Here is a 144,179-nt window from a genome sequence, read left to right as displayed (position 1 = left end):
GGGAGAGCCATGGATTTAGCCACAATGGAGTCCTAGGCGAGAGAGGGGGAGAGCTGCTTGCTTCTACCAGGGTTTGTGCCCTACGCCAGCACACCGCTACCGTACGTAGGGGAAGTGGGGTATCAGATTTGTATCTATAAAGCAGGTTTGTAAGGGCCTCGTAGGAATCTACCAGGGCTCCAGCCAGTGCAGTAGCCGCATTACCCATGTCTATGTCTATCCACCACTGGGCATATACTAGTTGGGAAGCCAGGTAATAAAGATACAGATCAGGGGCCGCCAGTCCACCCCTAGACATGGGAGCCTGAAGCAGCTAAACTGAAGCGCGGGGCGCCACCGCGCCAGTAGAAGGACCTGAGAATGCCGCCTATGCGTTTAAACAGGCTCTTGGGGAGTAATTTAGGACAAGTGTGGAAAAGGTAAAGAAATTTAGGGAGAAAGATCATTTTGAATTTGTTAATACGCCCGTACAGAGACAAGGGATGAGTGGACCAGGCTTTTAAGCGCAATTCGGTTGCAGTTATCAGGAGTGTAATGGTTAACTCCGTATATGCCTGAACCTTGTGTGATACCTGGACTCCTAAATATTTAAAAGTGGACACCACCTGGACTTGGAGGGAGTGTACGCCTTCCTCTGATATGGAAAAAAGGGCCGATTTATCCCAGTTAACCCGGAGACCCGAGAACCCCCATAGCGTTCTATCAGGGACAGAAGGTATTCAAGAGAGTGGCCCACATCCCCAAGGTATACAAGTGTATCATCCGCATAGAGGGATACCTTTTCAATAATAGCAGTAATGCCTTTAATGCCATCGGAGTGACGGATCACCACAGCGAGGGGTTCAATGGCAAGTGCGAAGAGGAGGGGATATAGTAGGCAACCCTGTCTAGTGCCCCTGGCCATAGGGAGAGTAGGTGAGATATTAAGTTTGCTCCTTACCGTAGCCTTCGGGTCGTTATACAGTAGTTTAACTAATGCTGTTAAGCGAGGGCCAATACCCAGTCTGGGCAAGAGGGTCCACAAATAGGGCCACTCCACAGAATCAAACGCCTTGCAATTATCTAAGGATAATATAAACCCAGGGTCTGATGATCTCTGTGCCTCCGCTATGTTTAAGTGTAGTCTTTTTATGTTTATGTCAGTTCCCCTCCCAGGCATAAAGCCCGTCTGGTCCGGGTGAACCAAGGATAATATTACTTTGTTGAGCCTTGTTGCCAGAATTTTTGCTAGTATTTTAATCTAAGTTTAGGAGGGAAATTGGATGGTATGAGTCAGGAAGTAGTGGGTCCTTACCAGGCTTAGGAATAACTACAATTAGGGCCACTTGCATGGAATCGGGGAGGGAACCATTATTAAGCGCAGCGGAATACAGGCTAAGGATATGGGGGACCAGAGTCTCACAGTTATCCCTATACCACTCACCTCCCAACCTGTCAAGTCCAGGTGTCTTACGGGGGGGGGGGGGGGTAACGATTGGATGGCCAGTTCCACCTCCTCCACGAGAGCGGGGCATCGAGCTCCGATGACTGCGCTGGTGTAAGCCTCCAAAGTGGAAGACTGTCAAGGAATCTGGAAATCTTGACGGAAGAGGCGGACAATCTGGAGCTGTAAAGAGAAGAGTAGAATTCGTGAAATACCATCAGCCCGCGAGAGATACGCAAGCAGCTTCCCAGTTTTATCTCCAAATTCAAGGATGGATGCTTTCCTGGCTAGCAGTCCCGCACCGAGGACTTGTACGAGTCCCAGACTAGGAGAGGATCGGGATGGGTTGAGTGTACGTCCCAGAACTCACTGTGCACTGTCTTAACAGTACTCTGGACCGCTGGGGATAAGAGCCAGGCTGGGTGCAGGCGCCATAAGCGGGAGTCGCTGGGGGGATCTACAAGGAAGCTGATGAGCGAGGCAGAGCGGTCTGTTGCACTGCGCGGGCAATATGATACTTGATCGACGTGCGGTAACATATCTGGGGAGACAAAGGCCAAATCAATCCGAGAGAAGCTCTTGTGCACAGAGGAATAGAATGAGTATTCTCTCTCTTGAGGGTGCTTAGTACGCCAAGCATCGGCGAGGTCTAGAGAAGTGAGCCACTCATTCAGACGGACCGAGTCTGAGTCTAGGCCGCTTGTGCGGTCCAAGGAGGGATTAGGGACTGCATTAAAGTCTCCGATGCAGAGGACCGGACTAGGAGGCATAGCTGCCAGTTTACTAGATATTAGGTGCAGCACCGCTGGATCAAAGAGAGGGGTGACATAGATCGACGCTACTGTGAAAGTAAAGCCCCATAGAGCACAGTGTATGACCACATACCGGCCGAAGTGATCCGGCGCTACTTGTATGACTTCCATGAGGAGCACTTTGGATATAAGTATAGATACTCCCCTAGCATAGATGGAGTAAGAGGAATGATATCCTCTAGCCACCCATGCCCGCTTCAGAGAGAGGACTTTCTGACCCGTAAGGTGTGTCTCCTGGATACATATAATGTGGGGGGTCTGTCACTTAATGACCTCTAACATCAGGGCCCTCTTGAATTTGGAGTTGAGTCCCCTCACATTCCAACTCATTACTTTAACTGAAGACATATTGGCAAAAGAGAAAGGGGTGTGGGGAAGGAGACGTGAGCAACCAGGCATTCATCCTTTCATTCCACAGAGACACAGACAGACAGACAACAGAGAAAATAACAAATATAACCAGAACCAAACGAACAATCCCAAGAATATAAACCCCCTTTCTAACACCCTAACAGCAGTAGTGTAGACCTATACCCACTAACAGTCAAATAGTAGAACAGTGGTCCCTAACTCAAGACAAACCTACACCATTTGTCCCGGGACCCCCAACCCTCAATGTATAGATAAACAGGAGATTGTTAGGCAGCCATATTTTGAGAGAACTAAAGAGGAGATAGGGGAGGGGAAGGAGGGAGACATAGAGAGGGAGCAGGATGGGGGAGGCCGGGGAGAGGGAGAAGTGCCATATGTGGCTCATAGGCCAAGTTGACCAAAAGAGAAAGCAAATCAGTCACAGGTACAGTACAATTTGTGAGGCGCGGGCCCCAATGTAAACAAATATTAGAAAACTAGAACAGTGATTTGGAACCCCTTGACATCTATTCAGGACAGAGTCCATGCATTGTCAGAGCGAGGAAGTCAGATAAAAGGATATCGGTCCAGTCACTCAGGAGGTGCGGGCCTTCCAGCAGGTGCCTGAGGTGCTGCATTAGCCCAATGAAGGGCTTAATTTGGGCAGGTGAAGAATAGAGTCTTCTAGCCGTCCACAATTCGGAGCTTGGAAGGGTACATCATGGAGTATTTATACCCCTGTTCACGGAGGTGGGCACGAACTTCGGTGAACTGTGCGCCCTGTTTCCTGACTGATGCAGAGAAATCAGGATAGAAGGACACTCTGCTGTTAGCGTACCGGATTTCTCCCTTGGTACCGACTGCCCTGAAGATAGAGTCCCTGTCCCTGAAGTGCAGCAGCCGGGCCAGGAAGGGTCTTGGATTTCCCCCTGGGGGGCCAGGGCGGGATGGCACTCGATGGGCCCTTTCCACTGTGAAGAACGGGGAGAAGGTATCTGCAGGTAGCATATTTTTGAGCCAAGTTTAAAAAAAATATACAGAGTCTGACCCCTCCACTTTTTCGGGGAGGCTGACCACTCGGACGTTGTTCCGTGACAGACGGTTTTCGAGGTCATCAGCTCTGTCGATGGATGCAGACTTTTGGCACTGAAGCTCTCTGATCTGTGACGGCATAGGCCTCTGGACATCCTCCACCTCAGATATTCTGTGTTCAGTTGCAGTGATTCGTTCTTTGGCTTTATGGACATCATGCCTTAGTAAAACAAAGTCCTGTTGCAGCTCATCCACCTTGGTGACAAGTTTGGACTGGCACCCGTTTATGGCCGCCAGCACCTCTGCAAATTTGCGGTCCAGCTCCGTGGCCGGGTCAGGTGGGTCGGCGTCCTCCTCATAGCTCACAAGCTGTGGCGGGCTCTGGGAGCCTTCAAAGAGGGAAGGAGAAGAGAGCAGGGCTGCGTGCGGGAGAATTTCCTCAACTTTTTGGCAGCGTTCAACTGTATCTGCGCAAGAACGGCTTGGGATGTGGAGCATTCCTGCGTGTCCAGGGGTTCCAGGGACTGAAATGGAGGATCTTCATGGACGGATTCATCATCCGATGGAGGCGCAGATGCCCCGGACACTGCTTTGAGCAATTTAGCCGTTTTCCTCTGGTTACCCATGGCGTCTGGGCAGAGAGGGCAGGTGATAAACAATCGAGGGGTCCAGCGTCCAGTAATTAGCAGAGATAAAGTCCAAACCCACGTGGAGTATTGCATCAGCACTGCAAGGGATGATATAAAACTGGAACAAGGAGATCACTGGGATTATGGGGAGAGCTGCACAATTTGGGGTCCCCAGGGAGGAGGTGGGCAGCAGCAGGGGAACTACTTCCCTACCTCAGTTCTGGCTGCAGTCCAGGAAGGATGGTGTTAACCCTGCGTATCTAGACCTCCGGCAAGATGGCGCCTCAGGCAAGATGCAGGGCCGGCTGGAGCACTGCCATGGTACCTTTGGTGGTGGGAGTGGCGTCTCAAGCTGCAGGAGGGGGGGTTCCCCCGGGTGGTCGACACTGAGCCAACTAACTTCTGCGGCGCCAGCGGGTAGGATCCGGCCGCCGTGCGGAACACGTGGCCGGCTGCAGGAAATGGAGTGCGGGGGAGTGGTGCAGTCTGCAGCTGCCTCCAAATCGTTGCCGGTGGGCAGTGGCAGGTGCCTGTGGCACAACGGAGCTGGATGGAGTGGGCACAGGTGAGGGATGGGGAGATAGGGTGTCGGGTCCCGGAAGCTCCATGGCACACGTCTTCCTAGTTCAGCATCAGGCCACGCCCCCACTATTTGTTTAATTCTTAAAGGTTGGACTTGCGTCTTTTTCCAGCCTTATATACTATGATACTATCATAAAGTGAAACTAAGAAGCTTAGCCATCAACAAAGATGAATCCAACCCTTGAAATGTGTAGAAGATAATTCATATATAATTTGGCTGGTAATTGAGTATCCTGTGAGAACATATATATACATTAAAATCTCACTCAGCCCTTCTACTTGTAAAGTTCTCAATGTAAATATCCTTCTGGATTCACGTTTTAAAATCTTACTAAATCTAAAATCCCTTGGGGATGGTTCCACCACATCAATAATTTGGAACCACAGAGCCCTGTGGTCCCCACCATGTTATTGTCATACATGCCTCGAGATATAAAGGATATTATGAGAATGCTGTGCGACCGGTGGCTGTCCCATGCATAACACCCTAGGACTAGGGCCTCTTACATTGCGTCTCTTAATTCCAGAGAGCAAGCAAAATTATATACCACCCCACAAATTGTAGCAGAATTTCTCTTCTCTTCAAACTACTTCTCCTAAATCTGCAGTGGTGTCAGAAAGAGATAGGATGTCCAAGATGAGAGCATATATTTCTGCTCACGGCTTACCTTCTCTATCTGAGGATATTAAACAACTAGAAGCAGACTTCACTCCTCAGAAACTCATTAATGGCAAAAGTGCGGGTTCAGACATAATTACAGAGCAGGGGTTACAACCACTAGCGGCCTCATCTTCTTCTCATACTAGAGACTGGTTAACATGCAATTCATTATCTACGGGGAGTGAATCTTTAGGTCTGACCAATACATTGAGCCACAGTTTAACAACATTTGAGGAAACCTGTGTCCAACCTGCCCCTCCTTCACACACAATGGGGCACATTTACTTACCCGGTCCAGTCGCGATCCCGCGGCGGGTTCTCCGACGCTGATTCGGGTTCTGCCTCGATTCACTAAGGTCCGTGCGCCGATATTCACCATGTTTCGCTGCTGCGCCGATGTCCGCCGAAGTTCACCTGCTTTTTTCTGGTGTATGTGAGTGCTTGATCTTGCGACACAAATGGCTTTTTAAATTCTGCGTTTTTTCCGAATCCTTCGGGTTGTCCGGATGCCACGCCCCCCGATTTCTGTCGCGCGAAAAATCGAAAAATCGCCAAAAATCGATCGCGTGCGCCACAATCCCGTGAAATACAACGCAAAGCGGAAATATTCGGGAAAAACCCGACGGATTCGCGGCTGTGGACCCTTAGTAAATGTGCCCCAATATCTTGGGTCTACACACTGCTCAGGGACGGAGGAGGGGACACGGACTCCATACCGCCTCCGCCTTATCTGCTCAAATGAGAGGAAGATTTGATGAGATCCTTTTCGGAGAAAGAGAGACTGAAAATAGTGTCCATGACTCATCAATCCTGTATCTCGGGGAGGTGCCAGGAAAGAAATTTTAAAATACTTTCAAGGTGGTACAGGGGCCCTACAGTTATACTTAGACTTTTTCCGGAGGTGGACTTCTCCTGTTGGCGCTGCCTTTCTGCCACAGACTCTTAGCTCCACATTTGGTGGGATGCCCTCTCAAAGCCATATCGCATCACTGGAGGTCTTCCTCCCCCCATCTAGAGCAGAATTTGTTGATTGTTTTAAACCATATTATGAGAATGGAAGAACTCACAGCTTTTGGGTAATGATAAAGCTGAGGCCTTCTATAGGGTCTGGTCTATAGGGTCTGGTCTACCTGTTTCACCTTTCTACCTGTTTAGTTACTATAAGTCCTTTTCACCTTTCCCCATGCCATTTATGTGTTTTCCTGTTGTTGAAGTCGTTAGTCATTGTTACCCCTATTTACTCATACTGGTGTTATTTTTTTCACATGTATATTATTTATCAGAATATGCTTATAAAGCTGTGCCTCCATGATGTCTTTTTTTTTTTGTATAAGATGTTACTGTTACTAGAAGTATGTTATTGGTCTTGGTGCCTACGGCCCACTTTTTCTTATATTATGTCACAGTGCTCTCAATAAAACTGATTTACCCAAAATAAGGCATTTTATCACCATAATGACACAATAACCAAGTTATTTCGGCAGAACATAAAAAATATTTATAGGAATACAAACTATAACTTTAATAAATTGTAATTATGCAAAACACTATATGGAAAAGTTTTCAACATAAATTTACTGCATAATATTTGTTAATAGAGATGTTCTTAGAAACAGTATCACCTTCATTAGATCCTCCTTCATAGATGACCTTAAGTCTGACCTAATTATTTTAAAGGAAACCTACCACATGAAATGGTAGGTGTAAGATGCAAATATCAAGCACCAGCTCAGGGTGAGCTGGTGCTGTAGCTTACTTTCGTTAGTGTCATAAACCACTGCATCGCATTTTAAACACTTTTATAGCTGAAGCAGCTTCGGCGCACCATGCCGCGCAACCGTGCGCGCATACATAGGAAGTGAAGTCGCATGGTGCGCCGAAGCTGCTTCAGCTATAAAGATTAAAAAGTGTTTAAACCGCGATACAGCGGTTTATGACACTAACGAAAATAAGCTCCGGCACCAGCTCACCCTAAGCTGGTGCTCGGTATTTGCATCTTACACCTACCATTTCAAGTGGTAGGTTTCCTTTAAGCCTAGAGAACAGCCTTTCTACACTAACTTAAGTTGGTGGCAAATCAGTTACCACGTGGGCAACATTTCTTACAATTTCCAGATAGTTGATGAATGGTAGAACTTTCAATATCAGGCTTTTGTCTGGGCACAGCTCACTAAGGCCCCTTCTACACTGGCGTTTTTCACGCGCGAGTTCTGCGCGTGCATTTGACGCGCAGAACTTGCATTGCACTCTGTCCCATTGTATTCAATGGGTCTTTCTTCATTTGCGTTGTTTTGCACGCGCGTGCTTGCGTTCGTTTGCACGCGCGTCAAAATCGCAGCATGCTCTATTTTTGCGATTCACGCGCATTTTTCACGCCCCATTCAAGTCTATGGGGACGTATCAAAAACGCATTGCACTCGCAAACATTGCAAGTGCAATGCGAGTGCAATGCGTTTTAAACGTAAGGGTTGCTAGGTGACCAGTATAACAGTATTTCCCCTGCTCGCGAACGATCATTTAATTAAAAAAACACAATGAAGAACAGTGAAGAATAGAATAAAAACAGTGAACACAGTGAACACAGGATCATTTAAGATAAAAACACAGTGCAGAACACAGTGCAGAATAGATTACAGATGTTCGGCACATCTGCTTACTTGTCGGGAGATACGCGCAGAGCGGTGCGAACAAAATAGCATGTGAAGAACAATATATATGTGTGAAGAAGACATTGCAGATGTATGGAAACATCTGCAATGTGTTCTTTACACACATATATATTGTTCTTCACATGCTATTTTGTTCGCACCGCTCCGCGCGTATCTCCCGACAAGTAAGCAGATGTGCCGAACATCTGTAATCTATTCTGCACTGTGTTCTGCACTGTGTTTTTATCTTAAATGATCCTGTGTTCACTGTGTTCACTGTTTTTATTCTATTCTTCACTGTTCTTCACATCTGCTAACTTGTCGGGAGATAATATACGCGCGCGGAACAGTGAAGAATAGATCGCAGATGTTTGCAACTTATCAGAAGACATTATTTTTCAATTAAATAAAACATTTTATTCCCGAACCTTGGTCCCTTTGAAAAAGTCCCATTGACTTAAAAAAACGCGCGTGAAAAACGCACCGAAAACGCAAAAAAACGCGAACAAAAATGAAACAAAAACGCAGCAAAAACGTCAGTTTTTCACGCATTGCACCCTGACGTGAAACGCAACGCTAGTGTGCAAGAGGCCTAAGTGTTTCACATCATATTGCAGCACAATCTAGCAGTGCTAGATAATATATAGGTTTGTCATAATAACTTTTCAACACATTTAAGGAAATCTAGCATTTGTTTTTATGCATTATGAACCAAACATACCTTGAGAATGCTGTAGCTACACTGATGCAGAAACATATCTTGTTTAATCCCTAAGCCAAGTGGTTTTACTGAAAAAACAATTGTAAAATTCAAGACCTTTGGAAAGCTGGGTGTCTACATAAACACATTTCACAAAGAGCTTCCCGAACTGTCCAGACAGGACTAATCAACCTGAGCTGGATGGCTCATAGACAGCAGCTGGGGGATGGTGCATTGATTAATTACTTTTGCTTGTCAGGGACAACACAGTGACATATTCTTGAATGCCAACATTTTGGAAACTGCACCTCTAAAAGAATTTTGGCTCTGAGATGAAGGAGTAGGGGACGGGGCCAACCAGTTGAGGAGCTACCACCACACATCTCTGCTACAGAGCACAGTAGAGACATGTGGAGGCTGTAGAAACTGGTCTCGCCTTCTGATGCCTGCTTTGCATCTCTAGTGTGACGGGGTTGGGACCAGGAGGCGGGAAACCTCAGGGCAGAGAGAGGCAGCCCACAACATTGTCCCAACTGTCGGAACTGTCCCGCCAAATCGGGGATGGTTAGGAGTCATGCTATAAAGAGCCATTTCTTCTGGCTCCTAAAGAGTTCCCTATGTGATTACATAGGAAATTGTTTTCAGGCAACCAGCCACCCATCCATCTCTACTCCATTTTAATCACAAAATTTTCAATGTGCGTGGTCACAGAATCAGGGCTAAGTGAGCCGTTATATCTCAGGTCTTAGCCCCCTATTCTCGTTCCCCTTGTGATGGATATCATATTGATATCTAGATGCCATCTTGTTCACTGTTATCCATCTCATGATTCAGCCACCATTTGTGTAATCTGCCTCGAGATAGAAGCAAGGACAAACTGTCTTTCTGTAGCTTCTGCTTGAAGGTCTTGCTTTGACTTTTGGGGGACTTTCCCGGTACATTTTATGGTGGAATAGTGATGTTTCTGTTCATGGAAAACAGTGCTTTGCAGAGAAAATGTTTGCATTATTTTGGGAAAGTAGTCCAGCTGAGTTTCTGGGAGGTGCTCAAAGTAGGGGGGACCTGCTGGGGGGGGGGATCACAATAAGAAAGGGGAGCTGCTGAGGGGTCACAATAAGAGGAGGAGCTGCTGTGTGTGTGTGTGGGGGGACAATAAAAGGAAGATCTGCTGGGGGCAAAATAAAAGGGGCTTTAATATGGGAGGGCTACAATGCAACAGGGAGCAGGGGGACACAATGGGGCACATTTACTTACCCCGCCCCCAGAGTTTACAGAAAGTGCATTGTCCGACTCCAATCCACTGTGCCACGATTCACTAAGACCGTGTGCGCATGTGTCGCTTCCCCGCTCAGGTCCGACAGCTTTCACCATCTTTTTAGTGGTGCATGTAAGTACTTGGGCTTGTGACACAATTTGAAAGTTAAAGGGGTATTCCAGGAATAAGCATAATTCATATACAAGTGGGCACTCAAAATATAAGCTAATGTGTAATTAGTTGTTATTTAAAATTTTGCTCCCAATAGCAGAAAATGCTGATGACATACACTGTAATGAAGAATTAAAATGCTACCGGCCCTTTAATCAGTCCGTTAATTTCCTCCGTTCGAGGTCCGTTGCAGGACAGAAGATGTCTGCTGGTCACATGTTCACATCACATGTCCTGCACCTACCTGGGCAGGTCATGTGTTCACCTCTACGTTTGGCTGTAGTCGGTTGGTTGCAGTGCATCCCGTATGGCCAGTGTTGTGGTGATGGCAGTTACACATTATTACTATGGTAACAGAGCAAGAAAACCTTTTAGATCATCACTGGGAGCAGAGCATAAAAGGTAGGAGGAGTTACTGAGAACTAAAGGATCATGGAACTTGTAGTTTCCATTGGCGGCCATCTTAGTGATAACTCCACCTAAATTTTGTAAATCATAAAATCAAATTATTTAAGCTCCGTTTTGTGACTAATGACATTGAGTATCGTTGTATTTATTTATTTATATCATCATGGGTTTTTGTGTCAGACGTTCATATTCCCGGAATCCCCCTTTAAATCCCGCGCCCAGTCAGAATTAGTCGGATCGTCCGGCGGCACACCCCCTAAATTGTGTCCCATGGAAACCAGCGTAGCTTTACCAAAAAAAAGGACGAATACGCTATTTAATTACCTGTGCAATTTGTTTTAGCCCCAAAAATGGTGCACAGTGCAACAAAAGTGAGTGCGCGACCTAGTCAATGAGTCAGAATGTGAGGGAGAGATGGAGGTGCGGTTTAGGGCAAAATGAATTTACGCAAGAGCATAGCGCACCACATCTTTAGTCCCTCTTCTACAAAAGTTGGCAAGTAGGGTTTTATTTATAAACAAACATGGCATAATATTATCACATTTTTCAAAGGTTGGCAACATGTATGATATCATTTAACTCTACTCCTTTTATGTAGACGATAACCACCATTTTCAAGTTATTGCCATTTAAAAGAAAATAAAACTCTTTTATAGTCTACGACAAAATGGCCACCGCTTGGGTGACGCAGTCTTTTTTATCATCGTTTTCATTTATTCCCTCCTCCTGTGCGTCACTCTGACGTCAAGAAGCAACGCCTGCTGGGAAACGTAGTCTGTTAATGCTGTGAGTGTGTTCAGTTCTCTGGGGTGCTGCCAGGGCAACGGCCCTCTCACAGCTGCGTCTGCTGATTGGCTATTCACGATCACCAAGGGAAGGGGCTGAGCTGCAGGGGACAAGGAGATCTCCGGGGGATGTGGAGGGGACAGGGTAACAGATAGGTGTCCTCCGAGGGCCAGACGGGGCCGCTGCTGGGTGAGTATCCCGGGCCTGCTACTGCTCTCTATGTGAACGCATATTTAGAATGGGTGTGTGTCCTGTTACATGGATTTATAGCTGTATATTAATAGTCCATGTCTGTACCGGGTTGTGCAATATGGACTATCACCTGTATGCACAGTGTGTGTGTGTATATTACAGACACAATTTACATATAGTTTCAGTTTATGGAGAATGTTTATATGATGTTTGGGTGTTGATATATATTCTAGAATGTGTGTGTGTGTATATATAATATATATATTATGTACTCACAGTATATACAACATTAGATGATGGTAAAGATATATACGTGTGTGTGTTTATGTATGTATGATTGTATGTATGTATATATATATATATATACACACACACACGTATACATCTGTACAATTATCTAGATGTTGTATATAATATATATTATGTACTCACAGTATATTCAACATCTAGATAATGGTACAGATATATACATTTATATTTATATGTGTATTTCTGCACACACTGTATATAACATAGATGTGTGTGTAATATATATATATATATATTATATATATATTTTGCCTTGGGGAATGTGTGGCGCACAAGTTTTGGTGGTCATGTGAGCGGCCCATGTGATACCCCTGTTGCACATCACCCGGCCCTGCTCTTGTGACCACCGAGGCCAGTGATAGGTCATGTAACTACTGACAATACATGTGCTGCTGGTAAGACCTGATGCTTCCAGTAGTGACAAGGACTCGAGCAAAGAATCGGTCAGGAAAGCTAATGCAAGTGTCATTGTAGCTACTAGCAGCATAGCTATTCCTATTTGGGATTGTTTTGCTGTTACCTCCCCCAGTTTCTTCAGTTGTGCCTTTCTATTGCACCAAAGTAGGTGAAATTGATTTGCAGTCGCTTATTCACACATCAGTTTCTCACGGATGTGCTGTCCGTGTTTCCTACTGAAGGCACCTGATCCTTCTTACGTGTGTCATCCCATGTATATCAGACCTGCAGTGGAATGAGATGACAAAAAAATCCCAAATATTTCAATTTTATTTTTGTTACAGACTTGGCTTTCAGGGGGTAAATAAAATGTGAATAAATGCATGAATTAGTGGATCCGCGCGCCATCCATGCTGAATGCAGGCAGCACTCTGTGACTTCACTGGACGCTTTCATATCCATGAAGTTTAAGTGACTCTCTGTGGTGCTTAGGTGTTCTCCTAATTTTTCTGAGCAGTGTGTGTTATTTATTATTCGTACTCTCCCCTTTTTTGTTGGGGACACCACAGTTGGCTCACGTTTGTTCCTTATGAGATTAAGGGGCAGTGAATTCCAGCCTTTATGCAGGTTATCCCTAACAAAATGTGGTCTCTTCTGAGTGACCCCTATTTCTGTTCCTGCCTTACAGAAGCTGTAAAGGGGGGTTATATGTTCTATAGCACGTGTCCAATGTCCGCTACCTTGTGCAAAAAGAAATGGTCTGGCTGCTGTTTTGTAAAATCCCTCACCAGGGCTTGAGGAACCCCAGGATACCTAGTTGGATAGGAGACCATAGCTTACACTAGCTCAAGAATGTGACAAGGGAATAAATTGGCCAGTCTGCTCCTTGGACCTCCTTATGATGAGCTGTATAGATCTTTTAGCCTTCTGTGATGTATTAACTGATGTATGACAACCTTGTCCTCACTGTTCTGCAGTATGTCCCAATAATGCTGCTTTTTATGTGATTGAAATACTCTATCAACACAGGATGTTAACTTTCTGAATCACTTGGAATTGACGAAAACTTTCAACACAAATCATGTGACACAATGACTTCATAGAAGCAAGGTCTTGTGCACACTAACAGTTTGGGGATGTGTGCTATGTGTTGTTTCAACGGCTTGCACACGTCCCCATTACTAAGGGCTCAAACAGGGCTGGCTGCACATTATGGGCGGTGGGGCTGTCATACCCCAGCGCATGATAAACAATCCCCCTATAATATTTTTTCTTTGACCGTATGGGAGAAGCTATAGTGGTTCTGAAACATATTCTGTCTTAATGGCCTCCATAAATGGCAAAACAAATTTGTTTGTTTTCTTTCTTTTTTTTCCAGATGATCTCCATTCTGTCATCAGTTTGTGTATTTCCTGAAATCAAGACTAAGTAACCTTAGGCCATGTATTTACTCTGGGACCCCTAGATCCGTGACACCCAGCACAGCTTTGGTCATCATTCTGCTTCCATGTGGTGCTGTGTTCATCTACTGCATCTCCAACCTAGGACATGATATGTTTTCCCTCCTGAGGATGGACGGAGGCAATAAAAACCTAGTACACAACTTTATATGCAAAAAACTTTCGCAGAAAGACTTGAACCCAAGCTGCTGTAGTGATTCTGACCCTGGGATACTGCAAAATGGAACTTCACCAACTGCCCAGGCTGGTCCTCAAGCTGCTGAACTCCTGCAGGGTGCCATGGTGGAAGATGTGCTGCAGGCACTACTGGAAGCCTCAGAAGAGTTTGAGTTGAGATATCGCAGGGCATTCAGTGACCTCACCTGCCAACTGCACATCACCCTGGACACTGCATATCAGAGCTTTGAGCAGGTGGTGCAGGAGCTGTTTAGAGACGGCATAAACTGGGGACGCATTGTGGCTTTTTTCTCTTTTGGGGGAGCACTGTGCTTTGAAAGTGCAAACAAAGAAATGGAAGTTCTGATACCTAGGATTATCGAGTGGATGGCCACCTATCTGGACACAGCTTTAGGACCATGGATACAGTCAAATGGAGGCTGGGTGAGCAGTGGGCATGTGGGCTGGTGTATTCCAGTAGGCTAAAAGCATGGCGTGCGAGCAGTTGGTCTTCTAGAGGATGAGCAATGTCTCAGTTGTGGCATGGGCAATGAGTATGGGTGGGCTGTGGATAAGCATTGGGCATAGATGTAACTGAGAATGTTTGTGGGATATATAGTGTAAGGCTTTATGCTCATGACTGTATTTGGGGGACATTAATCTAGCTACACAAATTGCCACTAGCACATGGTCCATAGAGGTCATGGTGAGGTAAGACAGAGTGTGGCTACCCTAAATAGTACAAAAAGTCATCCACCTAACATCTCAGGAACAGAGTAACCCTGGGGCTGTAGTACACATGGTTGTTTGTGCTGATGTGTGTGTCCATAGGGAGTAATTGCTGCTTCTGTCCTTTATATGACTTGGATAATTTTATCAGTTGAGACAGAAATCTAGTAGCAGTGAGCCATAACACTTACTGTTAGCTGCAGCAGTACATCTGATTGCTTTTTTCTAATTTAAAGGAAACCTGTAAGGGTAATTTGGGACGCTAAACCAATGCCATGTGCTTATGGGTCAGTATTTTAGTGTCTCAAATGGCCCTATATTTGTGTCCGTCGCTGCGATAGATAAAAAGTAAAGCTTCTCTGCCATGGTGCACCTGGATTAAATGCTCATGTGTGTTGGTAGCGGGAACAGGGCCAGGGTTCAAAGCACACTGTAATAGTAGTTTGTATATAAAGCACACTGTATATAAAGTTCAAAGCACACTATCAGACTCCAGGTAAGTAGAAGTGTTTGAAATTTGTACTTTTTTTTTTTTTTTTTCTTATAGCTGTTAGAGTGCTTCGGGACATTGAACCACAGGTCTATAAGGATCTGTAGATTATTTAGCATCCCAAATTCCCCTAAAAAGTTCTATAAGCCTAGCTTTCCCTACCACAGAATTTAGCAAAGATTTCAGTGTTGGTAAATTTAGAGCAGGACAAGAGCCTGACAAATGGAGAAAGAAGCTTTTTGCCACCCATATTATACTTGCCCTGTCCCATGTCGTGCTGGCTTTTGCCGAATAGGGGGGTCCTGTAGACATTACTGTGTGAATTCCCCCTCCATCATAACCACTCCCTTATCAGAGGTTGGAGGGGCATGCGGATATACTTGGAAGATAGTAAGTATAATATGGCAGACTCTATTATGGTCTTCTACTTTCTAATCCTTGCATATTCTGCAAACATTTATTGGCCTGGTAGAGAATTCACCTGCAGATATCATGACGTGCAGGAGCTGTAATCCTTGGCAGCAGTGCTTCATTTATTTACAATCTACAGTTCCTTGTACCTAGGGGGAAGTTTGATGGAAAGGGGAAATTCCATGCTTCCTAATCCCTAAATATAATTATTAGAAATAGTACAGAGTGGTGTATAGTTGTATTCCATGTAGTGTATATATAGCGAATGCCATGTGATTTAGTATTGATCTGTTATGGCATGTTGTAATACTTTGTCCCTTTCTATGTAAACCTGGTAATACCCACCAATCATACTTAATGTTATTAGGTGAGCAAACCTATTGGTCTTATCTGCAAGATGGATCCCTATGGAGCACTTGAAAGATGAGGATCTTTTACAGTATACAATTTGCCTTTAAAGGAAATCTATCATCAAAATCAATCATGATAAACTAGGGACACTAAAACCCAGGCACCATGACCCTAGTAATCTTCTTATATTTGTTATCACTTCCTCCCTTCTTCCAAAATAAACTTTTTAAATTATGCTGATGTGCCCGAAGGCTTCGCAGGGTTGTTACCAAAGACCCTCCATACTGCAGATTTACAGGCTATTAGACTTTCTCCCCTTTGTCTCCCTCTTCCTGATCTCTCTGGGCTCTAGTAACACCACCAGGAGCCCTTCAGGCTCATTTGATAATTTTAAAAGTCGTACCCTAGTCCCCAATGCTTTCCATATCGGTGAAGCTGCTGGTAAGTTGTCTGGATACTGATTTACTGTGTAGTCCCAGAATGATTTTGTTTTTGACTTCCTCGCCTGTACAATTAACAGTTGGACTACAGTAATGTAGAGACCAATATCCAATCATTCTTTTTGCTAAATCAAAGACGACCAGGACACTATTATACCCTTTATCTATGTCACATAATGCACTGCATTATGGGAGTTGTATATGTGAGCTCTATAGTCACATTACAGTCTGCATATGGAAAATAACTGCATAGAGGGAACTTTAATGTTTGCTATAGGTGTAAATGGAGAAGCATTTTTTTTTAGCATCTGTTGTATTTTAAAAGTGATAACTGTTTTTAATGTTTACATTAACCCCTTCACGACTACCATACAGCAATATACGTACTATGCCCCCTGCAGACTTCATCACTGTCACCAACTTGTGTTGTGTTGTTGGATTTTTGAGACCATAACAAAAAAAAACCTTGTACTTACCTTTGCGGTCCCACACTGCCATTTCTCCGGTCCATGCCCCTGGTAAACGCTGAACGTAGCACAGCGTTTACAGGCGTGGCCGGCCTCCTGCTGTTTATTTATTTCTTTTTTTAAAGCAGCCCCCTCCCCTCCTGGTTTTTTTTCAGTCTTGGACAACCCCTTTTAATATGATATTTATGGACGCTATACAGAACCGGAGATACCCATTTTTAAAGTGCCCCCCCACCCCATGGAAAGAGATGCTCTGCTTTAGGCCTTCCTGTTACAGTACAGGTGTCCCCTACTTAAGGACACCCGACATACAGACAACCCATAGTTACAGACAGACCCCTCTGACCTCTGGTGAAGCTCTCTGGATGCTTTACTATAGTCCCAGATTGCAATAATCAGCTGTAAGGTGTCTGTAATGAAGCTTAAATGATAATCCTTGGTCCCATTACAGCTAAAAATGTTTAAACTCCAATTGTCACTGGGGCCAATTTTTTTTGGTCTGGATCTACAATTATAAAATATACAGTTTCGACTTACATACAAATTCAACTTAAATACAAACCTCCGGACCCTATCTTGTACGTAACCCGGGGACTGCCTGTACTAGGTTTTTAAGGGAAAAAAAGGCTTTAAATATTATGCAAATGAGTCTCACAGGCTCCAGGCTCCATTAACACCTATAGAGCATGTAGCTCCTCGGGCTCATTGACATAATTTCAAAAGCCTTTTTTTTGTGAAAATCAAGGTTTAAGAAGCTAAAAAGAAGAGTGGATTCTGTCAGAGGGGGTACACACCAGTATGTCAGTGTGTTTGGTTTACAATCCTTCATCCTGCTGGTAATGTCCTTTTGTATTTTAATAAAATTTTTATACAGCTTTCTATTTCAGAGATGTCCGAACTAGATGCCAGGGTTCAAAAGATATTGGCTTTTCAAATGAGCCCTCCTCCAAGCTCTCAGTTAAAGGCGGAATTTAGAAGAAGTTGCAGGAAAGAATTAGCTTACAGTTTGCAGAATTACATGTACCCTCTGCATCTGTAGCTGAACTTGTGAAAAGGCTGATGGAATGATGCTGTACATATTTATAACATAATTTAGTAAAAGTTTATTCAGTTTTACTACTCATTAAAAAAGCTTTAATCGAAAAAATGACAAAAAAAGCTTATTTCTTTATTTGGCAACTAATAAAGAAAAAAAAATGTAATTAATAAACTATTAAGTTTAAAAGTTACTGGGTATATAAAATGATGATAAAAAACAGTGGTAAGGTGCAGCCAACACCTCTGCTATAGGCTTGTTGCTAGGGATGTTTCCTCTGATTAGTCACTGAACAATGTGAAGAATGTCATTGTCTTCTCCTCACCTTTGCTGGGGACACTCCTGAGAACATGGCAGGGAATCATGTCTGGACTTAGCCAGCAGCTCCTCAGATCACTGCTCATTCATCTGTAGCCACATGTAAACAGTTCTGACAGAGGCCGGGACATTCCAGCACAGGGAGAGCTGCTCACAAAGTATGTGACCAGCGATGACATCCGCTTGAGTCTAATAGGTGTGTTCTATAAAGTCGATTTGTATGGAGGCTGGGCCTGTCCCATTTATATTGCTGGCAGCAATGACATTTCTAAGCAATTCCCTGCAGTTCAGCAGCTGAATGTAGCTTGTTCTGGGGATATGTATTCTGTGTAGTGTTGCTACTACTGACGGGTACATGATATAGTCATCATATGTAGCAGATTATCTGTCCTCCTACATTATAAGGAACTCTTGCAGTATTGACTAGCTTGATGATCTTTTCCTATCAAGCTCCCTCCCCTTCACTTAAAAAATATATGCTTATTTGTATACAAGCATTTCACACACACATTTATACACTCCCATATATTCAAATTTATATAGTCATATACACACATGTATATAGTCATATGCACCCAGTTAGGTACTCCTATGTACATGTATGCACTCCTAGTGGGAGATTTATCCGTGCTTCTATGGCTATACTCACAGCATGTACATGTCCATGCATTTAAAAACTCATACAGTATATACACATCAGAAATGTGTATGTGATATACACCTATATACATATACATGCATACAGCATATGCACTCATACACATATATGTACTCACTGTCATAGAAGTAGTTGGCAGGTTGTAGACATAAGAGATCCTTAGTTCTTCTGTCACTTCCCCAACATCTCTCATCTGAGCTAACGGTTCATCTGTGCCCTGTGAAAGATGTGCACTGTTACATACATATTATGCTGCACAATGCGCACTTCCTCTACTCTTTAGGGTACATTCACACGCGGTATGCTCGCCGTGTGCTGGAGGTGAGGAGGAGGTGGCCCCTCCTCCCTCCATAGAGCATGCCGTGTGCCGCTATTTCCTATCTTTTTGCGGTGTGCGCCCCGGATCCCCACCGTGCCGCTATTGCCATCTATGGGGACGTACATGCGGCCGCATGTACGGCCCTGCAGACGGCAGTGTGAATGAGCCCTCAGTGTGGCAGGTCAGGGGCAAGGCCCCCTTACACTGTGGGCCCTGTAACAGCTGCTGTCCATATTTTTACGCCCATTTGCTACTCATCCTGAGTAGAACATCAGAGGTTATCCCCATATTTTCTATAAATTTGAATAAGCTTAAAAAGGGTCTATAAGTGGTAGAAGGGGATGAGGGATACTTTGATATAATTCTGGACTGTCTTGGTGATTACGATATATTTTAATGGTTATGGGAAGGACCATTCATCAACTATTATGTGAGGTAGTACTCCTAGAAGTTCATTGCTTTAGCTCAAGACTAATTTTCTGGGGGGATCTTGTGTGCTTCTGATGTCACAGCTGGACACTATTATTTTATTAACCTCCTTTTCCTTCTCTTCAGGAAGCTTTTGTCAGCCTTTATGGAAGCGATGCTGCAGCCAAATCTAGAAAGAGCCAGGAACGCTTCGGGAGATGGCTCCTCACTGGGATGACACTGGCTGGAGTTGCCCTGCTGGCCTCGTACATCATCCGCAAATAGACCTGAAGGGTGGAAAAAGAAGGGTTGCAGGAGTTTCCAGTGTTGTACCTTGACAAAGAATGTCTTATTCCCTCCATCTCGCAGGATGTCACAATGCAAAAACGTAATTAAAAAATAACTGGGATTCCTCATAAGGCTCCAAAACTCTGTTACCTTTTTCTTTAGTTTCTTGTAATTCTCTGTCCTGTGGATCAGATTCGTAATCTGTATCTAAATAAATGATTTTTTTTTTTTCCCTTTTCCCTTCATGTTGGAAATTGCTGCATTTTCTTGACCTAGGTGTTTGCAGGATTGCTGATTGAGCATAATTGTGATGCAAGTCCTAGGGGTTATTTTTATTAAAAGGGTTGTCCTTGTTCTCAGGGGGCATGAAGACTGTCTAGAAGCAGGCTCAAACCCCACCTTGGACATCTTCAGGGAAACAGCTGTTAAGAGTTGTATATTTTAATGCTTAAAGGAATTGTCTACCAATAGGGATAGTTGTTTCTGTGATACAGCTACCCCAGATAATGCCAAGAGGTCAGGCTACCGAGACCTTGACATTTAAGCTGATGCAACTAGAAAGAATAGGTAACCCATGAAATACATGGTGGTGTGTATTTTTTGTGTGTGTGATTTGTTGGCAGTAGAACTGCCCCTCCCTGTACACTGTGATGCATATCAAGGCCAGCATTAAAAAAAAAAAATACATAAAAATAGTAGTATTTACCTTACTAATTCCACCCCTACCCCTTAAAACTGGTCTTTACGGCCGGATGCTTCTCATCACAGGACATGACCATTTGACCAGTCACTGGGCACAGCAATAACCCATCTCAACAAGCAGTTGGCTGAGCAAAATTACTGTGTTGACTAAAAACTGACTGACAAAGGATCTTGCAGTTGGGGAGCAAGATTTCTCCTTAAGAGGACGTTGGCAATTAAGGTTGCCTTACAAGCAGATAGAGACTAACATCTACCTTTTGTGAGGCAGCTCCCCTGTTTTTAATACCGAATGACATGGTGTGAGATTAAAGCTAAACCAGTATACCTATTCCAAAAGGAACACATTTCCCACTTAATTGGCAAAGGCTCCATAAGAAGAACTTGCTCCCTCACCCTAGTCTAAACCAGTTCCTCACACTGTACTGAAGAGATGCAACCACATCGAAACAGTGTTGTCTACAGTCTGGAATCTGTTTAATACCTACATCATGTCAATAGGCTTCCTGAAAGTCATGTTTGATGGTAAGGAGTGCTGCCCTGCAAGGTAGCTAAAGAGGCAATGGGTATACTAAGGGCCATGCGTCAGTTTTCCTGCCCTTTTTAGTGCAAAATGCTTGCACAGGTATTTAAGCGCAGGGGGCGCCAGAAATACTGACGCTGGCGCACCCTGCACACTACACAGACAACTGCATTTAATGCAGTTTGCACTGTTGTTGGTAAATGTTCCCCAATGTTTTCCTTATCCCATCCTGGAAAACTGATTTGCATATTTCAAAGTATCTTGGAAGCCTAGGAACAGGTGTTGTGAAGGATTGGTAGTTGTCTTTATTTTTCTTTTATAACTTATAGAGGTGGATAACACCATTTTGGCAGAAGAATCGTACTATTGTTTTCTTGTGTTATACTGATCAACCCAGTGCAACAGGTGGTAGGATGAGCATGGTCCTGAAAGGGTACTCATCCTTTCCAAGAGCTATCTAATTGGTCTTCTGATCATGTTTTGTATTGAACTTCAGATTGTGGATCTGCACAAATGGCAAATATAGCAATAATTCCAGATATTGGATGCAGTGGCTTAAAAGTAGTAAAAAACCATGTGATGTTAAAGTCTGTCCTGCAGAGCTTCTGTGCAGAGTGATTTGCAGTGTTTGTCTATGCTTGTGGGTATTATGTGGATTTTCGTGATACAAATCATTCATGGCAGTGTCAGGAGTTGGGTTCAGTTCACACTACAGCTACATTTTCCAGAAAATAAATATGCTCTCCTTCTGCTACCCATAGGTTTACATGTACTGAAGGCTCCCTTCTGTAATGTTTCCTTTCAGTATGATGAAAGTGGGCTTTAGCGTTTTTTTTTCATCATTACAGATAACTGGATGGAAGGAGCGTAATGGTAATGTGAACAGAGCCTTACTTTAGCAGTGTGGCTAGAAGTTTATAAATATATCACTGTACCTGTAACAAATTAAATAAAAAGTAAAGTTAGATATCTTATGGAACTATGGGCCCCTGTCTGTTCTGGGAATTGTAGTTTTACAACAGGTAGGAAACTTAGTTTATGGAGTTTACCTCTAAAGTTCCATTAAGGTGTAACTTTTTCCCCTCATGTTAGAAGTCCAACTTCAAAACACATTATATATCCAAGATATTTGACATTTGGGATATTACATTGTAAGAAAAAATATTGGGACTGATTTAAGGCACGCCTTAGTATGTAAGTGGAGTAAGGATATAAGTATTTGAGGTGCTGATTTTGGCTTTGGGAGAAAGTACATTGTATTACAATATCAATGTGAAAACATAAAATATTAGAATGGCCTAAAAGTGTATTTTTCAGTTCAACATTTTCTAATGATCAAGTTAATGAAGATCTGGAGTAGGGCGTTTCTCTGCTATAAAAATACATTGAGAAATTAAAGAAGCTCATTCCTTCATCTTGAATGGGCAGGATTATTTAAAAAAAAAAAAAAACACACTCGAGTCACCACTAGAGGAGCTCACATGAGGATGTTTTATTACAAAGCTCAATATATAAACCGTATGTAGTCCACTCTCTAGCTCTCCCTCCAGAGGCAGCCACAGGTCCTGTAACTTGACATCTAGATAGTTGGAGCTCCTTCTCCGAAAAGATCAACCATTAAAATGTAAGTTCTTGTTTCCTATGTTGATGCCAAGTTCTCCTCTAACTAGTGAAATAATCATCATCCATACAACCCCAATACATGGTGCACATTTCCTATGACTCCCAACAGTTTTTTTTTTCTTTTGAAAGTTGTATTTATCTGTAGTTATTGTAATTTAGAGATGATAAACTGTCATTTCACATCAACAGATTCCTTTGTCAAACTTATTAATTTAGTTGGTCTGTTTTATTCTAAATTGTATTTATTTTTTTAAAGCACAATTAAATTTTTAATCAGATTGCAGTAATCAACTTATAATAATGACGATAATAGTAAACGTTATAATTTATTGAAGTATCCCCTTGTCCTTTGTTCCCCTCTCCTTTCTTTTTACATTTAGCAGTTTTTAATAAGTTGGTTTTCCCTCCAGTTCTTTCACAGAGGACGGATGGATAAGAAGCTGGAATCATTTCTAATGACTTGGCTCTTTATGGACAGTAACTGGATAGTCTTATCTTTTTAAAGAATTGAATTAAGTGGTATTCTCTAGGTGTATAGAGTTCTCTTTAGCTTCCTGGCCTTATCTATCTGTGAACAGACCTGAGAAGGCTTTTGGAAAGATTTTTCACTAAGGCCATGTACACACTAGTGACTGTGAAGCGTCCAGTTCCAGTTGGTAGAATTCAGGCTGGATGTTACTGCCAACATACGTTGCGAGCAGGACACATAACACTCGCTAGTATATAGGGGGCCTAAGGGCGGCTTCAAACTGGCATTTTTTTCACTGAAGCCATTTTGGCTTATGGGCGCATGCAGATTTGTTTTTTCTTCAATGGACTTTTTCATACTGATCAGTGGAAGTAAATTTCAAGTCAGGTTTTTTTTTGTTCACCGACAATATTGCATCAGTGGTAAAAACTGATCTGTGAAAAAGCTCATCGGTTCAGTAAGGCATCAGTGAAAAATCACTGATGTGAAAAAATGCCAGTGTGAATCTATCCTATAGAAGATATTTTCCTTACAAATTTTACCATTATCATCTGCAGTTCTTGTTTTTGAAATTATAAAAATTGCTTAAAGGTTTAGTTACACTTTTATCCTTGCATTTCATTTTTTTTTGTGTGTTTATAGCGATGGGGTCATTGTTGTAACATTTGTCAGATATCCATTTTATTTTTAGTTATTTGTGTAAAAAGTGTCAATAAAATGCCATAATTCAATTATTTGTCTCCTGGGTATTTGACCAGCTCAGTATATAGAACAGTAACCTGTGGGGTACTGCAATCTGTAAATTAATTGGGTTCACCAGAACGAGCATGGTCCATGGAAATGGATATGTATGTCAGTAAGATTCCACAGACCAAGCACGAAGCAGGTGAAAAATATGATGAAAGGAGTCACTGGCTCTACTGCAGCACTACCACTATAAGAACTGGAAAAGCACAAAAACAATTGCTGCACTGAAAGATTGGGTGGCTTCCAGAGGCGTAAATACCGCTGTAGCGGTTGCTACGGTGCCAGTGAGGTTAAGGGATCCGGGGAGCACGGACTCCCTGTGTCCCTGCACAACCACCGTTCCCCCCCGACCACACAAACGAACTAGCAAACCACCCGACCCATTCCACATGTACATATGCACATACAGTATTTATATAAGCATATACAGGCAGTTACGTACAGGATAGGTTCTGTAGGTTTGTTCTTAAGTTGAATTTGTATGTAAGTTGGAACTGTATACTTTATAATTGTAACCCCAATAAAAAAAAATTTTGGTCTCTGTGACAATTGGATTTTAAAAATGTTGGGTTGTCATAAGAACCAGGATAAACAATAAAGCTTCATTACAGACACCTGTGATAACTGTTATAGCGGTTTATAGTAGCCTAAGGCTAAAGTACAGTAAATTACCAACATCCAGAGGTCCATTTGTAACTAGGGGGCGTAAGTCAGGTGTTCTTAAGTAGGGGACCGCTTGTATATGTACATATTTAAATATATGCACATATATGATGTATGTGTGTTTTTCTATATGCTCTATATACTGAATGTGTGTGTATATGGCGTTTTTATACTGCATGTCTATGTATATATGGTCAGTGTATATATGTATTCAGTATGTGTGATGTGTATATACTTTGAGTTTGTATATACAGTGTAACAGAGCATAAATGTGGGTCTATAAGTGTATACTTTTATGTATATGGGTGCGAGTATACGGAGTGTAGAACTTTTTTGTGTGTGTATATATATATCAGTGTATAAGTGTGTGTAATTGTACAAACAGGTCTATAGAAGGTTACATTCACAACAACGTATGGGGATCTTATAACTGGATGCAAATTTGGGATATACTTCCCTCATAGGAGTCTATAGTGCTGCAGCTCGGTACAGTGAGCACAACAAGTACTCACGGTTTCGAGCCGTGGCCGCAAAAGAGATAGAGCACTATTCTATTCTCTATGGAGAGGGGAGGGGTGAGCCCCGATCACCTCTCCAGCGTAACACACCTGTGCCTGCCAGGCTATAGCCGGGAGAGCACATGTTTATGTAAATGCAGCCTAAGGGCTCATTCACACGGCAGGGAGGGGGGCAGTGATTTGGTCGCATGATTTACGACCAGAACACGGTCCCCCATAGACTCCTATTATTCCCGGTCGCGATGCAGTGAGCAAATGGTGTCTTACAGCATGGCGACCCAACCATGCGGCTGTCCCTATAGAAGTGAATGGGGATGTAAAAAATCGGCTCTACTTGCGGAGCCAGAACTGTCCGAACCGATGCAGCCATTCGTTGTGGGTCTGTTGCTATGGAGACCCGATCACGTGACTTCTGCAGACAGTGACCGCAGCGGTCACTCGGCTGTCTGCAGACTGTCTGAAGTGTGTCATCTGGAAAGTGAGTTTTTGAGCAGTGTGCAAAGGGAGTGTAAAGTGTGAGGATCCTGCAGTGAAAATGGCACACATTGCAATGGAACGTTTAATTTCTCTGGTGGAAGAGCGTCCTCTGATCTGGGACAAGCGGGTGGAAGAATATGCATCACCTCACTGATGGTTCCTGATGAGTGGAACAACGCAAATCCAAGGCGGCGTGAAGAACTTGGTAAGTAACCTCTCTACACCCTTCTCAAAATGTACCTTTCCATACTTCGGTGTATGGAGCTGTGTGAGGTGTCATTGTAACAAAACTGCAGATGCCTCTCCCTTTTAAATGTTGCACGCGTCTTCGGAAGGGTTAATAACTGCGGTTGCTGCTTGCAGGTATTAGAGGCAGGTGTTTGCTGCAGGGTGGGAAGGCAATAATAATAATAATTAATGCATTGCTATTTTGCTTAATTTTTTTTTTAATCTACAGTTGAAAGCATTAACAAGCGGTGGTGCTCTGCCCGGGACCAATACTGCCGAGAGAAGGATGCAAAGGCCAAAAGTGGTTCTGGCAGGGGAAGAGACCCTACATGTACACCCGAAGTTTGGGCTTCCTCAACAGTGTCATGGAAGTGGGCCCATGAGTATTTTTTTTTTCATTTTTCAAGATCAATGCATGTTGTCATGTGGGGTCAAAGTGAATTGCCTTTCTACCCCGCATAACTGCATGTATGCAGAACAGCAATGCATACCTTTATGCGGGTAGAAGTGAATGCATTTCTACCCGCATAACTGCATGTATGCAGAACAGCGATCCATTGCATGAATGTTTTATCATTCAAGTCTATGGGAGAGTGAAAATCTGCATTAAATGTGCATCAACGTGCGTTTTTTATGCAGAATTAATGCAAAAATTGGATGCAGAATTTCATATTGATTTTCAGCATTTTTATCCAGAATGTATGCAAATGGACAAAATACAGTTTTTAATACCCAAAAATAATACAGAAATTTTATTAAACATAGGACTACCGACAATCTGGAGAAAAACCTTCAAACCAGGAGAAGTGAGAGGACCCAACCTCTGAAACTGTGGATCAAGTGCCAACAACGGAGGATCAAGTGCCAGCTGACACCGATCAACCAGCTGCAGAGCCGATACATCGTATTCCAACAATGCAGAACAGACGGAGGAAGGATCCTGAATCCGATCTTCGCAACATGTGCGCTCAAGAAATTTTGGAGCAGTTGAAGCAGCGAAGGGAGAAGACCCCAGATGATGTTTTCTGCAGGGCGCTGGTTGCAGATCTACAAACAGTACAGCCTGAGATCAAAATGAGCTGCAAGTCGGCTCTGCTTGGCGTTGTCCAGGTCTGCAATAATGTTGGTTACAACATTCAGGATATGTGCCAAAACACAGAGCACCATCGCCAGCGGGTTGCAGGGTTTCAACCACTGGCTCCGCTTCCTGCATCTGTTCGTCCATCTCTGCCTGCTCCACCACCTCCAGCTGCTTCTCATGCACACCATTATGCTTGGCCAAGCACAAATGGCTACGAGAGTGGCCATTACACAAATGTGCCAAGCCACAGCCAGGGATCCTCCTCTGGTCCATTTACAAGAGATTTGATGGACATTTAAAGTTTATGTTCTCAGTTAATTTTCAAATACAGAGTTTTAAAGTTGCAAAGTTCTCAGTGTCGTCTTTTGTTTTGAATAATTGAGGAAAAAGCAATGAAAATTCCTGTCAATGTGTATATATATATGTGTGTGTATTTGTGTGTATGTGTGTGTGTGTATGTCCCCCCTAGGCAACGAGCATGTCCCCCCATGGCAACAAGCATGTCTGCCTCCCCCGTGGCAACAAGTCCTTTTTTGTGTGTGTGTTTGTATTTTTTGTCTTCCAGGACCGTGCATGCTGTGGACTACTTCGGATTCGTAGGATTACGTCGATGACTGCCATTTTTTAACAAATAAATTGGTCAACGAGGGTGTGTCCGCATTTTCTTTCAATAAAACTTTGTTTTTTGTAAATAAAAGTGTTTTTTTTTCTTCGCAAACTCTGTAATCAGCCATAATAGTGGTGCTGTCTAGTTGACGGTGTTCATTATTAAGGGCTAGCCTTAGTGTTTGCCATCTTTTTTTTTTTTTTTTGTCAAATTCACACTAACGCCCATACCATTAGCTCGGTACCCACCGCCTCCAGGGGTGCCGGGAAGAGCCGGGTACAAACCAGTACCTGACCGTCTATAGATGGTCAGGTAGTGGGGCGGCTGCAGGCTGTTATTGTTGAGCTAGAATAGCACCCTAACAGTGGGCTATCCCAGCTCAGTAATGGCAGACTGCTGCTTTTTTTTGTAGCTGGCTGAATTGGACAATAGGGGGGAGCTCACGTCAATTTTTAAAAAAATTTTTGTCAAAAAATTTGGTAAAAAAAAAAAAAGAAGATGTGGGGTCCACTCTATTAATAGGGGGAACCCTTCATAATTTTTTTGTTCAGAATTGTTTTTTTTTTTTTTTTAATTATGTGGGGTCCACGCTATCATTTATTGTCCAAATCAGCCAGATACAAAAAAGCAGCAGCAGCCTGCCATTACTGAGCTGGGATAGCCCACTGTTAGAGGGCTATTCCAGCTCAACAATAACAGCCTGCAGCCGCCCCACTACCTGACCATCTATAGACGGTCAGGTACTGGTTTGTACCCGGCTCTTCCCGGCACCCCTGGAAGCGGTGGGTACCGGGCTAATGGTATGGGTGTTAGTGTGAATTTGACAAAAAAAAAAAAAGATGGCAACCACTTAGGCCAGCCCTTAATAATGAACAACGTCAACTAGACAGCATCACTATTATGGCTGATTATAGAGTCTCGCAAAGAAATAAAAAACACTTTTATTTACAAAAAACAAAGTTTTATTGAAAGAAAATGTGGACACACCATCGTTGACCAATTTATTTGTTAAAAAATGGCAGTCTTCGACGTAATCCTATGAATCCGAAGTAGTCCACAGCATGCATGGTCCTGGAAGACAAAAAATACAAACACACACACAAAAAAGGACTTGTTGCCAAAGGGGGACATGCTCGTTGCCAAGGGGGAAATGGAGACATGCCCGTTGCCAAGGGGGGGACATGCTCGTTGCCAAGTGGGAGGGGACACAGTACTACTACTCCTATCCTGTATATATATAAGGACACAGTACTACCACTCCAATCCTGTATATATGGGGACACAGCACTGCTTCTCATATGCTGTATACCTGCAGATATGCACGTGTAGATGATACAAGCATGTTCATCTATATATCCAGTTATATATTCCACAATGGAATCTAACCTCACTCTAAAGAGAAAATGGAGTCTGGGCTTTTCAGGTGATCAAATTTGGGCTTGGCCAAGTTTGTGACATCATTTGCAAGCCCACTGTATTTTTTACAGAATACTGTGAAAATACGGGTTACATACAGATGTCATACAGCCTGCATTTGCGACCAGAATACAGCTGTAAATACAGAACAGAAAATGCATACGGCCATGTGAATGCACCCCAAGGCTACATTTACGCGAACGTATGGGGCCCGGCGGTACACTTCTATGGCCTCACAGCACCGTATGGTTCTGCACACGTGCGGCACCATACTGTTCCGTAGCTTGTAGAAGTGCAAGGACTGAAAAAACAAGATTCTATGGTCTAAAAATTTTAGACCTTAAAATCTAAACTTCAAATCAGGAGGAAACCAGGCACTGCTCATCACCTGCCCAATACCATCCCTTCAGTGAAGTGTGGTGGGGCAGCATGCTGCAAGGCTGCGATTCAGGGGTAGTAACCAGGAAACAGGTCAGGGTTTAGGAGAACTCTATAGAGAGAATAATGAAAAACCTGATCATCATACAATGTAGACTGGTGGTTGTTGCGGCCAAAGGATCTTTAATTTAGAAATTAACAGGGTTTGAATATTTTACTTTACTATAAATTAGATTCATAACAAACATTCTGTTTTCATTGCATCTTTATAGGGCAGTGGTGGCGAACCTATGGCACGGGTGCCAGAGGTGGCACTCAGAGCCCTCTATATGGGCACCCTTACCATCACCCAGGGCAGGGTTCGCCAGACAGGACTCAAGACCTCTTGCAGTCCCTGGCAGCCCAGCTACAATGATAACCAAAGCTTTTTCTCCTTCTTTCTACTGTATTGGTGTCCTCAGGTGCCTACACAATTTAAACCTGTGACAGAGCAGGGAGTAATAAATTACTGCTTAAATTGTCGCATCGGCACTTTGCGAAAAATATGTGGGTTTTGGTTGTAGTTTGGGCACTCGGTGTCTAAAAGGTTTGCCATCACTGTTATAGGGTAACAAGTTAAAATATATATATTTTACAAATTTATTGCACGAAACCGCAAAATTCCCTAAATGTGAAATCAAGCGTCTGATTACATTCTGTATAAGAGTTCTGCCCCTGGATTTGATGTGAAACAGTTTATTAACATTAAATAATTATAAAATGGTTCTATAATGGAGATGAGATCCTTGCGGGTCCCATCCTTTATAAAACATCTCAATTATCAATTCTTACAATAATGTGCTCTTCATACTGACCATCTTTCAGTCTTTACTCACTATTCTGACTTCAGAAGTCTGTATAGTGATCTGTACCTTTTTATATTACACAAGCTCAGGTGTCTGTAAACTGATCATAGTCTCCAATAATGAGCAGAATTGTTAAACCTGCTCTGGAGTATAAGGCTGGGGGTAGATGGGGCTAGGCCCCCATAGGCAAGTGAATGGGATATATATAAAATATCCTATTCACATGCTACTGTAGCACAAGATTGTTTGTGGCTACAGATTTTGAATGTTGTCAATGCTATCGGAATAAGAGCATGAAGCACATTATTAATACAACACATATCATGTATATACACAGTGTGGAAGATTTAGCAATGTGTCCGATGCCAAGGTAGTGCAATACGGTCTAGTCAGTGGCGTAACAATAGCCGTAGCGGTTGCTACGGAGCCCGGGCGGCACAGGGGCCGTCCACCCGGCCATCCCACTCCGTACGCAGACGGCCTACTCCGACCGCGGCCGCCCTGCCAAGTGTGTACGCGGACACACCCCCATCCCCCACCCGCGCTTCTCCGCGGTCGCCCCCCCCCCCCTTCTCCGCGGTCGCGTGGCCGGCCTAGTACTTCTGTGGCTTCCCGGGCGCGTTGGCCACCTACCCTCCCGAAGAAACAGCCCCCCACAGCAAGTCTACAAGAAGTGTAAGTCCCTATATATGTATGTATAGTTAGATGTGTGTACGTGTGTACGTGCCAGTGGCGTAACAATAGCCGTAGCAGCCGTAGGGTTTGCTACGGGGCCCGGGCGGCACAGGGGCTCGGATGTACAGCAGAGACAAAATTTACATATGCATAGTGGGGCAATGGGACCGCCCTCGTACAGAAATACGGGCCCCTGTGCCGCCCCCGTCTCTGTCCTCCCACCTAATCCACCTGGCCGGCTCACTCCGTCCGCCCCTGCTCGGCCAGTCTAGTTCGCCCGGGGCCATCCCACTCTGTACTTGGCTGGCCCACACCTTTCGCGGCCAAGGCCACCCACTGCTGCCTGGTCTGTTTGCAGCTGCCCCACTCCGTCTGCGGCCGAACCCAATCCCCCCCCCCCATCCGACTCAGTATGCCTGGTCGACCCTCTCCCTCCCCGATCTAATCCATCCGCCCGGCCATCCCACTCCATACGCGGACGGCCTACTCCGACCGCGGCCGCCCTGCCCAGTGTGTACGCGGACACACACCCCATCCCCCACCCGCGCTTCTCCGCGGTGGCCCCCCCCGCTACGCGGTCGCGTGTGTATATGTTGTATATCTGTTGTGTGTATATGTTGTACAGTATATATTGTATGCAGGGCCGGATTGCAGGGGGCCCCCACAAGATCGCGTCCCCCGGTCCCTGACTCCTCAGCCGCCGCCTCCCTTAGTCGTCTGCCCGACCTCGGCACAGGTCACCATCTCCACGCATATCCCCTTGCATGGCCTGCCAGCCCACATGTCCGCCCCCCGGCACAAGTTACGCCTCCCCGCCCTTCAGCTGCATGGCCGAGCCGTCCGCAACCTTCCCGCCCACCCCCCTGCATTGCCAGGCATCCCCGCCTGCTCGGAATCCCGCTCGCGCTCCCCCCCCTCTGGAACAAGCAGCCTTACCTTGCAACCCCACGCCGCCACCCCCCCTCCTGCCCGAACAGACAGCCATCCTCCACTCCTCCCCGCTGAAACATTCAGCCGCTCCCCGCGCCCCCCCCCCCCTGCCGGAACATTGAGCCGTCCTCCGCTCCATGCGCCCCTCCCCCCCCCCCGCCGGAACATCCAGCCATCCTCCGCTCCATGCGCCCCCCCCCGCCGGAACATCCAGCCATCCTCCGCTCAGAACACCCCCCCCCCCCCGCTGGAACATCGAACAGTCCTCCGCTCCACGCCAACAGTGTATATGTGTATATACTGTGTATATATGCATCTACTGTCTATATGTGTATATACTATGTATATATGCATCTACTGTGTATATATGTAAATACTGTGTATAGATGAATATACTGTATTTATACACGCATATATTTGTACAAGCATATATATGTGCACATTTAAATGTATGCACATATATATATATATATATATATATATATAATGTATATATAATGTATATATGATGTATGTTTATATGCTGTGTATATGGTATGTATGTATGTATATGCTCTGTATACTGAATGTGTGTGTGTGTGTGTGTGTATTTCCTGTATGTGTGTGAAAATGCTGTATATACTGAATGTGTCTGTATTTGCTGTATGTGTGTATATTCTGTATGTATATGCAGCATGTGTGTATATGGTGTTTTTATACTGCATGTATATGTATATATGGTCAGTGTATACTGTATGTGTGTATATATATATATATATATATATATATATATATATTGTATATAATGTGTATGCCGTATGTGTGATGTATATATACTGTATGTGTGTATATACTTTATGAGTTTGTGTATACTCTGTGTATTAGTGTATAAATGTATATGGGTACATAAATGTGTGTGTATACTTGTATATATATGGGTGCAAGCATACGAGTGTAGAACTTTATGTGTGTATATAAAGGTGTGGATATATCAGTGTATAAATGTGTGTAATTGTATAAACTGCGGGACTGGATGTCTGGTGCGGGCTGAGGTGTATGTTAAATGGGACTGCATATCTGGTAGGGGTGAAGGTAGATACAAAGATGTGTTACTGGGGGTGAGGCAGCTGTGTATAGCTGTGTTACTGGGGGTGAGGCGGCTGTATGTAGCTGTGTTACTGGGGACCAGTCGGCTGTATGTAGCTGTGTTACTGGGGGTGAGGCGGCTGTATGTAGCTGTGTTACTGGGGGTGAGGCGGCTGTATGTAGCTGTGTTACTGGGGGTGAGGCGGCTGTATGTAGCTGTGTTACTGGGGGTGAGGCGGCTGTATGTAGCTGTTACTGGGGGCCAGGCGGCTGTATGTAGCTGTGTTACTGGGGGCGAGGCGGCTGTATGTAGCTGTGTTACTGGGGGCGAGGCGGCTGTATGTAGCTGTGTTACTGGGGGCGAGGCGGCTGTATGTAGCTGTGTTACTGGGGGCCAGGCGGCTGTATGTAGCTGTGTTACTGGGGGCCAGGCGGCTGTATGTAGCTGTGTTACTGGGGGCCAGGCGGCTGTATGTAGCTGTGTTACTGGGGGCCAGGCGGCTGTATGTAGCTGTGTTACTGGGGGCCAGGCGGCTGTATGTAGCTGTGTTACTGGGGGCCAGGCGGCTGTATGTAGCTGTGTTACTGGGGGCCAGGCGGCTGTATGTAGCTGTGTTACTGGGGGCCAGGCGGCTGTATGTAGCTGTGTTACTGGGGGCCAGGCGGCTGTATGTAGCTGTGTTACTGGGGGCCAGGCGGCTGTATGTAGCTGTGTTACTGGGGGCCAGGCGGCTGTATGTAGCTGTGTTACTGGGGGCCAGGCGGCTGTATGTAGCTGTGTTACTGGGGGTGAGGCGGCTGTATGTAGCTGTGTTACTGGGGGCGAGGCGGCTGTATGTAGCTGTGTTACTGGGGAGCGAGGCGGCTGTATGTAGCTGTGTTACTGGGGGTGAGGCGGCTGTATGTAGCTGTGTTACTGGGGGTGAGGCGGCTGTATGTAGCTGTGTTACTGGGGGTGAGGCGGCTGTATGTATCTGTGTTACTGGGGGTGAGGCGGCTGTATGTATCTGTGTTACTGCGTGGATAGTGAGCAGGAGGACGTGTATGCACGCTGCACTGAGTGGGGGCCTCCACCAGATTTTGCGCCCAGGGGCCCCCACCAACCTTAGTCCGGCCCTGACTGTATGTGTGTAAACGCTGTAGTGTGAGTGAGTGAATATATGCTGTATATAGATTCAGTATGTGTTTAGCGTGTTTGTATACTGTATGTATGTGTATACACAGTGGGTGTATACCGTATGTAAAAGAATGATGTATTTATGCTGTATGTATATAAACAGTTTGTATGCAACTAATGCACATAAACTGTATGAGTTTATATATTGCATGTATTAGTGTATAAATGTATATATGAGTACATAAATGTGTGCATATGAGTGTATATGTATGTGTGTACAAATATATAAGAGTATAAATGTGTATGATTGTATAAACGTGTGTGTATGCAAGTATGAATATTTTTTAAGGGGGAATGGGGCCCCATGCAGAAATTTGCTATGGGGCCCTGACTCTCCTAGTTACGCCACTGGGTCTAGTCATAGTTTGCACCTCCTATTAAATTTGCCTAGTTTACACCAGAATTCGTTGACACTAGTGTAATATTTGGACCACTGACTTTCCTTTGAAGCCATGTCCCTTTTGTTATACTAGTCATAAAACTCTTGATAAATGTGGCACAAAATCCTGTTGTAAACACACTGATCAATCTGCCCCAATGAGTTGACTAGCACAGAGTTTGTCGTGTACAGAAAGGTCCTGGTTTGGCACTTATTGAATGCCGCTATAGAGCATGTATCCCCGCTTGCTGGCTACCCCGAGTCCCATTCTGTTCACCATTTGCTGCAAAGGGTTAACTATTGGATGGAGAGTCACCTGAGCCGGGACACCACCCACAAAAAAAAAAAAAAAAAAAAGCTTTGGATGTTTGTTTCTCTGATAAAAACTCGGGAGTACACCGCTGATGTAAAATGTAGTAGACCTTGGAAAAAATTACATGTATCAGGGCTTTTATGCCAGCTTTTTAAATTATTTTCCCCTTCCAAGAGGACAGGAAGGACCATGGCAGAGTGGGCCAACATTGCCACCACATCAAGAGATCTGAGGCTTCTGACATAAAATAAATCAAAAGATTTGGACATAAAAGTCTCACTTGTTATGATTACTTGAAAATGGACAGAAAATGTAGTGCAAGCGAGTCCCACAGATCCACTGTGATAGAAACAATATAGATCAATATCAGCCAATTCATACACAGAGGTAGTAAGAGGAGGACAAATACCTCCAGTTCTTGCCATTTTTCTACTCCAGATTAGATATAACGGAGACCCTGATATACCTTCTCAAACTGTCTGGCATGGAGATTGCGTCTCTGGCACGTCCTGTGTGCACCCCCATTGAGGTGTGTCCGCAAACAAGACCTATCCAGGAAGGTGCGGTCTGTCTGAGGTTGCCTTCTGTGTAATAGGGGGAAGAAGGATCACAATAGTATGATAAAATCAGTAGTCCACCATTTCTTATGTTATTCCTCCACACAGAAGGCAGCATCGGGCAGACCGCACCCTCCTGATATACCTGCCACAGAGTGCTTGCATGTAATAAATACACAAGCCACATATGGAAAGGAAACAGTCCTGTGTAGGACTGTGAATGACAAAATACAAGTTAATAGACATGTTTTGAATATTCGACAGAGTTTATTTATGAACTGCTGGTAAACTAGTAGGTGGACAAACACTGTAACAAGGTTGTATAGAGAGAGTTGTGTCGGCTCGGATTGTTTCCCCCGCCCCAAGGATGCCATATTATTTCTTCCATTCATTCTTCTCATAGTCCCAGTTGGAGGAGAAACCTTCAATAGGCCCCACACGCATGTCCAGCATCCTTTGAATCTGCTTCTCAATCCACTCTTCTTTCAGAGTGTGTGGAAGTTCAGGGAACACTACAGAGACACAAAATCGAGTTAGTGTCCAGAGGAGGTCTAAAAATAGAACACAATTTCCCCCCAAAATATACTCACCATGTAATCTCTGCCACCAAACTATGAGCCCCGTTATACCAAAAAAGAAAAAGATGGCACCAAACACCGTTTTCCACTCATTGGATGGCTTATTCAGCTCTGCATATGTTAGATTAAACTTGATGTGGTAAACTAAGGGAGGCAATGAGAAAAGAAACTGTTATAGCATCAACTAATTCGAAGAAGTTTACCTCCTCCAAACATTATGATCCGATGACAGCATGTTGTAGAGAAATGCAATAAGATTTGAAAAAAAAAAAAAAAAAAAACAAAAAAAACACCTTTATTATTTCTGTCCATTATGCAGTTTGAGAGATTCCCATTTTAACCCCTTCGTGACAAAGCTCATTTGCGCCTTGATGACCAAGGCCTATTTTTCAAAACCAACATGTGTCCCTTTATTTTGTACTTCAAAACTGTGGGAAATTTTGGTTGATATTTTTAACATTTATTTATGAAAAAAAAAAAAAAAAAAGTGAATTTGGTAAACATTTTAAAAAAATAGCCATATTCGAAACTTCAAAATGTTCTGTTTCACAAGATCACAAATCAAACAGCATTTCAAGAAGACGTAAGAATCAATTATTTTGGGACCATTTCATTTCTATAGGGGGTTTTGGAAGTTCTGTTAATAGAAACCCCCCACTATTCACTTCACCTCTCAAACTATTCAAAACAGCATTTTGCAGAAATGCAAACAAAATTAAGGTTTGATTTGGAATTCACTAATATTTATCGTTAATACATTCATTTACCTGCAAAATTTACCCACATAAACTGAATAAAAGTAGAAAATGCATCTAGGAATATATCGGGCAGTTTTTTTTTTTTTTACAAGTAAGAGGACACCCCATATGTGGATGTAACCAGCTGTCAGGGCACAGAAGGGAGGTAGCCATTGAGATTTTGTAGGGCAGAATAGTTTTCAGGTGCCATAACGTGTTTGTAGAGCCCCTTGTTCATGCTTGACATTTTGGTTGTGTTTGGAAACTAAATCCAAAAGCTCCACCTGCGATAGCATGTTGTGGGGAGATTACATATTTTGTTAACATTTGTTTCTATCACATTAACTAAAACCAAAGTAAATGCAATAATTTTGGATTGTCTTTTCAAATGCAACCAAAATGCCACGTGTGAACATGGCCTCAGGTACCACAAATCCTTATCCCAGAAAATTTGTAAACTTTTTATCATGTGGTATAGGGGGAATGGGCTTTTTCTATTTCACTCTGTATTCTTCCCTACTTTCAAAAATCAATAACTATTTTTCTGTGCACAGATCTGTTTGAGGGCTTATTTTCTGCGTAACAAATTGTACTTCCTAGTGACTGTATTTTTTATTCCATCCCTTGTACTGGGAAGTAGTAATAATTCAAAATGCTGTAAAACTGACAAACCACATTTGTGCTAATTTTCTTATGGGCTCATTTGAGCACATTTTTACGTTGCGGGGTTCACCGCTGGGAATAACTGTTTTTATATCTGTATAGATTGGACATTTTCAGACCTGGTGATACCAAACTTGTGTTTTTTCACTTTTATTATTTCTTGTTTTATAAGTGTTAGGGGCTTTTCGGACATAGTGCTAATGCACTGTAGACTGGAATAGAGGTGCTGAGGACAAATCCAGGGCGCTTGAATTATCTCATCAGCATACAGATTAAACTTGGAATAAGGACAGAAAATAATGACATAAATTGATAATAATGTTGTTTGAAAGCACAGTGCATTTCTCTTCAACATGCTGTCAGCAGATTAGAACGCTCGGTTGTGGTCGTAGACTCCCATTAAGGATAACTCCAAAGCCAAGGATTCATATACCACAGGAAGAGCTCCTCCACTTCTGGTCAGGATTTTACATCAGTGATTTCAGAGGATTTCCTATATTTTATTATACAGATAGTACTAGAATACACAATAGTCTAGCAAGTAGTACCAGGCAACTGTTCAAAGAATACGCCAGTGCCAGATTGACACAACAATCATAAGGGTTTTATGTCTGCTAACTACTAAAGTTACTACCACTATTAATCTCTGAAACACTAATTCTAAAACAGTGTAACCAGCAGTTCTGGTAATGAGAACCAGAAGACCACTAGTCATGATCACACAGTACATTACGTGCTATCTTGTCTTCTAGACTCAGCTGCTTCCATGGTCCTTTTTCCTTTTCCTTAAGTGCAGTTTCTTGGGAGCTCAGACTATCATGGAAGGGGATGTCAGGCAGAGGTAAAGTCCGGTGGTCAAAATATGCCGGTTTTGTGTAATATGGTACCGCATCTAATGGAGAGATCAGAATTTTAAACTAGTTAACATTTTTATATTTTTGTGTAGGAGACAGTAGTAGTTATATTCTTGTACATAAGAGCAACATTAAACAGTTATATTATTGTACAGAGGGGCAGTATTATATTCGTTATATTCCAGTTCATAGAAGCCAGTATTATAGTAACTTCAGAAAAATTAGTTTTTCACCTGATTCTGGACATTTTGGAGCTGACGCCTCCCCTTTTTCTCTAGCAGCTGCAGTTTGAGGTGTTGATGCAATTTGTACTTGTTCTTATGACTATGGCTCTCTAGGAGGATCCAGCATGAATGTGCAAGAACACCCCATTGCAGGAAATCACAGAAATAAGGTTTCAGTAACCCGATTGGAAAATCTATAGTCTACAACCACAAAATATGACACTCATTTTTGAAATTTCTTTGGTACAATACTGAGTGATGGCTAGTCTGAGCAGCGTATACTTTGTAAGGCAGCAATGCAATATCTCCAAGAGTAGAGCTGATAGGGGAATATGGATGTCATATCCAGAATCAAGACCCCAAACATAAGCATTTCCAACTTTTAAGGCACCAAAATAAGTGTTCTACTGTGTGATGTTTTATTTGTTTTAGTTTAATTTTAAAATTAACCTCTAGCCATAGTTTGGGAAAGCAGTAACTTACCACTATATAATTTAGTAGTAAAATAACCTGTTTGCCTTGGAGATCCCCTCTAGGTATTATCCACCCAAGATTCTTCACATTAAGTTTTTTTTTAGGGGGTTTTGATGTAGTAACTATTAGCATTGTAGTGTCATACTGTATAATGCAGTGTTCATGGCATCAGCGGCCCCAAGCTCAGGTTCTCAGGGCAATGCCTTGTATATAGTACAGCATATGTTGTCATCTAGTCACTCATCATTTTAGTGTCCTTTTATGTCCATTTATTTAACTACAGTTAGCTTAAAATCAAAAATAAGATAAAATGATACTTCAATCGAGGTAATAGATTAGCTATACCAAACCACGTCTTGACTTGTCCATGTTAGACTATTGTGGTAACTATGGTGCAAAACACTAAACATGTTACACACTTCTTTAGGTCTTTTAGACAGACTTAAGTTTCCACATAATATGTATTGTGTGCAATGATTCTATGCGATTGGTGGATAATTATAACACTGAAATCTACAACTAAAATTTATGCATGAAAATTGTCTCACATTTTTCATACGGCAATTGACACAAGATCCTGATTTTACAGTCTGCACCAGAAGTTTGGTTATACTACAGGGTTCTCACCTTTCTTCAGGAGGAGAAATTCTTAAGAAAATCCCCACGTTTTTGCCGAGAATTGGAGTGTATATTTGGTAATGGATTAATTGGATAAGGTTGGGTTCATGCATCCATTTTGTAATAGATTTTTTAAAAAAAAAATTTTTGTACTGTAAATAGGTGAAAGGAAAAACCATCTCAGAAGTGTGGTATTCTCAAAAATTGGGCCTATTGGAGAGATTTCCCTGTACCTCACACAGTACGTCCACAGGTTCAGGTTTCCAGCTGGGGTCTTTTAGGCCAAAAGAAAGTTTGGATCACTCCACTCCTGGTTAGGACATAAACTACATCAGAAAATGTGAACATGTAAAAGCTTCCTCAGGGAGCTTTCCTGTGTTAGTCTTTGGTCCCTGGTTTCTGTACCTTACTATTCATCTTGGGCACTGCTATCATATGATTTTATTCACAACACTTACCGTGACCCCCATGGCTGTGGGCTGCTCTCACACTGATGGCTCCCAGAACCCTCAATTTTGGCAAAAACGACGATCTCTGCGCCAAAACCGACAGCATCTGTAATTAAAACAGCTGTATATCAGGAGCTGCCTTCTGATCTATATGCTGCACCCTCTCCTGTCCCTGTGGGCTGCGGAGCCAGGGTCATGTCCTACGAAGAATAAATAGCTGATTCACTCTCCAGCCATGGAGTGGCGCTGTGTAGAAAGCCCTGGCACTGCCACTTGGCACCGTAGTTGATCATTACTCTGACCTCTGAGCACTAGGAAAGGACAAACCACATGATTGTAACATCAACCTCCATTCCATTATGAATTTACAGTTTGATCATCAGATCTTAGTGCAGACATTACGTGCTGAATGTATATGTAATAACCAGGAAAGCTATTGCCCCCCTAGCACAGTTATTACACTGTAAAGGCCTTAATGCCCTGGCATTAGCTGAATCCGTAATCCATGTTACACAAAAGATCTTTATCCCACCCACTCCACCGCAGCAGTTTTCCTCAGATTTTGAGCAGAACCCACATTTAGAGAAGCAACGCAGGTCTCTGTAGTACTCACAGTGAGAGCAAGGAAGCCGAGCTGCAGGCTTTGCAAAATGGAGAGAGATCTGGGATCCCAGCCAGAAACAAATTTTGAGAAAAAGCCAGCAGCAGGGCATTCTGGGAGAGATGGAGCAAGAGACGCCTTAATCACTCCCCCCACCAATTTTGTATCAGGAAATCAGAGAAGGAGGGGTGTTTATACCCCTCATCTCATCCTGACATTGTGACATGAGGAGCCATGACAGACTATATTCTCTAAACTGACTCTTTTTACTCCTCTGGTCTACATAGGTGAGCTCTTAAAGGAGCCCCGCTACCAATTTATTTTCTGTCTTTTGATCTAGCAATGAGGTCATATTTTCTGTAAATAATGAGTTATATATGGCTCATGGACAGGACTCAAGGATAGCATTCTCTTAAAGGAAACCTACCACTTCTGATGGAGGTTATAAGCTGCTAGTGCCGGCGCTCATCTTCGTTACGTTTTTCAACAGATGTAAAGCGTTCAAACGCTTTAGTAATCTTTATATACAAGTAACTTCACCGCACTGCGGTACACGCTCGGCGCACAGTGTTGAAAAACATAGCGAAGATAAGCACCAGCACTAGTTTACCCTGAGCTGGTGCACGGCATTTGCAGCTTATAACCTCCATGGGAAGTGGTAGGTTTCCTTTAAGTCATTGTAAATATAAATGGGATCCATTTTGCTTGCTGTGGGAATTCTCTGCTAGCATTTATGCAATTGTCTAAATGACAATACGGTATGAGACATACTGTATATAGTCGAGTATAAGCCGAAACCCCTAATTTTACCACCAAAAACTGGGAAAACCTATTGACTCGAGTATAAGCCGAGGGTGGGAAATGGATTGGTCACAGCCCCCCCCCCCAATAGTATACAGCACTGCCCAGCCTGCCCCCAGTAGTATACAGCACTGCCCAGCATTTAAAAAAAAAAAAAAACAAAAAAAAAAAAAATTATATACTCACCCTCCAGTGGCCCCGATCTGCAGCGCTGCTCCCCCGATGTCCGTGCGGGTCCTCTTCTGGCTTCCGCGCCCATCTTCTGTACATCACGCTGGGCGCCGCCATTGTTGTCTCCCGGGCGGCGCCTAGGATGACGTCATCAGCGGCGCCCGGGAGACAGCAATGGCGGCGCCCAGCGTGATGTACAGGAGGCAGAAGAGGACATCGGGGAAGCAGCGGTGCAGATCGGGGCCACCGGAGGGCGAGTATATAAGTTTATTATTTTTTAAGTATTTTTTTAACTCGTTGTGACTCGTGTATAAGCCGATATACACAAGTATATCATGGACATATTGTGATATATAGTTTTTAGTTAGTTAAAGGGGTATACTGGGAATATGAACGTCTGATACAAAAACCCATAATCCTATAAATCATGGGTAGGCAACCTATGGCTTGGGAGATAGATGTGGCTCTTTTATTGGCTGCATTTGGCTCCCAGACAGATCTTTAATAAATAATGATGGCTGCTGTGTGTGTTACTGCTGCCCATGTCTTGGGCGACCCAGGCGCCATCACCACCATCGTCTAATCCTGGGTCAAAGAGAAGAGCGTGGGATTGTAGTTCATGTTAGTTGAAAAATTTTGGTGGTATGTTTTGCATTTATTTATAAGAAAAATCAGATATTTGGTGAAAATTCTCGATTTTCGAACTTCAAGAGGTTATACTTTTTCCACACAGTCATAACCGCAAAAATACTTATTAACCAACATTCACTAAATGTCTGCTTTATGTGGACATGTTTTTTTTTTTATGCACTCTTATTTTTGTAGGATGTTATGGGCCTTTGAACGTTTCTCACATTTTTATAAAAAAAACCCGCAAAATCCTGCTATTTAGGGATCTGCTCAGGTTTGAAGTCACTTGGAGAGTGTCACTTGCTCAGTCTGTTACAGTCGGGTCCTGCCAGAAGGCAGGGACCCGGCTCCCAGAAGAGGATCGCGCAGCCCCGGGACACTGGCAGTCCCGGGGCTGTGATTGGAGCATACCCGGTAGTTATGCAGGGGGTCCGACTCTTGTTAAATGCGTGTTAGGTGTTAACACCCCCAATCGGAGAGATCTTCGATCGTAGGTGTCTGCTATAATATATAGCCTGAAATCCACAGCTATTGGCGCCGGCAGCTTGGCTTAATAGTATTGCAAATTGCGGGAACGCACCTCCCGCCATGCAGTACTAATATGTCAAATGTCGGTAAGGGATTAAGAAAAGAATAACCCACAATGGTCACAGAAATAACTTTAATCTGACAAAAGTAAAAGTATATTTTTAAGAAAATGAACAAATGAAAAACAATCATTGCTTTTCAACTGTTAAAATAATTCTCATGAAACAGGCCTGAACGGAATTGATGGTACGTTTACCTTAATATTTTGTGGCAATTACTGCAATCGTAAGATTTCTGCAAGGGTGCGATCACATGTACCGCTAGCGCCGTTTTTTTTTAATCAGAGCTAGTGTGCAGGGGTGGGCTTTGGCCTGATCCCATATGAGTTTCTATGGAAACACAAGCAATCTGTAACCAGAAGAGTATCTTACATTGTTTTAATGCAAGACAACTTGTTCTGGTTACCGAACGCATGTGTAACCACACCTTCTAAACGTGAAGAGTGGTCCAAAATACCTGAATAAACTGCTCCAGCTGTCTAGGGTTTGATGGGTGCCTTTTCCAGACGGCATGTTTCAGCTCCTTCCAATGTTGCTCAATTGGATTTAGGTCAGGGCTCATAGATGGCCACTTCAGAATAGTCCAATGTTTTCCTCTTAACCATCACATCACAGTGAGCATCTATAGCCATATATACAGAGTAGCCGGAGCTGAGGCTACACGGCGCGGCTACTCCACACCCCAGTAGCCTATTTGATCCTCCTACCAGATATCTTTGGCGCACAGCTATGAGGAGCTGCGGCCCTCATCCGCGAAGCTTGCCATTTTTCGCAGACAGCAGGCCTTGAGGATGAGTGTGCACAGCTCTTCATAGCTGTGCGCCAAAGATATCTGGTAGGAGGATCAAAGAGGCTACTGGGGTGTGGAGTAGCCGCGCCGTGTAACCTCAGTTCCGGCTAATCCACGCCCCAGTAGCCTCTTCAGAAATCTGCATATTAAGGAAATAAAAGTTTAAATATTGCAGGGACTTGAGAATTAGCCCTTAAAAGGGCAAAAAAAAACAGTAATAGGCATGGTCCTTAAGGGGTTAATAATGCTAGCATATGCGTTAACATTGCATTAATAGTAGTATTTTGTAAACACAAATGCTAGCAATGTAATGAGGCAAGATAGAGTAGGCCCCATTCCCTGCGGCCCACAAACAGCACTCGTTCTTGTGCATGTGGCCCAATAATGGGCATACATACATACAAGTGCGTACGATACACTAATACTGCCCACACAGGTGCTTCCATACACTTACCCTTGGTAGCAGAGGCAGAAGCCTTCACAACAGATCCAAACTCCCTCAAGATATCAGTGACAGGGTCTGGACTTCAGAGCAATGACATACAGGGAGGATGAACAAAGTGGTGATGGGTGGTTCTGATGGCTGATTTAGGGAAACAAGAGAGCATCAGCTTGTTGCAGTGAGTCAATGGTTCAGATAACTCTGCCCTTTTATATTGAACTCTGCCCCTAAATAGGATTCCACGCCCCTTCTTATCATGTTAGGCTGGTGACACACGCAATGTTTTTGTCACATTTCTGTCACGAGTTCAAACTAATTGAAAACGGATGCATTTTTGCTCATGTGTTTTTCAAATGTTTGCCTGCGTTTGTGTTTTTCAAAACGCAATACTTGATGTGCGGTAATTGCAGGCAGCTGTGTCTCTTGGAATCACAAGATACTGTTTGTCCGTGGAATTGCATGCGTTTCAAATCGCAGACCACAAACGCATGCTTTTTCAAAAGCACAACCGCTTTGAAAAGTGTAATGAAAGGGTGATGCCACACATGGCGTTTTTGGTCCGTTTTCCCCAATTATCTTAATAGATAAACAGGTTGTAAGCAGCCAAATGCATGGTAAACGGTCAAAAAAGGACTGAAAACGGATGTTTAAAAACGGACCAAAAGCGCCATGTGTGGCATCACCCAAAAAGCACCACAAAAAATGCAGACAAAAAAAATGCAGGGGAGAAAATGCCAAGTTAAAACACTTTAACCCCTTAACCACCTGGCCTTTTTTTGTTTTTAATTTCCATTTTTCACTCCCCACCCCAAAAATCTATATATATATATATATATATATATATTTTTTTTTTTTACATTCACACGTTGCGCTTTGGTTGCGTTTTCATTGCGTTTAAAACGCATTATAACTGCTGAGGAGAGGTGATTTGCCTAATTACATTACTGTTAACATTTGCGTTTACGAAACGCATTGTAAGTTCATTGTTAACGTTGTGTTAACAATGTGTTAACATAAGCATTTTGTTAACACATGCATTAACATCGCGTTTACGATGTGTTTTGTAAACGGAAATGTTAACAGTGATGTAATTAGGCAAATCACCTCTCCTCAGCTGTTGTGTATGCGTTTCAGACGCAATGAAAGCGCAGGTAAAAACGCAACGTGTGAACGCGCCCTAATGTAATTAGGCAAATCACATCTCCTCAGCTGTAATGCGTTTCAAACGCAAAGAAAACGCAGGCCAAAACGCACCATGTGACTGTGCCCCCAGGGCGCGTTCACACGTTGCGTTTTGGTTGCGTTTTCATTGCGTTTGAAACGCATATACAACAGCTGATGTGAGGTAATTTGCCTAATTACATTACCGTTTACGTTAGTAAACACAATGTTAACACATGCGTTAACAAAACGCATGCGTTAACGTTTTGTTAATGCATGCGTTAAGATCGCGTTTACAATGCGTTTTGTAAACGGAAACGTTAACAGTGATTGAACATTTTTGCATTTTATACAAACATTTCCCCCCCTTCCCCTCCCATTGGTAGACAATACTTCCCCCCCCCCAACATATGGACAGTTTGCATTCCAAATACCTTCCAGCATCTTAGCTATACACAGGTACAACTTATACAGTGGTTCTTGACATAGATTACCATAGTTTAACAAATAGTTTACATTATACAGTTAACTCATAAAAACGCTGTAAGTGGGTTACGAAGTAAATGCGTTGACGGTAGGCCGGGTATATCTATCCATGGACCCCATATACGCTCAAATTTTGTATTTGCCTTTCTTTTACAATAAACACTTTTTTCCATTCTGATTACGTTGTTCATTTTTTTTTTATATATGCCTCTAGATCTGGAGCAGTAGGGCGCAGCCAGTACATGGCTATTAACTTCCTAGCTTGATATAACATCCTGCTGACCCCTAACATGGTACCATCTGCTAAGTTGTCATTATCTACATTACCTAACACGCAAACCATGGGAATAGCTTGTAGGGCCAGTCCATACACCCGTGTAATAAGATTTATAACATTGTTCCAAAATGGTCTCAGTCTCTGGCACTCCCACATCATGTGCATTAAATGCGCTCCTTCTCTAGAACACCTAGGACAGCAGTCATCCCCGCGGAGCCCCACCTTAAGTAGCCAGTGCGGTGTGCGATACACTCTGTGCAGTAGGTAAAGCTGTGACATTCGATGGGCCTCACACAGTGTTAATTCTGGGACCCTCTCCCAGATATCAGTCCACTGCTCTTGCGAGACTGGGCCTATTTCTTCCTCCCATTTGTTATGGATGTGCAACATCCCCCACCGGGGCCTAGCCCTTTGAGGTGAGGCCTGGAGACAGCCGGAGCCCGCGGTACCGGAGTGGCTGGCGGTTGCGGCCTAAGCACGCTATCGTCACGGTGCTTGGTACGGGGGAACCGGAGGGCTGTCCTACAGCCTGGCAGGTCTCCAGCAGGGTGGTGTTGGCAAGAAAAGATGTGGGAGAGGCTGCTATAGCGGATCTCCCTGGGGCAACCCCTTAATGTCCCGAGTGTGAGTCTCTGGGTGATGGACAGGGTGCCGGTGATGAAGGCAGCCGTATTAGCAGGGACCAGACGGAGACAGAAGTTGAAGAAAACAACTTACAGTTCTTTATTTGAACCGCAGGAACCGCAGCAACGTGCCTTTAACAAGTAGATGGAGTGCTGAGATGTGAGTTGGAGGGAGCCTCAGGAGATAGTTCACCAGCCTGGATGTAGAGGGCAGGCTGGGAGGCAGCTGTGTCCTGGTAGGAAGCTTCAGCTTGTTCTGTAGGGCTTCAGGTATCACCTTTAAAGGTAAGATGATACCCCTTTTCCTCACTACACTACTCTAGTCTGATGCTCCACTCTTCAGAGGCAGGGGCTAGGCTCTTCCTGCTCTGGTATGGGCTAGACAGAGATTACTCACTCACTCACTGATTCTCCTAGGATTCCACACTAGAATAATCATCCAGAACATTCCTGGCCAGGGGGTTTTATTACCTCCCTTTGGTCAGGTGGTGGCTGCTCCTCCAATCACATCTCAGCTTACAGAGCACAGGATGTAACACATATCATTGGACAACAGCATCTTGCATCATACAAAATACTTAACTCCTGCCTTGCCAGGCAGGATTCACCACTGCAATACCTCTATGTCCTATAAGGATCATGTAGTGTAATGGGATTACATGCAGGTGGGACGTATATGCAAACCCTATCTCGCCATTGCATCGGCGAGGGTGTTGCATACCCCGGGGGCAATTGAAAGAGCCGCCCTCGGCTCGACTACAGATGGTTTGGGGCACAGAGGGGGCTAAGGACACTTCTAGGAAGTGCAGGCTATGTGAGGTGTAGGGACAAACCGCCCATGGTCCTGGAGACAGGCACCTGGGTTGGTGTCGGACTAAGACAAAAACATGTAGCTGTATGACAGTTGGTCGCTGACGCCATTAAACCGAACTGTACAGTAGGAAAGGTGTGGTGTCATGTCCTGTAATCCACTCCTTACACCAAGGCCTGTATATTTGTTTTATCAACGCTTCTTCCCTGGCGGCAATTATATAATGTGTATATATGCATTACATTGGCATATGTGACACGAGTACCTCCTGACTGGTATCCTTACCCATGTATGAGTGGCATCCAGGTGCTATCTTTGTAACACCCCCGGTCCCCTAAAGACCCGCAGTTTACGGACTACCCCCATGTGCAAACCTCAGTTTGAGGGATCAGGTAGCGGTCAGTGTTTTACATAGAAGACGGTCCGACACAGCCACACTACAACCTGAAAAGCCTATGAAAGGGTTAATGCAGACTACTGGCATATATGACAGTGTGCAAACAGGTTATAAATTCACATTGGCTTAGGAGCCCAATGGGTACACATCTTGAACGATACAAACGTTACAGAAGTAGATAGGCTACGCAGGGTAGCACGATAGTCAATGTCTCTTTTCCTGCAAAGAAAAGGCATAAAAAGTGCAAGCAGAATGTCCATACCTAAAAGGAAGGCATTAAGTGCAAAATAATAGTCAATAGCAACTTTTCCCTGGAGTATCTGGCAAAAGTCTCTCAGAAGGTCTATTCTGACAAAGTCCATCTTCTGGGTACAGCCCTTGATGTGGGGAAAAGTGCACTGAGAAGCAAAGGGTCTCCTCTATTTGGAGAGGGACAGAGTCCTTTGAAGAAATTCTCTGCTGTGGCAGAGGAAGAGGTGCTATCATAGCACATGACAGTGTATAATCTCTTGACTGAGATAAATAAGGGTAAGAGTCTCAGGAAAGTCTCTGGCTCTTTGGGGAAAGGACAAAAATATACACAATATGTACAGTACCTGAAGTGGGCTACAGCCCCTCAGGGGTTAATCTTGCTGCTCAAGAGCAATGGCTGCAGGCATGGGAGCAGGAACTGCAGCAGGGACATCATCAGCCTGGGTGAAGAAAGCAGTGTTGAAATCCGTCACCTGAAGACATCTGGTGGTAGACACTGGAACTGCTGACATGGAACACCCAGAAGCTGGAGCTGGAACAGCAGGGAGGTCATCTGCGGCGGCAGGCATCTCAGCAAAGGAAGGAGACAGGCACTTCTCTGGCTGACCTTCTGTAGCTGGGGGCGCTGTGGAGCGCATGATGATGACCGCAGGAGCTGTAACTTCTTCACTGCTGACAGCTGAAGGATTGTTGTTCCTGGACTGACCTGTAGCTCTTGGGGGCGCTGTTGCGCTGGCGGTGGTAACCTCTGTAGCTGGCAGGGTGTTCTCACCGAACAGCCTGGGCCTCTTAGCAGGTGGTCCTGGATACTCCGCAGGACGGTCAGCAATGGCTACAGGAGTGTTGGGTTCTTCTGAGATAGCTTCCAGGGCAGAGGGAGCCCAAGGGAATAGCAGCGGTTTCTCGCCCGCTCGGGCTGGCTCCGGCAGGTTCCCCAAAACAAAACGAAAACCCTCCGGTGCAGACGGAACCTGGACACCAATAGTGGAGAGGGTCCTCCGCAGGGGTTGAACCGGGGTCCCAGCCGGGGAAGATGGCTGCTGAGGATGGTCCGCCATTTTGGACCTATTGCAGAGAAGTCCGGCAGCTAGCAAACTCGATGCATGTAGAGGGGCACTCTCCGTCCCAGACCGGAGGTAAGTGTCCGCAAAGGAGGCCCGAGTTGTACCGCGATGCAGCCGGTGCGCAGCAAAAGGTCTTCGGATGGGGTGCGCTGCCACAATGATTAAAGTCTCAGAGGCCTCAAGGAACTCCGGTTCCTCACTGGGAGGTGAAGGCCTCGGTCTTGCTAGGATGGTGGCTGCGTCTTCACTCCACAAGGCGGTCAGCGGTTCACTTCCTGCGCTGAGGTGGAGCGGGAAACTCTTGCGCCAGAGGGTGGGGCTTAAGTCCTTCCCGCCAGGAGCTGTGGCGGGCTGAATTTTCTGCTGCGCCACAGCGCGCTGAGGCAGGATTCGCGCCATACGCGCAGGGGCGGAGCTTAGCGATGCCTCTGGGTTTCCCGCCAGTGAAAGTTTTGGCGGGCTGGAATTACTTGCTGCGCCACAGTTTCTGAGGTAAAATCTTCAGGCGCGGCAGCGCCGGATGTAGCAGAGCTGGTACAGTTCTTGCAACGATTAACCTCTTGAGTGCTGGAGCGGCGCTCGACAGCACGTGGCAGCAGTATAACACAGTTCAATGTGAAACACACAATCACTTGGGCCTAAACCCGGATGGCAGTAGGGTTAGGCAGCACAGTCTTTTTCTTAATAAAGTACAGTCTTTAGTGCCAGGATAAGGCACAGAAGTATATATCCTGTTCGTGACGTCACTTGCAACATCCCCCACCGGGGCCTAGCCCTTTGAGGTGAGGCCTGGAGACAGCCGGGGCCCGCGGTACCGGAGTGGCTGGCGGTTGCGGCCTAAGCACGCTATCGTCACGGTGCTTGGTACGGGGGAACCGGAGGGCTGTCCTACAGCCTGGCAGGTCTCCAGCAGGGTGGTGTTGGCAAGAAAAGATGTGGGAGAGGCTGCTATAGCGGATCTCCCTGGGGCAACCCCTTAATGTCCCGAGTGTGAGTCTCTGGGTGATGGACAGGGTGCCGGTGATGAAGGCAGCCGTATTAGCAGGGACCAGACGGAGACAGAAGTTGAAGAAAACAACTTACAGTTCTTTATTTGAACCGCAGGAACCGCAGCAACGTGCCTTTAACAAGTAGATGGAGTGCTGAGATGTGAGTTGGAGGGAGCCTCAGGAGATAGTTCACCAGCCTGGATGTAGAGGGCAGGCTGGGAGGCAGCTGTGTCCTGGTAGGAAGCTTCAGCTTGTCCTGTAGGGCTTCAGGTATCACCTTTAAAGGTAAGATGATACCCCTTTTCCTCACTACACTAACTCTAGTCTGATGCTCCACTCTTCAGAGGCAGGGGCTAGGCTCTTCCTGCTCTGGTATGGGCTAGACAGAGATTACTCACTCACTCACTGATTCTCCTAGGATTCCACACTAGAATAATCATCCAGAACATTCCTGGCCAGGGGGTTTTATTACCTCCCTTTGGTCAGGTGGTGGCTGCTCCTCCAATCACATCTCAGCTTACAGAGCACAGGATGTAACACATATCATTGGACAACAGCATCTTGCATCATACAAAATACTTAACTCCTGCCTTGCCAGGCAGGATTCACCACTGCAATACCTCTATGTCCTATAAGGATCATGTAGTGTAATGGGATTACATGCAGGTGGGACGTATATGCAAACCCTATCTCGCCATTGCATCGGCGAGGGTGTTGCAGATGGTAAGGGGATTTTGTTTATGGCACTCTTCCAGCAGGATGGTATATGTTCTAGATATATATCCTTTAGTACTCTCTGCAAGTGTTAGGTCTTTCATGATTTCATGATGGGTTATTCGCACTGCCTCCTCTCTGTGTTGCACCTCCAGAGCATGCCTGAGTTGTAAATATTGGTAGAAGAACTCGTGTGGGAGGTTCTTCTACCAATATTTATTTATTTTTTACAGCCTGCCCCAGCCCGGGCCTAATTTATTAGTAGTCTGAGATAACCCCTTTAAAGCACAGGGCTAAAGTGTTTCTGCCACCATGTGGTGAAAAGTGAAACTTCATGACACTTATGTAACATCCAGCTACAAGCCACACATCCATGGAAGTAACTTGTTAAACTTCTTTTATGAACCCTGCAAAATGCACAAAGCTGCATGTGGGAGCACTTTTTTCCTTTATATGTAACTTTTAGATGTATATGATCCTTTGTGGCATTTTTATTCATTTTTTTTAAAAACATTTTTGTTACTTTTTTGTAACTTTTAACTAGTTCAGTTGCTTGTACATTATAATATGATTGGCACCCCCTAACAACACTGGAGGGGGACCCTTTAAGCCATTTGAATAGAATTTAACAAGTTAACACCCATGATCGATGCACACTCTGACCATGGGTGTTACAGGGGATGTCAGCCAGGGCCGGCGCTATGGGTAGGCAAAGTGGGCAATTGGATCCAGAGATATTCAGGTTTAAAGTGAGAATATATAACAATCACTCCCAACGGCAGATTAACAGTTCTCTCTGTTATATATTCTGTTTCCTTAGAAACACAAATTTAGATTTATATAAAAGAGGAGGCTCTCCTCTTTCATAGGAAAAGAGAAGTGAGGTTCTATGTGTCACAGAGCCAGAGATACAGCCCCCTGAAGTGTCTCCCCCTCCAGATTCTTAGCCATCAGGCTACAGTACAGGGAGAATTTGCTGCACACAGGAGCTGCTGCACCTCACAGATAATGGAAATATTCACTTTATAGATGATTACATTCTGAGAAGGAATAATATCACCTAATATTCATGTTTTTAACATTTCTCTATGCAGAACTATCTAAGAACACACTTTCTCTCTTATTGCCTTTTATTTCGTGATAGTTTATTTTTTGCGAATATTCACTGATACAATGAACATTCGATCCTCTTCGCCTAATGTAGCTATTATATATTAACACCGCGACCCAGAACATGTCAGTAAAGTTATATGTAACACCAAAAACACACACGTTCTGGAATAAAGTTTTTATTTCCCTCCATCCTCCATTATTTACACCGATGTTATGACGTTCTCACTCTCATTCTTATGAAGCGCGGAGGGTTCTGTTATTGTGCGGCTAATACAATGGTGCACATCTAATAGTGACTTTTATTATCTCATTAGTTTGGTTTATGGATATATAGTTATTTATTTGGGTTACCATTGTGTAAGGCGGATACAGTGATGCATCTGTGTGACGCTCAGTGCAATTTTATGCAATAATTGTTTGGTGTCTCCTGTGGATTTACCGTTCCCTTTGTTGCATATTTTGGTGAATATACATGTGGGGTTTGAATGATCTCCTCACATCTTACTGTTTTAGGAAAGTATATTTTCTTTATATAAGTATCTGGATTTGTAGATATTTTAGAGGAAATTTTGAATGTTAATTGCCAAATGCATCGCCTGGTTGTCTGCTTTCAAAATTATATAGGTTTTATGGCGCCTTTACTTTTTATTCTGTTTTATTTCTATATTTTGCAGGTTGTGACTGTCTTAAAATTTCTAGCTGAAAAGCAGATATTTAGTTATTACAGTTTTAGTGATATTATGTGGATTTATTTATGTGAACATATCAATATGGGACATTTGTGAACTCTACACATGTCCATGTATTACATTTAGGAGATGTGAAGAGAAATATTTTCTGCTTGGACCACATTTTTGCCATCAAAGTATTTTAAGTATTTCAGTTTGAATCAAAATTGCATGAAGGCGCAACTCTTTAATGCAATTTTGAAAATGGGGCAAGTGTCTGCTTTCAGAAAATATATGGTTTGTTGGGTTTACTTTAATTCTTTTTGCTGTAATTTCGATTTTATTTTTAAGCGTCAAAAATTTAAAAATTGCTCTGGTCAATAACGCGACAAAATATCCAGAAATGCCTGACAGTGAAAGGGTTAATACCCCTCGGTTGAATTCCCGGGTGAAGATGCTTATCATCTCTCTCCTGTCTAGTTATCTATCTCCTACAATCTGACCATTTATATATGTCGCTTATTCTCTATCTATTTACTAATAATAATAATAATTAATAATTCTTTATTTACATGGCGCATACAGAGTTTGCCAGATCAGTCCCTGTCCCCAATGGGACTCACAATCTAATCAACCTACCAGTAATATTTTGGAATGTGGAAGGAAACCGGAGGACCCAGAGGAAACCCACGCAAACACAGAGGGAACATACAAACTCTTTGCAGATGTTGACCAGCGCTGCAAGGTTGTAGTGCTAACCACTAAGCCACCGTACTGCCCATCAATTTCCCTATCATCTATCTATCTCCTATATATCTATCTCCTATAAAATTCTCCCATATTATAGTTTGTTTTACCATATTAAATGAAGCCTCTTGCTGACTGTGACTGGTCATAAAATAGTTTTATTTTGGGGCCCCCCTTTTAGTTTTGCCCAGGGCCGCACTTTGTCTAGAACCGGCCCTGATGTCAGCTGTTTGTTACATCCCGTGTTTCTTAATTCCAGTTCAGTTTATTAAACCATATGCATTTTGCATTCTCGGACTTTAATATGGGCCATGTGACACTCATATGTCACCTTAAAGGGGTATTCCCATGTCAGCAAATTAATGTTAATGTTTTTATGATAAATAGTTATACAATAGTTATACTTTCTGTATCAATTCCTCATGGTTTTCTAGAGCTCTGCTTGCTGTAATTTTATAGAAAGCTTCTAGGTTACTTCCAGTGGACACAAATCTGACCGGGGTCACACAGGTGCCCGACTGGTTATATCATACAACTCTGATAACTCTGATGAGCCACACACCTGTGTGACCATGGTCAGATTTCTGTCCACTGGAAGAAAAATAGAAGATTTCTAAAGGAGGAAAGCAAGCAGAGATTTAGAAGATGGTGAGGAATTGTAGAAAGTATATTGAAGAATTGTATAACTTTTTATAATACAAGCAATAACATTAATTTGCTGAAATGGGAACATCCCTTTAAGCAATTTTTATTGGAGTTGACTCTGCTCATATACGGTGCAATGGGAAATATCGCCATTCAAATAGATCACTGTATTCCCCATTAAAGTCAATGGGGCAGTGAGCCAAGAAATACTGTTGTATACATGAGGCATAACCAGCAGAGATCATAAATACCCTGTAATGGGTAGGGTCACCATACCACACCTATATGCCATACTACAAACTACAACTGTACTTGTTCATATTGTTCACCATGTAGAATAATATGCTCAGCAGATATTCATATTAACAGACAACATCTCTCCAGCCTGTAATTGATAAAATGAGATATCAATGGATATGATCCTTTAATCTGACATTGATTCCATTTTCTGTAATCACTACAGAATTATCACACAATATGGTTAGCAGATTATTGAACTCATATATTGATAGGTGAAATCTGAAATCCGCAGCTCACAGCATAGTGAATCACTCGCTGTAAAGCTGATTTTCTGGCTTCATCTTATAGTGAGACAATGTAGTCACTAGGAGATCTGTCATTATGAGTAAATATCCCTAGGGAGAGAAAGGAGATAATGGTGAGGATCATGTGCGACATTGTCTGCTGAGCTGTGTATTTCATGCTGTCTCTCCAGTACAAATAAAGACTACAAAATTTACAATGGTGAATGAGTCAGGTAGAATACGTCGCAATGAGGACAGGAATAGGATCTGCTCCGCATGGCTGTCTGGCACATTCATGGTGTGGTAAGACACAGAGGCCACACCATACCATGGCCATGCATAGTAGAAGTCCATGGGAGCTAGCTGTAATTTCTGCCACAAGTTCACGGCCCAAGATACGGTTATGTGTGCTTAAGGCCTCACAAATGATATACTATCTGTTCAGTGAGTGTATCTAAACCTTGTGGAATACTGGCTGCTGACATTTGATACTGTGATACTGTGAGGCACCAACAGATTCATATTCTGCTTATGCTGGGCATATGCATCAGTGTATCAAAGTGTAATACCGTCTGCTGAGCACATATACAGGTGGTCCCCGACTTATAGACGACCCCTAGTTACAGACGGACCTCTCTGCCCTCTGTGACCTCTGGCAGAGCTCTCTGGATGCTTTATTTAAGTTCCAGGCTGCAATGATCAGCTTTAAAATGTCTGTAATGGAGCTTTATTGATAATCCTTGTTCTCATGGCAACAATAAAAAAAAATTCAATTCAATTGTCACTGGACCGAAAAACAAATTTTGTCTTGAGCTACAATTATAAAATATTGTACAATAAATTTTTGAGCAAGCCGCTCACTCGAGGGGACCAGTGCACGGGTCATCAAAAAGGCTTGTCGGAAGGCCCATATAAGATCCAAAGAAAGAATAAGCTGTAAGCGGCACTCCAATCTGCTAAACTCTTTGTCTTTATTCCATATCCATTAAAAAGAGGAAATTACATTGCATAATCCAAGGGACCTACACGTTTCGAACGTAGACATTCAGTTCTTACTTATGGCCTAAGGCAGTGGTGGCGAACCTATGGCACGGATGCCAGAGGTGGCACTCGGAGCCCTCTCTGTGGGCACCCGGTGCCAGTTCAACACACATGACTCAAAGAATTCACCTGCAGGCACAGACAATGTTGATGGTGCTCTCAGCATTATTTTAAAGCAACACATCCTTGGCTTCTTCGAACTGTAGAAAGAGTAAGAAGGTACGAACAGGGGTGGTTTAATGATAGAGGTCCTTCTTATATTTATGGTAGAACAGAGAGCAATAAGTTACTGCTTAAATTTCTGTGTTGGCACTTTGCAATAAATAAAGCGTTTGTGTTTTTCAAAACGCAATGCTTGATGTGCGGTAATTGCAGGCAGCTGTGTCTCTTGGAATCACAAGATACTGTTTGTCCGTGGAATCGCATGCGTTTCAAATCGCAGACCACAAACGCATGCTTTTTCAAAAACACAACCGCTTTGAAAAGTGTAATGAAAGGGTGATGCCACACATGGCGTTTTTGGTCCGTTTTCCCCAATTATCTTAATAGATAAACAGGTTGTAAGCAGCCAAATGCATGGTAAACGGCCAAAAAAGGACTGAAAACGGATGTTTAAAAACGGACCAAAAGCGCCATGTGTGGCATCACCCAAAAAGCACCACAAAAAATGCAGACAAAAAAAATGCAGGGGAGAAAATGCCAAGTTAAAACACTTTAACCCCTTAACCACCTGGCCCTTTTTTGTTTTTCATTTCCATTTTTCACTCCCCACCCCCCCAAAAAAAATAAAAATATATATATATATTTTTACATTCACACGTTGCGCTTTGGTTGCGTTTTCATTCACCTGCTGAGGAGAGGTGATTAGCCTAATTACATTACTGTTAACATTTGCGTTTTCAAAACGCATTGTAAGTTCGTTGTTAACGTTGTGTTAACAATGTGTTAACATAAGCATTTTGTTAACACGTGCGTTAACATCGTGTTAACAAGTGTAAATAGTAAGGGCGCGTGCACACGTTGTGTTTTGGTTGCGTTTTCATTGCGTTTGAAACGCATATACAACAGCTGATGAGAGGTGATTTGCCTAATTACATTGCCGTTTACGTTTGTAAATGCAATGTTAATGCATGCGTTAACAAAACGCATACGTTAACGCGTTGTTAACACATGCGTTAACACCGCGTTTACTATGTGTTTTGTAAACGGAAATGTTAACAGTGATGTAATTAGGCAAATCACCTCTCCTCAGCTGTTGTATATGCGTTTCAGACGCAATGAAAGCGCAGGTAAAAACACAACGTGTGAACGCGCCCTAATGTAATTAGGCAAATCACATCTCCTCAGCTGTAATGTGTTTCAAACGCAAAGAAAACGCAGGCCAAAACGCACCATGTGACTGTGCCCTCAGGGCGTGTTCACACGTTGCGTTTTGGATGCGTTTTCATTGCGTTTGAAACGCATATACAACAGCTGATGTGAGGTAATTTGCCTAATTACATTACCGTTTACGTTTGTAAACGCAATTTTAACACGTGTTAACAAAACGCATGCTTAACACTTTGTTAACGCATGCGTTAACATCGCATTTACGATGCGTTTTGTAAATGGAAACGTTAACAGTGATGTAATTAGGCAAATCACCTCTCCTCAGCTGTTGTATATGCGTTTCAAACGCAATGAAAACGCAGGTCAAAACGCAACGTGTGAACGCGCCCTCAGGATACATTCACACACGGTAGTGCAGGCATACCGACATGTGCTGGAGAGGAAGAGGATGTGATCCATCCTCCCTTCATAGAAAACAGCAGCGCATGGCCGCACACTCGCAAAAAGATAGAGCCGTCCTGCCGCCATTGGTGTCCATGGGGACGTATATGCGGTCGTGTGAGCATCCCCCCAGACAGCCATGTGAATGAGTCCTCACTTTGTTAAATTAATGACACTAGGTATGTACCCATCTTATATAGTGATAGAGTCTGCGGGACGACAGTCATTTAAAGTTTTACTCATGTACCGAGGCGCATGGTGCATTGTGTGTTTTTCATGCAAGTGACTTGCAAAAGTAGAGCATGCTGACATTTCAACGCATGTGTGTGTGTGAAAAAAATTGCAGGTGTCAGGCCAATGGGTCAGGCCGTGGTCACACGGACCGCTAGGTGTCCGTTCATAACGTGACGCTAGAGCACAGGGGGCGGTCCTCGGTCCGAACGCACATGCGTTTCCAGAGAAACGCATGCGATCGACTTATCAATCACATGCCTTTCCCTGGAAATGCATGTGCGTTCGGCCCGAGGACCTCCCCCAGTGCACTAGCGTCGCGTTATGACGGACGCTTAGGGTGAAGACACACTTGGCGTTTTTAGGCCGTTTTTGGGCCGTTTTTAGTTAGTGCTTTTTCAGATCGTTAAAAACGCATGCGTTTTTGACCAGTTTGCATTAAGATAATTGGTCAAACCTGTCAAAAACGCATGCGTTTTCAAAACTAAAAACGGCCCAAAAACGGCCTAAAAACGCCAAGTGTGTCTTCACCCTAAGCGGTACGTGTGACCGCAGCCTCAGGGCGCGTTCACACGTTGCGTTTTGACCTGCGTTTTCATTGCGCATATACAACAGCTGAGGAGAGGTGATTTGCCTAATTACATCACTGTTAACGCATGCGTTAACAAAATGCATCGTATACACGATGTTAACGCATGCGTTAACATTGAGTTAACATATGCATTTTGTTAACGCATGCGTTAACGTCGCGTTTGCAAACGTAAATGGTAATGTAAATAGGCAAATTACCTCACATCAGCTGTTGTATATGCGTTTCAAACGCAATGAAAACGCAACCAAAACGCAACGTGTGAACGCGCCCTCAGAGTGCAATGCATTGTCTTGGTGATTGATTTTTTTTCCAAAGTGGAAAAGTCCAGCACCAATTAACACAAATTTATTGTCCGTATGGACAAAATACGGATGCTGCCACCTGTCGTGTTCTTCCTTTTAAAGCATGCGTTTTCAGTCCTTTAACTGTCCAAGAACGCTACGTGTGGCAGCACCCTAAGGCCGGTGCCACACGCACCGCTTTGTCTGCGTTTGAAAACGCAAACGCAGACAAAGCCGCGCCTACCGGGGTGGGCCGCGGCCTGATCGCATAGGCGTTTCTATGGAAACGCAAAACACCGGCGGTTTGTTCCCATTCGCAGGTGTTTCCATAGAAACGCCGATGCGATCGGGCCGCGGCTCGCCCTGGTAGGTGCAGCTTTGTTTGCGTTTTCAAACGCAGGCAAAGTGGTGCGTGTGGCACCTCCTAAGTGAGATTGTATTAAAGGGATTATCCAAGACTACCGATAAATTAGGGCCAGGCTGGGCTTTTTTTAAAAAATAAATAAAAAATAAACTTGTACTCACTTCCTCCATTGCCCCTGATGGACTGTGCCGCGGTCTGTCTGATCCGTGCCCCACTTCCATGCATCACCATATCCCAGCGCCTACAATGCTGAAAGATAGTGATGGATGAGAGTCGCCAACCAACTCCTCAAGCGCAGCGTTGTGGAACAACGGGAGCGACGGAAAAGGTGAGTACACATTTATTTTTATTTTTTTTTAATCAGAACTTTATATTGAACATTTTTGCATTTTATACAAACATTTCCCCCCCTTCCCCTCCCATTGGTAGACAATACTCCCCCCCCCCCCCCAACATATGGGACAGTTTGCATTCCGAATACCTTCCAGCATCTTAGCTATACACAGGTACAACTTATACAGTGGTTCTTGACATAGATTACCATAGTTTAACAAATAGTTTACATTATACAGTTAACTCATAAAAACGCTGTAAGTGGGTTTCGAAGTAAATGCGTTGACGGTAGGCCGGGTGTATCTATCCATGGACCCCATATAAGCTCAAATTTTGTATTTGCCTTTCTTTTACAATAAACACTTTTTTCCATTCTGATTACGTTGTTCATTTTTTTATATATATGCCTCTAGATCTGGAGCAGTAGGGCGCAGCCAGTACATGGCTATTAACTTCCTAGCTTGATATAACATCCTGCTGACCCCTAACATGGTACCATCTGCTAAGTTGTCATTATCTACATTACCTAACACGTAAACCATGGGAGTAGCTTGTAGGGCCAGTCCATACACCCGTGTAATAAGATTTATAACATTGTTCCAAAATGGTCTCAGTCTCTGGCACTCCCACATCATGTGCATTAGATGCGCTCCTTCTCTACCACACCTCGGACAGCAGTCATCCCCGCGGAGCCCCACCTTAAGTAGCCAGTGCGGTGTGCGATACACTCTGTGCAGTAGGTAAAGCTGTGACATTCGATGGGCCTCACACAGTGTTAATTCTGGGACCCTCTCCCAGATATCAGTCCACTGCTCTTCCGAGACTGGGCCTATTTCTTCCTTCCATTTGTTATGGATGGTAAGGGGATTTTGTTTATGGCACTCTTCCAGCAGGATGGTATATGTTCTAGATATATTTCCTTTAGTACTCTCTGCAAGTGTTAGGTCTTTCATGATTTCATGATGGGTTATTCGCACTACCTCCCCTCTGTGTTGCACCTCCAGAGCATGCCTGAGTTGTAAATATTGGTAGAAGAACTCGTGTGGGAGGTTCTTCTACCAATATTTATTTATTTTTTACAGCCTGCCCCAGCCCGGGCCTAATTTATTAGTAGTCTGAGATAACCCCTTTAAAGCACAGGGCTAAAGTGTTTCTGCCACCATGTGGTGAAAAGTGAAACTTCATGACACTTATGTAACATCCAGCTACAAGCCACACATCCATGGAAGTAACTTGTGAAACTTCTTTTATGAACCCTGCAAAATGCACAAAGCTGCATGTGGGAGCACTTTTTTCCTTTATATGTAACTTTTAGATGTATATGATCCTTTGTGGCATTTTTATTCATTTTTTTTTTTAAACATTTTTGTTACTCTTTTGTAACTTTTAACTAGTTCAGTTGCTTGTACATTATAATATGATTGGCACCCCCTAACAACACTGGAGGGGGACCCTTTAAGCCATTTGAATAGAATTTAACAAGTTAACACCCATGATCGATGCACACTCTGACCATGGGTGTTACAGGGGATGTCAGCCAGGGCCGGCGCTATGGGTAGGCAAAGTGGGCAATTGGATCCAGAGATATTCAGGTTTAAAGTGAGAATATATAACAATCACTCCCAACGGCAGATTAACAGTTCTCTCTGTTATATATTCTGTTTCCTTAGAAACACAAATTTAGATTTATATAAAAGAGGAGGCTCTCCTCTTTCATAGGAAAAGAGAAGTGAGGTTCTATGTGTCACAGAGCCAGAGATACAGCCCCCTGAAGTGTCTCCCCCCTCCAGATTCTTAGCCATCAGGCTACAGTACAGGGAGAATTTGCTGCACACAGGAGCTGCTGCACCTCACAGATAATGGAAATATTCACTTTATAGATGATTACATTCTGAGAAGGAATAATATCACCTAATATTCATGTTTTTAACATTTCTCTATGCAGAACTATCTAAGAACACACTTTCTCTCTTATTGCCTTTTATTTCGTGATAGTTTATTTTTTGCGAATATTCACTGATACAATGAACATTCGATCCTCTTCGCCTAATGTAGCTATTATATATTAACACCGCTACCCAGAACATGTCAGTAAAGTTATATGTAACACCAAAAACACACACGTTCTGGAATAAAGTTTTTATTTCCCTCCATCCTCCATTATTTACACCCATGTTATGACGTTCTCACTCTCATTCTTATGAAGCGCGGAGGGTTCTGTTATTGTGCGGCTAATACAATGGTGCACATCTAATAGTGACTTTTATTATCTCATTAGTTTGGTTTATGGATATATAGTTATATATTTGGGTTACCATTGTGTAAGGCGGATACAGTGTGACGCTCAGTGCAATTTTATGCAATAATTGTTTGGTGTCTCCTGTGGATTTACCGTTCCCTTTGTTGCATATTTTGGTGAATATACATGTGGGGTTTGAATGATCTCCTCACATCTTACTGTTTTAGGAAAGTATATTTTCTTTATATAAGTATCTGGATTTGTAGATATTTTAGAGGAAATTTTGAATGTTAATTGCCAAATGCATCGCCTGGTTGTCTGCTTTCAAAATTATATAGGTTTTATGGCGCCTTTACTTTTTATTCTGTTTTATTTCTATATTTTGCAGGTTGTGACTGTCTTAAAATTTGTAGCTGAAAAGCAAATATCTAGTTATTACAGTTTTAGTGATATTATGTGGATTTATTTATGTGAACATATCAATATGGGACATTTGTGAACTCTACACATGTCCATGTATTACATTTAGGAGATGTGAAGAGAAATATTTTCTGCTTGGACCACATTTTTGCCATCAAAGTATTTTAAGTATTTCAGTTTGAATCAAAATTGCATGAAGGCGCAACTCTTTAATGCAATTTTGAAAATGGGGCAAGTGTCTGCTTTCAGAAAATATATGGTTTGTTGGGTTTACTTTAATTCTTTTTGCTGTAATTTCGATTTTATTTTTAAGCGTCAAAAATGTAAAAATTGCTCTGGTCAATAACGCGACAAAATATCCAGAAATGCCTGACAGTGAAAGGGTTAATACCCCTCGGTTGAATTCCCGGGTGAAGATGCTTATCATCTCTCTCCTGTCTAGTTATCTATCTCCTACAATCTGACCATTTATATATGTCGCTTATTCTCTATCTATTTACTAATAATAATAATAATTAATAATTCTTTATTTACATGGCGCATACAGAGTTTGCCAGATCAGTCCCTGTCCCCAATGGGACTCACAATCTAATCAACCTACCAGTAATATTTTGGAATGTGGAAGGAAACCGGAGGACCCAGAGGAAACCCACGCAAACACAGAGGGAACATACAAACTCTTTGCAGATGTTGACCAGCGCTGCAAGGTTGTAGTGCTAACCACTAAGCCACCGTACTGCCCATCAATTTCCCTATCATCTATCTATCTCCTATATATCTATCTCCTATAAAATTCTCCCATATTATAGTTTGTTTTACCATATTAAATGAAGCCTCTTGCTGACTGTGACTGGTCATAAAATAGTTTTATTTTGGGGCCCCCCTTTTAGTTTTGCCCAGGGCCGCACTTTGTCTAGAACCGGCCCTGATGTCAGCTGTTTGTTACATCCCGTGTTTCTTAATTCCAGTTCAGTTTATTAAACCATATGCATTTTGCATTCTCGGACTTTAATATGGGCCATGTGACACTCATATGCCACCTTAAAGGGGTATTCCCATGTCAGCAAATTAATGTTAAAATGTTTTTATGATAAATAGTTATACAATAGTTATACTTTCTGTATCAATTCCTCATGGTTTTCTAGAGCTCTGCTTGCTGTAATTTTATAGAAAGCTTCTAGGTTACTTCCAGTGGACACAAATCTGACCGGGGTCACACAGGTGCCCGACTGGTTATATCATACAACTCTGATAACTCTGATGAGCCACACACCTGTGTGACCATGGTCAGATTTCTGTCCACTGGAAGAAAAATAGAAGATTTCTAAAGGAGGAAAGCAAGCAGAGATTTAGAAGATGGTGAGGAATTGTAGAAAGTATATTGAAGAATTGTATAACTTTTTATAATACAAGCAATAACATTAATTTGCTGAAATGGGAACATCCCTTTAAGCAATTTTTATTGGAGTTGACTCTGCTCATATACGGTGCAATGGGAAATATCGCCATTCAAATAGATCACTGTATTCCCCATTAAAGTCAATGGGGCAGTGAGCCAAGAAATACTGTTGTATACATGAGGCATAACCAGCAGAGATCATAAATACCCTGTAATGGGTAGGGTCACCATACCACACCTATATGCCATACTACAAACTACAACTGTACTTGTTCATATTGTTCACCATGTAGAATAATATGCTCAGCAGATATTCATATTAACAGACAACATCTCTCCAGCCTGTAATTGATAAAATGAGATATCAATGGATATGATCCTTTAATCTGACATTGATTCCATTTTCTGTAATCACTACAGAATTATCACACAATATGGTTAGCAGATTATTGAACTCATATATTGATAGGTGAAATCTGAAATCCGCAGCTCACAGCATAGTGAATCGCTCGCTGTAAAGCTGATTTTCTGGCTTCATCTTATAGTGAGACAATGTAGTCACTAGGAGATCTGTCATTATGAGTAAATATCCCTAGGGAGAGAAAGGAGATAATGGTGAGGATCATGTGCGACATTGTCTGCTGAGCTGTGTATTTCATGCTGTCTCTCCAGTACAAATAAAGACTACAAAATTTACAATGGTGAATGAGTCAGGTAGAATACGTCGCAATGAGGACAGGAATAGGATCTGCTCCGCATGGCTGTCTGGCACATTCATGGTGTGGTAAGACACAGAGGCCACACCATACCATGGCCATGCATAGTAGAAGTCCATGGGAGCTAGCTGTAATTTCTGCCACAAGTTCACGGCCCAAGATACGGTTATGTGTGCTTAAGGCCTCACAAATGATATACTATCTGTTCAGTGAGTGTATCTAAACCTTGTGGAATACTGGCTGCTGACATTTGATACTGTGATACTGTGAGGCACCAACAGATTCATATTCTGCTTATGCTGGGCATATGCATCAGTGTATCAAAGTGTAATACCGTCTGCTGAGCACATATACAGGTGGTCCCCGACTTATAGACGACCCCTAGTTACAGACGGACCTCTCTGCCCTCTGTGACCTCTGGCAGAGCTCTCTGGATGCTTTATTTAAGTTCCAGGCTGCAATGATCAGCTTTAAAATGTCTGTAATGGAGCTTTATTGATAATCCTTGTTCTCATGGCAACAATAAAAAAAAATTCAATTCAATTGTCACTGGACCGAAAAACAAATTTTGTCTTGAGCTACAATTATAAAATATTGTACAATAAATTTTTGAGCAAGCCGCTCACTCGCGGGGACCAGTGCACGGGTCATCAAAAAGGCTTGTCGGAAGGCCCATATAAGATCCAAAGAAAGAATAAGCTGTAAGCGGCACTCCAATCTGCTAAACTCTTTGTCTTTATTCCATATCCATTAAAAAGAGGAAATTACATTGCATAATCCAAGGGACCTACACGTTTCGAACGTAGACATTCAGTTCTTACTTATGGCCTAAGGCAGTGGTGGCGAACCTATGGCACGGATGCCAGAGGTGGCACTCGGAGCCCTCTCTGTGGGCACCCGGTGCCAGTTCAACACACATGACTCAAAGAATTCACCTGCAGGCACAGACAATGTTGATGGTGCTCTCAGCATTATTTTAAAGCAACACATCCTTGGCTTCTTCGAACTGTAGAAAGAGTAAGAAGGTACGAACAGGGGTGGTTTAATGATAGAGGTCCTTCTTATATTTATGGTAGAACAGAGAGCAATAAGTTACTGCCTAAATTTCTGTGTTGGCACTTTGCAATAAATAAATGGGATTTAGTTGTAATTTGGGCACTTGGTCTCAAAAAGGTTTGCCATCACTGGTCTAAGGGATTTACACAAATACTCTTAAAAAGGCAAGTAACAGGTGGATGGAAAGCTTAGTGATGAGCACACATGTATAGTGTTTAGCTGAACCAAGTTCTAGTGCATTCGAACAAGCAGAGTGTTAACAACAAGCATAAAATAAAAATTTTGCATTTGTTATATTTCAATATAAATACATTGTATCTGTCTTACTATTTAATCCCTTGGGCATATGTGTATCCAGTTGTAGAATCCACAGCAGTTCTCGGTTTCGGAGCTTGTGGGTCCTATCCTCGTGCCTTCTCAGAGTAGTGACCCTTCCGATACCAGTAACCACAAGATTTGTAAGATCTCTTGCATGTATTTGTAAAAAGTGTTTTCACGGGCTGGATATATTCTTTGCAGCCCATTTAGTTCCATCTGAGATGTGTTCTGAGATTCTTTCCTTAAGAGGACGTATTGTACTACCTACGTACTGTAGCTTACATGTTAAACATGTTGCCAAGTACATCTCATATATAGTATTATAATTATTAAATGTTTTGATGTTCCACACTTTATCTGCATTGATAGTAGAAAAAATAGTGGTGTTGCGCATATGGCAGCAATTATTGCACCTATTACCCCCACATTTGTAGGAGCCTTTGGTGCTAAGCCATGTTTTATGAATTTTATTGTTTTGTGATATGTACATGGATGGGGAAACTATATTGCCAATAGTGCGAGCTCCACGTCATACGAATTGGCAGCCATGGCTCAAGATCTGTTTTGATTTAATATCCGCTGTCAGCATGGGTAGATATTTTTTAATTATGGTCACTACTTGATTATATTCATTGCTGAATGTGGTGGAAAAACTATTTCTGGTGTGTTTCTGACATTCTTTGCAAAGATAAAAGAGACTGACGGGTTCTGTTCTTTGCTGTACATTCATCTCTGTTAAGAACATGATCCCAGTATCCTCTTTGTTTTAATCTATTTGTCTTGATGGTGATGGTTTTACATACTTTAAGAAAAGACATCTCTGTGCTACAACTTATGTGGGTACGTATATCTTCTCCCACAGGTAGATTTTTAACCACATGCTGTGGGTGACATCTGGATGCTTGAAGCACTGAATTGCCACTAGTGGATTTGCGAAACAATTCTGTGTCTATGCATCGTGTTTTAGAATTCCCCTCCCACATAACATCAAGATATGGAATTTTTTGTTTGTTAACATCATATGTGAAAGACAAATTACAATTGTTATTGTTGATGTACTGTATGAAATCGATTACGCCCTGCTCATGTCCATCCCACATGAGCAGGGCATCATCAATATACCTACCATACCAGTAAATGCTAGTCCTGAAATGGTTAGACGTGTTGTACAGATAGTTGCGTTCCCACCAGGATACATAAATGTTTGTCAATGATGGTGATAAACAAGAAACCATGGGGCAGCCCTAGGTTTGTACATAGAAGGTCTTGTAAAAAGAAAAGAAGTTGTTGGTCAGTAAAATATGTGTTACTGATAAAATGTATTGTTGTAAATCATGTGTATAATCAGTAAATAAGCTCATATGTTTCTCCAATGCCACCAATGCTTTATCGTGGGGTGTATTTGTGTACAGCGACACAATGTCACATGTTTCCATTGTAAATTGCTCATAGTTTGTCTTTTGTTTTTTGTCTTGCAAATATCCCGGTTATGCTTTTTCCATAGGCTGTAAAAATAAGTCTAACCACTCACTTACACGCTCTAGAATGGATTCTACCCCAAAAATTATGGGGTGTAGAGGTGGAGGGAATATATCCTTATGTGTTTTTGGAAAAATGTGGAAAATAGGGCATAATGGATGGTCTGGAACTAAGAAAATAGCTTCTTTCTTGGTATGTAAACCCAGGGACACTCCCCATTGTATTTTATGTGTTAACGTTTGTTTGACATTCTCTGTTGGGTCAAGTGTGATTACTTTATATACTTTGGCATCCCCCAGCATTTGCATAATACATACCTCTTAGAGGAACAACAATGGGGCCCGTCCTTGCCCCTCATACAGACAGTTACACAGTTATTGTTCTGTAGTTCTTTTAAGGCGTTTTCCTGAGTTCTGGACTGGTTGTGCTGTGACCATTGTTGTATACTACAACTGTAGTTGTATTTGTGTAAATCCCTTAGACCATGAGTAAGAACTGAATGTCTATGTCCGAAACGCGTAGGTCCCTTGGATTATGCAATGTAATTTCCTCTTTTTAATGGATATGGAATAATGACAAAGAGTTTAGCAGACTGAAGTGCCGGTCACAACCTACTCTTTCTTTGAATTATAAAATATACCTGTTACGACTTACAGACAAATTTAACTTAAGAACTAGAGATGAGCGAACACTAAAATGCTCGGGTACTCGTTATTCGAGACGAACTTTTCCCGATGCTCGAGTGCTCGTCTCGAATAACGAACCCCATTGAAGTCAATGGGAGACTCGAGCATTTTTCAAGGGGACCAAGGCTCTGCACAGGGAAGCTTGGCCAAACACCTGGGAACCTCAGAAAAGGATGGAAACACCACGGAAATGGACAGGAAACAGCAGGGGCAGCATGCATGGATGCCTCTGAGGCTGCTTAATCGCACCATTATGCCGAAATTATGGGCAACAGCATGGCCATGACAGAGTGACAGAATGAAGCTAGATAGCATGTAAAACATCCAATAATTGACCCTGACACTACAGGGGACGGCATGCAGAGGCAGAGGCAGCGGCAGCAGGCTAGAGAGTGGCATGGCGACATACCCTAATTGGACTCAGGCTTCAAACCAATGGGTGTCAGAGAGGAACCAAAGGAGGTGAGCAAGAAGCGCTCAAATAATATCGGTACATGATAAAAGTTTGCCAGTATATTTTGTGGATTACACAGCAGGGTGGCGACAAAGTTAACATGGAAGCCATGAAAACAACCCAAAATTCTGCCTGACACAGCTCGTTTGATAAGGGGACCATGTATGCTTACAGTTCATGCCAGTCGCTGCACTGGCTGCCAGTCTCCTTTCGAATACAGTTTAAAATAATAATAACCCTCATCCATAAAGCTCTGTATAATGCTGCACCCCCCTACCTCTCCTCTCTTATCTCAGTCTATCGCCCAACCCGTGCTCTTAGATCCGCCAGTGATCTTAGATTAACCTCTACCCTAGTGCGGACCTCCCACTCGCGTCTCCAAGACTTCTCTAGAGCTGCACCAATTCTATGGAATGCTCTGCCCTGGACTATCAGACTAATACCTAACCTCCAAAGTTTCAAACGTGCTCTTAAAACCCATTTCTTTAGGCAAGCCTATAACACTCATTAACTGCATGAAGTTTTAACTCTTCTACTAACCCGTCCTGTGTCGTCCTCCCATCTGTTATCCAGCAACCAACAGGCACCAGACTTCTCTGCAGTCCCATTCACCCTGGACCTGGTATATAAGATGACGGCTGAGTGGTTCAAGCGACAGCAATTCCATTTATTATATTTTGTTCTATTCCCTAAGAAGAATGGCTTGACCGTTAAATATTCTTTTACCTCGTGTTACCCCATCATCTTCATAAACCGTAAGCTCTGGCGAGCAGGGACCTCACTCCTGTTGTTCCATACAAATGTTGTGCTCTGTTACAATACATTTGTATTTGTTTCCTATGATTTGTAAAGCGCTACGGAATATGATGGCGCTATATAAATAAAGATTATTATTATTATTATTATGGAGGCAGTGAACTAGTAGTAGATTAAAGGTGCTGCAACTATGTTAGTTGGATCTTGGGATGGAGCTGGCGCTCTGCAGCCAGGCGAGCTTTTGCCAATCCAAGCCCCTGTCTCTAGGCTACTCCCCAAACAGCACTTCTAAGAACCTTTTGTATAAGATCAAGTGTAGTAGCGTTCTTATAAGTTTAGGATATGGCGGGTGAGGGGAATGTAAACAGATGCGCAAGAAGCGCTGAAATAATATCCCTAAATGGTAAAAGTTTGCAAGTATATTTTGGGGATTACACAGCAGGGTGGCGACAAAGTTAACAACTTTGATGTGGAATGCCCTGTAATAGCTCTTGGGCGGTGTGCCTTTTATCGCCTAGGCTCAGCAGTTTCAGCACCGCCTGCTGTCGCTTAGCGACGGCACTGCTGCTGTGCCTAGAGCTACCGACTGATGGCGCCATGCCCACGGATGGTAATTCGGAGGAGGAGGAGGTGGAGGAGGGGTGGGAGGAGGTATAGTAGGCCTTTGAGACCTGGACCGAGGTAGGCCCCGCAATTCTCTGCGTCGGCAGTATATGACCAGCCCCAGGGTCAGACTCGGTCCCAGCCTGCACCAAGTTAAGTGTAGTAGCGTTCTTATAAGTTTGGGATATGGCGGGTGAGGGGAATGTAAACAGATGCGCAAGAAGCGCATGATGCGCATGGAGCTGGCGCTCCGCTGCCAGGCGAGCTTTCGCCAATTCAAGCCCCTGTCTCTAGGCTACTCCCCAAACAGCACTTCTAAGAACCTTTTGTATAAGATCAAGTGTAGTAGCGTTCTTATAAGTTTAGGATATGCCGGGTGAGGGGAATGTAAACAGATGCGCAAGAAGCGCTGAAATAATATCCCTAAATGGTAAAAGTTTGCCAGTATATTTTGTGGATAACACAGCAGGGTGGCGACAAAGTTAACAACTTTGATGTGGAATCCATGAAAACAACCCAAATTTCTGCCTGACACACCTCGTTTGATAAAGGGACGATGTATGGAGGCAGCTATATGGACGACTTTTGGAGGTAGCAATGGAGACAACGTGTGGAGGCTGCTATGGAGACAATTTAATTTGGATAGTGCCTGTATGTGGCAGTCCCAAACATTTTTCAAACCAGAGGAGCAGGTAGGTGGCCCTCCAGTAAAATGGAATAGATTGAGTGCCTGTATGTGGCAGTCCCAAAAATGTTTCAAACCAGAGGAGCAGGTAGGTGGCCCTGCAGTAAAATGGAATAGATTGAGTGCCTGTATGTGGCAGTCCCAAAAATTTTTCAAACCAGAGGAGCAGGTAGGTGGCCCTCCAGTAAAATGGAATAGATTGAGTGCCTGTATGTGGCAGTCCCAAAAATGTTTCAAACCAGAGGAGCAGGTAGGTGGCCCTGCAGTAAAATGGAATAGATTGAGTGCCTGTATGTGGCAGTCCCAAAAATTTTTCAAACCAGAGGAGCAGGTAGGTGGCCCTCCAGTAAAATGGAATAGATTGAGTGCCTGTATGTGGCACTCACAAAAATTGTTTCAAACAGAGGACCGGGTAGGTGGCCCTCCAGAAAAATTAAATGCATGAAGTACTATAGCAAGAGCCAGTGGGCCCTGTCAAAAAATAGCCATTTTCCTCTGCTTTACTGTACAAAGAGGAGGAGAAGGAGGAAAATGAGGAGGAGTGGATCAATTATTCAGGTTGAGCTTCCTTCACCTGGTGGAGATTGGAAATTCTGAGAAATCCAGCCTTTATTCATTTTAATAAGCGTCAGCCTGTCAGCGCTGTCAGTCGACAGGCGTGTACGCTTATCGGTGATGATGCCACCAGCTGCACTGAAAACCCGCTCGGACAAGACGCTAGCGGCAGGGCAGGCAAGAACCTCCAAGGCGTACAGCGCCAGTTCGTGCCACATGTCCAGCTTTGAAACCCAGTAGTTGTAGGGAGCTGTGTGATCATTTAGGACGATGGTATGGTCAGCTACGTACTCCCTCACCATCTTTCTGTAAAGATCAGCCCTACTCTGCCGAGACTGGGGACAGGTGACAGTGTCTTGCTGGGGTGACATAAAGCTGGCAAAAGCCTTGTAAAGCGTACCCTTGCCAGTGCTGGACAAGCTGCCTGCTCGCCTACTCTCCCTCGCTACTTGTCCCGCAGAACTACGCACTCTGCCGCTAGCGCTGTCAGAAGGGAAATACTGTTTCAGCTTGTGCACCAGGGCCTGCTGGTATTCATGCATTCTCACACTCCTTTCCTCTGCAGGGATGAGAGTGGAAAGATTTTGCTTGTACCGTGGGTCCAGGAGAGTGAACACCCAGTAATCGGTGCTGGAATAAATTCTTTGAACGCGAGGGTCACGGGATAGGCAGCCTAGCATGAAATCTGCCATATGCGCCAGAGTACCAACGCGTAAGAATTCACTCCCCTCACTGGCCTGACTGTCCATTTCCTCCTACTCCAACTCCTCCAACTCCTCTTCTTCTGCCCATACACGCTGAACAGTAAAGGACTCAACAATGGTCCCCTCTTGTGTCTCACCAACATTCTCCTCCTCTTCCTCCTCATCCTCCTCCACCTCCACCTCCTCCGATATGCGCTGAGAAACAGACCTGAGGGTGCTTTAACTATCAACAAGGGAATATTCTTCCCCTGTCTCTTGTGACGAGCGCAAAGCTTCCGACTTCATGCTGACCAGAGAGTTTTTCAACAGGCCAAGCAGCGGGATGGTGAGGCTGATGATGGCGGCATCGCCACTGACCATCTGTGTTGACTCCTCAAAGTTACTCAGCACCTGACAGATATCAGGCATCCACGTCCACTCCTCATTGTAGACTTGAGGAAGCTGACTGACCTGACTACCAGTTCTGGTGGAAGTTGACATCTGGCAGTCTACAATCGCTCTGCGCTGCTGGTAAACTCTGGATAACATGGTCAGTGTTGAATTCCACCTCGTGGGCACGTCGCACAACAGTCGGTGAGCGGGCAGTTGGAGGCGGCGCTGCGCTGCCCTGAGAGTGGCAGCATCTGGGCTGGACTTCCTGAAATGCGCACAGATGCGGCGCACCTTCGTGAGCAAATCAGACAGATTGGGGTATGTCTTGAGGAAACGCTGAACTATCAGATTTAACACATGGGCCAGGCATGGCACATGTGTCAGTCTGCCGAGTTGCAGAGCCGCCACCAGGTTACGGCCGTTGTCACACACAACCATTCCCGGCTTGAGGTTCAGCGGTGCCAGCCACAGATCAGTCTGCGCCGTGATGCCCTGTAATAGCTCTTGGGCGGTGTGCCTTTTGTCGCCTAGGCTCAGCAGTTTGAGCACCGCCTGCTGTCGCTTAGCGACGGCACTGCTGCTGTGCCTAGAGCTACCGACTGATGGCGCCGTGCCCACGGATGGTAGTTCGGAGGAGGAGGTGGAGGAGGGGTGGGAGGAGGAGGAGGCATAGTAGGCCTGAAACACCTGGACCGAGGTAGGCCCCGCAATCCTCGGCGTCGGCAGTATATGAGCAGCCCCAGTGTCAGACTCGGTCCCAGCCTCCACCAAGTTAACCCAATGTGCCGTCAGCGATATATAGTGGCCCTGCCCGGCAGCACTCGTCCACGTGTCCGTGGTCAGGTGGACCTTGTCAGAAACGGCGTTGGTCAGGGCACGGATGATGTTGTCTGACACGTGCTGGTGCAGGGCTGGGACGGCACATCGGGAAAAGTAGTGGCGGCTGGGGACCGAATACCGAGGGGCGGCCGCCGCCATGAGGTTGCGAAAGGCCTCGGTCTCTACTAGCCTATAGGGCAGCATCTCCAGGCTAAGCAATCTGGAGATGTGCACATTAAGGGCTTGGGCGTGCGGGTGGGTTGCACTATATTTGCGTTTCCGCTCCAGCGTCTGGGGTATGGAGAGCTGAACGCTGGTGGATGCTGTGGAGGATCGTGGAGGCGACGATGGGGTTTTTGTGGCAGGGTCCTGGGCAGGGGGCTGACTAGCAGCTGACACAGGGGAAGGAGCAGTGGTGTGCACGGCCGGAGGTGAACGGGCTTGTTGCCACTGAGTGGGGTGTTTAGCATTCATATGCCTGCGCATACTGGTGGTAGTTAAGCTAGTAGTGGTGGAACCCCTGCTGAGCCTGGTTTGGCAAATGTTGCACACCACAGTCCGTCGGTCATCCGGTGTTTCCTTAAAGAACCTCCAGACTTCTGAAGATCTAGCCCTCGCCGCAGGAGCCCTCGCCACGGGAGCTTCACTAGTTGACACATTTGGCGCTGATGCACCAGCTCTGGCCCTGCCTCTCCGTCTGGCCCCACCACTGCCTCTTCCAACCTGTTCTGGTCGAGGACTCTCCTCCGTCTCAGAAGCACTGTGTTCACCCGGCCTCTCAACCCAGCTTGGGTCTGTCACCTCATCATCCTCCGATCCCTCAGTCTGCTCCCCCCTCGGACTTCCTGCCCTGACAACAACTTCCCCACTGTCTGACAACCGTGTCTCCTCATCGTCGGACACCTCTTTACACACTTCCACTACGTCAAGAAGGTCATCATCACCCACAGACTGTGACTGTTGGAAAACCTGGGCATCGGAAAATTGCTCAGCAGCAACCGGACAAGTGGTTTGTGACTGTGGGAAGGGTCCAGAAAACAGTTCCTCAGAGTATGCCGGTTCAAATGCCAAATTTTCCTGGGAGGGGGCAGACTGGGGGGGAGGAGGCTGAGGTGCAGGAGCTGGAGGAGTGGCGATTTCGGTGACATGGGTGGACTGCGTGGAAGACTGACTGGTGGTGGACAAATTGCTCGAAGCATTGTCAGCAATCCACGACATCACCTGTTCGCACTGTTCTGGCCTCAACAGTGCTCTACCACGAGTCCCAGTAACTTCAGACATGAACCTAGGGAGTGTAGCTCTGCGGCGTTCCCCTGCTCCCTCATCAGCAGGTGGTGTCTCACCCCGCCCAGGACCACGGCCTCTGACCCCTGCAGTAGTTGGACGCCCACGTCCCCGCCCTCGTCCTCTACCCCTAGCCCTCGGGTTAAACATTTTTAAAATGAGAGTTATAACTTTATTTTTTTTTTTACTTTTTTTTTTTTTTTTGTGTTTTTTTTTTTTTTTGTGTTTTTTGTTTTTTTTTTGAGTTTTTAAAACCAAACAATGCTATCCTATTGCTATGGCTATTTTCTAGCCAAGTATCAAAGCACACTACTATGCCAGATGAGATGACACTGAGTTAGTGCCTAATTGAAATCCAACCCCTACTAAATTTTCCCACTTCGGTCTTTGCTATGGATATGTGCGTCACTAAGCGCAGAACACAGCGGTCGCAAGTCTCACTACAAATTGCTCAGAATTGGCTAGTACATGCACTGCAGAAAGTACAGCCACCAGCAGATCAACCAGAAATCAAATATATAGAACGCTACTGTATGCGTAAGTAAGCTCTTTGTATTCTCCTATGGCTATTTTCTAGCCAAGTATCAAAGCACACTACTATGCCAGATGAGATGACACTGAGTTAGTGCCTAATTGAAATCCAACCCCTACTAAATTTTCCCACTTCGGTCTTTGCTATGGATATGTGCGTCACTAAGCGCAGAACACAGCGGTCGCAAGTCTCACTACAAATTGCTCAGAATTGGCTAGTACATGCACTGCAGAAAGTACAGCCACCAGCAGATCAACCAGAAATCAAATATATAGAACGCTACTGTATGCGTAAGTAAGCTCTTTGTATTCTCCTATGGCTATTTTCTAGCCAAGTATCAAAGCACACTACTATGCCAGATGAGATGACACTGAGTTAGTGCCTAATTGAAATCCAACCCCTACTAAATTTTCCCACTTCGGTCTTTGCTATGGATATGTGCGTCACTAAGCGCAGAACACAGCGGTCGCAAGTCTCACTACAAATTGCTCAGAATTGGCTAGTACATGCACTGCAGAAAGTACAGCCACCAGCAGATCAACCAGAAATCAAATATATAGAACGCTACTGTATGCGTAAGTAAGCTCTTTGTATTCTCCTATGGCTATTTTCTAGCCAAGTATCAAAGCACACTACTATGCCAGATGAGATGACACTGAGTTAGTGCCTAATTGAAATCCAACCCCTACTAAATTTTCCCACTTCGGTCTTTGCTATGGATATGTGTGCCACTAAGAGCTAAACACAACGGTAGCAAGTCCCCCTGCTAATTCCTCACAAAATGGTACTAGATGCAAATTAAAATAAAAAAAGTAGAACGTTATTGTAGCCCTAAGAAGGGCTGTTGGGTTCTTTGAGAATCACTCCTGCCTAACAGTAAGCTAATAGAACACCCTAACGCTTTCCCTGACCAGCAGCAGCTCTCTCCCTAGCGGCATCCAGACACAGAATGATCCGAGCAGCGCGGGCAGCGGCTAGTCTATCCCAGGGTCACCTGATCTGGCCAGCCAACCACTGCTATCGACGTGTAAGGGTACCACGTCATGCTGGGTGGAGTGCAGAGTCTCCTGGCTTGTGATTGGCTCTGTTTCTGGCCGCCAAAAAGCAAAACGGCGGGAGCTGCCATTTTCTCGAGCGGGCGAAGTATTCGTCCGAGCAACGAGCAGTTTCGAGTACCCTAATGCTCGACCGAGCATCAAGCTCGGACGAGCATGTTCGCTCATCTCTATTAAGAACCTATCTTGTACGTAACCCAGGGACTGACTGTATCTAAGCCTGCCATTTAATTGCTCCAAAGCCATAGTTTCTGAACCATGTAATGTAGACATATACTGTCTAATAAGACAGCATATCATGGGTGTGATAAGCCATCGTATAATCCTATGGAGTGTAATACATTGGTAGCTGTTGTATGATACTGTCAGCTGTATCTTATAGTATCATCTGTAATACTGATTGATGAGCTGTGTTTCTTGTCTTATTATGTGTGATACTATATATTGAGCTGCTGTATCTAAGGATTTGATTATGCTATTTGGGATACATGGTAGACAAGTCTTTACCTTCTCAACATGAACAATGGGGTCTTGGAGATGGAAAGGTAGGAGAAACATCTTCTTGAGTCGCTCTATAAATGGATTAAAGCATAAGGTCATATTGACACATGATAATACGGACCCTTTTCCCTCTTTTGTGTTTTGTCATTATGCTTGTCATTGCTGAAGTAAAGACATTAAAATGAGTGTTAAATTTATGGAGCTGTAAATGGCATCTTTGGGGTAAAAGTCTTACTTGTACAGTTGGTAGGATCCCACTCCGGAAGGTGCTGTTATTAGGCAGAAGTTTTTGCAGGTAGCAGAAGTCAGGGGCGGGAAATGAGCGGGTATTTAAAACTGCATACAACCCCCCTCCTCCCTCCCTCATCTTGAATTTCATTTGTCGTGGTGTTTTATTATCAGGGAATTTCACGCTCAGTGATTGTTGAGTGGATACATTTTTTGTATGATATGATTATTCATATACTTCTGTTTTATTTTTAAACTTGATTTGAGTTTTTTAGGCTTTGTTGGGTCTTTATTTTTCATGCGCATGTATATATATAAGGGGTTGTGTTATCACGGGTTTTCCTGGGCTATGTTTTATAATGCTATATAATACATAATGGTGTTGTAACCCAGGAACTCCTGGACACTTACAACAACAAATAATTATAAAGTGCTTTTTTTTCACAATGAACTCAAAGCAGGGGTAGATATTTTCTAGATATATTTCTCATAGGTCTGGGTACAAGGCTACAAAGAGTAGGGGCAAAAATATCTGCCTCCAGATATCATAAATTGGGTCCTGGGAGTGATCCATTCACTTTATATATTTTCTATCTGTTCCATTCTTCTGTAAACCTCCAGTGCAGATGTGAAGAGTCCACCGTTGAAGCATTGTAAAAAACTATAAACCGGTAGTTGTATGTAATACAACTATGTAATACAATATTGTGTTCAGTTGTCAACATAGATAGAAGAAACCACCTCATTTCTTCTCTATGTCCTAAAACTAACCTCCTTCATAGAGCACTTACCATTCAGAACTGGAGTCATTATTTTCAGGCCAAAGCTAAGAGTTTTCTGCAGATTGTCCATCTAATAAAACAATATGTTATACATAGTTTATATAAGGTATTTTTTTTCCTCTGCAGACCTACACATAGCCAAATACATGACTGTAGACTTATAGACCTCTCAAACATATATACCAGTGCCCTGCTTATATTGGTTACAATAATATTTTTTGCCAATAATGGAAGTCATTGCTTTATGAACTCATTTCATCTTCTACTATGCTCATATTAATTCTACGTGGCTGCCGTCATACTCACCTGTCCCCACCCTAGCGACAGAGCCTGGGGGCGGGGATGCGTGCATGTCGGCTTTGCGAAATTTAAAGGGCCAGTGCGCCGCCAATCGGCGCTGGCTGGCCACTGCTCTGCTATATAGCCTGCCTCTTCCTATGACTTCTGCCAGATCTTTGTGCCCAGTTGCCTTAGAGAAAGCGTTGTTATTGAGACTCTTGTGATCTCCTGACCTCCTGCCTGACTTCAACTCGACCTGCGGAGCGACGTGGTGGTATCCTGCCGCAGCACCGATGCTGACACGTGGCCATGAGCATCAATTGCAGCTTTATGATGATGTCTCATGATGTTCACAAGTCGACTCATTGGGGCACATTTACTTACCCGGACCATTCGCGATCCAGCGGCGCGTTCTCTGCACAGGATTCGGGTCCGGCCGGGATTTATGAAGGTAGTTCCTCCGCCGTCCACCAGGTGGCGCTGCTGCGCTGAAAATCATCTCAACGCGCCGGAATGCACCACCTCGGAACAGGTGAAGGTAAGCGCTTCCCAAGCGACACTTTTTCGGTTGTTAAATGCGGTGGTTTTTCCGAATAAGTTGGGTTTTCGTTCGGCCACGCCCCCCGATTTCCGTCGCGCGCAAGCCGGCGCCGATGCGCCACAATCCGATCGCGTGCGCCAAAATCCCGGGGCAATTCAGGTACAATCGGCGCAAATCGGAAATATTCGGGTAACACGTCGGGAAAACGCAAATCGGGCCCTTAGTAAATGACCCCCATTGTCTTCTGAGAGATTGCATCCCAGTCTTCTTAAATGGTGGCCCTCAGGCCATTGAAGTTCTGGGGTGCAGAGTTATAAGCCACCACATGCTGATCTCATAGGTTTTCAATAGAATTCAGGTCTGGAAAAAGTGCAGGTCCTTCCATTTGAGGTACCCTAGTCTCCAGCAGCCATGACCTTGAGGAGCTGGTGAATCCAAGAAGATGAAATTAGGTTTCTGCTGTTTATGCAGATGCACAGTGAATAATGTATTGTGGGCTTGTATTTACACTACACTTTTGGAGTTCTGCACATTTTCTATTTTTCGATTGATATATAGTTAGATACATTGACAGATATAAAATATTTTTGTTAATCCATTACATTTTTTAACGCTAAGAGCAGTTATTTACTATCCCGGGAAACAATGGGGGCTACAACTAGAAATATATAAAGCTGAGTGTATATATGTCTGGGTGTCCGTGTATGTGCAGTGATTGATTTATTCTTCAGGGACAACACAGTGGGACTAAGGGTCCCACGGCCGCATTTCCGTCTGGTTTTCTGACTTTTCGGGGATCGCGCTGCTGGGAAAGTTATTTAGTAGGGGATTGTATCGCATGCGATCAGATTTTGGCGCATCGGCGCCGGCTTTCATGCAACAGAAATTGTGAGGGGGGCCGTCGGTCGATCCGACAGATTTAGACTGAGTGCGTGATTTAACTTTCAATTTGTGTCACAAGATCAAGCACTTACATGCACCAGGAAGAAGAAGGTAAACTCCGGTGGACCGGAACGGGGAAGCGACACATGCAGGAAATTGGGTGCCCCGGTGTTCACAACAATCTCTAAAGTAGTGCATACTTAATGAGAGGGGAATCTCGGAGCTAGGCATATAAGCAAAAGAGCTTCATTATCATAATTTTATAAGTGTTTTTTCAGCAAAACTCCTCAGCTAAGGGATCAAACATGATATGTTTCTGCGTCAGTGTAGCTACAGAATTCTCAAGGTATGTTTGGTTCATAATGCATGAAATCAAATGGTAAGATTTCCTTTAAGGGGTTAATGAAGAACGTGCAGCACGACTCATGAATCAGGCACACTTGGGGGAATGAGTATAAGACAGCTTATGTGTGAGGTAATATGTGAAGTAATATAATAGATAGAGAGAGATGGAAAAACGGAGAGATAACGGCAGAGAGGGACAGAGGGAGATCTCATTATATATATGGGATACAATCCTTAAAACTGAAATTGTAAACCAAAGAAGGACAAGCAGTATTGTTATGAAAAATACGTATCAGATATGCAAATAAAGAAATTTTTAAGCACCAAGTCAAACAACTGCTGTATGTTAAATGGGCATACATGCCAGATCAAAAAAAAAATTGTAGCCACATGAAATCTGAAAATTTGGATCCACTTTTGTGGTATACTTGCACAATGGGGCACATTTACTTACTCAGTCCTGCGCGTTTCCTGATCCGGACTGTCCGACGAGGATGAACTCTGCCGTGATTCATGAAGATCGTGCGCCCAATATCCTGCATGTGTCGCTCCCCGCTCAGGTCAGCCGGAGTTCACCTTCTTCTTCCTGGTGCATGTAAGTGCATGGCTTGCGACACAATTTTTAAGTTTAATCCTGCGGTTTGTCCGAATCTGTCGGATCGCCCAACAGCCTGCACCCCAATTTGTGTAGCATGAAAGCAGGCGCGATTGTGCCAAAATCTGTTCGTGTGCGCCAAAAAACCCTTTTAAATTCCTATCCCAGCGGCGCAAAGCTGAATTCGTCAGGAAGTCCGATGAAAGTGAGGTCCGCGGGGCCCTTAGTAAATGAGCCCCGATGTCTTCTGTTTGTCACAGTGGCAGATTTAGCCAGTACATTTATTGCACTCTATTACAATGAACAATGAACAAATGATCAAATGATCTCTTTTTTAAAATTAAAAAAGATCCTCTAATAAGATCTTTGTTGACCCCATCAAATATAAAAATCAAATTGCACTTTAAAAAAGTGTAAATCACCACAAAACAATACATATTGGGTATCACCACGTCCGTAGCAACCTGCACAATAAGATAAAATTGTTAGCGAACCCGTACGGTGAACGCCATACAAACTTTTTTTTAAAAATCATGTAAAAATTATAATATTTTCACAACCTAATAAGAAAGGATAAAAAGTGATCAAAAAGTAACATTTACCCCAACATGATAACATATAAACTAAAGCTTGTCCCTAAAACAACAAGCCCTAAAACGGCTCCGTATACAAAAAAAATAAAATGTTATGCCTCTTAGTACATGACGATTCAAAAACAAGCAAATTTCTCAACAAATGAGTTCTATACTCTACAAAACAAGTCAACCATAAGAAAGCTATATAAATGGGGTATCTCTGTAATCGTGCTATATAAGAATATGTCATTTTTACAGTATGGTGTATGGTCAACAAAAAAAAGCTAAAAACTGTAAGCCAGAAAAAATTTTTTTCTTATACCCACTCAATATAATCCCCCATACAAAAAAAATAAACATTTTATACCCTGTAAAATATGACAATGCAAATCTGCTCTCAATGGCGCTCCATCCATTCTATGCCCGGCTGTAAGCCCATATACCAACACATATGGGGTATCGGTGGGTATACAACTTTGTGGAGTTTCTCATCATTTAATCCATTGTAAAAAAAAAAAAATTTTTTTGGGGGGGGGGGGGTGCAAGGAACAAAATGAATGTATTGTCCAAAAAAATTACAAATTGTAAACTCCACCTCCATTTTGATTTAACCCCTAGTAAAACACCAAAAGGGTTAACAGGGTTTCTCATGCATAGAGGGTGTATTTTATATGATGGGGTAATTTATTCGGTTTTACCCTCTCAAAGTTACTTGAATACTGAGCAGGGTTTGGCAATTTTCATTCGGGAAATGTTATTTATGAAGGTATTTGGGTGCTATGACTGGCTGAAAAGCAATAAATTTTGAACTTTGAAAATTGAGAATTTTTTTTTTTAAGTTACCATTTTTTTCATACTTAAACACAAGAGATATCATCCAATTTTTTCCACTAATCTAAAGTACAATGTGTGACAAGAAAACAATCTCAAAATTACCTGGATATGTTAAAGCATTTAAACACATTTTCAAAACACAGATATACTTCAAACTGGTTCCAATAAAAAATGTTGGAAAAATTCATCATGATGTTGACATATAATAGTAATAATAATATACTGACCTAGAGAATAAAATTAGAATGTGGCAAATACATTTTTAATAATGCATTTTATGCGCAGTTCCATTAAAAAATACTGCTCAACCTTGCAATTGAAATTGAAAATTGCAATGGAAAAATAAAAAGATGACTTTTGGAAGGTAGGATGAAAAAATAAATAAAAATTACTGCAACAAAAAGGCATTAACTGGGGTCAGCCATAAAGAATTATTGGTAAAAAATTTCTGTGCTAGGACAATGATATTACCAAGACCACTTATCGTCAGGCTTTCTATATTGAACATGTATATAGTATGTACATGTATGCATGGAATACTCACTTTGACAGGACCCACATTAGAATGAACCAGCGTCAATTGAAAACTGGAAGCAAAAATTCAGTCAGCTGCCAATATAATACAACTTTTATTGTTACTTTGATACTAAAATATGCATATCCTGCATTAAAAAAATTAAGTAAATTAAGTAAATTAAAAAACATTAATAATAAAATATTTGTAGAGCACCATGAATTTGTAACTTCACTAAAAGCCCAGCAATCATGAGAATGAACACTGTAAGTGCCCCTAAATACTCTATAAATAATAAATGAACACTGTATCAATAAAACGCTGAACATCAAGACACTTGTACCAGACGTCTAATGGTCATTCATATGGAACTAAATAAGTCCCAGATTGTTATTCCTATATGTTATTCCTGCCATATAGTATATAATACGTACAGCGTGGAGTGATATAGTATATGATGCATACAGCGTGGCACAATATAGTATATAATATGGAATGGCGGGACCTTCATTATATGATGAATCCCTCAATATGTTAATATGAACGTACACTTAAAAGATTCATAATGGGATATATTATATAGTGGTAGTACTACTATAGGGAGTAGGAATGAGGGAGACGCCGGCAGACATGAGTTAAGAGACACACTGCTTCACATGAATGACACTTTGGGGCTCACTTCTCATTCAGGAGTGGTGCTTACAAAGTTCATTTTCTGGGCATATGAGCTATGAATTTTTTAGCTAAAAACAGTGTGGGCAAGAGCTAGTATAGTGCTAGTGTCATTACACTTATTAATGAAATTCTTTTAACAGGTTCTTTTTAAAACCATCATATAGGCATCCTATTAAATATCGATTGGTGACTCACTTTTTTACATATATCGTTGCTCCAAAAGTCTCTTCAGATAAGACCATGTTTACCGCTGTCAGTGAGTTCTGTACAAACAACATCGGGGTGACAATAAATAAATCAAGCTTGTAACATCCATATCCTTTATTCTCCCAGTACTAGAACTCACAGCCTGCATCTGGAAAACAGGGAGCCACGTCTGGTTGGGATAAACAACAAAGGCCTGGACATCTGCAGACACCTGGACAGTTAGAGAGTCCTGCTGGCAGCTGATGTTTGGGGCTGATTGGGCAGAAACCTGGAGGACAAGTGGCAAGGAAACGGGGAAATGTCTGGGTAGCTGCAAATGAAAGAGAAGACATGGAAGATAAAATTTAAGTTTTACCCATAATAATCATTCAGATGTCAACCTGGTTGTGTATTTATAACCAAGATATAATACTAATGGGGAAAGAGGTTAATCCATGCTTGAAGATCCTTTCCTGCTCTTGATGATAATTCCCTTATGCAAATTACAGTGGACATAAGGGATGCCGTGATATAAGGTGTAGACCCACTCCTTCACACCTAAAAGAGGGCTCTAGGAAACCTCCTACTTTGGATCAGATCCAGGATCTTGGATAACTCCTTCTCAATGGGAGGTCATAGGATCGTGATTCTGGTCTCATTGGATCCGGATGAATCTCTGGATACTGTTGAGTCCACACACAACCTGCTTTCTATGTTTCCACTGAGAGTTCTGTATATCTTAGTTTCCAAGGCCACCAGTGCAAGCTGAGACCCAGGTACGCCTTTGTCTCACTGCCCTGATCCCAGATATGCCATCTGGACCATAACTCCATAACAGGCATATTGGTTGGATAATTTGTATGTTTTTATGGCCCTTTGGATCTCTTTAAAAGTGAATTAAATTCAGTGAAAAAAGTCAGTGGCGGTAGGTCTGCAGAAGTGTCAGTTACTTGGTCACATAACAAAAAATGCCAAAAGGCCAATTTAACCCTTTTTGTGCTAACTAAAATGTAACTTTTATTTTCTAAGTTTAAAATATTTGTAAGAGAACATTACATTAGTATTTTGGCTCAGTATTTTTGTTTTAAAATATATCAAGGAGGAGGGGCTGTGCCACTTGAAATTTTTACCTTTTTATCTCCTTATGAGACTATTTCCTATACATGGGTGCAGTGTTTGTTCAGCCATTCACTCTGATTCTCACACAGACAAGGGAAGACAACAAGGGAGGGGGAATTTTTAGGATTGGGGTAGGGTAGAGAGGTAGGAGCACACAGGTCTGTGTATCGCTATTAGCCCAGTGTTCAGTAGTTTTCAGTATTCATTCAGACCCTGTTCAGGGCGTCTAGATAAATAGCTTTTTCTCTCTTTGCTCTACAAGTGATTATTAACCCCTATTCTCCTCTATCCCATGTATAACACATAGCATCCACTCTATTCGACTATTTGGGTATAGATCACTTACTCGCTACTGTCCTGTAGTCTCTGGTGCTTGTTAACTATACCTAGTCCTCCCTCTCAACAACTTGCTTCGTTTTTAACTCCTGTTCTGGTGGCTACCTCAGTTGGCTGTATATTGTGGCCGTCTCTCATTCCTTGCTTTAAAACCTAAGATCGCCCCCCCGACATGTTTCGCCACCTAGCGTGGCGTCATCAGGGGTTTGGGGCAAATGCAGCGATCAGGTGCCGTGCACCAGCTTTTAAATGGTTTTCCTGTGACATCATTCCGTGGGTGTGTGTTGTTCCTCCAATAGGAATCTCCCTGTGGGTTACTCCCCTCCGTTCTGATAGGTGCTGATGTCCTATCATTATGTCTAATGCGCAGGCGCACCAAACTGTGGCGCATGCGCCAGCTCTTACAGGATACTTCTAAGCTTCTATTTGTGAATGCGTTCTCCTGTGTATGCGTTGGTACTTGGATATACATATATATTTTTTGTGGCCACTAAATATTTGGGGAGGAGGGGAGGAGGGGAGGGGTAATGGTTTTACATATATATCTATGTCTCTTATATCTAATAGCCCATATTTTTGGCTGCTTAGGATTTAGTGCTTCTACAATCTCAAGTACATCCCCATGTTTTCATATGCCCATATCCCTCTTTATCTTTATGGTGCTATCTCTGCCCTTATTCATTGTTCTTGATGGCACGATTATATCAGACGATTGTGCATTTTGGCATCCGATTGCTGTATTTAATACTGAGTTTCTGCTTCTTTGTTATAGTTCCTCATTTGGACTGCCTTAAGCTGTCCAAGTTTAATGTTTTCCTATACTGGTATTGTAGAAAGTGGTAGGTGTGTACTTATTGGCAGGTTGACAGTACGGGGTAGAAGATTTGTCCTTAAATTACTCTGATGTCCCTTGGGGTCAGTGTTTTGGGCTATTTTAAAGAAAGGTGCGAAAGTAAAGCCCTCATTGAGACCTCTGGGATTTAATGTGCGAAGGCGATAAATCCATCGTGCTTCGATCTGCATGAGTCGTTTGTCTACGTTTCCTCGTCTTTCTCCCGTCTTGAGCTGGTCAATTCCCCAGAATCGCAGTTGTTTTAGAACTCCCTTGTGTACCAGTTTCATGTATTTTGTTAGGGTAGTGTCTTTATCTGTGCGTATTGTGCTTAAATGCGATGACATTCTCCTTCGTAGTTCTTGTACAGTTTTTCCCACGTATAGTTTGGGACATTTACACTGTGCTATATACACTACTCCAGTGGATTTACAATTAATATACTTCCGTATTTCATAGGTTTTAAGTCCCTCAGCATCCGTGAAAGTCTTTTTCTTTAACATAAATTGACAAAATGAGCAGTCTCCACATGGATATGATGCAGTGGTTCTAGGTGTTAGTCGACTTTGGTTGGTTAGTAGAGATGAGCGAACACTAAAATGCTCGGGTACTCGTTATTCGAGACGAACTTTTCCCGATGCTCGAGTGCTCGTCTCGAATAACGAACCCCATTGAAGTCAATGGGAGACTCGAGCATTTTTCAAGGGGACCAAGGCTCTGCACAGGGAAGCTTGGCCAAACACCTGGGAACCTCAGAAAAGGATGGAAACACCACGGAAATGGACAGGAAACAGCAGGGGCAGCATGCATGGATGCCTCTGAGGCTGCTTAATCGCACCATTATGCCGAAATTATGGGCAACAGCATGGCCATGACAGAGTGACAGAATTAAGCTAGATAGCATGTAAAACATCCAATAATTGACCCTGACACTACAGGGGACGGCATGCAGAGGCAGAGGCAGCGGCAGCAGGCTAGAGAGTGGCATGGCGACATACCCTAATTGGACTCAGGCTTCAAACCAATGGGTAGCAGAGAGGAACCAAAGGAGGTGAGCAAGAAGCGCTCAAATAATATCGGTACATGATAAAAGTTTGCCAGTATATTTTGTGGATTACACAGCAGGGTGGCGACAAAGTTAACATGGAAGCCATGAAAACAACCCAAAATTCTGCCTGACACAGCTCGTTTGATAAGGGGACCATGTATGCTTACAGTTCATGCCAGTCGCTGCACTGGCTGCCAGTCTCCTTTCGAATACAGTTTAAAATAATAATAACCCTCATCCATAAAGCTCTGTATAATGCTGCACCCCCCTACCTCTCCTCTCTTATCTCAGTCTATCGCCCAACCCGTGCTCTTAGATCCGCCAGTGATCTTAGATTAACCTCTACCCTAGTGCGGACCTCCCACTCGCGTCTCCAAGACTTCTCTAGAGCTGCACCAATTCTATGGAATGCTCTGCCCTGGACTATCAGACTAATACCTAACCTCCAAAGATTCAAACGTGCTCTTAAAACCCATTTCTTTAGGCAAGCCTATAACACTCATTAACTGCATGAAGTTTTAACTCTTCTACTAACCCGTCCTGTGTCGTCCTCCCATCTGTTATCCAGCAACCAACAGGCACCAGACTTCTCTGCAGTCCCATTCACCCTGGACCTGGTATATAAGATGACGGCTGAGTGGTTCAAGCGACAGCAATTCCATTTATTATATTTTGTTCTATTCCCTAAGAAGAATGGCTTGACCGTTAAATATTCTTTTACCTCGTGTTACCCCATCATCTTCATAAACCGTAAGCTCTGGCGAGCAGGGACCTCACTCCTGTTGTTCCATACAAATGTTGTGCTCTGTTACAATACATTTGTATTTGTTTCCTATGATTTGTAAAGCGCTACGGAATATGATGGCGCTATATAAATAAAGATTATTATTATTATTATTATTATGGAGGCAGTGAACTAGTAGTAGATTAAAGGTGCTGCAACTATGTTAGTTGGATCTTGGGATGGAGCTGGCGCTCTGCAGCCAGGCGAGCTTTTGCCAATCCAAGCCCCTGTCTCTAGGCTACTCCCCAAACAGCACTTCTAAGAACCTTTTGTATAAGATCAAGTGTAGTAGCGTTCTTATAAGTTTAGGATATGGCGGGTGAGGGGAATGTAAACAGATGCGCAAGAAGCGCATGATGCGCATGGAGCTGGCGCTCCGCTGCCAGGCGAGCTTTCGCCAATTCAAGCCCCTGTCTCTAGGCTACTCCCCAAACAGCACTTCTAAGAACCTTTTGTATAAGATCAAGTGTAGTAGCGTTCTTATAAGTTTAGGATATGCCGGGTGAGGGGAATGTAAACAGATGCGCAAGAAGCGCTGAAATAATATCCCTAAATGGTAAAAGTTTGCCAGTATATTTTGTGGATAACACAGCAGGGTGGCGACAAAGTTAACAACTTTGATGTGGAATCCATGAAAACAACCCAAATTTCTGCCTGACACACCTCGTTTGATAAAGGGACGATGTATGGAGGCAGCTATATGGACGACTTTTGGAGGTAGCAATGGAGACAACGTGTGGAGGCTGCTATGGAGACAATTTAATTTGGATAGTGCCTGTATGTGGCAGTCCCAAACATTTTTCAAACCAGAGGAGCAGGTAGGTGGCCCTCCAGTAAAATGGAATAGATTGAGTGCCTGTATGTGGCAGTCCCAAAAATGTTTCAAACCAGAGGAGCAGGTAGGTGGCCCTGCAGTAAAATGGAATAGATTGAGTGCCTGTATGTGGCAGTCCCAAAAATTTTTCAAACCAGAGGAGCAGGTAGGTGGCCCTCCAGTAAAATGGAATAGATTGAGTGCCTGTATGTGGCAGTCCCAAAAATATTTCAAACCAGAGGAGCAGGTAGGTGGCCCTGCAGTAAAATGGAATAGATTGAGTGCCTGTATGTGGCAGTCCCAAAAATTTTTCAAACCAGAGGAGCAGGTAGGTGGCCCTCCAGTAAAATGGAATAGATTGAGTGCCTGTATGTGGCACTCACAAAAATTGTTTCAAACAGAGGACCGGGTAGGTGGCCCTCCAGAAAAATTAAATGCATGAAGTACTATAGCAAGAGCCAGTGGGCCCTGTCAAAAAATAGCCATTTTCCTCTGCTTTACTGTACAAAGAGGAGGAGAAGGAGGAAAATGAGGAGGAGGAGGAGTGGATCAATTATTCAGGTTGAGCTTCCTTCACCTGGTGGAGATTGGAAATTCTGAGAAATCCAGCCTTTATTCATTTTAATAAGCGTCAGCCTGTCAGCGCTGTCAGTCGACAGGCGTGTACGCTTATCGGTGATGATGTCACCAGCTGCACTGAAAACCCGCTCGGACAAGACGCTAGCGGCAGGGCAGGCAAGAACCTCCAAGGCGTACAGCGCCAGTTCGTGCCACATGTCCAGCTTTGAAACCCAGTAGTTGTAGGGAGCTGTGTGATCATTTAGGACGATGGTATGGTCAGCTACGTACTCCCTCACCATCTTTCTGTAAAGATCAGCCCTACTCTGCCGAGACTGGGGACAGGTGACAGTGTCTTGCTGGGGTGACATAAAGCTGGCAAAAGCCTTGTAAAGCGTACCCTTGCCAGTGCTGGACAAGCTGCCTGCTCGCCTACTCTCCCTCGCTACTTGTCCCGCAGAACTACGCACTCTGCCGCTAGCGCTGTCAGAAGGGAAATACTGTTTCAGCTTGTGCACCAGGGCCTGCTGGTATTCATGCATTCTCACACTCCTTTCCTCTGCAGGGATGAGAGTGGAAAGATTTTGCTTGTACCGTGGGTCCAGGAGAGTGAACACCCAGTAATCGGTGCTGGAATAAATTCTTTGAACGCGAGGGTCACGGGATAGGCAGCCTAGCATGAAATCTGCCATATGCGCCAGAGTACCAACGCGTAAGAATTCACTCCCCTCACTGGCCTGACTGTCCATTTCCTCCTCCTCCAACTCCTCCAACTCCTCTTCTTCTGCCCATACACGCTGAACAGTAAAGGACTCAACAATGGTCCCCTCTTGTGTCTCACCAACATTCTCCTCCTCTTCCTCCTCATCCTCCTCCACCTCCACCTCCTCCGATATGCGCTGAGAAACAGACCTGAGGGTGCTTTGGCTATCAACAAGGGAATATTCTTCCCCTGTCTCTTGTGACGAGCGCAAAGCTTCCGACTTCATGCTGACCAGAGAGTTTTTCAACAGGCCAAGCAGCGGGATGGTGAGGCTGATGATGGCGGCATCGCCACTGACCATCTGTGTTGACTCCTCAAAGTTACTCAGCACCTGACAGATATCAGACATCCACGTCCACTCCTCATTGTAGACTTGAGGAAGCTGACTGACCTGACTACCAGTTCTGGTGGAAGTTGACATCTGGCAGTCTACAATCGCTCTGCGCTGCTGGTAAACTCTGGATAACATGGTCAGTGTTGAATTCCACCTCGTGGGCACGTCGCACAACAGTCGGTGAGCGGGCAGTTGGAGGCGGCGCTGCGCTGCCCTGAGAGTGGCAGCATCTGGGCTGGACTTCCTGAAATGCGCACAGATGCGGCGCACCTTCGTGAGCAAATCAGACAGATTGGGGTATGTCTTGAGGAAACGCTGAACTATCAGATTTAACACATGGGCCAGGCATGGCACATGTGTCAGTCTGCCGAGTTGCAGAGCCGCCACCAGGTTACGGCCGTTGTCACACACAACCATTCCCGGCTTGAGGTTCAGCGGTGCCAGCCACAGATCAGTCTGCGCCGTGATGCCCTGTAATAGCTCTTGGGCGGTGTGCCTTTTGTCGCCTAGGCTCAGCAGTTTGAGCACCGCCTGCTGTCGCTTAGCGACGGCACTGCTGCTGTGCCTAGAGCTACCGACTGATGGCGCCGTGCCCACGGATGGTAGTTCGGAGGAGGAGGTGGAGGAGGGGTGGGAGGAGGAGGAGGCATAGTAGGCCTGAAACACCTGGACCGAGGTAGGCCCCGCAATCCTCGGCGTCGGCAGTATATGAGCAGCCCCAGTGTCAGACTCGGTCCCAGCCTCCACCAAGTTAACCCAATGTGCCGTCAGCGATATATAGTGGCCCTGCCCGGCAGCACTCGTCCACGTGTCCGTGGTCAGGTGGACCTTGTCAGAAACGGCGTTGGTCAGGGCACGGATGATGTTGTCTGACACGTGCTGGTGCAGGGCTGGGACGGCACATCGGGAAAAGTAGTGGCGGCTGGGGACCGAATACCGAGGGGCGGCCGCCGCCATGAGGTTGCGAAAGGCCTCGGTCTCTACTAGCCTATAGGGCAGCATCTCCAGGCTAAGCAATCTGGAGATGTGCACATTAAGGGCTTGGGCGTGCGGGTGGGTTGCACTATATTTGCGTTTCCGCTCCAGCGTCTGGGGTATGGAGAGCTGAACGCTGGTGGATGCTGTGGAGGATCGTGGAGGCGACGATGGGGTTTTTGTGGCAGGGTCCTGGGCAGGGGGCTGACTAGCAGCTGACACAGGGGAAGGAGCAGTGGTGTGCACGGCCGGAGGTGAACGGGCTTGTTGCCACTGAGTGGGGTGTTTAGCATTCATATGCCTGCGCATACTGGTGGTAGTTAAGCTAGTAGTGGTGGAACCCCTGCTGAGCCTGGTTTGGCAAATGTTGCACACCACAGTCCGTCGGTCATCCGGTGTTTCCTTAAAGAACCTCCAGACTTCTGAAGATCTAGCCCTCGCCGCAGGAGCCCTCGCCACGGGAGCTTCACTAGTTGACACATTTGGCGCTGATGCACCAGCTCTGGCCCTGCCTCTCCGTCTGGCCCCACCACTGCCTCTTCCAACCTGTTCTGGTCGAGGACTCTCCTCCGTCTCAGAAGCACTGTGTTCACCCGGCCTCTCAACCCAGCTTGGGTCTGTCACCTCATCATCCTCCGATCCCTCAGTCTGCTCCCCCCTCGGACTTCCTGCCCTGACAACAACTTCCCCACTGTCTGACAACCGTGTCTCCTCATCGTCGGACACCTCTTTACACACTTCCACTACGTCAAGAAGGTCATCATCACCCACAGACTGTGACTGTTGGAAAACCTGGGCATCGGAAAATTGCTCAGCAGCAACCGGACAAGTGGTTTGTGACTGTGGGAAGGGTCCAGAAAACAGTTCCTCAGAGTATGCCGGTTCAAATGCCAAATTTTCCTGGGAGGGGGCAGACTGGGGGGGAGGAGGCTGAGGTGCAGGAGCTGGAGGAGTGGCGATTTCGGTGACATGGGTGGACTGCGTGGAAGACTGACTGGTGGTGGACAAATTGCTCGAAGCATTGTCAGCAATCCACGACATCACCTGTTCGCACTGTTCTGGCCTCAACAGTGCTCTACCACGAGTCCCAGTAACTTCAGACATGAACCTAGGGAGTGTAGCTCTGCGGCGTTCCCCTGCTCCCTCATCAGCAGGTGGTGTCTCACCCCGCCCAGGACCACGGCCTCTGACCCCTGCAGTAGTTGGACGCCCACGTCCCCGCCCTCGTCCTCTACCCCTAGCCCTCGGGTTAAACATTTTTAAAATGAGAGTTATAACTTTATTTTTTTTTTTACTTTTTTTTGTTTTTTTTTGTGTTTTTTTTTTTTTTTGTGTTTTTTGTTTTTTTTTGAGTTTTTAAAACCAAACAATGCTATCCTATTGCTATGGCTATTTTCTAGCCAAGTATCAAAGCACACTACTATGCCAGATGAGATGACACTGAGTTAGTGCCTAATTGAAATCCAACCCCTACTAAATTTTCCCACTTCGGTCTTTGCTATGGATATGTGCGTCACTAAGCGCAGAACACAGCGGTCGCAAGTCTCACTACAAATTGCTCAGAATTGGCTAGTACATGCACTGCAGAAAGTACAGCCACCAGCAGATCAACCAGAAATCAAATATATAGAACGCTACTGTATGCGTAAGTAAGCTCTTTGTATTCTCCTATGGCTATTTTCTAGCCAAGTATCAAAGCACACTACTATGCCAGATGAGATGACACTGAGTTAGTGCCTAATTGAAATCCAACCCCTACTAAATTTTCCCACTTCGGTCTTTGCTATGGATATGTGCGTCACTAAGCGCAGAACACAGCGGTCGCAAGTCTCACTACAAATTGCTCAGAATTGGCTAGTACATGCACTGCAGAAAGTACAGCCACCAGCAGATCAACCAGAAATCAAATATATAGAACGCTACTGTATGCGTAAGTAAGCTCTTTGTATTCTCCTATGGCTATTTTCTAGCCAAGTATCAAAGCACACTACTATGCCAGATGAGATGACACTGAGTTAGTGCCTAATTGAAATCCAACCCCTACTAAATTTTCCCACTTCGGTCTTTGCTATGGATATGTGCGTCACTAAGCGCAGAACACAGCGGTCGCAAGTCTCACTACAAATTGCTCAGAATTGGCTAGTACATGCACTGCAGAAAGTACAGCCACCAGCAGATCAACCAGAAATCAAATATATAGAACGCTACTGTATGCGTAAGTAAGCTCTTTGTATTCTCCTATGGCTATTTTCTAGCCAAGTATCAAAGCACACTACTATGCCAGATGAGATGACACTGAGTTAGTGCCTAATTGAAATCCAACCCCTACTAAATTTTCCCACTTCAGTCTTTGCTATGGATATGTGCGTCACTAAGCGCAGAACACAGCGGTCGCAAGTCTCACTACAAATTGCTCAGAATTGGCTAGTACATGCACTGCAGAAAGTACAGCCACCAGCAGATCAACCAGAAATCAAATATATAGAACGCTACTGTATGCGTAAGTAAGCTCTTTGTATTCTCCTATGGCTATTTTCTAGCCAAGTATCAAAGCACACTACTATGCCAGATGAGATGACACTGAGTTAGTGCCTAATTGAAATCCAACCCCTACTAAATTTTCCCACTTCGGTCTTTGCTATGGATATGTGTGCCACTAAGAGCTAAACACAACGGTAGCAAGTCCCCCTGCTAATTCCTCACAAAATGGTACTAGATGCAAATTAAAATAAAAAAAGTAGAACGTTATTGTAGCCCTAAGAAGGGCTGTTGGGTTCTTTGAGAATCACTCCTGCCTAACAGTAAGCTAATAGAACACCCTAACGCTTTCCCTGACCAGCAGCAGCTCTCTCCCTAGCGGCATCCAGACACAGAATGATCCGAGCAGCGCGGGCAGCGGCTAGTCTATCCCAGGGTCACCTGATCTGGCCAGCCAACCACTGCTATCGAAGTGTAAGGGTACCACGTCATGCTGGGTGGAGTGCAGAGTCTCCTGGCTTGTGATTGGCTCTGTTTCTGGCCGCCAAAAAGCAAAACGGCGGGAGCTGCCATTTTCTCGAGCGGGCGAGGTATTCGTCCGAGCAACGAGCAGTTTCGAGTACCCTAATGCTCGACCGAGCATCAAGCTCGGACGAACATGTTCGCTCATCTCTATTGGTTAGTCTTCCTCCTGAGTAGTGGCTGTGCACTAGCATATCTTTGAGATTTTGTCCCCTTCGGTATGTTATGCTGGGATATGATGTTATTATTTCTCTGATATCATCGTCAGCTGTTAACAGTGGCCAGTATTTTTGTAGAATTTGTCGTACTTGCTCAATGTGCCCATCGAAGGTGCCAATGCATCTAATCAACTGTTTATCCTGTTGTGGCGGTCTATTTTGTAGGAGGTCTGTATATTCACTAATGCCTTGAGTTAGATTGTTGGTTCCTGAGACTATAGGTCTGCCGGGAATTGGGGTTGTCTGTTTATGTACTTTAGGTACAGCATAAAATGTTGAAATTGTCGGTTTGGGGTTCAGTAGGTATTTAAATTCATCTTTCGATATGAGTTTTTCTTGTAGGGCATTAGATAGGATTGTTGTTAGCTCTTTTACAAACCTGTCAGTCGGATCGCTGTAGATTTTTTTGTATGTTTCTCTGTCTGATAGACCATATCTAGATAGTCTTTCTTATCCATCAATACTGTATTTCCCCCTTTGTCTGAGGTTTTCAGTATTATATTTTCCAGGTCCATGAGGTTTTGTAGTGCTTCACGTTCAGATTTAGTTAAATTGGAAGCAATAAGTGTTTTATCTGGTTTTATATGTTCGAGATCTCGTGTACTCATTTCAACAAAAGCCTCTATCAGTGGGTATTTTGAAAAGAGGGGGGTACTCTTAGATTTTGGTTTAAGGTTGGTTAATGGTGGGGTAATATCTATTGGGGCCACTTGATTTTCCAACTCCAGATCTGCTAATATCTGTACTGCCCTTTTGTCTCTTTCTACTTCATTTTCCTCCTCTATATCTGATTGTTTAAAATATTTGTGTAACGCTAGTTTCCTGGCAAACAGATTCACTTCTTTGATCCAACTGAATCTATCAAAAGCGGGTACTGGGGTGAAATCCCCTTTCTCAGTACCTGTAATTCAGTTTCACTTAAAGGAAACCTACCACTTAGAATGGCAGGTCGCTGCGCGCGACCGCGCCGAAGCCTCTTCTGCTCTAGAGTTTAAAAAGTGTTAAAACCGCGATACAGTGGCTTATAACACTAACGGAAGTAAGTACCGGCACCAGCTCACCCTGAGCTGGTGCTCAGTACTTACTGCTTACCCCTGCCATTCTAAGTGGTAGGTTTCCTTTAAATTATATGGTTTATTTCCCATTGAAAACCCACTTCTCTCTGTCTCGCAGTAGCCTAGTGTTTGATTGTGCTGCGTTTGGAGTTTGAATTGTTGGTACTGTTATCGTATGTTGAATCACTTGTCCATTGATGGGATTGATTTGAGGTGTTATTTAGAGATGAGCGAACATACTCGTCCGAGCTTGATGCTCGATCGAGCATTAGCGTACTCGTAACTGCTCGTTGCTAGGACGAGTATTTCGCCCGCTCGAGAAAATGGCAGCTCCCGCCGTTTTGCTTTTTGGCGGCCAGAAACAGAGCCAATCACAAGCCAGGAGACTCTGCACTCCACCCAGCATGACGTGGTACCCTTACACGTCGATAGCAGTGGTTGGCTGGCCAGATCAGGTGACCCTGGGATAGACTAGCCGCTGCCCGCGCTGCTCGGATCATTCTCTGTCTGGATGCCGCTAGGGAGAGAGCTGCTGCTGGTCAGGGAAAGCGTTAGGGTGTTCTATTAGCTTACTGTTAGGCAGGAGTGATTCTACAACAACCCAACAGCCCTTCTTAGGGCTACAATAACGTTATATTTTTTTTTTTTATTTGCTTGTGGCTGGGCTTGCTGGCACTAGTAGTGCAGCTAGTACCATATTGTGAGGAATTAGCAGGGGGACTTGCTACCGTTGTGTTTAGCTCTTAGTGACACGCATATCCACCTCAAACACCAAAGTGGGAAAATTTATTAGGGGTTTGATTTCAATTAGGCACAGTCTGCCAGTTTCTTTTTATTTTACGTTTATTTTTTTAATAACTCAGTGTCATCTCATCTTGCATAGTAGTGTGCTTTAATACTTGGCTAGAAAATAGCCATAGGAGAATCCAAACGGCTTACTTACGCCTACAGTAGCGTTATATATATTTGATTTCTGGTTGATCTGCTGGTGGCTGTAGTTGCTGCAGTGCATCTACTAGCAAATTGTCAGCAATTTGGAGTGAGACTTGCGACCACTGTGTTTTGCGCTTAGTGACGCACATATCCATCGCAAAGACCGAAGTGGGAAAATTTATTAGGGCCCGGGGTTGGATTTCAATTAGGCACAGTCTGCCATTTCCTTTTTTATTTTACGTTTATTTTTTTCATAACTCAGCGTCATCTCATCTGGCATAGTAGTGTGCTTTAATACTTGGCTAGAAAATAGCCATAGGAGAATCCAAACGGCTTACTTACGCCTACAGTAGCGTTATATATATTTGATTTCTGGTTGATCTGCTCGTGGCTGTAGTTGCTGCAGTGCATCTACTAGCAAATTGTGAGCAATTTGGAGTGAGACTTGCGACCACTGTGTTTTGCGCTTAGTGACGCACATATCCATCGCAAAGACCGAAGTGGGAAAATTTATTAGGGCCCGGGGTTGGATTTCAATTAGGCACAGTCTGCCATTTCCTTTTTTATTTTACGTTTATTTTTTTCATAACTCAGCGTCATCTCATCTGGCATAGTAGTGTGCTTTAATACTTGGCTAGAAAATAGCCATAGCAATAGGATAGCATCGTTTGGTTTTAAAAACTAAAAAACACACAAAAAAAAAACCCACAAAAAAAGTAAAAAAAAAAATTAAAGTTATAACTCTCATTTTCAAAATGTTTAACCCGAGGGCTAGGGGTAGAGGACGAGGGCGGGGACGTGGGCGTCCAACTACTGCAGGGGTCAGAGGCCGTGGTCCTGGGCGGGGTGAGACACCACCTGCTTATGAGGGAGCAGGGGAACGCCGCAGAGCTACACTCCCTAGGTTCATGTCTGAAGTTACCGGGACTCGTGGTAGAGCACTGTTGAGGCCAGAACAGTGCGAACAGGTGATGTCGTGGATTGCCGACAATGCTTCGAGCAATTTGTCCACCAGTCAGTCTTCCACGCAGTCCACCCATGTCACCGAAATCGGCACTCCTCCAGCTCCTGCACCTCAGCCTCCTCCCCCCCAGTCTGCCCCCTCCCAGCAAAATTTGCCATTTGAACCGGCATACTCTGAGGAACTGTTTTCTGGACCCTTCCCACAGTCACAAACCACTTGTCCGGTTGCTGATGAGCAATTTTCCGATGCCCAGGTTTTCCACCAGTCGCAGTCTGTGGGTGATGATGACCTTGTTGACGTACTGGAAGAAGTGTGTAAAGAGGTGTCCGACGATGAGGAGACACGGTTGTCAGACAGTGGTGAAGTTGTTGTCAGGGCAGGAAGTCCGAGGGGGGAGCAGACTGAGGGATCGGAGGATGATGAGGTGACAGACCCAAGCTGGGTTGAGAGGCCAGGTGAACACAGTGCTTCTGAGACGGAGGAGAGTCCTCGACCAGAACAGGTTGGAAGAGGCAGTGGTGGGGCCAGACGGAGAGGCAGGGCCAGAGCTGGTGCATCAGCGCCAAATGTGTCAACTAGTGAAGCTCCCGTGGCGAGGGCTCCTGCGGCGAGGGCTAGATTTTCAGAAGTCTGGAGGTTCTTTAAGGAAACACCGGATGACCGACGGACTGTGGTGTGCCACATTTGCCAAACCAGGATCAGCAGGGGTTCCACCACTAATAGCTTAACTACCACCAGTATGCGCAGGCATATGAATGCTAAACACCCCACTCAGTGGCAACAAGCGCGTTCACCTCCGGCCGTGCACACCACTGCTCCTTCCCCTGTGTCAGCTGATAGTCAGCCCCCTGCCCAGGACCCTGCCACAAAAACCCCATCGTCGCCTCCACGATCCTCCACAGCATCCACCAGCGTTCAGCTCTCCATACCCCAGACGCTGGAGCGGAAACGCAAATATAGTGCAACCCACCCGCACGCCCAAGCCCTTAATGTGCACATCTCCAGATTGCTAAGCCTGGAGATGCTGCCCTATAGGCTAGTAGAGACCGAGGCCTTTCGCAGCCTCATGGCGGCGGCCGCCCCTCGGTATTCGGTCCCCAGCCGCCACTACTTTTCCCGATGTGCCGTCCCAGCCCTGCACCAGCACATGTCAGACAACATAATCCGTGCCCTGACCAACGCCGTTTCTGACAAGGTCCACCTGACCACGGACACGTGGACGAGTGCTGCCGGGCAGGGCCACTATATATCGCTGACGGCACATTGGGTTAACTTGGTGGAGGCTGGGACCGAGTCTGACCCTGCGGCTGGTCATATACTGCCGACGCCGAGGATTGCGGGGCCTACCTCGGTCCAGGTCTTTCAGGCCTACTATGCCTCCTCCTCCTCCCACCCCTCCTCCACCTCCTCCTCCGAACGACCATCCGTGGGCATGGCGCCATCAGTCGGTAGCTCTAGGCACAGCAGCAGTGCCGTCGCTAAGCGACAGCAGGCGGTGCTCAAACTGCTGAGCCTAGGCGATAAAAGGCACACCGCCCAAGAGCTATTACAGGGCATCACGGCACAGACTGATCTGTGGCTGGCACCGCTGAACCTGAAGCCAGGCATGGTTGTGTGTGACAACGGCCGTAACCTGGTGGCGGCTCTGCAACTCGGCAGACTGACACATGTGCCATGCCTGGCCCATGTGTTAAATCTGATAGTTCAGCGTTTCCTCAAGACATACCCCAATCTGTCTGATTTGCTCACGAAGGTGCGCCGCATCTGTGCGCATTTCAGGAAGTCCAGCACAGATGCTGCCACTCTCAGGGCAGCGCAGCGCCGCCTCCAACTGCCCGCTCACCGACTGTTGTGCGACGTGCCCACGAGGTGGAATTCAACACTGACCATGTTATCCAGAGTTTACCAGCAGCGCCGAGCGATTGTAGACTGCCAGATGTCAACTTCCACCAGAACTGGTAGTCAGGTCAGTCAGCTTCCTCAAGTCTACAATGAGGAGTGGACGTGGATGTCTGATATCTGTCAGGTGCTGAGTAACTTTGAGGAGTCAACACAGATGGTCAGTGGCGATGCCGCCATCATCAGCCTCACCATCCCGCTGCTTGGCCTGTTGAAAAACTCTCTGGTCAGCATGAAGTCGGAAGCTTTGCGCTCCTCACAAGAGACGGGGGAAGAAGATTCCCTTGTTGATAGCCAAAGCACCCTTAGGTCTGTTTCTCAGCGCATATCGGAGGAGGTGGAGGTGGAGGAGGATGAGGAGGAAGAGGAGGAGAATGTTGGCGAGACACAAGAGGGGACCATTGTTGAGTCCTTCACTGTTCAGCGTGTATGGGCAGAAGAAGAGGAGTTGGAGGAGTTGGAGGAGGAGGAAATGGACAGTCAGGCCAGTGAGGGGAGTGAATTCTTACGCGTTGGTACTCTGGCGCATATGGCAGATTTCATGCTAGGCTGCCTATCCCGTGACCCTCGCGTTCAAAGAATTTATTCCAGCACCGATTACTGGGTGTTCACTCTCCTGGACCCACGGTACAAGCAAAATCTTTCCACTCTCATCCCTGGAGAGGAAAGGAGTGTGAGAATGCATGAATACCAGCAGGCCCTGGTGCACAAGCTGAAACAGTATTTCCCTTCTGACAGCGCTAGCGGCAGAGTGCGTAGTTCTGCGGGACAAGTAGCGAGGGAGAGTAGACGAGCAGGCAGCTTGTCCAGCACTGGCAAGGGTACGCTTTACAAGGCTTTTGCCAGCTTTATGTCACCCCAGCAAGACACTGTCACCTGTCCCCAGTCTCGGCAGAGTAGGGCTGATCTTTACAGAAAGATGGTGACGGAGTACGTAGCTGACCATACCATCGTCCTAAATGATCACACAGCTCCCTACAACTACTGGGTTTCAAAGCTGGACATGTGGCACGAACTGGCGCTGTACGCCTTGGAGGTTCTTGCCTGCCCTGCCGCTAGCGTCTTGTCCGAGCGGGTTTTCAGTGCAGCTGGTGGCATCATCACCGATAAGCGTACACGCCTGTCGACTGACAGCACTGACAGGCTGACGCTTATTAAGATGAATAAAGCCTGGATTTCTCATAATTTCCAATCTCCACCAGGTGAAGGATGCTCAACCTGAATAATTTATCCACTCCTCCTCCTCCTCATTTTCCTCCTTCTCCTCCTCTTTGTACAGTAAAGCAGAGGAAACTGGCTATTTTTTGACAGGGCCCACTGGCTCTAGCTATAGTACTTTTATGCATTTAATTTTTATGGAGGGCCACCGACCCGGTCCTCTGTTTTAAACAATTTTTGGGAGTGCCACATACAGGCGCTCAATCTATTCAATTTTTCTGGAGGGCCACCTACCTGCTCCTCTGGTTTGAAAACTTTTTTGGACTGCCACATACAGGCACTCAATCTATTCCATTTTTCTGGAGGGCCACCTACCTGCTCCTCTGGTTTGAAAACTTTTTTGGACTGCCACATACAGGCGCTCAATCTATTCAATTTTTCTGGAGGGCCACCTACCTGCTCCTCTGGTTTGAAAACTTTTTTGGACTGCCACATACAGGCACTCAATCTATTCCATTTTTCTGGAGGGCCACCTACCTGCTCCTCTGGTTTGAAAACTTTTTTGGACTGCCACATACAGGCACTCAATCTATTCCATTTTTCTGGAGGGCCACCTACCTGCTCCTCTGGTTTGAAAACTTTTTTGGACTGCCACATACAGGCACTCAATCTATTCAATTTTTCTGGAGGGCCACCTACCTGCTCCTCTGGTTTGAAAACTTTTTTGGACTGCCACATACAGGCACTATCCAAATTGAATTGTCTCCATAGCAGCCTCCACACGTTGTCTCCATTGCTACCTCCAAAAGTCGTCCATATAGCTGCCTCCATACATCGTCCCTTTATCAAACGAGGTGTGTCAGGCCGAAATTTGGGTTGTTTTCATGGATTCCACATCAAAGTTGTTAACTTTGTCGCCACCCTGCTGTGTTATCCACAAAATACACTGGCAAACTTTTACCATTTACGGATATTATTTCAGCGCTTCTTGCGCATCTGTTTACATTCCCCTCACCCGCCATATCCTAAACTTATAAGAACGCTACTACACTTGATCTTATACAAAAGGTTCTTAGAAGTGCTGTTTGGGGAGTAGCCTAGAGACAGGGGCTTGGATTGGCGAAAGCTCGCCTGGCAGCGGAGCGCCAGCTCCATGCCAAGAACCAACTAACATAGTTTTAACTGCAGCACCTTTAATCTACTACTAGTTCACTGCCTCCATACATGGCCGCCTTATCAAACGTGCTGTGTCAGGCAGAATTTTGGGTTGTTTTCATGGCTTCCACAACAAACTTGTTAACTTTGTCGCCACCCTGCTGTGTAATCCTCAAAATATACTGGCAAACTTTTACCATTTATGGATATTATTTCAGCGCTTCTTGCGCATCTGTTTACATTCCCCTCACCCGCCATATTCCAAACTTATAAGAACGCTACTACACTTAACTTGGTGCAGGCTGGGACCGAGTCTGACCCTGGGGCTGGTCATATACTGCCGACGCAGAGGATTGCGGGGCCTACCTCGGTCCAGGTGTTTCAGGCCTACTATGCCTCCTCCTCCTCCCACCCCTCCTCCACCTCCTCCTCCTCCGAATTACCATCCATGGGCATGGCGCCATCAGTCGGTAGCTCTAGGCACAGCAGCAGTGCCGTCGCTAAGCGACAGCAGGCGGTGCTCAAACTGCTGAGCCTAGGTGATAAAAGGCACACCGCCCAAGAGCTATTACAGGGCATTCCACATCAAACTTGTTAACTTTGTCGCCACCGTGCTGTGTAAGCCACAAAATATACTGGCAAACTTTTTTCATTTACGGATATTATTTCAGCGCTTCTTGCGCAGATGTTTACATTCCCCTCACCCGCCATATCCCAAACTTATAAGAACGCTACTACACTTGATCTTATACAAAAGGTTCTTAGAAGTGCTGTTTGGGGAGTAGCCTAGAGACAGGGGCTTGGATTGGCGAAAGCTCGCCTGGCAGCGGAGCGCCAGCTCCATGCCAAGATCCAACTAACATAGTTTTAACTGCAGCACCTTTAATCTACTACTAGTTCACTGCCTCCATACATGGTCCCCTTATCAAACGAGCTGTGTCAGGCAGAATTTTGGGTTGTTTTCATGGCTTCCATGTTAACTTTGTCGCCACCCTGCTGTGTAATCCACAAAATATACTGGCAAACTTTTATCATGTACCGATATTATTTGAGCGCTTCTTGCTCACCTCCTTTGGTTCCTCTCTGCCACCCATTGGTTTGAAGCCTGAGTCCATTTAGGGTATGTCGCCATGCCACTCTCTAGCCTGCCGCTGCTGCCGCTGCCTCTGCATGCCGTCCCCTATAGTGTCAGGGTCAATTATTGGATGTTTTACATGCTATCTAGCTTCATTCGGTCACTCTGTCATGGCCATGCTGTTGCCCATAATTTTGGCATAATGGTGCGATTAAGCAGCCTCAGAGGCATCCATGCATGCTGCCCCTGCTGTTTCCTGTCCATTTCCGTGGTGTTTCCATCCTTTTCTGAGGTTCCCAGGTGTTTGGCCAAGCTTCCCTGTGCAGAGCCTTGGTCCCCTTGAAAAATGCTTGAGTCTCCCATTGACTTCAATGGGGCTCGTTACTCGAAACGAGCACTCGAGCATCGGGAAAAGTTCGTCTCGAATAACGAGTACCCGAGCATTTTAGTGCTCGCTCATCTCTAGTGTTATTGTATTGTTTGTGGTGTTTGAGGAACTTGTCTGTGGAGCCACTGATATGTTTGTCATTCCAGATGTTGGTAAGCAGGAGGTAGTAGAGAAGATAGGAAAGAGAGTTTGGTTGGTACATTGTTGTGGTGTACTGCTCTGTGTCATATTCGTAGGTGCAGCTTTTTTGTTTGGTTGTTGCTGGTGCGTCTTTTTTTGGTAATTTTTATTTTTACGTTTCTCCGCCTCCTTCCCTGTGTCGAGTCCTTATCGTCTGAGGCCGAAAGTTCTGATTCAGATAAATCTGTGTAGTAGTTCGGGCGTATGTTTGTTGTTAGATTATTACTTCTATAGATGTGTCCGGTTTCAAAATCACTACTATCCCGGATGTATTTTCGATGTTTTCTATCTTTGATCTCACTGGTCAGACTAGATAAATTCTTCTGTAAAAAAAAAAATATATGTATATCCAAGTACCAACGCATACACAGGAGAACGCATTCACAAATAGAAGCTTAGAAGTATCCTGTAAGAGCTGGGACGTGCACAACAATCTAGCGCGCATGCGCCAGAGTTTGGTGCGCCTGCGCCACAATTTGGCACATTAGACATAATGATAGGATACATCAGCACCTATCAGAATGGAGCGGAGTAACCCAGAGGGAGATTCCTATTGGAGGAACAACACACACCCACGGAATGATGTCACAGGAAAACCATTTAAAAGCTGGTGCACGGCACCTGATCGCTGCATTTGCCCCAAACCCCTGATGACGCCATGCTAGGTGGCGAAACATATCGGGGGGGGGGTGCGATCTTAGGTTTTAAAGCAAGGAATGAGAGACGGCCACAATATACAGCCAACTGAGGTAGCCACCAGAACAGGAGTTAAAAACGAAGCAAGTTGTTGAGAGGGAGGACTAGGTATAGTTAACAAGCACCAGAGACTATAGGACGCTAGCGAGTAAGTGATCTATACCCAAATAGTCGTATAGAGTGGATGCTATGTGTTATACATGGGATAGAGGAGAATAGGGGTTAATAATCACTTGTAGAGAAAAGAGAGAAAAAGCTATTTATCTAGACGCCCTGAACAGGGTCTGAATGAATACTGAAAACTACTGAACACTGAGCTAATAGCGATACACAGACCTGTGTGCTCTACCCTACCCCAATCCTAAAAATTCCCCCTCCCTTGTTGTCTTCCCTTGTCTGTGTGAGAATCAGAGTGAATGGCTGAACAGACACTGCACCCATGTATAGGAAATAGTCTCATAAGGAGATAAAAAGGTAAAAATTTCAAGTGGCACGGCCCCTCCTCGACAAAAATACTGAGCCAAAATACTAATGTAATGTTCTCTTACAAATATTTTAAACTTAGAAAATAAAAGTTAAATTTTAGTTAGCACAAAAAGGGTTAAATTGGCCTTTTGGCATTTTTTGTTATGCATTGAAATTGAGTTAACCCAGCTACAAACAGGTTCAATTATTTGTCTGGATGAGTTACTTGCTCACCACACGGAGTAAATGACACTCTGTAGCTTGTCTTCCTGATTAAATTATGTTATACAGATAAGGCTGGAGAAAAGTGAGTAACATGTACGGGCATTGTTGAGCATTTTGCCCCCTTCCCCTTGGATGTCTGGTCTATACCAAGGATGGCTAACCTATGGCACATGTGCCAGACAGGGCGCGCAGAACCCTCTCTGTTTACACCATCACCCCCACCAGGTCTCTTTCATCACTCCAGGCATTGATGCAATTAAAATGAGTGAGAGTACAGAGAGTAATACACTCTCTGCTCTGCCACTACAAACAGCAACCCTTTGAGGATCAACTTCCCTTCTCAAGTGTGCTGCTGCAGGGGAAAGTAGTGATAGTAAAGCAGGTTACTGCCCACCTCTTTGCTCCCTCTTCCGCTTCGCTGAACTTTAGCTTGGGTAGATAGATAAAAAAAAATTCTGCCTGTTTTCCATTTGAAAGTCAATAATAAATGCCCCCCATTGTGTACCAGCTAGGATGTTCCTCCAGCCGGCGCTCAATATCCCACTTGCACACTTGCACTGCAGATCATGTTGGAATGCAATGTGTGAAACATTGCCGTTTTTGCCTGTATTTTTGGTCAGCTTTTTGCTAGGAGTCATTAGCGTTTTTTCATGTGCTTTTTTTATGTTTTCAATGTGTTTTTCATGCACAGACATCAATTTATCCCCTGCGCCAGTTTGCATTTCTTTCAGTACAAACTGCTTGCACATGTATTTAGGAATAGTCTGCGACACAAACATTTGTTTGCACATTTGCTTGCACAGATCAGTCCCTGTCCCCAATGGGGCTCACAATCTAGTCAACAGTATGTTTTGGAGTGTGGAGGAAACCGAAGGACCTGGAGGAAACCCACAGTAAAGTCAATTACTGTACAGTATGGTGATAATATTTCACATTATGGGGCTTATTTACTAAGGGTCCTACGGTCACATTTCTGTCGGGTTTCCTGACTTTTCGGGGATCGCGCTGCTGGGACTGGGATTTAGAAGGGCATCGTGTCGCACATGATTGGATTTTGGCCAACGGTGGACCTGAATGGGGAAGTGACACATGCAGGATATCAGGCGCAGGATCTACGTGGATCGCGGCACAGTGCATCATCATCGGACAGTCCGGATCGGGGATCACGACTCGGACGGGTAAATAAATGTTCCCCTATATTTGCTACTGGTATGGTTATATCATTGCTAATATTAGACACGTAGAACAATAGTGACCGCATACTGTTGGATGGTGGTGCTCAATATGGGATTCTCAGTCCGCCTTAATCCATATAGAGAACATGGCACACACCAGAATGAATTTTTATGATTTTATTTCAGTGATTATTTCACACAGCATAGCCTTCACTGTAATATATATATATATATATATATATATATATATATTTATATATGTATATCTTCACCGTAATATAACATATATGTTATATGGATCAAAAATGGTTTACGACGTTTCGGTCATCTCGACCTTTGTCACAACAAATTAGGGGGCCATGCCGTCGGACCATCCGACTGATTCGGACTGAGCGCAGGATTTAACTTTCAAATTGTGTCGCAAGACAATGCACTTACATCCACCAGGAATATGAAGGTGAACTCCGGCGGACCTCAGCGGATATCGGGCGCACAAACTTAGTGAATCCTGGCAGAGTGCATTCTCGTCGGACAATGCACTTTCTGTGCACTCCTCGGACAGGGTAAGTAAATCTGTGCCCTTGTGTCTATATATTACAGTGAAGGCTATGCTGTGTGAAATATTCACTGAAATAAAATCATAAAAATTCATTCTGGTGTGTGCCATGTTCTCTATATGGATTATTCGTAATATTAGTCTTCATATGAATATGTTACTATCTATGTTGTTATAACCGTGGTGGTCTTCATGTGACTGTATTATTTGGTCCTTATATAGTGGTATTGTATGTTGTTAATATTGCGCTAATTTGCCATGTTGGCACTTTGCGATAGATAAGTTGGTTTTGGCTTGCAGTTATGACACTTAATCTCTAAAAGGTTTGCCATCACTGGTCTATGTTTTCATAACAACTTACACATAATTTAATATTTAGCTTTAAAAATAGTGCATATTCTAAATAGACTGGACATGTGTCAAAAACTAGTGGAAGATCAACTCAAAAATCTTACCTCCATCTCTGATAATAATCACTTACCTCTGGCACAAATACGGCTAGACTCTTCACATTCAAGCGCAGGGGAGATTGTTTGGGGATCTAAAACAAGAGCAACGTTAATTCCCCTCACACTACTTAAAAGGCAACACCCCCAAATAAAGCACCCCAGTAAACGTCTACCACAGGGTTTTAACTCTATTAACCATACATGCTGCTGGGTATTTGTGAATACGGGCAAATGTTTATTAGATGTTTATATGACCTTATAAGCGCTTCTCCTCTTCTAGCTGTACTCTACCTGATTTGGAAATGATAAATATAAAGGTCTGGTCTTTCTTTGTGTAGGGGGTCTTGGGTATAATTTAGTTAAGGGGGTCTGACTTAGAGTCTGGTTTCACAGAGCGGTCTGGTCTTTGGGGAAACTTAGGATATTTATTTCCTTAAAGGTGTCTCCACTTACCATGTCATCAGTTATATTAATCTTTAAAGCCCCTGTCTTATAATGCACAAACCCTGCAGAGTTTGCTGTATACTCAGACACTGCCATAAGTAGCATTCGGGAGTCAATATCTGGCAGAATAATCTCTTCTGGAGAAAGTGGCAAGTCCCAGTGATGAAACCGACCATCAAATTCCCCCTGAGGAAGAAGAGGACCATTAATAGAACTTGTATGTCTGATTGCCTGAGCAATTTACCATGACACTTACCTTTACCAGGAGATCAAAGGTTTTTTCTGTGATGAGTGGGGGACCCAGCAACGAGATATCAAATAAGGCAGCTTCATCCACAGATAAGGTAACTGCAAAATAATGTACAAAATACACAAGACCACAAAAGGTTACTCTTTCATTTTGGGTTGACTCTCCATTGGCCACAGCTTTATTAAACAAACTTTGTAAAAGAAATACCACTCTAAGCAGTGACACAGGCGTCATGACGTCACGCCGCCTGTGTCACTGTGCGGAGCCGCGGCTCACAGAAGAGCCGCGTGAGGATGGGACCCGCGTGCCGAGGAAGCAGCTGCATGCAGGTGAGTATGATTTTTATTATTTTTCATGTATTTAATTAATTAAATGTGGCTAATAATTAATACTGGGGGGTGGGGGAGGGGGTCGCTATGTATATCATATGGGGCCAGAATTATTTTATACTGGGGAGGGAGGATGATGGAATGGGGATGCTATATATAAATATTATTTGGGGCTATGATTGTTTTATACTGGGGGGGATGCTATAGATATTATTTGGGGCTATAATTATTTTATACTAGGGGGGATGCTATATATATTATATGGGGCTATAATTATTTTATACTGGGGGGGGTTCTGTATATTTTATTTGGGGATTTGGGGCTATAATTATTTTATACTGGGGGGTGGATGCTATAGATATTATTTGGGGCTATAATTATTTTATACTGGGGTGGATGCTATAGATATTATTTGGGGCTATAATTATTTTATACTGGGGGGATGCTATAGATATTATTTGGGGCTATCATTATTTTATACTAGGGGGTGCTGTATATATTATATGGGGCCATAATTATTTTATACTAGGGGAGGGGGGTTCTGTATATTTTATTTGGGGATTTGGGGCTATAATTATTTTATACTGGGGGGGATGCTATAGATATTATTTGGGGCTATAATTATTTTATATTGGGGGAGATGCTATAGATATTATATGGGGCCAGAATCATTTTATACTGGGGGGGATGCTATATATTATATATCACTAAGCTGGGGGGATGTATATGGGATACAGTATATTACTAAGCTGGGGGGATGTATATGGGATACAGTGTATTACTAAGCTGGGGGGACTGTATATCGGGTACAGTATATTACTTAGCTGCAGAGGCTGTATATGGGATACAGTATATTACTAAGCTGGGAGGGGACTGTATATGTGGGGCAAGATTTTATCCCTATATAATGAAGGGATGTGTATGTGTTATATGTGGGGTAGCGTGCGGTCAGTTGTGTTGTGAGGGGTATATATTATTTAGGAGCGCAGTGTTGTTATCCAGGAGACTTTATACTGTAAGTGACTGTGGTATTTTTAGGGACGCCGGGTGGAGATGCTGCACGGAGCTGAAGATATCTGGCCGTGAATTCTCCTGTGATATGTAATGGATTGGAGAACCTGGAATAAAGTTCTACTGATGGAAGAGATTGTCATCTATAAGGTATTAGATGCCACTAATGCCTCTCAGATCCTGTAGTCAGTCACACAGTGTCAGGGAGCTGCCTGTAGGGATGTTAATTGTTAGTTTAAGGATTTACTTAACAGGGAGCCGGGCGGGGCAGCATTTTAATATTCGCCTCAGGCAGCAAATATGCTAGAATCGGCCCTGCATATACAATATATAATTAGCCATTGCTACTACACACCACTTTATGGAGGAAAATAGAAAAGGGGTCAGCCGCCCCTATAACCCCAATGCACATAACATTTTGTGTAATCCTTGACCCTGTAATTAATTAATCACCCTGGACCCTACAGGCAGGGCCATGAGGCGGTGTATAGTGGAGCGGCATTTTGCCGCCGGTAGCAAGGACTTGCCAACAGCTAACAAGTCTGTGCTGCCTGAAAAAAAAAATGAGGCAGAGTGGTGCAGCACATCGCTTCTGTGCGCACCGCTCTGCAGGACACAGGCCAGCGTGCATGATGACGTCATCACGCGCCGGCCTGTGTGTCTTCATAGACATCGCGGCTGCTGGCTTGAGAAGATGAGGTAGCTGCGGGGGAGCGTCGAGTGGTGAGTACAAGGCCTTTTTTTTGTGGGGCAAGAAAAAGTGTATACAGGATGGGGGGGGTGGAGAAGCTGTTTATACAGGAGGGGGGTTGGAGGGGTTGTGTATTCAAAGGGGGGTTGGAGAGGCAGTGTATACATGGGGGAGGGGTTGGAGAGGCTGTGTATACAGGGGGGAAGGGTTGGAGAGGCTGTGTATACAGGGGGTGGGGTTGGAGAGGCTGTGTATACAGGGGGTGGGGTTGAAGAAGCTGTGTTTACAGGGGGGAGAGGTTGGAGAGGCTGTGTATACAGGGAGGGAGGCTGTGTATACAGGGTGGGGAAGGAGAGGCTGTGTATACAGTGGGGTGGGGTTGGACAGGCTGTGTATACAGGGGGAGAGGCTTTGTATACGGGGGGAGGGGTTGGAGAAAATGTATATACAAGGGGAGGAGAGGCTGTGTATGCAGTGGGGAGGGGTTGGAGAGGCTGTGTATACAGGGGGGGAGGAGAGGCTGTGTATACAGGGGGGAAGGAGAGGCTATGTATACAGGTGGGAAGGAGAGACTATGTATACAGGGGATTTAAAGGGCCAGCATATCGTTAATTGGTGCTGGCCATTTCCCAGAATTCCATATAAACCAGCCTCTCCCTGCACACCCCGCCCGATCTTCATGCCTAATCCCATAGAAAAATCTTTTTTCCCATGCCCTTTGCTGTTAGTGTGTTTTCCCGTTGTGACACAGGTTCTGTTCCTGACTACGCTCCTCTGCTGCCTGCCTTGACCTGTTGTTAAGTCCCCAACTCTGATCCCGTGTTGTCCATCCTGACCTCCTGTCTGTCCCCGACTACGATTCTGCTTAACGTCTGTGTACCTAGCCTTAGCTGCAAAGTGGAACCTGTGGAACGACCTGGTGGTACCACGCCACAACAAGGCCAACCCACTTTGCGGTGAGATTTGGTGAACACCACGTGCCACTTAGATTCCGGTCCCAGGTGTCGGCTTACATCATCGTCGGCGGTGGTCCAGTGGGTCCACTACCCATGGAGCCTGAGAGTAAGATCCGGCCATCCGACCCTGCCAAGGTTCCGCTACCTAAACTAGCTGATCTTACCACCGTCGTGGTCCAGCAGTCCCAACAGATTGCCATGCAAGGTGAACAGCTCGGCAAAGTCACCGCCATTCTGCAGCAGCTGATGGCTACTCAGTAACAGCGCCAGGCTCCTGCGTCTTTTCCTGCTACTCCAGTTTGCCTGCCTACCACCGGACCTAGGTTGAGACTTTCCATGCCATCAAAGTATCATGGGGACCCCAGCTTATGCCGACACAGTTCATCACGGAATGGTCTAAGGTGGCATTCATGTTCTCCAAATTGGACCTTCATGTGGCTTACAACCTCATCCGAATCTCCGAAGGTGATGAGTGAAAGACCGTCTTTAATACTCACAAAGGACACATCAAGTTCCTGGTTATCTGGACTGTATAACGCACCAGTAGTCTTTCAGGAATTCATCATCTTCAGAGACTTGTTATATACCATGGTCTATCTTGACAATATCCTGGTGTTCTCTACGAAACTAGAATCCCATCGGTCCCACGTATGCCAAGTCCTCAGAGCCTAACTAATCTAAGAGCCTATTGCCTCTACGCCAAACTTGACAGGAGTCTATAGATGGATTCTGCCAAGTTGTCTGCAGTTCTTCAATGGCCACGCCCAGTAGGACTTCGTGCAATACAGAGATTCCTGGGCTTTGCAAATTACTACCAGCAGTTTATCCTGCACTTCTCCTCTCTTGTGTCTCCCATTGTGACGCTCACCAAGATTGCACTGGTTTTGGACGCCATCTTGCGTACTGTCAGCCATTTTAGATACAGCGGCCATCTTGAACCAAGAGAACCAAACAGTAGCCATGTTAGGTCTGACCTGGAAGGGGGGGGTTATGTTGCCCACTCAGAAGCTATATGGTTAATAGTCACTATTCAAACTTCATCCAGTGTGGAAGTGTTCACTGTTTTCTTGCTCCTCTCTATTTGAAGGCCATGTTATGACTTAACAGGGAGGCCTCTGAGAACAGGGAATAGTTTACTCCTTTTGGAGAATGTCCTGGTAAATTCATTATGGCCAATAGCATTACAGCATTCTATCTCCTTGTCACGCCCCTTTGATGATGATGTTTCTGTCTTTTATATATATGCAATTGCGGACTAATAAATTGGGCACGCGCCCTAGGAGGCGGGGACGCACACGCCTTGCTGCCGGAATTGGCGCTGGATAAGAGACAGAGCAGCAGATAGGGGCACGGGTGACAGTACCCCCCCCCCCTTCGGCCTCCCCCTCTCCTTGGACTGGAGGAACCTGTGTTGAAGAGCATGATCCAGGATGTTCTCCTCGGGTTCCCAAGACCTCTCCTCTGGTCCAAACCCCCTCCAGTCGACAAGATAGAATCGTCTCCCTCTTACCATCTTCATATAAAGGTATCAGCCTCAGGAGCAGGAGAATTCGGGATGCACATGGAGGAAGGAAGGTGGAGCCTGTATGCCACTGGTTTAATGTGCACCTTGAACGGTCCCAAGAAACATGGACCCAGTTTGTAACTGGGGATCTTCAATCGAACATACCTGGAGGACAGCCACAGTTTATCTCCTGGAGAGAAGATGGGAGGAGACCTGCGTCTCTTTTCAGCCTAAGTTTTGCTGTTCCCAGATGGATGTAAGGTCTTCTACCAACTCTTCCACAGCAGGAACATCAGCAGACACGAAGAGAGGTAGGGGTGGACGTGGCCACTGAAGTAGTGCAGACACCTTGGCAGGATTCATCAGTAGTCCCTTGTCAGAAATAATATATTCAAGGAATGGGAGGCTCTTCTGATGGAATTAGCACTACTCTAGCTTGGCATATAGGCGATTCGCCCTTAGGCGCCTGAAAACCTGCCGTACATGGGCCTGATGGGATTCGATGTCCGCAGAGAACAACAGGATGTCGTCCAGGTAGACCACAACACAGATATAAAGTAAGTCTCTGAATATGTCGTTGACAAAGTCCTGAAACACCACCGCATTACAGAGACCAAAGGGCATAACAAGATATTTGAAGTGCCCATATGTAGTATTGAAGGCTGTCTTCCATTCATCACCTTCACATATGCGGTTGAGGTTATATGCCCCTTGCAAGTCCAACTTGGTGAAAACCTTGACACCACGTAGACGATCAAACAGTTCAGTGATCAGGGGAAGTGGGTAGCAGTCTTTCACCGTGACTTTATTGAGGCCACAGTAGTCGATGCACGGTCGGAGAGAACCATCCTTCTTGGCCACAAAGAATAGACCTGCTCCGGCTGGAGACGAAGACTTGCGTATAAAGCCCTTCTGCGGGTTCTCCTTTATGTAGGCCAACATGGCCATGGTTTCAGGAACAGATAAGGGATACACATGATCCTATGGGACAGTCATAGGGTCGTTGTGGCGGCAGAGTCTCTGCTTGCTTTTCTGAAAAAACATCTGCAAAGTCCGTATATGGAGCAGGGAGACCAAGCAGAGGCTTGGAGGACTCTGGAAGTGAAATGGCTGAGACAGGACAAGGTGGTTCCAGACAAAGTGACAAACACTCCGGTCCATGTCTGCCAGTTGAGCACCGATGTGTGGCGCTGCAACCACAGAAGATCCAGCAGAATTGAGGACGTGCACCAGGTTAACACATAAAAGGAAAGTCTCTCCTTGTGCAAGACCCCTACTTGTAGGCATAACGGTTCAGTGCAGTACCGGATTAGATCCTGGAGAATCTGCCCACTGACTGATGAGATGACCAGCGGCTTCTCGAGACGGACCACAGGAAGATGGTACTGAGAGACCAAGGAAACATCCACAAAGTTTCCTGCCAAGCCGTGGTCCAGGATGGCAGAGGCTGGAAACGTATTACCCGTCCCGGAGCTGAGTAGGACAGGTATGTTCAGACGTGGAGAAGTTTTGTTCTCACCTAGGGACGCTTCTCCCAAGAACCCTAGATGCGTGCGTTTCCCAGACGCTGAGAATGGAGTGGACAGGTCCGAAGGAAGTGCTACGGGCTGGCACAGTAGAGACAGAGGTTCTCCTGTAGCCTCTTATCTGTCCCCATTCCTGTTCCTGCTCCTCCAGCCGTACACGCACGTCCCCGTCTCCTAAGGCCGGTGTGCGCTGGCTTCGTTAATTGCCGCTGGCCATTTCCCATTATTCCATATAAACCAGCCTCCCTGCATACCCTACCGGATCTTCGTGCCTGTCTTCCCATGCCCTTTGCTGTGTGTTTTCCTGTTGTGATCCCGGTTCAGTTCCTGACTACACTCCTCTGCTGCTTGCCTTGACCTGTTGCTACGTCCTCGACTCTGATGCCGTGCTGCCCGTCCTGACCTCCTGCCTGTCCCTGGCTACAAGTCTGCTCAACGTCTGTGCACCAGTGGAACGACCTGGTGGTACCAACCCGATTTGCGGCGGGCTATGGTGAAAACCGGGTGTCACTTAGATAGTGGGTCCACTACCCCTGGAGCCTGACAGGGGGGAGGAGAGGCTGTTCATTGCTGGGGGAGGCTAAATTAGGGCTGTGTGGGTGCTGTGTATACTATAATTTTAGTGGCCATATAAAGGAATAGCTTGTTCAATCATGTTGTGACGGTAATATATATTAGAACACGCTCCATTACAATGTATAAGTGACTGTGGTATTTTTAGGAGCACAGTGTGGAGCTGTGCTGCATGGAGCTGAAGACATTTGATTGTGAATTCAGCAGAGAAAATCCATGGCCGGGAGAAATCGTAAAGAAGTCCTCATCCTGATGGAGCAGAAAGTCACCTGTAAGGTACTTAATGTCACTAATGTCTGTGTCTAATGACTTACTACTAGTGTGTAAGGTAGCATAATCGGGCATGAGGAGGAGGGGAAGCAGCATTTTTAACATTTCGCCTAAGGCAGCAAAAAGGCTAGAATTGGCCCTGCCTACAGGTGTCAAAAACTACTTACCTGGGAGGTTAATCAGAACTTTTTCCATATTCTCAACTGCTTTTGAAAATGCAGGACAAATCTGCAGAAAACAAAGGACACATGAAGATGCCCCCAGACAATGGCAAATGTGCACTCAGGCATAACAGCTGCTATGAGAGCCGTAGTATCAGGGGGCCCATCTACCTGCAACACAAAGAATGGGGGATGTGCACCATTCAGTACATATTGGGGCACATTTACTCACCCGGTCCCTCAGAGTTCCCGAAAGTGCATTGTCTGATGGCAATGTACTGTGCCGCGATTCATTAAGATCTTGCGCTTGATATCCTGCATGTGTCGCCTCCCCGCTCAGGTCCGCCGGAGTTCACCTTCTTCTTCCTGGTGCATGTAAGTGAGCTTGAGACACAATTTTAAATTTAAATCGTGCGCTCTGTCCGAATCAGTCGGCCTGCCCCCACGTTTACTGTCGCATGAAAGCCGGCACCGATGCGCCAAAATCCGATCACGTGCGACACAATCCCCTTCTAAATACCTGTCCCAGCGGCGTGATCCCCAATAACGCCGGAAAACGACAGAAATTCAGCCGCGGGACCCTTAGTAAATAAGCCCCATTATGCTGCACATTGTACATCTTAATGGGAAGCGCTGAAAGTGTGCTATAATTTTGTTTGTGGCGCAAGGGATTAAAGGGGTTATCCGGGTGTAAACATTTACTTAGGGCTGGGGTGGGCTATTTAAAAATAATAAATGTGTACTTACCTCCAGCGCTGGTGATGTCCCGCGCCGCGGTCCGTCTTATCTGTGCACCGGTTTCTTTACAAGGGCGCACAGGGAGCCGGAAGCTCCCACCCGACACCATATCCCAGCGCTTACAGTGCTGAAAGATAGGGACGGATGGGAGCAGCCGACCACATCGCCTGCTGGAAGCTCCCTGTGCACGGCTTCTGAGCCCCTGTAAACAAACAGGGGCAGAGATCAAACGGACCCCGGCATGGGACACCGGCAGCGCCGGAGGAGGTAAGTACACCTTTATTATTTTTAGATAGCCCGCCCCTGCCTGGCCCTAAGTAATTTTTTATAACCGGATAACCCCTTTAATGATTTGGCGCATGAACAATGAGGTTTAGAGTTTCTCCCCATCCATGAAGGTGTACTCCCTAGACCAGCTTTTAGCTGCTCTCATTGTACACACAAAACGAGTTGAAAAATCACAAGAAAAGTGACTGAATTACAAGCAGGGCCACAATTTTGCGCCCTAAAAAAAAGAACAAGTCCTGAGTGTCTGAAAAACTCTAAAACTGTGGCGTTGCCTCTTCATAAATAAGGCGCAAGAGGTGTAACAAGGGGGGGGGGGGAATTTCCGCTGGTTTTCAATTTGAAGGTCCATAATAAATACCCGCCAAGATGTATACAACAGTGCACATCCTCCACAGTACACAGCTGAGCCAGGCACTCAGATAAGAAATGCAGGAGGAGGGGTAGCAGACTAGAAATCTCTCATATATACTTTCCTGCAGTCTACTTCCCCATGTGGTCAAAAGCTACTGGGAAGCATAAAGTTATATTTGTGGCCTCTGACCCCCGGGATAAGAAGACTGCCTGAATAAATAAATATGTGTGTATGAAAGTATAAATGTATATATGTGATGCGTATATGTGTTTGTTTATATGTTATGTGCATAATCTATAAGTGCGTATATATGGTGTATATATACTGTATGTGTGTGTGTATACTGTATATGCTACATGTCTTTATATGGTTCTGTATCTATGTGTGTATATGCTGCATTTGTGGATATGTGTAAGTCTCTCCTAGTTACAACCCTGTACTTACCTGACTATGTAGAGCATCATGTATGGGTCCCATTACTGCACCTTTAAACATGCTAAATAGCCACCTACGAATTGAGACACACATGTATAGATATGAGATATTTATAGATAATAAGTAGATATGCAATTGTTGTTCTGGATAGTGAGCCTTTCTTAACCCCTTATTGACGCGTCCTGAAAAGGCTCTAGTGACCGGGGCATTTTAGCAAATTTTTGTACACATTGGTTTAAGGGCCATAACTTTTTTTTTGCATGCTACCATAAAATATTTTGCAGTGATTTTTTTCAGAGCACGTAGCACTAAGTAAAACATAATAAAAGTTTAAAGTTTTTTTTATCTTTAGCTTTATTTGGAGTTAAAATTGTAAAAAAAAGGTCTTTTCTGTAATTTATAGTACATATTTTTACAATTTTCTCAAATTAACTCAAAATGAGCATTATTAATGAATTCCCTATTTTGTTTTGGTTTTCTTGACATATAATATGTCAATATAATAGTCTCGGGCAAACGGGGCAACAATGGCTTTTTGTAGTGTAGCGGGGGATTTTTTTTATTGGGAAATGCAAATGTATTTTTATGAATATTTTTTCGCTCAATTTTATTGCACTTCTTATTTGGCATGTAATGAGACCAACCAAAAGCTAGTCTACCGTGTTCTATATTACTATTATGAATGTGTAGTCATTTTAGACACTTTTTGGTCATACAACAATGTATAAAGCCTACGCTACACAATTAAAAATCCCAGTCTAATAAACCATACAATTTGTTTGCCAAAAAAAAAAAAACGCACCTTGCAACACAAATAAGGAATGCCCCCCATTATGCTTAAAGTGAGGTTGTTGAATGAATGAATGATTAAAAAGAGATTAAAAACAGGATTAGAAAAAATTGTCAACATGACATACAGGCCAATAGACTTAGAACTGACAGGTCACACAGTCACTACACAACGGTACCCAATCTGGAGAGAGAGACGAAAGAAAAAAGTTCCACAAAATTAGTAGTGAGGAAATCCACTGTATGACATAGGAATTAGAGGTACAGATATGAGTTAAAAATAAAATAGATAGTTATCAAATTAGATATTAGAGTTTACTGACCCAGCTCCTCCATGGAACCGCAGGTTTACATTTCCAGCATTGGAAGAGCAGCCAGCGTTCCATACAGCTCCATGTCCAAAATCATCACATGTGATTCCTACAGTTCCATTGAGAGTCAATTCTTGAACGCTAAGCTCCAGCCAGGATGATGCAGAGCTGGGGAGACAAATTTTGTGTTCTATTTTCTATTGGGTTTTTGTATTACCAATGGGGCACATTGTTAACATTTTTGTTTTAACAAAAACCTTAAATTAGGCACAGCTGTTCAGTGCCGACACTCTTCCTGCACATAATCATACCAAATATAAGCAAGTCTACCAACTTTTAAACTCCTTCATGAATGTGCTTTGTCAATTCTGATGCTCATTTCTTCTTCTAATGTTGCATGCATCAAACACATTGAGGATGAGCAGCCACCACGTAAAATCTCTGTCCAAAAAGAACACCAAAGTCGGGTGCCAAAAAGCAGACCTAGCCCCACATATTAATAAATTCCCCAATGTCTTACAAGATTTATGCCAAGCTGCAAACCTTCTGGAATGCGTTATCAAGGAAAATCATATGATTCCCAACTTCAAACTTGCCCTAAATCACCTCTTTCCCACTCCTAAAACTGCACTTCTTTGTTAATCTATTTCCTGTATCTTATTCCTTAGGTCCAAAAGGTACGCTCAGTGTCCATCTCAGTGTACCCAGTGGCTGCTGACTTTCTCAAGTAGCGTGTTTTTATGTATGCTGCTCAAACAATTAAAGAAGCCTGAAACGTTATATAAGCACTTTAACCTCTTGTGTTAGGGATCTTTCACATTGGCGTTGTTTTTAAAGGGAACCTGTCACCGCTGTTTGAATAAATTAAGTTGTGGGCAGGCTCCCACAGAGCCCTTACAGGATAAGGGCAACCTTTCTTCATCTAATAAAATCTCTGCTCCAAAAAGGCAAAAATTACCATTGATTCTAGACTCTTCTTACCAGAGAGTCTAGCGAGTCGAGGTGAGTGTATACATATGTGCGAGTCTGAGTCTTGCTTACACCTACTTTTCCTACATCATCCGACTGTCGGCTGAATTATCACACAAATGCCTATAGCTGCCATGCACCATAAGTGTCGGCTCATGCGCGGTTTTACTACTTCCTGCTTCCGCGCATGGCAGCGGTAGGCATTTGTGTAATAATTCAGGCTGGATGACATAGGGAAAATAGGTGTAAGCAAGACTAAGACTTGCACATATGCGCCCTACTCAACTCGCTAGACTCTCTGCCTGGATACTAGGCAGGGAATCAATGTTAATTTTTGCCTTTTCAGAGAAGATATTTTATTAGATGGTTCGATGAGTGATTTCGATGGATGCCTCACAAAGCCATTGGGTCACATTTACTAAGGCCCTTGCACCAGTTTTCTGGCAAACTTTGCACGTTCTTTCATGTGCAAACTGCTTGCACATGTATTTATGAAGAGTCCGTGCCACATTTGTGTCATGGCTGCACCTTTTGACACGCAACACAAATTCCGTCTTTGAAATGGACCTTCCAGTGCACGGTTGGACCGTGCTCCACATTTATGTAAAGTCCGAAACAAGTGTGTCGCATGCCCCATGTTAAAGGTGCACTCTTTCAGGGCAGTGCAGGGAGTGCCAGATTCATGAAGAACAGGTGCCACAAATAATGAATCTGGTGCCCTCTGCACACTACACAGGTAATCTGCACATAGTGACCCACATTTATCAAAACTCTGGCACTCCTTGCACTGCTCTGGCAGGGTACACCAACTTTTTTTGGTGATCCATTAGCATAGGGCGAGCAACGCAATTCTGTTGTACTGACTGACTGTGTACCAGAATGCCCCCTTCAGTGCTGAATTTTGTGTCGCGTCGGGTATAGTGCAGTGTGCACCATAAAGTGTTGTGTGCACCACAAATCTGTCTCCGACACTTTATAAATACATGTGCAAGCATTTTGCACTAAAAAGAATGTGCAAAGTAAGACAAAAACTGGCAAAGGGCACATTTTTTCACTGATCCGGTGCCCGTGGAAAAAAATATTAAACATGTCTGTTGATTTTTACTGAGGCGAATCGCGAAAGTCACAAGAAGTCTATAGGTTTGCAAACAAAAATGCAGTTAAATTTTCAGGGTTTTTTGCACCTATGGAAAATTTTCGGGTCTGAAAAAAAACTCATGCCAGGTCTGTTTTTTTTCCCACTGATGAGGCAGAGAAACCAGTAGTGATGTTTTTAAAGCAATGTTAAATCTTTTTTTTGCGGATGCGGAGACAAAACTAAAGCACATTCAACACAATGGAGATAAGACACGGATTCACACGGAAGCACATCACCTACACCAGTTAAAGATCCCTAAGAAAAAATTTTATTTGATATATGAAAACTGCAGTTTTGACATCAGCAATGGTATTTAAGTCTAAAACATCGGTATCAAACTCAAAAGGAATTATGTTAAAAATGGTTATAAAATTATTATAAATAATCTGTATGTTAACATTCATTTTAAAACTTCTAGCAGATGAGGTCATGGACCTGTCAGGGAGATGGTGTAACTTGCCACTTACAAGAGAACTGAGTTGATGTTCAGGAGTCCTGACACTTGAATTTGCCCTTTGTTGATGAAGACATTAACCCCAGTATCTGATGAGAATGAGATATCTGAAGAGGAAAGATCCAGGTTCTTTATTTGTAACCTATGGAGAGAGCAAGTGTATAACAATTTGATGAATGATCTTTTCTTGTAACATCAAAAGATGAATACAGAATTCAGGTTTTTTGTTGAGTTCTAAACTGAACACCAGCTTTTTTATTTCCTCTTATTATATTTTACATCAAGCGACATGTGAAAAAGGTGCATTTCTGCGGAGCCCTGGTCAACTAAATGCACGCTTTACGAGCACATTAATGCAGAAAGTTCTGACAATTTCAGTCAATTATATGCAGGTAAATGCAAGATATCATGAGATTTATCATGCTGTCGGTGCCAGTATTTTGGAGTAATCTAAAAAATCACATTAGGGCAGATTTACTTACCCGGTCCATTCGGGATCCAGCGGCGCGTTCTTTGTGGAGGATTCGGGTCTTCCGGCGATTCACTAAGGTAGTTCCCCCAATGTCCACTAGGTGTCGCTGCTGCGCTGAATTCCATCGGAGTACACTGAAGTTCACCAAGCCAAGCCGGGGTCACAAACAAGCAGACTCTCACAGACCTTTAACTTCTTCTTTAAGAGGCTCTTCTGTCCTCCACTCATTCCCTGTAGTAATGGCTCCTGTTTGAACTTGTTATTAGAATAATAGACACCTGTCCACAACCTCAACTATTCTCACTCCAAACTCCACAATGGATGAAGTCCCCCAGATGAAGGCTAGAAATAGCAGAAACGTGAGTTGGGGACAGCGTTACCCCGACTACGTTGCTGTCAATACAGGCGGTCCCCTACTTAAGAACACCTGACTTACATACGTCCCCTAGTTACAAACGGACCTCCTGATGTTGGTAATTTACTGTACTTTAGTCCTAGGCTACAATAAACAGCTATAATGGTGCCTGTAATGAAGCTTTATTGTTAATCCTGGTTCTTATGACAATCCAACATTTTTAAAATCCAATTGTCACAGAGAGCAAAGAATTTTTGACTAGGGTTACAATAATAAAGTATACGGTTCCGACTTACATACAGACTCAACTTAAGAACAAACCTACAGAACCTGCCTGTATCTAATATGGTTGAGTGTTAGTTACTTACATTACTTGGTCAGCGCAATAGGGTCCTGTACATTGCATTCAGACAATAATTTTCAGACTTTTTATACATTTTGAAAAAAATCCCAGACAGAAAGTAAAGTATAAGAACATTTATTAAAGGGCCAAAACCATTTTAATGGATCTGATGGGTTGTGGAGCTCCAAAAAAGACATAGAACTGTCCAAGGACAAAGGATATAACTCCCTATGTCTGCACTGGTCTACTCTGCAACACTTTGATAAATGTCCCCCATTATTCCCTGTAATTTGCTGCCAAAAAATTGGGATGTTTTCTGCTTTATATTTTTGGTGGTGGAGGGGGGGATAAGAGGAAAAAAAGAGCCTAATTACAGAAGAAAAAAGCAGTTCATATTACAAAGCATGTTATATTTATGTTCTTGACCTTGACCATTTACATTATTTTACAAAAGTGATGAATACAACCCTCATAGTTTTGGAAGTTGTCATTTTATGGAGATCCCTAGGGGATGGATTTATAGTTTATTTCTGCTTCCCGAGGCACCAGAATTATAACGTCACATAATGTACTAAGTCTTGTTTTTATGTTACTTTTTATAATAACCCCTTTATTATATGCACTGTCCATTTTATATTAATACCTTGCTACAATCCACTATAAAAGACAACAAAGGGGAGTGTTGGAAAGGCTCAGAGGGCTCATAGACTCCAATGAAGAAGTAGAACCATCTCAAGGAGGATCATAAGGAAATGGACAATATGAGCTAAATATGAGTATCACAGCAAAGGGTCTAAATACTTATGACCATGTGATATTTCAGTATGGCCAGTAAATGGCATTAACTATTAAAGGGAATCTACCATTTGATTTCATGCATTATGAACCAAACATACATTGAGAATGCTGTAGTTACACTGATGCAGAAACATATCTAGTTTAATCCCTGAGTTGAGTGTTTTTCTTAAAAAGAACATTATAACATTCATGACCTTGGGAAAGCTGGATTGCATTCAGCCTGCCACATTACGCAGAGCTTCCTGATATGTCCAGACAGGACTTATCACACATACACAGCAGCTGGGGGATGGTGCAGTGATTGATTACTTCTGCCTGTCAGGCACTACACAGTGATTACATCAGTCTCTGGAGTAGTGCATACCTAATGTGAGAGGAGAAGTGCTGGAGTGAGGCACAGATCTACAGAGCCTCATTATCATAATTTTATAATAGTTTTTCAGCAAAACCACTAAGATCAGGGATCAAACAAGATATGTTTTTGCATCAGTGTAGCTACAGCATTCTCAAGGTATGTTTGGTTCATAATGCATGAAAACAAATGGTAGATTTCCTTTAAATACAGTTACTAGGAAGTACAATTTTCTACCCAAAAAACAACCACTCAAAAAGCTCTGTACATGGAAAAAAACATAAAAAGGGCATCTGTGGGAAGGGGTCAAAAGTCCAATTTAATAAGAGCCTTATTAAAGAGGCATTACCTAAATTTATTGCTTAACTAGGAAATCTTAGGGTACATTCACACGCGGTATGCCGCTGTGTGCTGGAGGTGAGGAGGAGGTGGCCCCTCCTCCCTCCATAGAGAATAGCGGCGCATTGCCGCACACACGCCGAAAGATACAGCAAGCTCTATCTTTTGCGGTGTGCGGCCCGGATCGGTGCCACACATGTGTGGCACCGTATCTGCGCTGGGCCGCTATTGCCGTCTATGGGGACGTACATGCGGCTGCAAATTTGTGGCCACATGTACGTCCCCGCAGACGGCCGTGTGAATAAGCCCTTATAGTGTATTTGAGCATAGTTTAAGGCGAGGTTTCTTCTGCCTTATATGACGAGTGGTGACAGTCAGCATAGATTGGGTTCTGGAGGGTAGAGGGCAGGCAGAGGATGTTCCAGTGTGTCCCTGATACTGACATAACGTGACACTGGGAGGAAAAATTGGGCACAATTTAGCCATATTCATTTAGGGGTGTACTCACTTATGTTGTCAGTGGTTTAGACATGAATGATTGTGTCTTGAGTTATTTTAGGGGTACACCAAATGTATGCTGTTATACAGGCTGTACAATGGCTACTTTACATTGTAGAAGTGTCATATCTCTAGTGTTGTTCCATGAAAAAAATCTCCTCTTCTCAGATGTTGTATTGTGCTTCAAAATGCAATGTGGATGCAGCCTGAGGATGATGGTGTGGCAGTTGGTCCATTGGGACACATATTCTATTTTTGGTGTTCTTTGTATTCCTGTGTCATGCTCCACACCTTATGGCCTTTATCAGACATGGTACAGTGCATTACTGTGAATGGTTTCCCTTTAAATATGGCCATAACTTACTTCGAGACATAATAGTCAATGCGACCAAGAATGGTAACAGACACAGAGCCCCTGACTTCAGGGATTTCTATCGTCTTTAGTTGCTTGTGAATTTCCTCCAAGCCCACCTGCCAACCTAAGGGGCAAGAACAGACATGAAAGTCAACATGAAGATTATTACTAGTGCCACCTTTTGTAGCTAGAATATAGAACCATGCTGGGGATATGCACTCACCATACTGTAGACCCCTTAGGGTCAGCCTGCCTTTGATTCCAGGTTCAGTTGTTTTGGTCTCACACAGGATGAGACTAACAGTGAGAAGGATCAAACTTAGTTCCATTTTCTAACAAGAAGAAGCAGATTGATGACACTTTAATTTCTTATTTACTGGCTGTCAGTGAATGGGGAACTTCTCATTTACATGCGGAAAATGACCTAATGCTATACAGTCTAGACAATCTTCTGTGAGGTAAAAATATCAGCAGCCTCTACAATGCTGAAAATTAAGATCAAATCTGCATCAAATACGCATGTTTTTTTATGTGCTATTTGTTGTGCGCATTTGATCTGGATTTATGTGCGTTTTTTCTGCACACATTTTTTCCTCTTTTGTTTTACCTAATCTGACACCCTTTCAAGCAAAAATCTGCATCAAATTCTCATCATGGTGACATTATGATTAGATGCAGATTTTGTGTCGCATGTGATCGCTTGTGTCAAAAACTCGGGGCAGTTCATTGCAAAATGAAAAAATTGCTGAAACCCGACCTAAATGCGGCCGCGGGACCCTTAATAAATGTGCCCCATTGTCTCTATCACTTTTTCCAAATCATTCAATTGAATGGTACTGTATTACTCAAATGCCACACATAAAATCTGGACATAATCCGCAATGCCTGCAGTCTCTCGAGGTTGGGTAGTTTTCGTGATTTTCTTTAATATGGATGGATAGTGCCCCTAGATTTTGTGCTGTGTCAGGAGAGCACATCACAAGTTTAAAACAGAAACAGAACCAGCTATAGAAGATACAGGGGGTCATTTACTAAGGGCCCGATTCACGTTTTCCCGACATGTTACCCGAATATTTCCGATTTGCGCCGATTCTCCCTGAATTGCCCCGGGATTTTGGCGCACGCGATCGGATTGTGGCGCATCGGCGCTTGCATGCACGCAACGGAAATCGGGGGGGGGGGGGGCGTGGCCAAACGAAAACCCAACGGATTTGGAAAAACCGCCGCATTTAGAAAAAAAAAATGTGTCGTGGAGCTTGCACTTACCTTCACTAGGAATAGGCCGGTGAACTTGAGTGTGTTCCGATGCTCTTCAGCACAGCAGCCCCACCTGGTGGACGCCGGAGGAACTGCCTTAATAAATCCCGGCCGGACCCGAATCCACCGCAGAGAACGCGCCGCTGGATCGCGAATGGACCGGGTAAGTAAATCTGCCCCACAGAGTTGATACAAAAATGCAGCTTATCGAATGCAGAAGCATTTCTTCTGTGTATCATCCCGCTATGCTCCGTCTACCTTGTCTATGAATGGATTTTAATCTGAAAATAAGGACTTAATTTTAAGTATTGGTGACTGCTTCCCATTTTCTTTTCTCATTGGATGTGTATTCATTAAGTTATAACTTATAAAAAGATCATACAGTTTGAAATGTATCCTATCATATCCTGTGGCATGCATCCATAGGGGAACAGACGATTTGGTTGCTATGAAGCCTACAGGTCAGTGGGGGGCCTGGCTCCAACCATATTCAACTATAATGATTTACTCAAGACATCAATCTAGTAAATGTGCATAGCAAGGAAGGCAGCGATTGTCTCTTTGCTTTGCCTTACAGTACAGAGCACACAGCATCGGACTCATTGCGCTTCCTGCACCTGCATTCTGTAGTTCTGTGCAGCTTGTTCTTAAGAACAACTTGCTGGTGGCTATCATAAAAAGGGCATTGTATTCTTTGTACCATGGTGTTTGTTTGGTAACAGTAACATAACTCCCAACGCTATCAGATTCAACAGAACAGTTCTGGTTTTTCCTTACTGTTCCCGCTGTCCCAGGTGTTGTGTTATTGTTCTGGCATGCCCCTCTGTGTCCCACTTTCTTCTCCTTGTCCCAAGGAGGAGAAGGAGACCACATTAGAGCTGAAGAGCCGGAGTGCAGTCTAGGTAATACAGGGATGGAGGACAAGGGCCACAATATGAGGGACTGGGGGACAGGGGCCACAATATTAGGTGGATGGAGGACATGGGCCGTAATATAAGGGGAATGGAGGACAGGGGCCACAGAATTAAGGCAATAGATATCAAGGGCCACAATGGGAAGACGAAGAGAGAGGGGCCACATTGTCAGAGAGAGTAATATAAAATTAGTTTATATGTTGCTGAGTTGACTTAGGGGGTCTTATATGGGTACATAGGGGGGTTGGCCACAAGAAGGAGGCATTATACTATGTTGGGAGCCATTAAGGTTGATGGCATAAAATGATTGGAAGAGGGGCTATGCGCACAACCTCTTTTGTCCTTCTTTTTGCAACCCAAAAGTTGTTAGGTATGAAGTAGGGAAGTAATATTATATGCTGGTAATATTTGGCCCTAGTTCCAGTAACATTATTGATTGTATGGTCTTTATATAGGGGTATTTATTTAAAAACAGAACATGTTCATCGCTACATTATGTTCATGGCGATTAGGTAAAAGGATGGCACAATTAGGACGATGAAGCTTTTTAGGCAGAACTTGTTAAACATTTATTTTTATTATTGTTAAAAAAAGGAATATATATATATATATATATATATATATATATATATATTGCTGCAAATGTAACAATTCTAAATTTAGCATGTTATTTTACATTATGCATGGGCTGAGCCCTCTTAATACACAGTGAGTGCTGGCTCTCGTACAGGACCCAAAATGGTAGCAATGAAAATGTTATCACATCCTGTAAAATAATTACCTCTTACACCGGTTCGTACACCCATGTATAAATCATTTGGAGTGCACAGTGAAAGTTATACAACTTTAGAATAACAACATAAGAATATGGCACAAATGCATTTTTTTTATCACAATTTCATCACATGGCGGCATGGAACATGAAATGCTGTCACTAGGATGTACAAATTGTTAGACTGAAAACAAACCCTCATGACACAAGCCTTGCTCTGTAAATGGAAGAAAAAAGTTATGGATTTTTAAAGACAGGGTGTCAAAAATGGAAACAAAAAAACAAAAAGTAAAAAACGAAAATGCCCTGGTCCTTAAAGGGTTAAAGTGGAAAACAGGTGCAGAAGTAAGGGGTTAACATGTACATTCTTCTAAATCCTTTCTAATTCAGCATATATTAAGGTGGTCAGAAAAAAGAAGGATTTTCAAAGTTTGTAATCAGGAGTCAAAGGCCACTGACCTGGTGAAAGATATCAGCCTTGCCTGTTGCTGTGCGTGGAGCTTGTAGACCGTTCTGGTCTATCAGAGCGACATACACTAACAATGAAAGAAGGAACTAAAAGAAGGAGGTGCAGTAGCCAGCAAAAATCAGCACAGGGAAATGAAAGTAAAATAACATGACTAGGTGACAGTATTTCATCGCAATCTCCCCAAACCACACCCCCCAGGACAGCTACTGTATCTTAAAAAAGCAAAATAAGATGCCAGCACCATGACAAAAAGTGTCTAGGATTCAAGTAGACCACCCTGTAAAATATTTTGGCTACACAGTGTATATAAACGTGTGTGTGATCCCCTCTGCTTAGATGATGGGGCTTATTTACTAAGGGTCGCGCTGATCCCTTTCGTAGGACTGTACACCGTTTTCGGGGATTACACAGCTTTCACAAGTATTTAACAAGTGTCTGCGCTGGGAATTTGGCGCAGGCGATCCTTTTTTGGCGCAGCTGCATGTGCAACACAATTTAGGGGGTGTGACGTCGGGAAATCTGAATGATTCGGACTGAGCTCGGGATTTAACTTTCAAATTATGTTGAAAGCCCTAGCACTAACATGCACCACTAAAAAGATGGTGAACTCTGTCGGACCTGAGCGAGGAAGCGACACATGCAGGATATCAGGCGCGTGATCTTAGTGAATCGCAGCACAGTGCATTATCGTCAGTAAACTACAGAGGGAATGTAAGTAAATGTGCCCCGATGTGTCTAAACCTACCATATGATGCACTGTCTACTTAACCACTGTATCCAAGCTGATTTGTTAGGCTGCGTTCACACATGGCGTTTCCATTGTGTTTTGAAAAGCAATACAATAGCTGAGGAGTTTACAAAATGCATCTATTCACACAATGTTGACATATGTGTTAGCAAAACACAAACGATAATGTGATTGTGTTAACATTGCATATTGTAAACATTTTTAACAGCAATGTACAGTAATTAGGGTTGCTAATAAGCCATTACCTCAACATATGTGATACAGTCTGCTGAAATACCATACTCCCTTATATTTAAAAAAACCAAAAAAATTCAAATCACCCCCATTTCCCTAGAAGTCCCATAAATATAAATAAACAGTAAATATCATAAACACATTAGGTATCGCCGTGTCCAAAAATGCCTGATCTATCAAAATATAAAAAAGTTTTTTTCACTGCGTTTAACTCTGTAACGGAAAATAGTGCCCAAAGTCGCAAATGGCATTTTTTTGCCATTTTGAAATATATAACAAATTCAATAAAAAGTGATCAAAAGGCTGTACAGTCATAAAAATAGAAGCATTAAAAATGTCATCAAAAGTCACAAAAAATGACACCACTCACAACTCTGTACACCAAAGTATGAAAAGTTATTAGCGCTAGAATACGGCAAAATGAAGAATTTTTTTAGTACAGGAGGTTTTAATTTTTGTAAATGCATGAAAACATTATAAAACCTATACAAATTTGTTATCCCCTTGATCGTACCGACCCAACGAATAAAGTAGACATGTCATTTGGGGCGCTCAGTGAAAGCTGTAAAATCCAAGTCCACAAGAATTGCAGCAAATGTATTTTTTAAAATCATTTTCAATGCATTCAGAATTTTTTTTACCGCTTCCCAGTATACAGCATAGAATATTAAATACCACCACTATGAAGTGCAATTTGAGAGACTGTTGTTAAAAATTCTAATCCCACCCCTGGAGATACTGCATCTAAACCTATGTGAGATATTGTGGGAAGTAGATCTGTCAGCAGCATTTAACACAATTCATCATGACATTTGAAACATAAACAGTATTTTGTGATGGCTCAGTTCTTCAGTGATTTAGTAACTTCCGAAATGGCAGACCACAAAGAAGATTTACTGGTTTATAATTCTCCTTACCTACTTACCTCAAATATTTAGTGGCACAGCGCTTGGTACTATAATGTTTTCATTGAGCAAATGAATGCAGAATTATTTTAGTTCTTTGTCAGAAAAGTTGTTGTGTTATACAGTCTGCTTTATATGCTAAACACAGATGGGTACCCCTTACTTGAAGGGGAGATGGACATAAACAAAATTCGAAGTATTCATAAAATTAAAAAACTTTATTGATGCAAAAAAGACAAAGACTGTGAATATGAATATAAAAAACCACGGGCCATTGAAAATGGCTCCGGTATAACAGTGTGGTAATGTACAATGCAAAGTTGTAGTAAGTACATAGAAAAGCAGTGGTGTGGCACAGATACAAGAGCGGGTAAACAAGGCAGGGGAGACAGATTGTATTTAAACAATTGAATGGATATAGAGCTAAACGCAAAGGTGTTGCTTTTGTGCTAACTCCACAGGATGGTTCACTGTGAGAGATCCAGGACAAATCCTTAAAAAATCAGTAAAGGAATTAGTGCTGGTATATGTGTATATGCAAGCTCTTACCAGTAAAGAATGGTGCCAAACTCCGCTGCCGAGTTTAAACCGCGTCCCCGACGCGCGTTTCGGCTCAAGGGGGAGCCTTCGTCTGGGGGGTGGCGTCTAATTGGTACCAGGGGAGTATATAAAGGGAGACTCAACCAATGACCAAACGGGTGAGTGACCATGTGTCCAGAGAGTAGCATTCGCGCGAGAGCGCGGGTCACGTGACGCGGTCTGCGAGAACTCGGGTCACGTGTCCCGCTCTCGCGGGAGTTCAGAAACGTGATTAACCCGCACCGTGTATGTAGTGTAGTGCGGAAAGAAGTTTGTTTGTATAAACATTCGGGGCGCATGCGTGTGGAATGCCCCACATATAAAGACCTTGGGTTTAAACTACAAAGAAATAGTGTGACAGATATGGACATATATATGATATGCAAATCGATAAATGGTGAGGGTAACACATATTTAAATAGTGCAGGTATCTTCATATACTATTAGTTATCTTGAGTAGGACAGTAAAAGTGCAAAGGTGCATACTGTGTTCACTAAAAATTCAGGAGTTCTATTGAGTACAATGATTATAATACATAAAGTGCTTATACCTCTTAGACTTATAACGTATGTATAATAAACTTGTAGACCATATATATGATAACATAAAATGCATACCGTTGGCATGTATATTGCAACAGATGTGTTTAAATATTGCATCTAAGGGTAAGGCAGAAAGAGTCAGAGGTAATATTCATGCCAGTACATTGGATGCTATGCAGTACCTATTCTCATTATGCCATAATGGCTTTGTTAGAAACCTCATTAAACATTGTGGCAGAACTTAGATTAATAGCGACATGGTGTACAGTGATAGTAAGTGAGATAAAGGGGTGCAGGGAGGGGCGTGAAGGAAAACGGGTGAGTGAGGTGAGGGAAATCAAAGTGAGGAACAAAGGGGAAGTGCATTAAACCACATGTTAACAATAGTGTATAGTCCTATGTGCCACATTGTTGTCATTATAATAAAAAGTTTTTTTTTTTAAAAACAAAGAAAAATTGTTAAATTGTTAAAACCATCTAAAGTCTTTATACCGGAACAATGTAAAGATCGTGATATAAGTGGAGATAATATATTCAGACTCATTGGTTGTGTCCTAAAGTTTTGGTCCCATTGTTTTCTTGCGTCGCTTGACGACATGGTCCTGATCGTTTCATTGTCGTTAATAATATGTATATATCAACACTTGTGAAAAGAAGAAAATTCGCTGTAATGAGAAATTGACGAAGATTAGATATGACAAGCAGTTAAAAACAATTTAAAACTCTGGAGTATTAAGACACCAGTTTGTGAAAAGACAGGCATAACCACAGCGAGGGAAGTGGGGTGGGTGGAGGGAATATGGTGGGTAGGGGAATCCCCGGATCAATGCTTATTGTAGGAAGGGAGCGAAACTGAGGGTCTCGTTGAGGCCATTTGGTTTCAAAGTTTTCAGGGTCCAGATCCATCTGGTTTCGTGTTGAGCCAGAACTTTCTGGATTGGCCCTCCTCTGATGCCAAGGTCCACTTTCTCGATGCCGCGTACCCTAAGAAGACTCGGATCAGATTTATGTTTGTCTTTAAAATGGGCTGCAACTGGTTTGCCCTCGACGTCGGCATCACTGTCTAGTGTAGCCTTGATGTCCCGCATGTGTTCTCTGACTCTCACTTTTAAGGCACGACTTGTCAATCCAATATAAATCAGATTGCACGGGCACGTGGCATAATATATTACCGCCGTGGTTGTGCATGAAATATTGTGTTGGATGCTGTAGGTCTTCGTACCTGATGAGTCAGAGAAGGTTAAGGCATGTTCTATGTTGGGGCATGCTATACATTTTCCACAGGGTTTACATTTGCCTGTTGGACGATCGGCTCCAAAGATGGTACCTGGCTTCCCTGAAATATGATGGCTTCTAACAAGAATATCACGTAAATTTTTGGATCTACGGACTGTTATTGTAGGGTGTGGGGTAACATATTTCCCTATAATTGGATCCCCTGTGAGAATTGGCCAGAACCGTGCCAGGATTGCCCGCATTTCCTGCCATTGGGAATTGTAATTGGTTATAAATCTTACCAAATCCGGCGCTTTTGTTTTCTCCTTGGGTGTTAGCAGTGTTTGGCGAGGGGTATATTTTGCCCGTCTATAAGCTTGCTTCAGAGATCTTTTGCTGTAGCCTCTCTGGAGAAATCTGTTTTTCAGATCCAGTGCTTGCAATTCAAAGTCCTCTTCAGTGGAACAAATTCTCCTGATTCGGAGAAATTGACCCGTGGGTATAGCTCTGATGGTTTGATATGGATGGGATGAGGTGGCATGTAATAATGAGTTAACAGCCGTTTCTTTTCTGAAAACATTAGTTTGTAGATAACCATTCATGTCTCTTCTGATGGAAACATCTAGAAATGAGACACAGGTTTTGTCAGCAGTATAAGTTAACTTGATATTGTATGGATTGTTGTTTAGCTTTATAAAGAATTGTTGTAATTCCGTTAGATCCCCCTTCCAGATGATCAGGATGTCATCTATGTAACGGGCCCAAAATAGGACCCGGTCCATAGAGACATCCCCACCACCATCCAGGAGGTCCCTCTCCCACAGCCCCAGGAACAAATTAGCGTATGAGGGTGCACACGACGCCCCCATAGCTGTGCCCTGGAGCTGCAGGTAGAAGGACCCCCCGAAAACAAAAAAGTTGTGGTAAAGTATGAATTCAAGTAATTGTAGAATGAATATGGCAAAATTTTGCGTTATATTTTCCATTGAAAGAAAAAACTGTACCGCCTTTAGGCCGTCTTGGTGTTTTATGCAGGTGTAAAGGGACTCCACATCGCACGTCACCAGGTAGGTGTCATTGTCGATGTGGAGTCCATCGATCTTACGCAGGAGATCCATAGTGTCTCGTGTATAAGAAGGTAGTGTCTCTACCATTACCTTGAGATAGTGATCCACGAATTTGCTTATGTTCTCCGTTAAGCTCCCTCTCCCCGAAATAATTGGCCGGCCTGGGGGTACCGTGGGATGTTTGTGTACCTTAGGTAGTAGGTACAAAGTTGGAATCACTGGATCCGAATTTTTGAGACATTCATGGAGTTCCTGATTGATCACTTTGTTTCTGACAGCCTGTAAAAGTAGAGTGTTAAGATCATTGGAGAATTTTGACAAAGGGTTATACGTCAAACGTTTGTAACATTGGTTATCCCCTAGTTGACGATATGCTTCTGCTTCATACATATTTCGGGGCCACAATACAACGTTGCCCCCCTTATCGGATTGTTTTATAACCAATGTTTTGTCACTTTTTAAGGTGTTGATGGCTTGGCGCTGGATGTTGGTTAAGTTGTCATGACTCACCTTTTTGTTCAGAATGGTCAATTCATTTGTGACAGTCTTGACAAATGAGTCAACTGCTGGACATGTTGACAGGTTGGGGAATCTATTTGATTTTCTTTTGACACAGTGTGGAATTTCTGTGTCAGCGTTATGTTCGACCTGAAGCTCCTCCAAAATTATCACTGCTTCAATTTCCCTTTCTGTTTCGAAGATGTCGTGTGGGTCGCTTGTGTGGAACCATTTTTTAAACACGAGTGATCTCCCAAACAGATGAAGGTCCTTTACTGTGGAAAAAATATCAGGTTTAGTACAGGGAGAGAAGGTAAGCCCCTTTTCCAGGACATCTAATTCTTGTGATGATAGGGTACGTTCAGATAAGTTAATTACCTTCAAACGATTGTCATTTGTGGCACTGCGTGTTTCTGGACGTTTTTTGTTGTTTGTCTGGACTTGAGTGTATTTACGTTTTACACCTTGGGTTTCTTTGTTTGCCAGATTATCTCCTTGGTCATATGTTGATCTTATCGAAGAAGCGGATGATGATCGGCTTCGTGTCCTGTCAGACCGCCCAGACCTTCTATTTCTCCCAGGACAGCCCCATTGATACACTCTTTTCTGGGAAAAGTCGTTTTGATCGCGTTGAAACTTCTTTAATTTTTTATCGCAGATCTCCTTTTCCCATTTTTCCAGCTCTGATTCTAAGGAGAGATCAAATGTTTTTATCTCTTCTGAATTTTGCATAGAGGTTAGTTTGGCGCGTGCCTCTTCTAGTTCTTTACTGACAGATTCAAGTGTTTTCTTATTGTCAGTGATCAGGAGTTTCATGAATGTCTCAGAGCATAGGGAGCATGCTGCCTCCCATTGTGATATAAATATTTCATTTTCTACCGGGAATGAGGGAAAGACCTGTATTCTTAAACCCCTCGGAATCATTTTGTGCTCAATATATTTTTCCAAAAATGCCCCGTTCCACCAGATTCTCATTTTTTTGTGCATTAGGTTTTTAATGGTACGCTGGGTCATGCCTGTATTAACACAAATATCTGTGCCGCCACTGGGTGTGGTTTCTTTAAAAACATGGTTCAGTTTGGTGCGCCAGGTCTGTTCTCTGGTTAGCACACTCATGATGCGTTTCTGATCCTGGGAGCTGTGAAGAGACACAGTGGAAGAACAATTAGGAAACAATATGGATACAGAAAGAAGACAGGGGCCCACTGATTTGTGTTACAGCGTATTAGTAAATGATGCCTCAGGGGTTTCCTTATGGCGTGGGCCACTCTCGTAACGCACATAGATTGTTATAGTCCAGAACTAGATAAACACAGATGGGTACCCCTTACTTGAAGGGGAGATGGACATAAACAAAATTCGAAGTATTCATAAAATTAAAAAACTTTATTGATGCAAAAAAGACAAAGACTGTGAATATGAATATAAAAAACCACGGGCCATTGAAAATGGCTCCGGTATAACAGTGTGGTAATGTACAATGCAAAGTTGTAGTAAGTACATAGAAAAGCAGTGGTGTGGCACAGATACAAGAGCGGGTAAACAAGGCAGGGGAGACAGATTGTATTTAAACAATTGAATGGATATAGAGCTAAACGCAAAGGTGTTGCTTTTGTGCTAACTCCACAGGATGGTTCACTGTGAGAGATCCAGGACAAATCCTTAAAAAATCAGTAAAGGAATTAGTGCTGGTATATGTGTATATGCAAGCTCTTACCAGTAAAGAATGGTGCCAAACTCCGCTGCCGAGTTTAAACCGCGTCCCCGACGCGCGTTTCGGCTCAAGGGGGAGCCTTCGTCTGGGGGGTGGCGTCTAATTGGTACCAGGGGAGTATATAAAGGGAGACTCAACCAATGACCAAACGGGTGAGTGACCATGTGTCCAGAGAGTAGCATTCGCGCGAGAGCGCGGGTCACGTGACGCGGTCTGCGAGAACTCGGGTCACGTGTCCCGCTCTCGCGGGAGTTCAGAAACGTGATTAACCCGCACCGTGTATGTAGTGTAGTGCGGAAAGAAGTTTGTTTGTATAAACGTTAGGGCGCATGCGTGTGGAATGCCCCACATATAAAGACCTTGGGTTTAAACTACAAAGAAATAGTGTGACAGATATGGACATATATATGATATGCAAATCGATAAATGGTGAGGGTAACACATATTTAAATAGTGCAGGTATCTTCATATACTATTAGTTATCTTGAGTAGGACAGTAAAAGTGCAAAGGTGCATACTGTGTTCACTAAAAATTCAGGAGTTCTATTGAGTACAATGATTATAATACATAAAGTGCTTATACCTCTTAGACTTATAACGTATGTATAATAAACTTGTAGACCATATATATGATAACATAAAATGCATACCGTTGGCATGTATATTGCAACAGATGTGTTTAAATATTGCATCTAAGGGTAAGGCAGAAAGAGTCAGAGGTAATATTCATGCCAGTACATTGGATGCTATGCAGTACCTATTCTCATTATGCCATAATGGCTTTGTTAGAAACCTCATTAAACATTGTGGCAGAACTTAGATTAATAGCGACATGGTGTACAGTGATAGTAAGTGAGATAAAGGGGTGCAGGGAGGGGCGTGAAGGAAAACGGGTGAGTGAGGTGAGGGAAATCAAAGTGAGGAACAAAGGGGAAGTGCATTAAACCACATGTTAACAATAGTGTATAGTCCTATGTGCCACATTGTTGTCATTATAATAAAAAGTTTTTTTTTTTAAAACAAAGAAAAATTGTTAAATTGTTAAAACCTTCTAAAGTCTTTATACCGGAACAATGTAAAGATCGTGATATAAGTGGAGATAATATATTCAGACTCATTGGTTGTGTCCTAAAGTTTTGGTCCCATTGTTTTCTTGCGTCGCTTGACGACATGGTCCTGATCGTTTCATTGTCGTTAATAATATGTATATATCAACACTTGTGAAAAGAAAAAAATTCGCTGTAATGAGAAATTGACGAAGATTAGATATGACAAGCAGTTAAAAACAATTTAAAACTCTGGAGTATTAAGACACCAGTTTGTGAAAAGACAGGCATAACCACAGCGAGGGAAGTGGGGTGGGTGGAGGGAATATGGTGGGTAGGGGAATCCCCGGATCAATGCTTATTGTAGGAAGGGAGCGAAACTGAGGGTCTCGTTGAGGCCATTTGGTTTCAAAGTTTTCAGGGTCCAGATCCATCTGGTTTCGTGTTGAGCCAGAACTTTCTGGATTGGCCCTCCTCTGATGCCAAGGTCCACTTTCTCGATGCCGCGTACCCTAAGAAGACTCGGATCAGATTTATGTTTGTCTTTAAAATGGGCTGCAACTGGTTTGCCCTCGACGTCGGCATCACTGTCTAGTGTAGCCTTGATGTCCCGCATGTGTTCTCTGACTCTCACTTTTAAGGCACGACTTGTCAATCCAATATAAATCAGATTGCACGGGCACGTGGCATAATATATTACCGCCGTGGTTGTGCATGAAATATTGTGTTGGATGCTGTAGGTCTTCGTACCTGATGAGTCAGAGAAGGTTAAGGCATGTTCTATGTTGGGGCATGCTATACATTTTCCACAGGGTTTACATTTGCCTGTTGGACGATCGGCTCCAAAGATGGTACCTGGCTTCCCTGAAATATGATGGCTTCTAACAAGAATATCACGTAAATTTTTGGATCTACGGGCTGTTATTGTAGGGTGTGGGGTAACATATTTCCCTATAATTGGATCCCATGTTTTCATTGAGCAAATGAATGCAGAATTATTTTAGTTCTTTGTCAGAAAAGTTGTTGTGTTATACAGTCTGCTTTATATGCTATCCTGGTGTATCTAAGCCAAACCTGTGTGATACCGTCTGCTTAGATAATGTATGCTTAGATTATGGGGCAGATTTACTTACCCGGTCCATTCGCGATCCAGCGGCGCGTTCTCTGCGGTGGATATGGTCTTCCGGCGATTCACTAAGGCAGTTCCTCCGACGTCCACCAGGTGTCACTGCTGCGTTGAAGACCATCGGATTGCATCGGAGTTCACCGTCCTACCCTGGGTGAAGGTAAGCGCGTGTCCAGCGACAACACTTTTTTTTTAAAAAAAATGCGGCGGTTTTTCCGATCGCCTGCGCCAAAAACCTGGGACAATTCAGGGAAAATTGTTGCAAATCGGAAAAATTTGGGTAACACGTCGGGAAAACGCGAATCGGGCCCTTAGTAAATGACTCCCTGTGTGTCAGTGCTGTGTGTTAGTATGCTAAGATTACCATATATACTTGAGTATAAGCATACCTGAGTATAAGCTGAGGCACCTAATTTTAACACAAAAAGCTTGAGTATAAGCCTAGGATGGGAAATGCATTGGTCACAGCCTCCCCAGTATATAGCCAGCAAGCACTTACCCCCCCAGTATATAGCGATTAGTATATAGCCAGCGCCTGCCCCCTAGTATATAGCCAGCAGCCTATGTCCCTCAGTATATAGCCAGCAGCCCCCTAGTATATAGCCAGCCCCTGTCCCTTAGTATATAGCCAGCCCCCAGCTCCCCTAGTATATAGCCAGCAGCCCCCTTGTATATAGCCAGTGCCTACCCCTTCTATATAGCCAGCAGCCCCCTGCCCCCAGTATATAGCCAGCAGCCCCCTTGTATATAGCCAGTTCCTGTCCCCTTGTATATAGCCAGTGCTTGCCCCTTGTATATAGCCAGCAGCCTCCTGCCCCCAGTATATAACCAGCAGCCCCTTGTATATAGCCAGTGTCTGTCCCCTTCTATAAAGTCAATGCCTGCCCCCTTGTATGTGGCTGAAGCTCACCTTAAGTCAGCTCTTTCCAGAATTGATTGCACGTTTCCTTGGCGGTGCCAAGATTTCAACTAGGAAACTTGAGGCATTAGCTACAGCATTTCATTCCCTCCAATGTGTCTACTTTCAGCATTAACACTATTTGTTAAAACACAATCCAGCATATATAAAAAAACAAATTCGAAAAGCAATTTACATTAATACAATGGGGCTTATTTACTAAGTGGCCGCAGATTGCATTTCAGTCGGATTTCTCAACGTTTTCGGGGTTTGCAAGGCTGGGACAGGTATTAAAAAGGGGATTGTGTCGCACGCGATAGGATTTTTGCGCAACATGCAACATTGTTCTCATGCAATAGAATTGGGGGGGGGGGGGGGCAGGGAACCGATCATTTCTCTTTCCTAACACACACCTCTTTTTAATTAAAATTCCAAAACGTAATTTTCCCGCCTGCATCACTGTCCAAAAATGACGTAATATGGAATACGATATTGTGTAGTTTTAAAAGTACAAATAATATGGTGTATTAGACATTACTGTTATTGAGACAATGGGGCACATTTACTCACCTGGTCCGCAGAGTTAACTGATGATAATGCACTCTGCCGCGATTCACTAAGATCGTGCGCTGGATACTCTGCATGCGTCGGTTCCCCACTCATGTCTGACAGAGTTCACCATCTTTTTACTGGTGCATGTAAGTGCTTGATCTTGCGACACAATTTTAAAGTTGAATCCGGCGCTCAGTCTGAATCCCCCGATTTCTGTTGCATGAAAGCCAGCGCAGCTGCGCCAAAATCTAATCCCGTGCGACACAATCCCAGCCCAGGCATCAGTTAAATACCCATCGAAGCAGTGCCATCCCCGAAAACAGCGCACAGTCCGACAAAAGTGCCATCCACGACCTTTAGTAAATAAGCCCCAATGTATTAATGTAAATTGTTTTTGCCATGGATATGTATTAGGAGAAGGGAGAAGGTATGTATAAATAAGGGGAGGTTTTATGGCTAGTCATGCCCCAGAAGTCGTATCGGGGAAACCCAAGGTTGGGCGTGAATGACTAGCCAACGCATTGATGCGTTTTTTATATACAGGCAGTCCCCGGGTTACGTACAAGATAGGGTCCAGAGGTTTGTTCTTAAGTTGAATTTGTATGTAAGTCGAAACTGTATATTTTATAATTGTAGATCCAGACAAAAAAAAAATTGGCCCCAGTGACAATTGGAGTTTAAGCATTTTTTGCTTTAATGGGACCAAGGATTATCCATAAAGCTTCATTACAGACACCTTACAGCTGATTATTGCAGTCTGAGACTATAGTAAAGCATTCAGAAACCTTCACCAGAGGTCAGAGGGGTCTGTCTGTAACTATGGGTTGTCTGTAAGTCGAGTGTCCTTAAGTAGGGGACCGCCTGTATGCTGGATTGTGTTGTATTGATAGCACTTGCGTTTATTGTCCCCAATCCAGAATCTTCACGCCAGTAAGACGTGAAGGGGGTGGGCACGGCCAGACACGAGCGCCGGCATATGAGAAATATCCCTCATAGTGTTAATGCTGAAAGTAGACTCGTTGGAGGGAATTAAACTCTGTAGCTAGTGCCTCAAGTTTGAAGCTTATTCCTAGATGAAATCTTGGCATCCTCGAGGACACGTACAATCAGTCCTGGAAAGAGTTAACACCGTTTAAGCTGAGCTTCAGCCATTTTATTTTTATTTTATTTCTGATGGATTTGAACTAGAAGGACCAGTTCGAGGCTGTGAGCTTTGCATTTTAACAGATTTATATAGGTATGTGCCGACACATAAATGTGAATATAGACTTTTTTTTTTGGTCTGCAGATAGATGGGTTTTTTTCAGTTAGTCTCAGAAGCTGAATTTTAACCCCAGTAACGCTCTATCATGGTATCCATTTGTATTGACTAAATCGTATTAACTTAACTTATTAACATATGAACTTTCTGGAGGGGATAAAAAACCCCAACCTAATTTATGTAGTCTTTTTTATGATTAATTTTTTTTTCAGCTACATAGCTATCGGTGAAAAAATACCAAAGAGAAGAGCTGCCAAACAGTATTTATATAAAAGGTATATCTTTTATTAATGTTACACACAAATCAAATACAGACATGTATATCCCACAATGGGGAAATCAAAGAATAAATTCACATAAGGGAAACAGTTAGTCCCAGATGGAAAATGGGACATCCACAGAGTACTTGTGGCTCTTTTACTGACTGTCCTACGGTCAAACACCTGCCCATTACAAAAAGTATTCCAATACATCCAACAATGGGACACATAAAAGTAAGATGACAATGATAAAGTGAAACAGTCAGACGAGAAGGCCAGATGGATTACCCTAACGCGCGTTTTGCACAATGCTTCGTCAGGTTTACATGAATTAAGCTATCAGGAAGAAGTATAGATATCATGTTAAGCATGTTGCTCTTTTACTTCTGAAAAGAAATCTTGACGGTAGACATTTGCAAATGACAGAAAATGAGTCACTTTTTGCCTCAGATGAGTCACACAGAGGCAAGTGTAAGACTTCCCCATTTTGGGATATATGCTAGAGAAAAGGAGATACAGGCAGTTAAGCACATAGAAGCAAATGCAAGGTGAGACAAATCCAGGAGTGACACAGATTCTTTAAAAAGAATAAAAATTCTAATTTCTATAGTGCCATCATATTCCGCAGTACTTTACAAATTGTGGGGTATGTATAAAATCACAATAAGACATTACAGAATAATATTAGAATTAAAATGAACATGAGCAATGGTCCTGCTGGCAAGAGCTTGCTATTCATCCTGTCACTAAGCTTTGCTTTGTGTAGGGTTACTTCTGGTTTTGATTTTCAAATAGCAAACAAATAGTCACTGTGTGAATGTGGCCTGAGATCTACTTCCTGTATATACCCAAGATAGCAGCATTTAACGTGACTAAGGACCTTTCTTACCCTATCTGTGGGTGATGTTAGTTTAATGATATAAAACCTGTTGACAGATTCCTTTTTTTTTTTACAAAAGTCAGAGGACTTTCTACTGTAAAAAGAACAGAGAACTGAAACTAAAGAGGCTTTAGCAATAAAATCACAAATAGATTACCGTAAATAACCTCAGAATATCTGTTTATAGAATTTGAGGAACAAAAAGTGTCAGTAGGCACCAAAAACACAAATTTCTCCCATAAAACAGCTTTTAGTTTTGTCCTACAATATAAACACTTGTTCAGGTTCTGTGTGAATATAAGGAATATTTGTGAGCACCTTACTTGACTTTATATTATTAACTTTATTCAGGCTGATGAGTGGGTTTCATGGTCATGTACGGTACCCAAGGTTTGTTTTCGTTGTTTTTTTTAATCACATAAAATTTAATAAAGAATATTTTTCTCCTATACACATCCTCTTTTCAATTTTTTGTTATTATATTTTTTTTATGTGGGAGGGGGGTTCACACAGACCTTTTGTGATATATTAGCACCTTATCGTTTATGTATTCGCTTCTAAAGGTTAAAAATAATTTAAACTCGTGAGTAGAGTTGAGTGGACACGAACCATAAAGTTCGGGTCCCCTGGGTCGTTTGGGTTTGGTTGAACACAAACTTTGTTGGGCCCACTCATCACTACTGATGAGTCCATCTTGTATGTCTTGACTATTACAGTGGCTCTCCAGGGGAATCCAATATCATGGGTATGTAATGTTGGCATTACACGGTGATGATCTTTTACTCTACAACACCAATTTCTAAAAAGTGTGTATACAGGGGGAGGGGGAGGACAGTGTGTATACAGGGGGAGGGGGGGACAGTTTGTATACAGGGGGAGGACAGTTTGTATACACTGTCCTCCCCAGTGTGTATACAGGGGGAGGGGGGGACAGTGTGTATACAGGGGGAGGGGGAGGACAGTGTGTATACAGGGGGAGGGGGGACAGTGTGTATACAGGGGGAGGGGGCAGTGTGTATACAGTAGGAGGGGGGCAGTGTGTATTATACAGGGGGAGGGGGAGGCCAGTGTGTATACAGGGGGAGGGGGGACAGTGTGTATACAGGGGGAGGGGGGCAGTGTGTATGCAGTAGGAGGGGGGCAGTGTGTATTATACAGGGGGAGGGGGAGGCCAGTGTGTATACAGGGGGAGGGGGGACAGTGTTTATACAGGGGGAGGGGGGGCAGTGTGTACACAGGGGGAGGGGGGACAGTGTTTATACAGGGGGAGGGGGGGCAGTGTGTACACAGGGGGAGGGGGAGGACAGTGTGTATACAGGGGGAGGGGGGACAGTGTGTATACAGGGGGAGGGGGGGCAGTGTGTATACAGGGGGAGGGGGGCAGTGTGTATACAGGGGGAGGGGGGGCAGTGTGTATACAGGGGGAGGGGTGCAGTGTGTATACAGGTGGAGGGGGGGACAGTGTGTATACAGGGGAGGGGGGATCAGTGTGTATGCAAGGGGAGGGGTAAGTGTATCCGCAGGGGGTGGAGGTCAGTATGTCCCCGGGGGGGGGGGAGTCAGTGTGTCCGCAGAGGGAGGGGGGAAGGTGGGGTCAGTGTGTCCGCAGGGGGAGGGGGGGTCAGTGTGTCCGCAGGGGGAGGGAGGGGGTCAGTGTGTCTGCAGGGGTGTCAGTGTGTTCGGAGGGGGGGTCAGTGTGTCCACAGGGGGAGGGGTTGGGTCAGTGTATCCGCAGGGGGAGGCGGGGGCAGGGGGGGAGGGCGGCCCACTAAGGCTCTGTCGCCCAGGGGCCCACTAAAACCTGGAGCCGGCCCTGGGGAACTGCATATTAAATAATTAATTGTGGGTGGCAGCATAATAAATAATCAATTGAGGGGGGGGCAGTATATTAAGGATGCAGTCACGTGTACCGCTAGTGCTACGTTGTCATGTGCAGTGCTAGCGTAGGGTGCCGTGCCTCGGCCCCAATGCATTTGCAGTTGCAGTGAGCAATCACATAAGTTACACTGGAAACACTAATGAGATCATGCCAAGACACAGCCCCTGCACTCGCGGTGACCGCACCCTACATTTATTTGGGGCCAAATATATAAAATAATTAAAGGGCCCAGTATGTATAATACATGAAATGTCCCAGTATATTAACATCTTAACGCTCCATGCTGTAATATTACAACATACACTCACCGGCCACTTTATTAGGTACACCTGTTCAACTGCTCGTTAACACTTAATTTCTAATCAGCCAATCACATGGCGGCAACTCAGTGGATGTAGGCATGTAGACATGGTCAAGACAATCTCCTGCAGTTCAAACCGAGCATCAGTATGGGGAAGAAAGGTGATTTGAGTGCCTTTGAACGTGGCATGGTTGTTGGTGCCAGAAGGGCTGGTCTGAGTATTTCAGAAACTGCTGATCTACTGGGATTTTCACACACAACCATCTCTAGAGTTACAGAGAATGGTCCGAAAAAGAAAAAACATCCAGTGAGCGTTAGTTCTGTAGGCGGAAATGCCTTGTTGATGCCAGAGGTCAGAGGAGAATGGGCAGACTGGTTCAAGCTGATAGAAAGGCAACAGTGACTCAAATCGCCACCCGTTACAACCAAGGTAGGTAGAAGAGCATCTCTGAACGCACAGTACGTCGAACTTTGAGGCAGATGGGCTACAGCAGCAGAAGACCACACCGGGTGCAACTCCTTTCAGCTAAGAACAGGAAACTGAGGCTACAATTTGCACAAGCTCATCGAAATTGGACAGTAGAAGATTGGAAAAACGTTGCCTGGTCTGAGGAGTCTCGATTTCTGCTGCGACATTCGGATGTTAGGGTCAGATTTTGGCGTCAACAACATGAAAGCATGGATCCATCCTGCCTTGTATCAACGGTTCAGGCTGGTGGTGTTGGTGTCATGGTGTGGGGAATATTTTCTTGGCACTCTTTGGGCCCCTTGGTACCAATTGAGCATCGTTGCAATGCCACAGCCTACCTGAGTATTGTTGCTGACCATGTCCATCCCTTTATGACCACAATGTACCCAACATCTGCTGGTTACTTTCAGCAGGATAATGCGCCATGTCATAAAGCTGGAATCATCTCAGACTGGTTTCTTGAACATGACAATGAGTTCACTGTACTCAAATGGCCTTCACAGTCACCAGATCTCAATCCAATAGAGCATCTTTGGGATGTGGTGGAACGGGAGATTCGCATCATGGATGTGCAGCTGACAAATCTGCGGCAACTGTGTGATGCCATCATGTTAATATGGACCAAAATCTCTGAGGAATGCTTCCAGCACCTTGTTGAATCCATGCCACAAAGAATTCAGGCAGTTCTGAAGGCAAAAGGGGGTCCAACTCGTTACTAGCATGGTGTACCTAATAAAGTGGCCGGTGAGTGTAGAGCTGTCATACAGATGTGGGTTTTGCTGCATGTTCCACCTCTGCCTACAGTCGAGATTGGTACAAACATGCAGATGTTAACCCTCTTTGATCACAGCTGTCAAACCCACCAGTGGCAGTCAAAAAGTAGCAGCACGTTGGCACCGCCATCTTTGTTTCGATCATCGTTCTCCATGACTTCATCAGGGAGCAACAATCCATCGCTGTGACAGCCTGCGGTCTTTACAAGGCCCGAGGATGTTTCATTCCTGCTGATCTATTACGATGTGCAATTTGCACACTGTAATAGATGATATGGAAAATTCCCATACTGTTGTATGGCAGTACATGATAGGATCAATCAGACAACCTAGGGTTAAAGGGGTATTCCCATTTCAACAAATAATTGATATTGTTTGTATGATTGAAAATAATCCAATTTCCCACTTTATACTTGCTGTATTAATTCCTCATGTTTTTCAAGATCTCTGCAGGTTGTCATTCAGAAATAAGTCTGTGATCACATGGGTGTGCGACTTGTTAGTATCACAGAGAGTTATCAGAGCTGTGTGATATAACAAGTTGTGCACCGGTGTGACCATGGTAAGATTTTTGTCTCCTAGAAGTCAACTTAGAAGCTTTCTATAGAATGACAACTTGCAGAGATCTAGAAAACCATGAGGAATTGATACAGAAAGTGTATTGGAAAATTGTATAACTTTTCACCATATAACAATAATATTTATTTTCTGAAATGGGAATACCCCTTAACCCCTTCACGCTCTGCGACGGATATATCAGCCGCAGAGCTATGAAGGGTGTATGAAGAGGGCTCACAGGCTCTGCTTATAGCAGCAAAGACCCATCGCTAACACCTGTGGTCTGTGCTTGCACCGATCACGGATGTTAACCTCTTGTATGCCGTCGGCAAAGACGCCAGCGGCACTTAAAAACGCCGGCACTTGGGTGCTGCCATCTTTCCTGCGATTGTCGCTCCGCCGAAAGTCATTGGAGGGGGTGGGCAGCGATCTTTGTCAGACCCGAGGCTGCATGGTTCCAGAAGTTTCGTTACAATGAGCCAGTGGCTCATTGTAAAGAATCATATGCAAAAACACCATATACTGCAATACAATCAGACCATCTAGAGTTAAAGTACCCTAGATGGTCTAAGAAATAGTGAAAAAAATTTTTTTTTAAAAATGTCAAAAATTAATAACCAATAAACAGTAAAAATCAGAAACACATTAAGTATCTCTGCGCCCCAAAATGCCAGACCTATCAAAATATAATAACGGAAAATGGCGCCCAAATGTCCGAAACGTGACTTTTACATAACATAACAAATGTAATAAAAAGATATAAATATTAAAAACATAATAAACATATAATAAAAATGATCAAAATGTCGCACCGTCCTCCTCAAAATGATAGCAATGAAAACATCGGCTCATTTTGCAAAAAATGACACCTCCCCCAGCTTCGTACACCAAATTATGAAAAAGTAAATAACGCCAGAAGAGGGCAAAATTTTTTTTCTTTTTTGTACACATTCGTTCAGTTTTTTAAAATGTATTAAAACACAATAAAACCTGTATAGATTTGGTATCACCGCGATCGTACCGAACCAAAGAATAAATCCGAGGTGTTATTTGTAGCACATAGTGAAAGTCGTAAAAACTGAGCCCACGAGAACGTGACGCATATATGCAGGGTTTTTTTTTTTTTTTTTACACATTTAGAGTTTTTTTTCCCAGCTTCCCAGTACACGGCATAGAATAATTAATAACATCAAGGAAAAGTAAAAAAGATGTGGTCGATGTCTGTTGGAAGATTCTTTAGCCACAAGTTACACCGATTCTGGCCCTGCAGGAGAAGACATGTCACCTGTGAGGTACTAGATGCCTGTGTCAGTATTGTAGTCACTGACTAACCTTCTAGTGTGAGACAGCTCTCAGCCTATGGACTATTATATTCGTAG

The 144,179-nt window shown here is 43.9% G+C and overlaps 3 protein-coding genes and 1 long non-coding RNA gene across 7 annotated transcripts; 1 reads left to right on the top strand and 3 right to left on the bottom strand.

Annotated features, from left to right (window-relative positions):
- The first annotated feature begins 10,642 nt into the window (after positions 1-10,642).
- Positions 10,643-22,575, top strand: BCL2L1 (BCL2 like 1). 3 transcript variants are annotated; one of them, XM_072110768.1, is made up of 3 exons: positions 10,643-10,666; positions 13,734-14,415; positions 19,746-22,575. In XM_072110768.1, the coding sequence occupies exons 2-3, from the start codon at positions 13,909-13,911 to the stop codon at positions 19,881-19,883; spliced, it is 645 nt and encodes a 214-aa protein (XP_071966869.1). In that variant the 5' UTR covers positions 10,643-10,666; positions 13,734-13,908; the 3' UTR covers positions 19,884-22,575. The 3 variants fall into 3 exon arrangements, with proteins under 3 accessions (XP_071966869.1, XP_071966868.1, XP_071966867.1); XM_072110767.1 differs by lacking the exon at positions 10,643-10,666 and adding an exon at positions 11,344-11,458; XM_072110766.1 differs by lacking the exon at positions 10,643-10,666 and adding an exon at positions 11,465-11,647.
- A 12,928-nt stretch (positions 22,576-35,503) lies between these two features.
- Positions 35,504-44,064, bottom strand: COX4I2 (cytochrome c oxidase subunit 4I2). 2 transcript variants are annotated; one of them, XM_072110761.1, is made up of 5 exons: positions 43,888-44,064; positions 39,863-39,959; positions 37,968-38,126; positions 35,847-35,978; positions 35,504-35,768 (listed from the first exon to the last, which is right to left on the bottom strand). In XM_072110761.1, the coding sequence occupies exons 2-5, from the start codon at positions 39,957-39,959 to the stop codon at positions 35,632-35,634; spliced, it is 525 nt and encodes a 174-aa protein (XP_071966862.1). In that variant the 5' UTR covers positions 43,888-44,064; the 3' UTR covers positions 35,504-35,631. The 2 variants fall into 2 exon arrangements, with proteins under 2 accessions (XP_071966862.1, XP_071966861.1); XM_072110760.1 differs by lacking the exon at positions 43,888-44,064 and adding an exon at positions 40,467-40,623.
- Positions 44,065-54,222: 10,158 nt separating this feature from the next.
- On the bottom strand, positions 54,223-55,589 carry LOC140066054 (uncharacterized). Its single transcript, XR_011848091.1, has 2 exons — positions 55,517-55,589; positions 54,223-54,457 (listed from the first exon to the last, which is right to left on the bottom strand). It is a non-coding gene; the product is annotated as an uncharacterized lncRNA (long non-coding RNA).
- A 7,784-nt stretch (positions 55,590-63,373) lies between these two features.
- On the bottom strand, positions 63,374-125,418 carry LOC140064159 (bactericidal permeability-increasing protein-like). Its single transcript, XM_072110759.1, has 16 exons — positions 125,285-125,418; positions 122,106-122,214; positions 121,892-122,006; positions 118,384-118,512; positions 115,822-115,977; positions 114,719-114,782; positions 112,903-112,963; positions 105,882-105,973; positions 105,635-105,811; positions 105,214-105,273; positions 82,188-82,358; positions 82,037-82,104; positions 81,197-81,239; positions 76,611-76,671; positions 75,598-75,662; positions 63,374-63,608 (listed from the first exon to the last, which is right to left on the bottom strand). Exons 2-16 carry the CDS (start codon positions 122,209-122,211, stop codon positions 63,507-63,509), a joined length of 1,470 nt encoding a protein of 489 aa, XP_071966860.1. The 5' UTR covers positions 122,212-122,214; positions 125,285-125,418; the 3' UTR covers positions 63,374-63,506.
- Between the last annotated feature and the right edge of the window lie 18,761 nt (positions 125,419-144,179).

The sequence above is a fragment of the Engystomops pustulosus genome, chromosome 6, assembly GCF_040894005.1.
Source record: "Engystomops pustulosus chromosome 6, aEngPut4.maternal, whole genome shotgun sequence".
Taxonomy (NCBI): domain Eukaryota; kingdom Metazoa; phylum Chordata; class Amphibia; order Anura; family Leptodactylidae; genus Engystomops; species Engystomops pustulosus.
This window is presented reverse-complemented; position numbering and strand designations above follow the sequence as displayed.

What these genes read in the sequence shown, in the direction of transcription:
- BCL2L1 (XM_072110768.1), top strand. Translation starts at nt 13,909, where the DNA reads ATGTTTTCCCTCCTGAGGATGGACGGAGGCAATAAAAACCTAGTACAC. An exon ending in TACAGTCAAATGGAGGCTGG is followed by an intron (nt 14,416 to 19,745) that starts GTGAGCAGTGGG and finishes CCTTCTCTTCAG; the next exon opens with GAAGCTTTTGTCAGCCTTTA.
- LOC140064159 (XM_072110759.1), bottom strand. Translation starts at nt 122,211, where the DNA reads ATGGAACTAAGTTTGATCCTTCTCACTGTTAGTCTCATCCTGTGTGAG. An exon ending in CCTAAGGGGTCTACAGTATG is followed by an intron (nt 122,007 to 122,105) that starts GTGAGTGCATAT and finishes CTTGCCCCTTAG; the next exon opens with GTTGGCAGGTGGGCTTGGAG. An exon ending in GCAACGATATATGTAAAAAA is followed by an intron (nt 81,240 to 82,036) that starts GTGAGTCACCAA and finishes TTTTGCTTCCAG; the next exon opens with TTTTCAATTGACGCTGGTTC.
- COX4I2 (XM_072110761.1), bottom strand. Translation starts at nt 39,959, where the DNA reads ATGCTGTCGGTTTTGGCGCAGAGATCGTCGTTTTTGCCAAAATTGAGG. An exon ending in CCACAGCCATGGGGGTCACG is followed by an intron (nt 38,127 to 39,862) that starts GTAAGTGTTGTG and finishes TCTCTCCATTAG; the next exon opens with ATGCGGTACCATATTACACA. An exon ending in TTGGTGGCAGAGATTACATG is followed by an intron (nt 35,769 to 35,846) that starts GTGAGTATATTT and finishes GTGTCTCTGTAG; the next exon opens with TGTTCCCTGAACTTCCACAC.